The sequence below is a fragment of the Sander lucioperca genome, chromosome 18 (genome assembly GCF_008315115.2).
Source record: "Sander lucioperca isolate FBNREF2018 chromosome 18, SLUC_FBN_1.2, whole genome shotgun sequence".
NCBI lineage: Eukaryota > Metazoa > Chordata > Actinopteri > Perciformes > Percidae > Sander > Sander lucioperca.
Window position 1 is genome coordinate 10,719,147 of NC_050190.1, and position 144,179 is coordinate 10,863,325.

Sequence of the window (144,179 nt, forward strand, 5' to 3'; positions counted from 1 at the left end):
CTGGAATCATCCTGTTGCAAATGTGTAAGTATTTAATCGTAAAATCTAAAATCCCCCCAGGTCACTAAACAATCTAATTTCCAGACAAAACAAAGAGGACATGATATCAGTGTCATGCAGAAAGATATCTCAGCCCCAGCCAACAGGTTCAAAGGCATCACAAGTTCAGCAGCAATTATCTCAAGGCTACTACACTTATGAACAGATCTTCATCACAGATTATGGACGACTAAGAACACCCTCACGTATGAACTCCAGTACCAGGTCACAGAGTTGAAGTTGGCACAGGCACTTAGACTTCACACTGGCACTTTCACTGCTGCAGGTCTAGTAGAGTGGATCACATTGATAATCAGCCCAGAGGGGATTTTCCCAAAGAGGAGCACTACGACAAACAGGACTCTAATATTAGACATACTGTAGCCCTGAGGCATTGGTCTTTCTCAGCTCTCCAAGAGAAGGTTAAAGGCTGGGACCACACTGAAAATGAATATCAGAGGTTTTTAATGTTACTTTGAGGTATAGGCTACATCTTATACTATCTTTAGGGGAAAACACAGTATCTACAAATGTTTAATTTAAAAGAAAGAAAATAAACATTATTTTGGTATTTACAGTAAATAGTTATAGTTATTTAATCAGCTCTGTACTGTCTGTCTACTAATATTTACAGTATATTGAACTAATTCAATACATCTAAATAGGTGATTTAAAGGTAGCTTAACCACACCAAATTGCATGAGTTCCACAAGTGTCAAAAGTTGCGATGGCAGTTATTGCTGGTACTGTTGGCTTTGTAGGGCAGCTCAGATTTTTGTTATAGCCTATTGCTATTTGTAGAACACAACTACAAATGACCATAAACATGGTCATTACTGACATTCAGAGATTCATGCTTTTTTATTTTTCATATAGGCCTACACCTTTAATTGCATAAGTAGTAAAGTCCCCACCTGCTGGCAGCAGAATAAAGTGTGGCTTTAGTGGTTGGTTGGTGGGTAGGTAGGTAGGTAGATACATAAACATAAATACATACATACATAATGTACATACATCCATCCATCCATCCATCCATCCATCCATCCATACATACATACATGGATTTTATTAATCCCAAACAGGGACATTTCTGTGTTACAGTGACAAGGTACAACAAGCCACACAGCACCCAACAGAACTGGTACTGAGTAACTTAATAATAAATACATTTAATTAATATAATTGTGGATTAATGCATGACATAAACACCCTGGGTTGCTGCTGTTGATTATCATTATTCTACAATTCAGTCAATGGCTGGATATACTTGTGTATGTATATATATATATATATATATATATATATATATATGGACCATATGGTCTATGGGCTGGATGCTCACAATATCCCTCCAGTGTGGAAAAACAACGATGTGCATGCCCACCTCCTCTGGCGAATGCATGGATGTATTTGGTCTTATAATATATGCATGTTATAAGGGCGAATGCATGGGCGAATGGCACAAATGTGATGCCACCGTTCTTCAATACATCCATGGATGCCATGTGCAGCTGATTGCCTGTTGCCCCGCTGCAAGTTGATTGGCTCTTTGCCAACTGCTTGTGGTTGCATGGAAGTTAACCAGTGTGGTAGCATGGAAGTTAACCAGTAGGTAACGGCTGTATTTCTTTTGAATGAGTTTGCAACTGATGTCATCATGGACCATGTGAATTATGGGGAAATGGGAAATGGAAAATATATAAAAAAGTATATTCTGATTTTGCATCTGTCCAAAGTAGTTGCCCACCAAAAAAACACCACTGCACAATGCATACTGTAATAGCTAACGTTATGGATCATGGATATAACAGCATAGGTGTCTCGTTTTGCCAGACTCTGCCAGCCAGAGAAACCTAGGCTCTGTCCCTAATGAAATAACCAATTCTGACAGATGGCAAGTACCACGTCCCCTCTGTTGCATAATTTAAACTGACCACTCTAATTGGACCATGATTCAAGTCATCAGCCAGCGGGAGAAGGTCAAGCTTGTCTGAGCAAAATCCTGGTTAAGACTGACAAGGATTTGTTTTTCTTGGGAAAAATATCAAAGTGACTCATGAATATACAGTGAATCTCAGAATACATTATTACCTACAAGACTCAGCTACACGATTAGGTTGCTTTTATGCATAAATTATGCTAAAATTTAACAATGATGTTGCATTAGTGTCAGTTTATTTTAGACTTAAACTTGATAATGATGCTTAGGGCCGAATGTTACATTTATTCTTTATCCTCACCCTGAACCAACAGTCTTTGACTTAATTAAACTAGACTGAGACCTGATATGTGACCCTGACCCTAATCCTGAAGGATTTGGGTCGATCACATACTGGAATGGTCAGGTTTGACTACACAACATATGCAAAGTGTGCAAGAGAGGACTTGGCATTCTAAACTTTGTTGATACATGTAAAGTTAAATTTACATTTTCAGTTTAATTTACCTAGGGAGGTGAAGTATTTATAGTAGGTTTTATGTTAAAAAAAGTCAACGTGAAAAAAGCAGTCCTCACAAATGTCAGTTTGGGTACTGGGGCCTCCTTCAGTATATAAATATATATGGCGATAGTTTTGTTTTATAATCTTCTCAACTTCCCAACTATGTGACAGCCTGTACCTGTCTGATATTACCTAGTTAAAGTGTTGAAGTCCACGCTAGTAAAGAAGAGATGAAGGAAGTTCTTCTGACTACTTTTGTAAAATGTCAAGGTCTTGCATGCAACAAAATATTTAAATATTATACTGTATATTATCACCCCTTTCCATTTCAACTAATATTAATGCCCAAATGAAATGTTTTCTCTTTTGTTTTTGCTGACAGCCATTTTGCTTCATGAATGCAAAGTTAGAGGTAGCAAGTGGCGTTTTTGACCACAAGTGGTGCTGTAGAGCATTGATGTCATATATTCTACTAACTTCAGAAGACAGTAATTACCCTGACCTCTGACCTATGACCAACCATTGGAGAGAGGTAAGCAAAATGTATCCCTCAATAATCAACACAGTATCACAAATAAATATTAAATATGACTATGTGAAATATAACCATATAATCTTGAATTCAGTGCATGTGTTGGCTGTCTGATTTTAAATTGCAGGGAATTGAGATTTTTCTAACATGTTAGCAACAACTTCTGCCTCTAAGTGGCTGAATAATACTGCTTCAAAATGTGTCCGTTTTCATGGAGCAACAATTGTTAGTTCAAATTCAGATTACTGTCAGAAAACAGCCTGGATGGATTATGTTGCTCTTGAAGAGGCTTATTTACTGTCGCAAATTGTTAACAACCAACAAGGGGCGGCTAATCCTCTTTACAAGTAGAGGTGAGGGTGGAGACTTAAAACATGGAGCCTTCCCCACCCTGATACACCATAACAGGAGAGGTCCCACATGCTTCTTTCATCACAGCCATTACGATCAGCACTCAATTCTTCAGAGAGAATAGAGGAACGGAATCTTTGACGGAGACTTTCCTGATCCGGCTTTTTTTCTTTCTTTCTGCGAAGCAACGCCAAACTGTGTTTGGATGGGACAAATATGGAATAAGTGAGCATCAAAAAGACACCTCAGGAAGTGGAGTTGAGTTCATTGGTTCCTCCATCTCACAGGTAACAGTGCAGATAACAGAGGAGGATGATCAAACAGCATTAGCAATAGCCAACAGGATCAGGGTTAGATGTAGACACTGCTCTTTACAGGAAGAAGAGAGGCCTGAACTTGGCTGTGCAGCTAGAGTAGGAATGAGGCACATTGTTTGACTGGTAGCCGGGTGAACAGCACAGAACAAAACGGCAATCCTGACCTCACTTGGCACCCAAAATTGTTGGCCTGAGAGGCAGGAATTTGCTGTGGGCACCCAGGAAGGATACATCTAAACTGAGAGAGAAAAGAGGAAGAACTAGGCAGTTGGACAGTGACATGTAGAGGCGGATAAGAACACACAAAGAGTCTGGGCGTCAGTGATCAATTTGGGGCAACTGCAGGGAGTAGTTATCTGGTCAAGGCTGGTTGGCAGATCCCCAAGTCTGTTCAGCTGACAGATGAGGGTCCAGAAGGTGGCTAACAGGATGAGGACAGGCGGCCACGTGGACTCGCAGGGATTACAAGCAGCAAGAAGAAGGTAAAGGGATTAGACTCAAAACGGAGCCTGATTTTTTAACCTCGTCACTGTTTGTCACACTGACAGCATAGAAGAAAACTCCTGAGCCAAACCACCGTCTCTCCATCCTCTACCTCTCCTCCCTCCCTCATCTCACCTCTGCTCATCTACTCATGCAGCCACCTTGGTTGTCTACAGGGATCCAGCAGCATCCAAGAACTAAATTCTGCTGAAGAACTGAGCTGGAGCACAGATAGGAGTGGACTGGACACCCTCCTTTTGGTACATGCTAACAAGCTGAAGACCTTGTCAGCACAGATGTGGACACTGTTGCACACTCTGCTAATGGACTCAAGATAAAAGAGATTGTGGATTTTATTGTTGTTTGCAACAGTCTCTTTACAAATGACAACTTTGGGCTTGAAAAGTACATAAATTAACCCATCATGCTTTTGAAGTCAGGACTATTCTTCACTTTGTGTCTGTTTACCCTCCAAGCAAGTCGAATCAAAGGTAAGAATCCTGTAGGAAGACTGGTATTCCTGTTGAGATTTTTCTTTCGGTTTGTGCATTTCTGTTATGATTGGAGAAAGCGATGCTGTTTATATTCACACAGACGTTTGCATTAGTGGCATCTTTGCAAGTTTTTTTTTTTAACAATGTAACTCTTTAAGGCTGCACTCTTAGCAAGTACAGATGTAATTCTGTATATATAGCAGTAAGCTACTAATAGATTTCTACTTGCTTCTTTCACACACACGCCAAGAAATAAGGACCCAACTTTGGAAAATGAAAAAGGTCACTGTTCATTACTTTATGTTTAGATAATGACAAATTATTATTTGATGTGAAGACCTTCCTGCGGGTTTATCAATGAGGTTCTACTGTATGATGGGACACTTAAAGAGGTGGTGATCCACTTCAAGGGCAACAAGGTTTTTCTATCTCATCCTCAAACAGATTTTTTTGCGAGCCAGCGAGCCACTTTTAAGGTTATGGATAGTAACTATGAATTATACGGGCGGAGACATATAATAGATGTTCACTGAGAAAGATAGCATCATTTCACAAGTGATAACATTTGCGTCTGCCCTGGTTGTCTTGTTTAATGTGATGTGCTTGGGTGAGCTCATTATCCTGAAGTAAACAAAAGCCATTCTGTTCCCAGTGTCGCAGGACACTAATCTTTTCTGGCTTGTAATTCTGCTGTGAGGCCTTTTTGCGGCTACACTGGGCATTTAGGCCTGCTCAAACACTCCCTCCTCTCACTCAGGCCCTCGTGTCTCTGCATGTGCAAGTCAGGCTTCAAGCTTACCGATTTCCAAAAAACTAATTTAAAATGCCTTGCTTGTGTGACTATTAATGGAAACACACATGATTTAGCTAAATTTCAGGCTACCCTGGTCTGCTGAAATGTTTGCAAGTGGAAGGTTTGTCAGGTGAATTGCCCACAAAGCTAAAGGCTGCAATGTTAATGCCCACACATTCTTTGCATGTTCTTGGTGTCGGGCCAAATTTGGATTTGATGAAAACAATATTGTTCATTGTAGAGGTTATTATTTAGATGTAATACAGTGATTAACACAGTGTTTTCTTTTCTTGCTCTGCCATATATGTCTAGCTAAATATCAATGAATGTCTGTGTTTTTCAATTTTTAAGTTTAATTCTAATTCCTGAATTATGACAGGTAGCACAACAGACATGCATATTCCTACTTCCACAATAGCATTGAATTGGTTAATAATATAACATGTAACAACACATACAAAACAAATACAACGGCACAAACAAACTCAGAGAGAATACATCTCTGTAAAACTGTAGTTATTAAAATTCCGACATATCCATTACATAATTATTATTTTTAATATCATTGTTATTATTTCCATAAATAATGGTTCCTTTCATTACTGGTAACTCCTTCATTAAAAAATAGTATAAGGAGCTCATCACAATTTTCCATAGCCCAAGGTGATCTTTACATTTTTTTTTTTTTTTTTAAATTAGGATATCAGTATATCCAAAGGTTTTACCGGTAGTTAACAAAGAAAAAACAAGAAATCTTCCATATAATTTTTACAAATGTTCTAATGATCAACTAATTGATTAATAAACTAAGCTTATTATTACTATCATTTCATGACTGTACGATCAATGTAATCAGAATTATCTAAATAATTAAATATTTGTATTAATGTTTTATATCCAAATACACTATTATTACCTTATGCAATACTATATATATATATATATAAAAATACTATTATTAGTTAATGATGCAGGGCTCATCTGCTGCATTACATTAGCTTGTACATACGTTTATGTAACATGCAAATGCAAATTCACAAACTTGCAGCATGTTCTTGCTTGACACTCTCTGGACTCTTTCTGTGTTGTTCTCCTGCTTGTGGTCCAGCATCTCCAGCTAAAAGTTCTGTGTCTGATGCCAATATAACAGAAATTATATTATTTACACTAACTCTTTTTATGTTTTTTTTGTTATCATTATGTTCCCTAATCCAAAGGAGGCACAGTCTATTATTTGGGTCCAATGACCTCCAGCCTGTGTTTTGGAGCTTAGAAATCCTGGCTTATTGTCTTAGAAAGAGGTTTGCCACCTGGCATCAATGAGTCTCTTTCTTCTAAAATAGCTTTATTCAATGGGGTGACTGTGTTTGGGAGTGTTGACTGGCACGCTGGCTTGTGCAATGTTGTGGAATTACCTTCCTGTAATTCCTGCGGCTGGCTGAGCTTGTTTTCTTTACTAAGGTGAAATTTTCCTCATAATGTGTGCAGCATTTCAGTGATATCATTTAAGGAAATAGTCCTGTCTGTTATGGCTTGAATGTTTTTGTTAGCCACTAAAATCAGTTGGGTATCCACCTGTACTTCATTTTAATCTCTTTAAGGTTTGCTTTGCACGCACATCCTTTTTCAGCTGTAATCCTCATGCCTGCACTTCTGCACATTCACACCTGGACGCTGCCCAGCACCACTTCATCCTTACACTTTTGGGCAGCTTCAGTGATGCAACTTGGGTCAAGTCGCCCAAGGGCATCTCAGCAACTGCTCCTTAGGTAGAAGAGAATGTTACTCATTCGCTTTCCATACACATCGGTGCACTTTCCAAGGATTCACAATGAAACCTTTCCAGTCACAAACCAGCTCCTCAATGCTCTAGGACCTGAAAGAGATACAAAATTCACAGGATTTGTTTCTGCTAAATTGTCCCTAAATAGACTGTCAGGGACCCTCTGTGTATAATATACTTTTCACTGCAAAGCCAGATGCTATTTATAGGCAGCGGCAGATCAAGCAGCAGTTAACTTACAGTAAGAGGGCTGGACAGATGCCATGAGGTAACTTGTTGAAGTGTCTGTCAAATTAAATACTCCTCCTCAGTGATAGTTGGTGTTAACTGCCTGATTCTTGGATACACACTACAAGACTAAGAAAGGTAGATATTGAAAGGGAACTTCAGTGACTTCCATGCAACTTGATAGCGTGTTTTATTATACCCCCAATGCCCATGTCTCCACAACCAAATTCACAAGAAAAGCTTTCTGTCAATATATAAAAAGGCTCAAGCCCAATAGAGCTCAGTGTGATTCCGCAAGTAAAAATCCCTTTCATATATTCTAAATCAGCATTTTGATTATTAGCCATATTGTCGTAACCATCCAACGTAGACTTACCATGAGCTATGAGATTGTGAAATGAGTTTATGCTCCTCTGAATTTGTATTACACCGCTCCTCCGCTCTCTTCACTGGTTACCAATTGCGGCCCGCATCCGTTTCAGGACACTAGTACTTACATACAGGGCCACGAACGGATCAGCCCCAGCTTACATCCAGGACATGGTCAAACCATATACCCCAACCCGCCCACTTCGTTCTGCATCAGCCAAACTGCTTGCTGCCCCTCACAGCGAGGGAGAACTAATCACTCAACGAAATCCCGACTGTTCACTGTCCTGGCTCCCAAATGGTGGAACAAGCTCCCCATCGATATCAGGATGGCCGAAAGCCTACACATCTTCCGCCGAAGGCTAAAAACACATCTCTTCCGACTACACCTCGGATAAAAAAAAATAAAATAAAATAAAAAATAAGAAATTCTTGAACCTGCACTTTCATTTGTCTCTTTGTAGCTTTGCTTATTTATAGCTAATGTATTTGCACTTACTACTTGTTGTCTGCAGTTTGAACCTTCACAGTTGAAAGCACTTAATTGTAAGTCGCTTTGGATAAAAGCGTCAGCTAAATGACATGTAATGTAATGTAATGTATGATATCAACCTTGTTTTAATAAAAAACATGTTTTATTTCTGATGTCATGGAGAAGTACTATACACTTAGCGTAACAGCGACGTCTCTGATTGGTGGAGTTCGCTGTTATAATGGAAATGTTTACAGAACCTGAAAACGGCTAGTGAGCTGCTACTCCTGAACTTGTACTTTTGCCTTTTCTTTCACTTTCTATTTTTTTTCTTACGCCCAATCAAATGTTTTATGGTCACGATTCATCCCGTAGTTGGTTGGCTTGGTTACAGGCTTAAAACTCTTTATATAAGCATTTTCTGAACGGGAGTAAATGAAGAGACGTTTTAAAAAGTGTCCGGTCATTGTTGAGCTCTATATGAGATAACCCTGATGGCATCACTGTGACATGATCAGGTTTGTTGCTGTTTTCACAGGATGAGGTTCAACTGATCTTTGTGTGTGAAATTGGTTCAGTGCCCCTTTTTCAAAATAACCCTCTGTTTTGCTTGTGATAAAGCAAACTGAGTTTTGTCGCCAGCAAATACTATTTGTGGTTTTGCTTTCATCCATGAGGGCAAAGGCTACATGTTTTAAATGAATAGCTACGTCATTAAAAATCAAAAATACCCTTATGATAGATAAGCAAGATTTTTGTGTTTGCATCTTGCATAATTTTCCACGTGAGAAATCTCACACTTACATGATAGTCAAAACAATTTCAGCTACTGTACCTATCATGTGCTCACAAATGTTTTATGTTTACTTGAATACTGAATACTGTACAAATGATTATATTTCTTCCTGAACTTACAACTTCACTGACTGCTCTTGCAGACCTTCATGACCACGGTTTTTCTGGACTCAGGGATGTGAAGTACCGACACTTTCTAGAAGCCTCCAGACCTATCAGACACACCACAAATGTCAGAGCAGAGCAGGACGGACATCGGACGAAGAGGTCGGCGCTGCTCACCACGGGGGTCAAGGTGTGTCCCCAGGAGACGATGAAAACAATCATCAGCAGCCATCGGGCCTATTACAAGCTCAGAGGTAAACTGTAGACTTTGACGTGAGCTCATGTAATTGTGAATTAACTTTTTGAAGTTTAACTTTATAATTATGACCTGTAGTGAAATGATAAGCCTTTTCTTAAACATTGACTCGGTGTCAAAATGAGAATAAAGCACTTAAACAGTTGGGCAAATTTCTGCTTTGAAGTTTTGTGCAGTTGGAACAAAACGAAAAAAGATACTTTAATCCTCTCAAAAGGTGTATGGTTCTCTTAATCTTATCAATTGATGTACATACACATACATTAAGCTTAATATAGATGTTTGTTATTTGTCTCAAGTGTTTAGAGCCTGGTGACATTGACCTGATGCCACTGAATGATGCACTAAAGCTCTTTTAGGGATACACATACTGAAGCACTTGATATAATGAAGTTATATGCAAATATTCTTTGTTCAAGAGGGATGAATTGTGGATGATTTAAGAGGCAAACATTGCTATCTTGGCTTGTTACAATGGCATTGTATTACAAATTGTTCCACAACAGCTGCTGTGGCGTATGATTTTAAAATCATCATGGCAGATTAATTTGGTGTATTGGATGTAATCGCACTGCTCCAGAAATGAGTTTGTCAGAGAATAGATTTCCCACAGGCATCAAGATATTAAATAATGTGGAGCTTGTTTCCCCCCAAAGAGGCAGATAAAACATACTGTGGCTTCAGGGGCTTTCTGTGCTCCTGATTTTAATATTCGCATAAATGTCATTGACATGCAAAGCCTTAAATATACAGTTTGACATTTACTAAGACAGGCATTCCTACCTTTTTGTGCTGTCCCAATTATATCACGTTAAATATATTTCGTGATTTATTGTAGCATTGTGCCATTCTAGACTGTTATGTGCTGCATATTCATATGGGAAGTTGCCAGGAAATGTTTCTCTGAGGGGAACACAATCTTATTGCTTAATCGCTAAATCAAACTCCCCACATGCAGAGATGCCAAGATCAATACCAGCAATCCGTTTTATCTTCAGTCATTTGAGTTCTCCATGCTGTAATTTTCAACCTGTCTGCCCTTGTTGCAAATACAGTATATGTAATTCTAGGTCTAGTCATCCTTTATATGCTTTTTAAGCAGGATGTATTTTATTGTAATATTTTCTGAGAAAAGTAAAAAACATCCACAAAATTACATGACATCTTTTCAGTTTGTCAGGAAGCAATTTGGGAAGCGTTTCGGATCTTCTTGGACAGAGTCCCAAACTCAGAGGAGTACAGAGCCTGGCTTTACACCTGCCAGCATGAAAACCTCTGCATGGACGACCTGGCCCAGAACTTCAGCAGCTCTCAGGAGCATCAGGACCTGGTGGCCATAGTGAGTCAGGCACCCGAACACAACTGAAATACCTTCAGTAGTCTACTTTTATGGCAATATGTTCATACTGCAAGGCAGATTTCTCATCAGTCTACAGTGTAAATCTGTGATTGTTAATCTTGTTTTTTAATTTCCAGAGAGTAGCCGAGCAAGCTGAAATTGAAGGGTATGTGTAAACCTTAAATTTTGTGTTAGATGTGAGTTAAATCAAACCAAAATATGTGCATAGGACAAATGTTTTGTTTGTTTTTAACAGTGCAAAGTGTGAAATAATTGGTAAATAATGTAGTGTTTTCATTTTCGGAGAGGCAATGAAAGCATTAGAGGCACCTCTGCTCAAAATGTTAAAAGAATGTTTGAACCAACCTTTGCCACCTTAGACAGAAAAAGAAATTTTGGGGATATTAGGCAAAAATAAATATTGGATTCTTGACCATCTCAGGAATTTAGTAAAGCAAATGTTCATTGTCGTCTAACTAAATTTATAACAAAAACATTTTATTTTCAGAGTTATCACTGGAACCACAGAGTCAGGAAGGGATTGTGAGTTGAACACTAACGCACCAACACTGTTCAATGAAACCAATTTAATTACTTTATAAACTATCAATACATTTTCATAACTACATCATACATTAACAAGTGAGTTGCTGTTTTGTCTCAGGCACATGGACACCGGCACCTTTTCTGCTACCAACTGAGGCTGACGTGGTAAGTTAACCCACAACGTTTCAGAGTCGTATGTTAAGGTTTTGAATATTTAACAATCCAAGCACACACACAGTCAGGTGGCACTAGTCTAACAACAGTGTCATTTGGCTTTTCCTTGCCAGATCCCAGAAGACCCCAACATGATCAAAGAGAACTATGAGGAGTATATTGTTGAGTTTAGAGTCACTATCGTGGACCCGGCATACAATAAGCTGCTCAGTAACCCAGGGGTCGCGCAGTACCATGAGATCACACAAGAGCTCACAAACAAGGTGAGAGCCAAGTGTGACTTTACAGACCCACAGTGAATGTTAGCTGTCTGCTTCTTTACATTTCTTTACACCTGATAGCAGAGCTGTGTTTTAAAAGCTTTTTAAGATCATTCTGAGGGTGATGAAACCCTGAAATGTTACAGAAAAAGAAGCAAGTGAGATCTGCTGTGGTAAAAATGTGCGTGTATTATTACACTTTTTTATACAACTGCTGTTTTGTCACCTGTAATCTCTTTGCGGACAAAAAAATCCTCCTCCGTCTCGGCCTAAATTACTCCTTTATTACTCTACCCTCTTTTCACAGCACTGATGTATCATTATGCAAGCTGTCTTACAATGAGATCAATGTGATTGCCAGCTTCTATGGCATTGTTAAAGGTGCACTATGAGTTCCTGCATGGTTGACGTTCCAAGTAAATTCAAAACAAAACAGAGCAAGCTCGCCCCTCCCACCATGTTTCCGTAACTGTCATGACTAACTGACTAACTGTCACTAACCCCCACCCCCTCCCACAACCATCTTGTCATGACTGGCTGGAGTGTTTTGTTGTATTTTGGTGCCTATCATGTGCCTCTAGTGTTTGTTTGACGTTTAAGACCCCTGTGTTGTCTCCAGAGACTGGGCTTTTTCACAGTGTATTCAGGGGGCAGGCAGCTAGCAGATCAAGGAGAGATGCCTATGATTTGAGACAAAAATGAAATTGCGCTGAAACTATGCAGGAACTCATAGTGCACCTTTAAGTGTAAATCTCACCCTGGTTGATTTAACAGCTTTTAGGGCGCAACCAAGAGACTTTAGGTAACACTTTTAAATGACCACAAGCCTGAAATAGTAAGATCTAATCATATAGATTATCTCTGACTAAGAAGGCATTGGCTGAGGCTCTAAACACAGCTCTTAAGAATGACTTCTACTGGTATAAAACCATTAGTATATTATTTCTTTTTTCAAAGAACTGAATGTTGGCTGTAAGAATGTAGTGCAGCCACTATAGAGAGGCAAAATATTTTTTTTATATTTTTCAATAAGGTCATAGAGAAATGCGAATAGTGTGCACTTACACTAATCAGGTTCATTCCTAAAACTTTGATGTCAAGCCTTCAAACATAATGGAAATGTTTGCCCTATTTAAAAAATGTAGTTTTTGTGGCCCATCTTGCTGGATTAAGAAACAAGAGTAACTGTATCTGCGTGTAGCTGTCATGGCAACTACCAATTCTTAATATTACTTAACTCTTTTTACCTGTTGGCAGTTTGCCTAATTCTTCCCATCATTTCAGATGCCCTGCAGAAGTCCTCCATGTTACCACCTTTAGCTATCAGCTGACCTCCATACTCAAATGCACACCTGTTCCCAATCCTCTAATCAGCTTCCTGTCACATTTCCAGGCCACTTCACTTTCCGCTTGTTATGTCTGTATTTTTGGATTTTTGCTTACCTGCATGCATTTCCCCCTTTTGCTTAGTTTACCTGTTTTGATTAACCACCTATAGACAAACCATGTTTTGAATTTCAGGCACAGTAAACCTTTTAAATCTGTCTGCCTCTAATTCATGCTTTTAGGTCCATTACCTGCAATACTGAGCCTTTACAGTAGCACATGTGCAGCAACTAACGGTTATTTTCATTATCAATCAATAGGCTATAGACTATTTTCTTGATTAACCATTTAATCATTTTGTCTATACAATATTAGAAAATAGCATAATACACCTGTTACAGTTGTTCCACAGTCCAAGGTGATGTCTTAACATGTCTTATTGTGTCCAACCAATCTGTCAAACTTTTTAATCCTTCAGTAATAAAATCACTAAATATAGAGATCATGGTTTTTACTAGACGGCAAAGCCCAATACTGCAAAGCAGAGTGATTGGAGAGAAAATGTTCATGTTTTTTTCACACTCTTGTTTTTCTTTTATTTAGATGATTCGTGTGTTTGAAAAAGTTCCAGGATTCAAAGAGATTCGTGTTCTAGGATTTCGGTGGGTTTAGTTTTATTAAAGGTTTTCTTAATGGATTAGCTGTAATTGTGCTTTGTAATAATGATTGATTTTGACAAAACAACACAGTAAATAGCTCAAACATAAATTTCTTATTCTTTTCCCCTGAAGTGACTTTTGTTGAAGCATTATATGGCTCAAGTCTCAAGAGAAACTATAACATCCACAAAATACCCTCTTTTGTCTTAGCAGACATCCAGGTCTGTCTGTTCTGAGTGTTTCTAACATGATTTGTTCTGTTGATCAGCTCAGAGGATGTGTCTGTGCGTTATGCCGTGGTCTTTAATGGAGAAACAGAGCTCAACGATGAACCTGAGGGTCTTGAGGAGCCTGAAACAGACGAGGATGTGAATGCTCCTAAACTGAAGCACATCATCGTAAAGGCCTTCAAACAGGAACCGTCACTGGACATACAGACACTCAGTTTTGAGGCTGGTAAGCATATATATAACATTTAACTAAATAGACTAATACATTAGTGCTCAGAATAGGATTTTAAAGTGTTATAAATGTTTTAACTCTTCCTTTTCAGTAACCACAGTTTATTCAGTTGCGGAGCTCGGCCTGAACCCTGTTAAGGGCGTTGTATCTGAGGTCGACACCACACAGGCACCAACAGCGGACAATAGTTTCCTCCCTACTGTGGCAGTGATAGAAAACTCTTTGGAAGCTTCTGCAATCAAACCAGAAGCACACACCTTTGTGCCTTTCATCCCAAACATCTTCCCAGAAAGCACTCCTGCCGTCATCGATGAGACTCCGTTAACGTCATCAGCAGAGGAGGAATCCACAGTAGATTCTGCTGAGGAGCCCGGTGACATTATAACATCAGGCGCACATCTGGAAACTATCACAGAGCAGGGAGAGGAAGCAGAGCCAGAGGTGGAGGAGATACCACCAACTGAGCCTGATGACGGAGGTGAGGCTGAACCTGAAGAACAGGTGACAGACGGTAAGGCTGCTTCAGGTCTTGATTCTGCTGATGGTGGGAAAGCAGTGGGAGGATGTTGTTATGGTCTTAAGACACAAGATACAGGAACAGCTGATCGGGGAAAAATAAAAAGAACACATCCCCAGGATAGAAAAATAAGAGGGAGAAGTACATTTTAGTTGTATTTGAGTTGATGTTACAAAAGAAATTAATATCTAAAAGTAGACGGAAAATTCTTAAGAATAGGAGTAGATGAAAAATAATTAAGAATTTAACGCATTTTACTGTGCTTCATTTAGTATTAATATTGTTTAACAACACTTTATTTGATTAGTCTGGTGATGATCCACACTTTACTTGGTGGTGAAGAAGTATCTTTTTCCTTTTTTCTGTATGCACCATTAACCTAAACCCTGAGAGTAACTTTAACTGGGATATAAATGTTCAACTTAATGCTATTGCATTGCAAAGTGTCACATGAAACTCCAAAGACTTTCTAGTGACACATTCAAGCCACTTGATAGTGAATATCAGCACTGGACTGTACAAATAAAGACTGACCTATTTTTTTCTTCTTTTACTAACACATATCTGCACAGAACACTTGCATCGTAGGAAATGGAAATGGCAGTACAATAAGACTCTGTGGTTTAGTTTTTTTCACACAGAGATGCTCCCTGCTGAGGCAATACATCATATGAAAACCCATTAACAAGCAGCGACCAGCTGGTGGTCCAAACTCATGCTGTACAGCCAAACTTTGTTCAAACCTGTAGAACTTCATTGTAAACTCTAGTGGAGTTTCCAACAAATGTATCAGACTTTTCAAGATGAATTTGGGGTAAATGTGTATGAAATGATGCACTAGACATTAACAGTATTTTAATTTGACGGACCTCATCTAACATGAAAGTTAGATGAAAGATCGATACCACTCTCATGTCAGTGCATTGAGTTTGGAGCTAGAGCTAGAAGGTTAGCTTTACTTAGCATAAAGACTGGAAGCAGGGGGAAACAACTAACCTGGCAATTTTCAACATTCAAAAATCAGCCAACTAGCACCTCTAAAGCTCACCTATTGAATCGCATCAGTTTAATTTGTAGACATAGTAATGCAAAAATTACAATTTCTCTCTCTGCTTCCAGTCTTTATGCTCGTTAGGCTAATCACTTCCTAGCGCTTAACTTAACTCACAAACATGAGAGTGGTATCAACCTTTTTTTCTGAAAAAATATTGTCAAATCATCAAAGCAGTGAGATATAATGGTTATGTTAGGCTACCTATCAGATGAAACAGAGTAACATGATCCAGCCTAAGAGTGTCCTGCCTAAATTGCAACAATACATGTATATAACAATTTGTGTACCTGTATACTTCTTTCATACACAAAATAACTCCTTCTGGTCATAACACGTCTTCTCTGAAATGTTTTATTTTACAAGAACCTGAACCAGCTGGTGGGGTCACCGAGGAACCCCCAGAGCAACAGAATGAACTTCCCATAGCAACTCCAGACTCCCAACCAGAAGAAGTAAATACTGATACACCTGTGGAGGTTAACCTGGACCTGCCAGAGTCTACAGATCCCACGGAGACATCTGTCATAGAAGCAGCAGTCACAGTCGCTACACCATCACCTCATGAGGATGTCGTCCAAGGCACTGAACCAGAAAAAGACGTGGAGTCTTTGGCATCCCCTGCAGAGAGCGGCGAAGCCCCCGAGGACAGAGATGATTCTAGTGGAGGGCACAGTGGAGCGACCTCGGTCTCAACAGACCTGCCTCCTGAGAACTCAAACATTCAAGAGGATGGAGGGTCAAGTCAGAACGGGACCGAGGCGAATGTGACTGAACCTCTGGAAGAAGAGAGCGGTAGTGGATTCCCCTCAGAGTCTGACGAAGGTCCGTACGAATCCACGGCTGCACCGGCCATGAGACAAGCCAGCACCCCTCTGATGACCGCAGTGGATAAGGGCAAAGAGTTAGTGGTTTTCTTTAGCTTGAGGGTCACTAACATGATGTTTTCTGATGACCTGTTCAACAAGAGCTCCCCAGAGTATAAGTCACTGGAGAATACCTTCCTTGAGCTGGTAGGTACACAAGCTTTTGTGCTGGATATCATGCTTTTGCATGCTTCATTGTCATATTTGCTTTTGTAGCCCAAGCTGAAAAGTGTGATAAAAGTTTAAAATTTGTGCAACATACAGGCCTACTGTTGATGATGATGATATTTTAGTAAGAGAAAAAAATATTTTACAGTAGTCCCAAATTGGTGCTTAATCTAAATCGTGTTGTCCTGCACAAGTGAGGATGCACTTTGCAGCAAGCCTTATCCTCACATTTTTTAAATCCTAAAATAAACAGTCAATTATAATAAATTGATATTCTTTCTTCAACAAATTGTATTTTTTTATAAAAGTGTTAAAGTGTGATAAGGCTTTAACCAATCGCCAAATTATTGATCAAATCCGAGGTATGCTAATGCTGTAATTTCAGAGGAGGCATTGTGTTAACAACAGTATAAAAAAATTATTCTGTTTCACTTAGATACAGCACTCTGGGTCCAGAAACTCGCCAAACCCAGGAGCTTCCAGTAAATCTGGGCCTGGGAGAAAGACGACTTTAGCCTCAATACCGGTATTTTTTTTTCCATATTGGAACTACATCTCCAATGCCTCAGAGAGAGCATGACCTTTCTATTTCTACTAACTAACCTTTTTGAAATGCAGTATCTAACAATCTGAAAGCACCTAGCGTTTCTAACATTTCTGAAGTAGGCTACTCAGCTTTATTTTTCAGCTTTTCTTTTGTCCTCACATTAGACATTCCACCGTCTATTGGTTTTATCTATGAGTCTGGTTCTAATGTGACAAGCTTGTTTTTGTGTGTTTTGCCTTAATTATTTTGAATTGTTCTAGAGTTTTGGCTTTTTTAAGGACTGTTTCGATTCTGTTTGACTCATATTCCAGCACTTCCATTTTGTACAATTTATGGCTGCAAGGGATTTGTTCTGAGCTATAACATCAAAAGAGGCTTCTGCTAGTAATTGGAGATTTAAAGAGGTAGACATGCTAAATGGTACATGGTAACACATGAGAATATTGATACCACTCAATCTTCTCATCTAACTCTAACAAGAAAGCAAATAAGCACGTTTCCCAAAATGTCAAACTATTCCTTTAAAGAACAGCATTGTAAGCAAAAGATCTTTTGTCATTTATTTGTACAGCTTTGTTAAGCTCTCTGGTGTGATCATAATGTAGCATACACTCATCAGTTTTGGGAATATACGTTTGTGTTTATGTGTACAGTGTAAGTATGGTTAGGCTAGTTAGTTTCTCACCAACAAAATCCAGACTTTATTTTTGTACATTTGTTGCTCATATGTATGTTGTGACATTGACCGGTGTGTTGGTGCATATTTTGAAGCCTTAAAGATAAATTTGCAGAGTGAATAAATGTGGAAATGAATTAATGTGGAGCAGAATAATTTGATAATAGGCTTAGTTAACCTAATAGAAAAGTCATGCAGCTTCATGCATTTTGTGTTGCTAAAACTGTATTGCTTTGTACATGATAGTCTGAATCATGAGACCTGGGTCTGCCTTAGTCATTGTAGGACTCAGAGGTTTGTCACTTGTGGTAAGAAGCTTTCAGTAATTCTGGTCAGTTCCTGAACCACACACATTGTGCTATTAATGGTTCCAATCTGCTTAGTGCGACATCAGTCAGGTTACATCTGTATGCATGTTGCAGTAGTCTTAACGTGTTGGTTATCTGGTATATACATACTATTTGTATATACTACTGTAGGCAACAAGACAATGAAATAAAATAGATAATTTAGTTTTGGAGCATTTGTGTGTAAATACACATATTTTAATCAATGGTGATATGTGCCCTTTATGTTCTATTTTCTGTGGGAAATAGGCTACATTGCACATTTCTTTTCTAAATAATAGTTTTAAATTTGCATTAGCTGGGTACAAGCAGGTGAGGACTGTGTCTCTTAAAACCTGTACCTTATTAGTGAACATCAAAGCAAGAAGCATCACTTGACATCCTAATGTAGTTTCAAGGCTTACCCCGAGGTTAAGGGAGGGGACATATTTTTAGGCTTGTGCCCTGCGCTCTGTGTTATGTAAAGGCCTCAGCCTTAAACTAAGGAGGTGCGTCGATACAAATTGGATTGTCCGTTTGCTGCAATGCGAAAGGTGCAGAGTTAATGTGAGCTCCTACAGCTTGGCTTAGTTTTCAGAGTTTCTTTGATGATAAGATCTCTATGATCTTTCTGGGTTAATAATGTGTTATATTTTCATAATTTCTCAATAATCTCATTTGTTATAGTGATACACAAGACATTGAAAAGTTGAGGTTTTGGTGATTCATCTTATGAATTTGATCTGTTTTAATTTTGTATTCTGGAACAGAATGCATCATTTTCCCAATTAATTTGAGTTTTCAATTAGTTTTCATAACATATATAGAAATACACAGTGACTGCACTGGATCAGAAAATACAATATGAAGTAGTAGGGATACAGAAAGTACATACATAGATGCATATTACAGATAAAAATCTAAAACAATAATGAAAATAACACTCCATCTCCAATCTTTAATGGTTGCCCAAACCGTGGTTACTGCAGCTTTCCTCATTAATCGATGCATTTAGCTTCCTGGCAAAACTAATGTGGTCAGACGTTTGAGCTGGTAAGTATTTACCGTATACTGTCTATTCTCACTATCCCATTAGGAATAGTCAACATATCTTCCTTTAAATGGGCTACTTAGGCAGAGAAGGGACACTTTGAAACAAATATTTTAAACTGGTCAGTGCTGGTTTTTAAATCACTGAAAAATAGCAGGAACTATAATGAAGAAATGTCAAATAATATTATATTCTGCAGCCCATTTAAATGGACATAATGTAATGTTTTGCTGGATATTGGACCCCATTTGTGATACTGTACATTCCCTGTCTCTCATATATATGTATACATATATATGAACCATTAGCCTACAGTGGCTTAAAGTTCCCCCTGCTACATTTGCCTTTGCCTCCATTACTCCTGTACCTACTGGTTTGTGAAGCAACCAATAAAATTGGACATGGAGGTTGGAATGACTTTATTTGCTACGGCAAATCATTAAAAAAAACATTTTCATGGCGGCATAATATTCCTTGTGTTTCTTTTCTTTTTCTCGACATCAGAGAAGGGATGTTACATCAGGTTTTCCAAAACAAGAACCAGTAGATACATGTGTAACCTCAGAGAAGCATATGTGAAATTACGGTTGTGTTTGTGTCATGCTTTCTACATTTCTATGGCTAAAAAGGAATCTACAGTATGTCCGTTGTTCCTTGGTCCACAATACAGACTGCATTGAGGTTTGTTGTGAAAGAACTCGGCTCTCACCTTGTGTGGAAGGCAACAGAGCTACAGATTGGTATCTAATCTACAGTGTACGTGTAATACTTGACATATTGCATTGAGACAAATGGATGACCAAACAGCAAGCTGTGTCCAGTCGTACTGCAGGCTGCTGCCCATTTGTTTGGGGTGTTGGACCCTCTCGTACATAGAGACTATTAGCTATAGGGAACTAGCCTGCCAGTGATAAGTGAAGTAACCCGATCAGAGCAGAGCTCCTTAAGGCCTCCTATCTCCCGCTCGACAGCCAGGCCAGCTAAAGCATCGTAATCGCTCTCTCTTACACTGCGGCTGTTCAGAGCGGTTCAGATCGATGAACATTGATGCAGGTCCATTACTTGAGCTGGTTGACTTTCTCCCTGCCTAAATATCCCCACCGTCATAGTCCGAGTCCATAGTCTTAAACGGTTTCTCAGTTACCTAAGCTGCGAGTCTGTGGGAATAGTTTTCAATGCAACAATGTGGAAAATTGTAAGATATGAGTAAAAATGTGGCTGCATAGATTTGATTTTACTGCACAGATGTTTTTCTATACCAGGAGTTGCTGCTGCTGATGCTGTGTAATGTAAGGCAGGGGGCATCTACAGAAATGTAGCTAAACTCTATAACAGATATAGAAATTGTAAAACCTTAATTATGTGCCTTGTTTGCCAATCACTTATAATTGAATACATTTAATATTATTTAAAGGTAGTGTTTGCTTAACCACATCAAATCATGTTATTGCACCAGAGTTAGAGGCTACAGAGATGGCAGTTATTGCTACTCTGCTAAGCTAGGCTAACTAACTTTTAGTATGACTAGTTTGTCTGCTACTTTTATCTTTTTTTTTTTACGCCATAGGTAAAACATATTCAATTACTAAGATGTTGGTTTAATTACAGAAAACAGGCAGAAGAAAGTGGTTACATTAGCTTCAGCTAAGGCTATCTCACCAGCTAGCCTGTAGTTGCTGGAGTGTCACTGCAGTTTGGCTTTTACCTGATTTCCCCCAAAACATCCACATTTTTAAAGAATTATAATTGATATATGATGAAACAGATGACATAAAGTCAAAGATTCTGGTCAATTGTCAGCTATGTAGTCTATGCGTTGTGGTTTGTATGGCAGTGTAGGTGGGATAATGCAGAGATACTGGACCTGAGAATATAGCATGAATATGTTACTGTTTAGCACTTACAATACTATAGATTTGTTTTGGACTTGGACTTGTGTGATCTTTTCATCATGTGTTCTCTGGCTCTTCATTGACTAGAAATAGCATGTGTGTTCTGCTGCTTATAAACCTAACCCTAATTTTGTTTGAGATCTAAGAACACAGTCATCGCAGTGTTGGCAGGATTTCATGCTTGCATCAAAATTTGATTATGAACTATTTATAGCATTCACACTGTAAAATGTGACCTGAATAATTCTAAATCAGCCTTGCTACGACAACCTCAATTCTGTTGTTGTGGAAGTTAAACCACAGGTGAATGTGGTCTCTGCTGCCCTGGTCTTCATCTCAGGAAGACACAGATCTTTACTGACACATGGCACCGACATGAATCTGACATAATTTGATTAACCTAACTATCCAAGTGGTAATCTTTGTCCTCCTAGGCTTGAGAATGATTCCCTTTTTAACCTGTAAGATGAAATCAATCTTGCTTGAGTGTTGCTTTCCAGGAACACTCACTAATCACTAACTGCACAGAAAACTAATCTTTCACAATGAGTAAATTCAGTATAAGAGAATAGTTGAATAAACAGATTAAATAAACAAAGTAATAAGTTGCTTTCCTCTTCCTTCCCCACAGCTTCTCCCATATCTACAATCCAATTTAACGGGATTTAAGCAGCTGGAAATTCTCAACTTCAGGAACGGCAGTGTTGTGGTAAACAGCAAGATGAAACTTGACAAACCGGTACCTTATAATCTCACGGAAGCGGTTCACTGTGTGCTCGAAGACTTCTGCAGTGCGGCATCTAAACGGCTCGACATCGAGATTGACAGTCGCTCCCTGGAAGTTGAACCAGGTGAAATGTACTTGCTTATACAGTAGAATCCCTGTTGTGTCGTTTGTGATTACAGGATGCAGACATCTCAAAACTGTTCTTGCGCTGATTTGTTCATTCATGCTACAAGGTCAGAGTGCCCTGTCCACAACAGTCATTCTCACTTTGCTGTCTTTTGCAGTCTGTAGGCTAGATGATGCGCAGTATAAATGTGATGCATCTTTTTGCTTGGACGATTTCATGACTGTATTAGACCTCATTAAAAACACACCTTGTTCAAAGCAGGCACCCTCAATCCCATCAATCAAAATGCCCTTTCATTTCTCCTCTGAATAAGTGACAGGCAGGTGGACACTGCAGTAATGTTAATGAGCTATCACCTCTCTCTGGTTTTTATTTCTTCAACACGTCTCTTCTCTGTTGGTTTCAGCTGACCAAGCAGACCCCTGTAAGTTCCTGGCCTGCAACGAGTTTTCACGCTGCGTGGTAAACAGTTGGACCGCAGAGGCGGAGTGTCTGTGCGATCCGGGCTACAGCATCGTGGATGGCCTGCTGTGTCAGAGCACCTGCGCTTTGCAGCCAGACTACTGCCTGAATGAAGGCCTGTGTGAAATAATCCCAGGGCATGGAGCCACCTGCAGGTACACAAAAGCTGACGAATGAAAGAAAACACAGACAGCATGACCTCGGCTTGTTTAAAGATTTTACATTTTTAACTAGAGAATGTATTAGACTGTACCTTAGTCCTATTTCAAAAGCATATCTTAAGTCTTTACAAATCCCTTTCCATCTGGCAGACATTACTTTGCACTCATTTCAATATTGTAACTACCTATCTACCTACCTATACTATCGTTATTGTGTTGCAAGCACAAGCAGGGACTGTATTGAAATAATTTGCTTAATAGTGGATTCAAGGTTATTAAAGATTTGAGAGTTGACTACTGAAAAACAACACATTCTCACACTCAGAAGATACATATTAAGCAAATCAGCAGAAGATAAATGTTAAGCAAATATCGATCCGATGCTGTGGAGAGGATCATGTGTATCTGTTAGTTTCCTCACAATTATTATTGCTGTTTATAGCAGTCAGCTCATAAATCTTGGATTTCTGACTTTTTTTTAATACTGTACACCAATAAGAATCAAACAGTGAGAACAACAATGTTTCTTTAAATTCACAAAGTCACAATGAAAAACCATTTAGAGATCATCTTGCTTCCCTAGTGTGATACATTCATGTTGAAGGTCTTAATGGTCTTGAAGGTCTTAATGCAGAGATCATTCAGTTATTTAATCAAAAAAAATGGTTTCATTTGAATTGGAAAGCTTGGCATTACGAAGAAGAAAATCTGTGATGATTTAATTGGATGGCAATTTTATGTATATTCGTGAACACATCATGATGTATTTATTCGTTACATTATTTTCCACAAGGTAGAAGTAATAATTATTTACATTTCTTGGCATTTCTTTTGTGCCTGCCTATCAAAGTGAAATACTTCTACCAGGGTGCTTCTCTTTAACCTATATTTGTTTTCTCATCTCTTTCAGATGCCCTGTAGGCAAATACTGGCACTACCACGGAGAGCGCTGCAACGAGCTGGTGTTGATGCCATTAGACCCTACGTTAATTATGACCTGCCTCGTGGGAAGTCTCTGCTTTGTTTGTGCCATCATTGGCATTTTGTTATTTATTAACAAGAAATGTATAAGGATCCATAAGGCTGTAGCTTTGGTGTAAGTATGAGCCCTTTTATTCTTCCTATTTTTAACTGTTTTTTGTGTTTCAGGTTGTAAACTTTTTTTTTTATTCACCACCTCATCTCCTTTACATTGTAGGCACACCCCTGCTCCCTATGCCTTTGAGAATACTTTGAGGGTGAACCCCATATTTGAGAATGATGATGGTGTCTTAAGTCAAGTGTCCACATTGCCATGTCCTTCAAGTTCTGCTTCTTCCCAATCCCAACAGTCTGAGCAAGAGCATTTTGCCTCAATTGAAAACATACATCTGAGTATTGAGGTACACAGTTCTGTGTGCACAAACGACTAAAACTACTGTACTTACCTTAAACCTAACTACAGTAATTTAAACTAATCCACTCTAACAAACTCTCTGCAAATAATTGGATTGTTTTCCTTCCTCTCAGCCTCCATATGTTTCATCTTTGTTTTGTATCTAGAACTATAAACTCACCATCAAAGTTGACAAACTGTCTGTTGCTCAAACTCTATTCAGTGTGGCTTTAATGGTCCTGTGGTACCTTCAGTAGTAGTAGATCTTTCTCTCTGGCAGATTCGTATATTGGTTATGTTGCCTGCTTTCATTCACATTGCCTCTGGTTCTATGATATATTAATGAAGCACACTGTAAACACAGTCTACTCTCTGTCTCCACAGATCCCCAGACAACTCTACACAACAAGATCAGAAAAGTTAGTCTCAGAAATGGTGGACTTCCATCACTGTATACCACACAATGAGGTGAGGACCGAAGAGTAACATGTGATGATTGTTGATTTTGTAGATTTAAGGATACAAATATACACTCCAATACCAAAAGATCCTAACAGAAAAGTTAAAGGGAGAAAATGTGGGATATTTTTGGATGCTATGATGAAACAGAAAATGTACATAAACAGGACAATAAAGTATCTTCAGAGACTTACTTTAGCCATTCAGTATGCATTTTAAGTGTTGCTGATATTCAGTAACAATAACCTTTACGTCATCAAATATTTTACAGCTCTATGATGTGTGCAAAGGTAAAACACGTGATGTAGCCCTTGCTTATTTTTCACTTACAAACCAAATCATTGTTGAATTTATGAGCGTTTAAACAATAGCTTTATGGGAAAATGATCAAAAATTAACCTTGAAATGATTTCCATGTAGTAAACTCTCAGTGCTTCTGCAATGAAAAATAGTCCCTTTCTTGAATTAAAGTACATATTTGATTGATTTATATGAAAGCAAATAACTTAGTAGATATAGTTACAAGGGTGCTCTGTCACTTATTGTATAATTCAACCTTAAAGAAGCTATTTTTCATTCTCCCTCTTGTCTTTTCTAGACGTGGCGACCGCCAAATGAATACAGAACGTGCTGTCTGGTAAGGGCATCAGATAACGAATGTTTTGAAGTAACAGTTCTTTGATGACACCTTGTTCGTCTGAGGAGCAGCCGACACAGCGCAAAACATGAGATAGCAAAGACAGAAGTTGCTGTTTAACTATATATGGGATGCTATGGTAAAGATGCAGGTACGGTAGACCAGACACATGGTGTTAAAAGTGTTGAGATTAATTGTTCATAGTGATCAAAGTGTCTTGTTAGACAGAGAGCTATGGATATTAAGGTGGACTTAGGTTGTCTTAAAGTGGAACCTAATATTTATTCTATATATTGAATGGTAGGAACATTTCCTGTATACCCTTGGCAAAGGTTGTTCTTTCCTCACAATGAGGTATTTATAATTTACACACAGATACACATGGTGGTATCTTAAGTTTAGACTGTAACATGTTGTTTATTTTAATGCTATACTTTACCATTGTTGTGTCCCAAAAAGAGAATGAATGTAAAAGCTGTTGACTTGGGTCATAACATATTGTTTATAGACATATTGGCTGCTGAGCTGTATTTATCAATCTGTCCTATTCAAAACAACTCTTCCAACTAATCATATGTGTTTTGAGATTAGGATTTTTTACACATTTTGCATTTAAAAGCAAAGAATAAACAGTTTTTTTGCATTAAGAAATGTGATGTTTTGTTGGTTTTTGACTGCTCAAAGATGTCTAACTGAGCCAGTTGTGACAAATAATTAAAAAAAGTTGTTTTGATGAGTTAAAGGCTGAAGTCAACCATCTTTGTGGGATGAAAGTACAAAAAGCAGTTTGCAGTCAAATCAAGGACACATCTACTTACTGATTGTTACTGTAATTTCACTGGAATAGCTCAAATACCTATAATATGAAGAAAGCACACACTGAAAAGGCCTTTAAGTACAAAACATGTTTGCAGTCAAATCAAGGTCTACTTAGGGTTCATCTGTGTTTTTATAATCATATATCGCAGTTTGTTGTCAATTTAGCACAAAAGCAGACAAACCCAAAGATAGTATCTACAAAAAGAGAATGTAAAGTCTGTTTTAATCCACTTGATCACTTAATGGGAGTGAGCCTCAGCTCAGTGATGACATCAGCAACACATTAACCTTTGTTGTTTAATCAATCTACACACTAATCTTGTTAGCTGCTGGTACCATCAGAGCACTGACCACAACTCGTTCTCACTTGTCGATTATCTATAGCAACTTTAAGAAAAAGCAACGAGGAACATGGGGGCATACATTTATTGTCTACAGTATTCCAGTGCAACAGGAGGCCAAATACAACCAGATCTACTATTAAAAGTGAATCATTAGTTCCAGTTGACTACTGAATCTTTCAGTAAGTGTGAAACTAAATAAAGGTATTGCATGAATGTCCAATAAGATGACTGAAATGTTCCTGATCTAACCAACACAGGAGTCAAGTAATCAGCCTAATAAAATATTATATGAACAAACATGCAACACACACATACACACACACACACACACACACACACACACACACACACACACACACACACACACACACACACACACACACACACAAATTACATTATTGCCCGTTAAACAACCCCAAACCAACGGAACTGCAAACATGAAAACTAACTTCAACATTTCCCTCTTGTGTAACAAATGAACAACAATACAAAAAAGATGCCATTTTCAAGGATTTTAACAGTTAAAGATGGATTAAAAAGACAAAACTTCTAAGATTGTAATAAACTCAGCACTTGAAATGAATTCATCTTGCTTAAAAAATGCATTCCATGACTATTTTGAATTGTTATTTTGTGTGCAGTCATTAAAAAGTTATGAAAGTTTAGCCATCACGTGATTGTCCCAAGTGTCAAACTTGTAGATGGAGGACCGAAATATCATTATTATTTGTATTCTTATGAAATACAGTATATATATATATACATAATATAATGAAAGACAATATTGTTAGTCACTATTAAATCTACATATTTTCTCTAAACATCTCATTTATTGTCCTTATTGCAGACTGTTAAGGTTTCAGGTTAATAGCTAGATAAGCTACGTGCCAATTAAGACTTCCTGGGTGTAGTGCAGTGATATTGCAATTTAAGGCGTCACAGTGCGATAATCCATTCAAGCATAGATTGACAAGAAGACTGAAATGCTAATGCTACACCAATAAGGTGTTACACTGCAAAATGAAAGAAGATAAAGAACATCACGGTAATTAAAAGGAGAGGAAACACTTAGTGCATACGGTAAGATTGTATAAGGAGCATCTTTCTCTGTGGTTACTTCTTTTCATCCCACAAACCGCAGGTACACCGCGCTGGCCTTGAATGTGCATGTTTATGTTTGTGAGTCTGTGTATCAGTGTCATGTTTCAGGACGCTTATCTTGCTGCTGTGGTTCACTTGAGGAGACTCTGAAGCATGGCCGTAGCGTATGTGGGGCGGGCCTGCTTGTTCTCAATGGCTTTCTTGAGGTACTGAATTCCATCGCAGCGTTCCCAGATTTCTTCAAACTGCCTGGGCAGGATCTCCGCGCCCCGCTTCCTGGTCAGACCCGTCTCCTCCAGACTCAGCTCACACATCTCCATGTCATCTTTCCCTGAGTAGTGGACGAATAAGGGCAGAAGGTTACTGAAAGGATGTGCACTTTATGCACAAGTATCCATTAAATGTACATTTACACACTAAATTCCTGTTTAAAGCTCCTATATGAATCATATCAAGTAGTGCTGAAATAATCATTTGATTTACATAATTTCAAATTTTGGATTTTGCTGCTTTCCTTTGATTTATATATATTCATAAATGAATTGATCTTTTTGGAGTTTGTAAGACAAAAAAAGTGACTGGAAGGCAATCTGAGGATTGGGAACCCTCAAAAAATAATTGAAGAGATATGAAAGAAAAATATTTGTTTTACACAAAAGAATGCTTAATGTAAAATCACTTTCTTATTGTCACAAACATGTATGTACAGCACAACTTAAGGAATGAGAGAATCCATCTCCGCATTTTATCCTATCCTATCAGGAGTGATGGACAGCCACTGTTACAGCGCCCGGAAAGAAATTCAACCTAACATACAGATTTTGGTGGTATGATTTTTGAAATACCTTAATTCATGCATTAACATATTGTTCCTGCATTAAGTCATGCATGAGATACTATTAATCCCTGTATATTACTGATAGTTCATGAAATACTACATGAATGAATTCATGCTTAGTCATGCATAAAGTCATGCATGAATTCATGATAACTAATGTACCCTTTTTATAAAGTGTTACCAAAATAATGGTAAGTTGCAATGCAAATATCAGGATTTTATTATATAAAAATACAAGCAAAAGCTTCCGACTCACCTGCAACCAACACAATAGGTTGTTTGTCTGGGTGAAGCTCCATCTGTCTGGCTATCCAGGGCCCATCGAAGTGGGCGTACCACCAGCCCTTCTTTTTATTCTGTGGGTCTTTGTACTGGTCTGCTGGCCGGATGAAAGGAATGCGAAAATATCGCTGCTGGCGGTTCATGGCCACTTCCTGATGCTGGGCTGTTATCGGAGGAGCTGGGTTCTGTTCAGCTGCAGTGGGAGTGTGATCATTAAAAGATGACATCAGATTATTGTTTATCTCCAGAGTAGCATTCACAACAAAGCATCTGACATTTGGTTCTAAATAACCATATAATACTCGTGTTTTTCCATGTTTTGCTAACAGCACAGAACAATCTGAGTGGGGCAGAAAACAAAGTATAAAGCTTTCAAAATGTACAAGATGAAAAAGGACCCAGAAAATGCCCAAGTAAATATCACATGGAAAAGCCAGGTAAAGCAGCTTTTAGCCTCTTATGAAATGGCTTGATATGACCCCTGCTGCATCAGCAGAGACCAAGAACAGGATCCAAGTATAAGGCAAACAAAGCTCTGCCAGTATGGCTTTCAGGAGCTATCATATCAAAAGAGAAAGTCGAGTAAATGTAGTGAAAGTAGAAGCAATAGGGAATCTAATGTTCCCATTCCCCCATCAAAATTAATATTAGTTTTCAAGATGAAAAAAGGAGGGAAATGCAGAGCACCGGTAAGCTTTAAAGCAGCAAAATAACATTTGTGTGTGTGTGTGTGTGTGTGTGTGTGTGTGTGTGTGTGTGTGTGTGGGTGTGTGTGTTTTTGGCACAGACCAAATGCTTGGTTGACAAAGCAGTGAGGTGTCATAGCAGCAGCAGCAGCTACTGAACCTGAAGAGGCATGGCTGGCAGTTACTTGCTAATTAGAACAAATATTTTGGACACAAGGAGATTATTTGTGCGCAGGTCATTATTTCCTGCTAATGACAGCGATTGGCGAAGGTGCGAGAAAATAAACATTTGTCACCTGTAATGTGATGTGCCAGGGGTGAGGTGTGCATGTATGAAATGTACGTTTGTGTGCTGCGTTTATGAATACAGATTTGTGTTCATATCCACAGATGATGCATGGAATTATATTCATTTAGAGCAAGAGGGTGATACAGCGAATAATCTCTACTAACCATAGTCAGTGACAGATTTAGGAGCTCTCTGATCACTTCCGTCATCGGTACGTTTCTTGTTCTTGGACTTCCATGCGTGATAGACCTTCAGACGGCGGTGGAACTCCTCTCTGCAGGCCGCCAGCAGCTCAATGTCTGTCCACACAACATGACAACAGTGAGCACTCAAACAACTCCACAACACGCAAATATTTATGGAATACACATGGAACATACAGGTATTCCCATAGGTCTCAAGGAATTTTCCCTACATGTCACTTGTTTTTCAAGTCCAATTCTGGACATGTCAAATCATAATTTATTTTGATGCTTCTGGAATTGTTCATTTTAAGCTTGTAATATCACATTTTACAATATGAAGCTGGACTCTGGTTGAAATAGTCTGCTACTCTGATGAAGGCAAAATAGCCAAAATCATTTAGGAAATCATTTGGGAAGCATTATATTGGAGATGAGTTGTACAACATGTTTAATTTTGATAAACTTGTACTATATACTGTACATAACACAGTATAATGAGGAGTTTAGGGGCTCACACTGTGTTTTCTTTCTTATAATAAAATACAAGAAAACATTCACAGCATACAGGTCTTTTAGTGAACATAAGGCTATAATTAGTAAGACTTCAAACACAGCTTTCTGGTTTCACCACCAAAGCAAAATTAGCCAGATGTCCTTGGAATCCCACTGTCCCCAGCACTGATCAGAGTACTGTATACAGTAAGTGGCAACGATAAAAGGCATTGACAAGTGTGAGAGCAGAAAGGCATCTGCTTTGCATGCTGACTGAGGAGAGTGTTGGATGGGAATGACTCGGAAGGGCAGTAATAATGATAATTTTCTCTCTCCACTAATAAAACGCATGCTGATGAGTCGTAGCAGCTGTGGGAAGGGAACATCCTCAGATTGATTTTTTTAGGCAAGACATCTTGTGTTCACACTCTGTACAGCTGCAGCCTCAGCTATTTAACACTCACTTTGGGTATTCAAAATAATTACGAAGAGAAAAAAATTAAACAGAGTGCAGATGAAAAACGGTTTAGGTGACAAAACATGCTGCTGAATTATTTAATCTAGGGGCTAAAAAAATTGTACAATACGTTTGGAATGAAAGAAAATAGTTGCATTTCACTAAGAGCTCTTCCACCTGGATCTGTTTGTAACAGCCAGTTCAGCACACACACTCTGTTTAGTTGATAAAAGTGGCATCATCCTGATCTCGTTCGGGATTTCTCACCACAGGAAGTGTTGATGACATCTCGCAGCTCAGCATATTTCCACTTGCTGAGGTCATACTTTTTCACACCGGCAGCAGCTTTGGTTGCCTGCACTTGAGGACCCCTATAGCAAGGAACAGATGAATGTGGGTGTGTTAAAGGGAGAAAAAAAGAAAAAGAAGGTGAGTGTGAAGACAGGTAAGAGTGTGACAAGGTGGGAGTGACCAGAGATTAAGCGTTTTAGGTTTCTTATTTTTCAACGCTGAATATCATTTCACAATCAGGGAAGTGACAGCTTCTAAAAGAACAGAAGAAACAGCTCCTCAGGAACAAAGTACTAAAAGCCACATTTGATGTGTATTTTTACCAGTCTTGTATAAAGTACTTGAAAGCAATATCTGAGTAAAAGTACAAGTATATTACCAGAAAATAACTTTGGTAGAAGTTAAAGTCACTTTTTAGAAAATTACTTGAGTAAAAGTCTTAAAGGCCTCAAATTATGCTCATTTTCAGGTTCATAATTGTATTTAGAGATTATATCAGAATAGGTTTATGTGGTTTAATATTCAGAAAACACCATATTTTTGTTGTACTGCACATTGCTGCAGCTCCTCTTTTCACCCTGTGTGATGAGCTCTCTGTTTTAGCTACAGAGTGAGGCATCTCACTTTTATTCCATCTTTGTTGGGAGTCGCACATGTGCAGTAGCTAGGTAAGCACTGCTAGCTAGTCAGAAGCGTGCCACGGTAGCAGCTAGGAGAGCATTATAACGTGTGTTACAAAATGACGCACGTTCGTCACGGAAGTAAAGGCTGGACTACAATAGAGCTGTTTGGAGCAGTTTGTGAACAGTGTTTTCTGTTGGAGATGGTAAGTCCCTTTGGGGTGGACTTTGGGCTTTTTCACTTTTTAAACCTATTACATGCACAAAAAAATATATATAACACAATAAAGGAAAGGGAAAAAGCCAAAAAGCGTAATATGAGCACTTTAAATTATCTGATGTTTTAAGTATCAAAAGTCATTTTCTGATATTAAATGTACTTAAGTATTAGAAGTAAAAGTAAAAGTAAAAAAAACTTTTGATTATGGCCAAAGGTGTGTAACGTTATCTTCATCACCACTGTCGTCGGGGTGGTCATCGTCTGTTACCATGGCGGCAGAGCCTGCAGCAGATGCTTTCTCTTCTTCTTCTTTAGTTTTGGCCTATGTATGTTTTTTTTTTTGCTTGGCAACAAACAGGCATCACGTCACCAACTGCAATGGAGTGTGCATTAACTTGCAATCTAGGAGCAATGATTCGCCAAACCTTTTTTCCATTGTAACAAATTTCTTCTGATTTTATTTTATAGTAACGAGTAACTAAGATGCTTAGGGAAAATGTAGTGGAGTAAAAGTATACATTTTATTTAGAAAATGTAGTGGAGTAGAAGTATACATTTTATTTAGGAAATGTAGTGGAGTAGAAGTAAAAGTTTCCGGAGATATAAATAACGAAGTGAAGTACAGATACGTGAAAATTCTGCTTAAGTACAGTAACACAGTATTTGTACTTCGTAACATTACAACATTGATTTTGACTGGATCGTAGTGGGATGTGGAATTTTAATGGCAGACAAAATACATGAATATTAAAAGGAAAACAGGATTTTCGCCCTCAGCGAGAAACGAAAACAGATGCCTCACTTCTTTCAAGCCCTCCTCACTGTCTCAGCTGATTAAATTAGAGACCGGTCAGCAGGGGAACTGAAGAGCAGTCTGTCCGTATCACTGCAACCTAATGTTTCAACACCACTTAAAATGATGGAAAGCTCTGCTAATGTTACAACTTACATCTGCTGGCACTTTGAGTGTTTTTGCCCAGGCTTATTTTAACCAGAATGAAATATGACCAAAACATAAAAGGCAACATCTGAGCTTGTGTCAGCTGTGTCTCCAGCTTCCCTGCTGAGTTGAGGCTGCTAATTCAATAATGCGATGGATTTACCTCCTCTATTTACAGTCGGCATAGCTGCTAATGTCTCAGAGAAGAGGATTACCGATCTACGAATCATCAGCCAGATTACCATTTATAATTCAAATTGACTGGAAAGATGATTCAGGATCATCACCAGTCTGGCCAGTGTGTGATGGTGATGATGCTTTATTTTTGCTGCAGCCAGGAAAGAAGAAGTGAGAGTGAAGCGATAGCCAGGGCTTTGCTTTTGGCAGTAGGTGAACAGAAAATGGATGTAGAAGGAAGGAGGTGGTCATCTAGCTACAATGCCAGCAAGTGTGTATACTTCTACCGCACCCATGCTTTAATGTAATGTAACACATGTGACCTTTGGAGCTTCTTTTTTGCAGCAGATCACCTTTTGGTTTCCAGGGGGCAGCTGACTTACAGGGATAGCAGGAGACATCCAACATGATCCCTGGATGCCCGAGCCAACACTGACGAGATTACAGACTATTGGATCAAATGTAATTCTGTGCTCACCGGACCTGCAGATAAGACCCATGCAGGCTTTGAGAGAACCTCTCCTGGCTTTAAACACAGAGTGTGGTTAAGGGAATTCACTTCCACTTTCACTGTGGAGTTCAAATTATGATGGAGATTTAGGAATATGAAGTCTGCATGACATACTGTATTTAAATGAGAATAATGGCAGTGTTCGAAATTACTCCGAGCTGCAATCCATTAAACTACTGAGTGTCTACTATATAGGGAATAATGAATGAGGGAACAAGGGAGTGATTTTTAACACAGCTAGCTTGCAAGACACTTTAAACTGCAGGTAACCATGGGAACAGTACTATGCATTGTGTTCCTGTACATAACCTGTTACCTGTGGTTCCCTTACACACAGTAGAGTACGTCAACAATAGTAAATAAATAAAGTACCATTTTGTACTATTATAAATACTGTACTGTACTTTACATATTTCCTAGCAGTGGTCAGAAAAAAAATAATATTGTCAGTTGTCAAAATTAAAAGGCACTGATATCATTATTGAGATTTAAGCTAGAAGTCCACACATTAAGACCTACAACAAAACTTCTTATGTAATTATCATACAGTTTAAAGTAGTTATAAACTATACATGTATTTAAAGGACATAACATAATAACAGGTTTACAACAACTCAATGTATGAGTCAGGGGAAGCACACAGACAGTCAAGCTCATGAGCTTGTGCAAAGGACACAGACAAGCTTTATCAACTGCAGACTCATGCAGAGCCAAATAAGGTCAGAGAGAAATCAGAGATCACATGCTGCACATTCTGATGCACCTGTCATTTATGATTTGGTGGGACATCTTCATTTTTGTGTGATAATTATCACACATAATTATTCACTAAATGGCATATCTTATGATTCATAAGATTCACATAAAATAACACATACCAGACATCTAAATTTGACTGGTGATTTCATAAAATCAAAGGATTTTTTTTTATTGGCTTTGCATTGCTGGTTTATTTCTGCATCTATTTTAGGGAGCTGAGACATTTATAACTACGACTAGTCCTACTAGAGGATAAGACAGACGGCGAGGGAGTGAGGGATTATTGTTTGTGGAAGGTACACTTGGATACGGGCAGTTATAGTGCCGATATCTTACATGGCTCTGGCTGAGGATGAAGAGATAGGAAGTTCTGAAAATGACTCGTCGCTGGGAGAAAACACAGCAACAGGAAAAATGCAGTTACACACGCATGCTGAGGTTAAGACATACTGTTCAAGTTATTGTTCACACTGCTTGTTTACTGTGCACTACATACTGCACAAGGGCAGTTGAAATCAAAAGGTGTGCATTGTGTTCACATATAGAATACCTGCGCAGGCTTGCGTCCAGCTGCCCCTCCTCAGTGATGAGCTCTGCCTCACTCTGAGCGATTCTCATGGCTAACTCTCTGTCTCTTCTCTCCTGCTCCACTATGGTGGTGCGCTGGACCTGCTCCTCGCGCTCCACAGCCAGCTGAATCTCCAACTCCGCCTGTAAACACAAACATACACAAACAGCTTTTAATGTGACTTTATAAAATCTACATAAACCTAGATCCTGTCGAAATACTGATGCTGCACTGTGTGCCAGACCCTTCATAACAATTAGAGCTCTGCTGTGTGCCCGAGCTTGATTGGACATATTTATCCAGAGGTTAGAGCTGCTAATGAAGCTACTGGTCATATGTCTAGACACAACAGGGCATACAACAGACAAACATTCAACAACAATCAGTCGGGACATTGTTATAGAAATTTGACCCAGATTAAAACTTTTTTTACTTTACAGAAAATAAATATCTTTAATAGCCCAAACATTACTATAATGGCACTTAGAGGGCATATATATATACAGTATATATATAAATAAATCAATAAATATATCTATGTGAATATATCTGTATGTGTAAAATATATTCATCTCCTATATACTCGCCACTAATGAAGTCCACAATGGATACTCTTCTCTGAGGAGCTTTAAATATGAATGCCTCTCCAGTTAACAATATATTATTTATACTGTAGGGAGGGGGGGGTCAAACCAGCAGCAGCTGTGATACATGGCCAGTGTGAAGCATGAGAACCCAAACTTGAAATTGTGATGGCCTCAGTTTGAAAGTTGAGCTGCTTTATAGCTAGCGCAAGCAGGTTTTATAGAAAGCCTTGCATTCTGCTTAAAATAGCTTTATTACACAGATTGTATGTTAAACCCCCAAATCACCATAGGCACGCTCTCTCTTTCCAAAAAAGTCAAATCAAATTCATTGTTTGCAGAATGAGACCCATGAGATGTATTGACTACTTAACTCACATTTCAAAAGAGGATCCTGGGGGAAAAAAGGTATAGAAACATTTCAAGAATTTGTTAATGTTCACAAATATTTATTACACTACTTTCAGTGATAGAGAGAATACATTGGAAGTCTTCAATTGGGTGAGGTTCCCATTTAAGAAAAACTAAATACTGCAGAGTCAAAGACTGGGTGTTGTGCAATAAATAGGGTTAGGTTAAAAGACATCATCAAAGTGAGCAAGATACAGTGCCAGACTAACCTTTGACACAGCAGAAAATAGAAAAGAACACAGAGTAATATGCCATGAAAGTCACAGGAGACACCCTTAGAAAGTTTACTGCTGCAGCTTTGAGCCTGAGAGCAGTGGATAAACAAACTTTGCAGAGAGTCTCCTGAGACATGTGGCTTATGACAGCCTGGTCTCAACTGTCTCGCTACTAGAAAGAAAAAATAACGACAGCATGCTAATGTCCAACTGGCCTTGTGTGAATAAAAAGGGCTTTAGATATACAGAAGGTGTGATGTGCGTGTAACAGATGGATGAATGGATGGGTAGGAAAGGTTAGACATAATGACAAAATTGAGGAGGAACAGGTAGTAATAAGACCAGAGGAGAACAATTATGGAATATAAGGAAATAACAATTACACAAATGACTGGGACAAATGAAATGTTTGTGAGTGAAACAGGCAGAGATGGATAATAGTGACAAAGTGTAGATGAGAGTAAAAGGCATGATAATGAAACAGGATGGCGATAAAGGGAGTTGAGTTAGGACAAACTCGGCAGGTAGTGGATTCATCAATCAAGACTGCGGGCAATCCACTGGGGATCTGACCAATGTCATGACCCAGCTATTTCCATGGGAGACCAAATGAATGTTTCACATCAGAGGGGAGAGCAGGCAGAGTGAGAGGAAACATTAGAACCTTAACGGTGGTTTTGTGTGGTTTTTTTCCAGCTGCCCATTAAATCCAAAACACACACATGCTGTATACTATATTCTTAGCAGCCATGGGATTCATTTGTGAGCTCCAGAGCTCATGAAAATGAACATCATGAGATATGAAATTTACTTTGGAGTTGAATTATTGGCATGCTGTTACAAGCAGAGACTGTTTAGAACATCCGAGAACCTATGAAAATATAGGAAGAAACCATAATAATTCCATGACAGGAGTAAGGAGCACATTATACTGTAGGAACTGACCAAATAAATGTCCAGCTCAGTCTAGGATTAGGATTAAGTCTAGGAAACCATCTTGCTTTAACGTGATTATGATGGCAGGGCATGAGCACTCAGTCACTGCAGGGGTCAGTGCCCTCATTGGGTGTAAACATAAAGCTTAGAAAAGACTGCAGGGAGCCATGAGTTCATAAACATGCACTTATAAATAATCTACAGTAAAACGTTAAAAAAGACATATACATTATACACACAACTTGACATTCAACCTAATTTGAGAGTTTTCCAGGTCATCTTCTTACATTTATGCCACCCTTCATAAGTTTTTAGCAGGCGAGTATGACAGTAGACCATAATATAAAAATATAACATTTTAGGGTGGTCCAAACCTGTATTACTTTCTCTTCCTCCTCTCTCTTTTTTCTATCCTCCTCATCCTGCTTCCTCTTCAGCTCCATCTCTGATTTCCTAAAATGTTTGGAGAAAAGAAATCTTCACTAAAACTGACAGACAACTTATAGTTCCAAATCTTTACCATTTGATAATCCTCCTCTGCCATCACTTACAGTCTTCTGTCGTCTTCCTCCTGTTTGCGTCGTTGCTCTTCCTTCTCCCTTGTCTTCCTCTCTTTTTCCATCTCCTCCTCAATGTGTTTCAGCCTCTCGCTCTCTTCTTCCTGCTGCTTCTTCTTTTGCATGGAGGAGAGCAGCTGCTCTGAGCGTTTCACCAGCCCCTGGTACTCTGTGTCAATCTCTTTCCAGGTCATCACTGTGGCCTAGGGGTCAAGAGAAAGATTACAATGGCAGGTGATGGTCACAAAATGAAGAAATACTTTTTTATGTCTTTATCCAACTCTTCTCAGCCATACGCCTCAGTGGAGTTCAAAGCCATGGATTGCCTTGAACACCATTACTAATAATAATAATACTAATATGGGTTTATCAACAATAAAAACTGATGAGATTCCCTCAGGATGAATATTCTGAATTTGTTTGTTTACTTTCAATCACGGGGAGGGAACATTTTCGAGAAGTGACACCGAGTGCACTTATAGCCTGACTTGGCATATACTCCACCGTTACTATGGCACAACCTTCCCATGTGGCAACAAGGGAAGACACTGACTGACACTGTGACTGTCACTTGCACACTGCAGCCAAAATGCTCAATTCCCCACTATACTTGTCAGACAATCAGCAGGGGGAGAAGAGGTCACCATATTGCGAAGATTCATTAGAGTGAGTCTCTAACAGTGGCACAGGGAGGGAAGATGACAAGGTCTTGTCCCCAACGTATAGAAGTCTGAATGACAGCCATTGGAATCTCATACATTATTCATTCTGAAACCCCGTGCCAGGAGCAATTTCTGAGCACTCAGAACACCATGAGTGTCAACAGTAGCTAATGTGCTAACAGAGGAAGATAGGGCGAGTGGGAGAGGCTGATTGGGGTAAAGGGGATAACAAGGTGCTTGAGTATACATCAGGATAACTTGAGGAACCTATGAGCACTCTAATCATACCTGTTGATTGCATACAGAAAACCAACACTATTGGGAAGTCAGTGCCCAGATGTCTGGATAGCATGTGGATGTGTTTGTGATGATTTGCTGTACCTACAGGGTCCAATAAGATGGATGCTTATTGCTCTGGGAGAGCTGGGATTTCACTAACCACGTTTGATAATTTAGCAAAACAGACTCTCTAAATTATATTATTGGAGAGGAGAGGATTTCTTCTTCACCTAGCTCTTCTTTTTATCCTGAGGTGATTGAAAATATTGATTCTAAAAGAGACAGAATGAGAAAAGGGCACAGCACACTTAGGAAAGGGCATAGTGTAGAACAGGAGAAGACTGCCTGTGCCAGGGAGCTACTGGTGTGAATGTAGAGAACCATATACATCTGAGGCAGTCATGCCTAAAGCAAGGTATGTGTTCTGAAAAATCTTCCCCAGGGTAAACACATATAAAGGAGAACAGCTAAATGTTTTATTGCTCACACTGTATCGTGCTCAAAGCACCTGGAAAACTGTTGACACGAGCAGCTTTAAAAAATCACCTTGGGTTATATGAAAGAAGTGAACACAGACTCACCTTTATCTTTGCTAACAGAGTGTCTATGGAGGCAGCCAGCTCCTGAACCTGTTTGGCCACCTCCTGCTTGCCCTCCTTCAGCCCGTTCACCACCTTGTTGAACCGCTCCATATGTTTCTTCAGGTTTTGAACCTTTACCATGCCATCAATGCTATGAGAGAAGGGTAAAATGCAAATTTACACATGAAAATGTCATTAAAAAAAAGAGCAAAAGGCTGCTTAAAAGAGGTGATGAACATATTAAAAAAGTGATTAAGTGCAACTGAGGCAGGAGGAAATAGTTCTAATCCTGTGTCCTTGTGTTAATTGTTAGGTTATATCTTACAATATATGCCAAAAAAAAATATATATATATATTAGCTTTAAATCCCTCTATGTTCCCCTCCTCTAAAACATTTTTGAGGACTTTTGAACACGGGGGCATAAACATAAATTATTCCAATCAAATGTGATTTGGGACGACGAGCAAACCCCGACCATCATATAGTATGAAATCACACTTGACTAGCAGACCAATATCATGGGTCAGAGGTGTGCATTTGCCTCACAGTTGGCAAAAATGTTGTTTATATTTCCGAGACAGCGTGATTGTGTTCTAATTTACCCCCCATCTCTACTTCCTGACTATAATGAGGATAAAGGAGGTGTCGGTGGAGGCCTGGTATAAAACATTTCCTCATGCATCCTTACACATACTGTACCGCCAGTCACAATCAAAATCTGATTCTCAAAAACTGAATCTGAAAACCCATTATCTGGATGGTTGGGTTCACAAGAGCAATTTTTCCAAATGCAACCCAACACAGCAAGACATACAGTATTTCCCAAAGCAGTGCAGTAAGACATAATTTCTCCACAGATGACTTTCTAGATTGATTTGAACTCCTAAATGCACAATATGGGAAAGCCATCAAAACCCACCAGGCATGAATCAGTTTAAATAAAAAGCACAAAAGAGTACAGGGTAAAAGATAAAAGCATAGGACATGGACAAACAGAAAGACAGTGAAAATGCAATGTGTGTGTGCTGGGCACAAGAACCAACAGGAGACTCACCGTGGCTTATGCTTTCTCTTACACAACCACATGCGGACAGTCTTCTGTATCTTAATGCAGGCCAGAGCTCTGTAACTCATCTTGTTCCGAACTGAAAAAAAACGGAAGAGGATTCAAACAAATATGTATAAAAATACTTATAGTGGTGGTCTGTCATCTCTTTACTATGTCTCTCTAATAAAGGCCTAAACAAATCCAGGAAAATACTTAAAGGAGACACAAATATGCATCTGCACAACTTCTAGATTTGAAATCATTTCCGCTCCCAACTCTTAAATAATTGACATACTTCTTCAGTGCATGAATACGCTCATCTACAAAAACCAAAGGTATACCATGGAAATAGTTCAGCAATGCCCTTCTTAGACATTATAAAAACAAACTTTATATTAAAAGATAACTATCAGACAGGTATGGGAAAAATGTAACTGAAAAGATTATGCTCTGGCTAATTATGTTACAGCTATGTATAAACTGCTATAATGAGTAATATCGATCATCAGGCACATAAACAAGTAGTGCAGAATCGTACGACCACTATGCATGTACTTTCTTACTTCACACACACACACACACACACACACACACACACACACACACACACACACAACTGTGATAATAAGGTAAGGTGTTGAAGGAAATGAATGACCAGCACCAAGGACATAAATTTCCTTCGGTCATTTATGCAAGAAATGTGTGGTCAAGCAGAGGCAGTGTTCTGTTATAACTCTAATGCAATTTCATTTGATGCTTTTACACAAATAAGCAGAAGCCAGCCGGCACTTTATTAAAGGCTGGAAATCAATAACTTGAAACAGAGTGTAATGCTTCAAGGAACTGCTTTTAGAGTACTATTCCATGTTGCTTAAGGCTGCTGCTTTCAATATTCAGAATGAGTGTAAAAGCGTGAAATATGATTTAGTATAGCTATCAGAGCTATATAATAACCTGTTAGGAAATGACAAAGCATCTCATACATGATCATCCACTAGAAAGGGAAATGGCTTAACTAACAAAATAACTTGTGCTTCTGCCTTTCTTCTTTTTTATTATTATTAATTTGCAGTTTTGTGTAGAAGTCTCATGTGATGTGGCTCCAATATATTTTTACCAGTGTCACCTCTCTAGAAAGGACTGACTCGGGCCAAGCAGCATATGCATGATGTATATTGCCTAAGTGCTAAGAAATGGAAGTTTCATGACTTTGTAGGAAGTGTCTCTGAAAAAGACATAACCCAGGCAAAGACGATTACATATTTTCTTCAATGTCTAGACCAAGTGTGATCTGAACACCGAAGTTAGACCATAGACCAAACATAAGAGAAATGTCAAAACAGAAATTCATGACAATCAAAATAATTCCTAAGCTACACTGCAGATACTTATATTGAGGCTGCTTGAGTTACACATCACAAGCTCTGTTGTTCAGTGGATTCAACCCACGTTTGATGACAGACAGGCTGCACCACTGGACCTTCTTCCAGCAGCTGCACACCAACCACTGGTTGACTTTCTTCAGCAGCTCTGCGAGGTGTTCTGGATCAGACTTCATGATCTGGTCAAACTCAGCAAACTGATGCAGGTACACAAACACACAAATTAAGCTATCATCCTTGAAGTTTAAGACATAGGCCTATTTGTAGAGTTCTGCATAATGACCTACAACATCAATGCACAATCAATTCTGTTGACTTCTCTGTACCTTTCCAGGGCGGAAGAACACTCTGGTCAATCCAAACTTGAAGTCATTGTCGTTTAGTCCCAGAGCTTTGAACAAAGCCTACAGAGACAAATTCCCATTCAGTGGCACAGCAATAATATATTTGGTAAGAATGTAGGGAACTGATTTGTTAATCATTTCCCAAATGCATCAGTGTTGCTAGAGGCTTTTTTTTTCTTTTTTTTTTTACAAAACTTTATTTTAAACAGATAACAATAATTATCTTAAACCAACAGTACACTCCCGTGAAGGAGAAAACTATTCAATTTATGTAATCCCACCTTGCAGAAGAGTCGTGGATTCAGGCGTGTGAGCTTGTCAGGCATATACTGTTTATACATGTTGTAGAGCTCGTGGAAGGGAGCTCTGGAGGGGAAACCCCCCTGCATCAGGTCTAACACCGACACCATTCCTAATCAAGAAAAAAACACAACCAAAGAAAAAAATGGTCTTTTGAAGTGAAACAGCATTGCCTGCAGAATTATAGTACACCGTAAAATGTACATGACTGACCTACCAAGCAAGCTGAAATCTGTTTACATACAACATACACTACTCTGTTTTATCCCTGACAAGTACTTTATCAATGTACGTGTGTGTGTGTGTGTGTGTGTGTGTGTGTGTGTGTGTGTGTGTGTGTATGTTTGTGTGTGCGTGCAAGTGAGAATAGTTGCATTTCTACATGAGAGGGTCACTGCATGAAAGAACAATGTTACTTTATTGTAATCACAAATCACAAAGGCTGTTGCAGGATCATATTAACTTCTGCATCAATTACATTAGCAGTATGCACTGATGTAAAAATACATGATTTAGCACTGTTTTATGTTTTTTTTAAGCAACATGAAGCAAATAACAGACTTCCACTTCCATCATGGTCCATGGCCCCAAGTGAAGGTGCAACATTTACAAAAAGGTCAAAATTATATAATGTGACAAGGAAACTGTCCAAAACAAGATGACAGTGTACAGTGCAGTATGCCAAACAAGGACAAACTGCACTGAAATATAGTATAAGTCTAATGTTACAAAAGGTTTTTCCAGTCACAACAGTTTAATATAATTCAACGTTTGTGGAAAGCAGTAGGAAGAAATGTAAATTTACATATCCTGCATTCCTTAAACCCAGAGCCTTTCCTTTTTGGAGAAAGGTCCCATATTTGGGTCAAATTCTGAGGTTCTTGGGTATGTCATATTCATATCATGTTCTTATCTATATCAAGATGTTTCACTATGGTTGTCCATCTCCTGTATTACATACACTGTAAGTGGGGTCATCCTGCTCCATTAGCAGTAGAGCTACTTTGGGTAAAGATATCCTTAGTAATCCTGTGTATATTTACTCATCCTAAAAATGATAAGTTGTAAATATGACAACTTTTTAAAAAACCTACAGCACATTCTGTACATTTTTGGTCCCACCTGAGCACTGTAACTGTGAAAGAATCAGAGCTCCTTCAAACTTGTGGCTGACCATCTTCAGGTTGGGTTTTACACAGCGGATGAAACTTGAGCCCTATGCACACAAAGATTAATAATTACTTATTGATTCTGAGCAGACAAGCAAAAACCTTTTCTGTAAAATATACAATGAAGATGACATATTACTCACAGTACTGCGAAGTTTTTCCAGCAGCAGGTTCAGCTGGGTCTGTGTGTGCAAGCAGACCAAAAGGAAATGTTTTGTGATTTATTTTGAATGTTTGTGATAAAGGTAGCCCAGACAGACATTTCAAATTAGGTTGTAGTGACACATATCCTCGCCACAGGTAAGGAAGGGAGCAACCAGAGTTAAAGGTAAAGCAGATGTATCTGTATAGCACCTTTCAACAACAAGGACATTTTAAGTGCTTTCCATAAAACATAAAAGGCATTAAGACAAGTATACAAGAGACACAAGATCATTTGAAAAATAATATAAAAAGACACATACACAGGATTTAAAAGGATTAAAACACAGTAAAATAGAAGATTAAAATCAGATTTCATTGATTTGTTCAATGCACCTACTGAATCACCTGGTGATATCGTTACATAAATCGGTGTCGTCTGCATAATTATGGGAAGATATTTTGTTGTTTTCTATGACCTGCACTCGTGGGAGCATGCAGATGTTGAACAAAAGAGGCCTGAGAATGGAGCCTTGGGGGACTCCACGTCATTTTTGTACGCTCAGATATGTAATTACCAATCAACACAACATTGTCCCTCTCTACCCTTCAAATAGGACCCAAACCAAATTAGCACTGTGCCACAAAGTCCCATGAAGTTTCCCAGTCTGTCTAGCAATATGTTGTGGTTAACCATTTTGAATATAGCACTGAGATCTAATAAGACTGAAACCTTTCCACTCTCTGTGTTTAAGTAAATTTAATTCAAGATCTTAAAATTTATGTTTTACATCACATTTTACAGATTATAGTTATCTTAACATGTTTCCAACTGTAGAAAATGACAACTAGTCCCACATTTCCTCTCCATTTAACACATTCTAGCTATTTGAAACGCATGCATCATATTTGTGATGAGTCGTGTGCATTAGTGATGAAAGCAAAAAAAGCTACATTATTCATAAAGAAATCTCAAATCTGAGGCTGGAGTTGGATTTTTTTGGTTGCTGTTGAAATATAAGGCATACAGCTGAAAGTTGTTGATTTTTTGGCTTGATCAACACACTTGTGTGTGAAACCCAGAATGTTTCATTCTTTCTTTCTCTTATTTTCTTTTCACTTCCCCTGTTTTCTAACTCCTTTCTTTCATACCTCAAGCTGACTCTATCCAGCTTAATTCACCAAAGAAGGTTTTCAAACTTTTCACAATAACTCTGACCTTGAACTTGTTACCAACGCTGATGAAGCCGAGTTTGCCCGCCTTTTGCTTGGAGTCCTTGTTGGGGATTGAGTTCTCAAACAGCTCTCGAACAAATTTGTCTTTCGATTCGGACACTAAGCCCTCCAGGGACATGTGGAGGGCATCATTATTCTTCTCCACAAACCGAGTCTGTGGACACACAAACGCAAATGCATACCTTTATGTAGTGGCAGACTTTTATATAGATGTACAAAATGCAAAAACAAATGAAGAATGCCTTAATCCCTGCAGCATAAAACACACATCACCAAATCAAGTTATATATAAGTGTAAGAGATGTATTGTATTGTATTGTATTGTATTGTACCAGGGCTACTAAAGTGTTGGAGCTGGAACAATTAGTGTATTACTTGATCAAATCTAATTTGCTTTGTTCATTGACTGTTGAGTTTTAGTTAGCTGTATAGTAACTCCACTGTCTTGTGTAAGAGGTAACTATGTAGGACACATTATAAATAGAGTTGTTTGGTAAAAAAAAAATATTCTACTGGAATACTGGATTTTGTGAATACCACCTAGCCCCAACATCCCTATATAATAACATCTGAGTGAATTACCGTTTCATAGCAAACTGCTCCAGCAAAGTGCCTGATGATAAAGCCCTCGTCATCCCGGAGATTCCTGTGAATGGTCAACTTCGACTTCCTGGGAACCTAAGCGGGAGAGGAAGAAAGCTAATCGTATTTAATGACAGAGCTAAAACACATATAAATTGACTTTACTCTAATCCTATCCATCACCACCTCTACGGCAGCAGCACAAGTGTGAGGAAGAGTGAGGAAGGCTGGTTTGAAGAATGAAACTTTTGCAGTGCAGTGAAATCCAGCAAAAAAGTATGAAATTATGGAATACATATTCTCACAAACTCTTATCTATTAACTATTATCATTTCTTGTATTGTTAAGGAACCCAGAAATCCAGCATTTTTAAGCTCAATTTTATCTCACAGCATATTCAAGCACTTTAGATTACGATTAATGTCTTTCACCTTATTACATGTATAGAGTAATCTTTATTTGAGTAATAACTCTCCCTGCAGTAGAGTGTGGCTGCAGCAAGCCAACTCTAATCTTAAACTTGAATTAGTGTCTAGGCTACATTTCTAAAAGGATTTCATGCTTGCAGAGATACAGGGCGAGAGTGACGGACAAAAGCGACGACAGAGACAAAGGGAGGGATCAGGACTGTGCGTCATTCACAAAACTGCAGTTACAAACAGGCAGAGTAAAACTGATCAAAATGACAAAACCAATGTGCAGTTACACCACTGCCTGGTCTCACAAAAGAACTTTGTGGACAAAGAAAGAGAATAAAAGCAGCATACTGGAGAGAAAGCAACGACAGAAGGAGAGAGAGAATAGGAAACAGAAAAAGGCGAGAGAGGGAGGGAGAGGGACAGAGAGCACAGCTAAGAGGTCTGACCGTCAGTCTGAAGTGGTCTTTATGCTTGCTGTGAACAGCCAGTGCAAAGTGTTGGTCGCTGGGCTGAGGGAGACGGTTCTCTTCATCCAAAATGTCCAGAATTCCCACCAGCTTTGCTTCCACTAGGTCTGGAAACAACAATTATATGTGTATCAGCAATATTATTATGATTCATGAAGAACGGAAGAGATTGGAGAGCTTCTTGGAACTTATATTAGTGATAAAAAGGCGGTGCTCTTTAGTAGGGGGCATGGACAAATCCAATAGACATCAAAAAAGAAGCGTTTCGGCGTCTAGCCTTCTTCGAGAAGTTGTTTTTATCTTATTCTATTTAGAATGCGCCAGATGCATTAAAGGCATTTTAGACTTTTTTAAGGACAAAAACAGAACACACAAATTCTTATTAGGGTATTTAGCGGGGTGAGTTGGGAAGCAGTGGCCATTATTATACAAAAGTCATAAAAGCACTAAACATTTAGTTTATGAGTATGCCATTTATTTGAAATTTTAACTGTTTTGTGTTCCTGGATGTGAATATTCAAGGCACAAAACATGTTCATCAGGATGCTCATTTAGCCATATATCTGAATTATTCATGCAGCATGCTGTTTGGAATATAATCTAATAGCCAAGGACCTCAGAAAAAAATTTGCATGAACAAGCACCTGTGCATAAATCGTGAAGATTGATGAATGAATTAATGGCTAACCCAAACGGTCATTTGCAAGTCATAAATGTTATTCATGGCTGTCAGTTAACCTCCACCTGAATAATCACAGCCTTTGAAATACAAATCAAACTGCTTTACCTTGATACACTGACTACTTCGTTCCATTATTTCGAGGATTCATTCGAGAACAGACACAACAAAAACAAGGGGGTGTAATTTCGCCGGCTTCCCGTTGCACAAAAGAGGCCATAAAACCCACAAATACTCATCATGCTTGCTCAATTCAGACACATGGATATGTAATCTCCTTGGATAATGAGAAGTCTGTATTTTTGTCCCCGACAGGTGTATTTTCGCTGCTCTGACGTGTAGCCCAGAGCACAAGGAATAGCCCAAATAAATGCCATGTGGGTGAGCTGTGACACTTTAACCAACCTCAGTACACTTTATGGTGTGTGGAGCTAAACAGACAGACGCATTTTGTGTTTTGCAGCACATGCCCTCAAAGGCCGAACTTCATCATGTCCTTGAGTGTCAATCAATGGTTCTGTTTTTCACATCCGAAGATCACCCAAGGTACAGATACAAATAGATAATAATACACACATTCCTACTCCAGCTCCAGTCCCAAACCAGCTCACGTGAGACATCAGCTTATCAGTCCTGCATTATGTTTTTTTCACTTTTATTTTGTAGTATCCAAGGCTGAGATATATTTTTATTTTCAACAGCGACATTTTTCAGGTAAATAGTTACATTTTGAGAAGTAGTGAAATGTTAAAGCTGCAGAGTTTGAGGATAAACAGGTTACCTAGAGTAATGTTAACATCCATCTTACCTATGCAGTCCTGGTTGTCAACATAATGCACCTCATTCACTCCCAGGCCTTCCCTTTGATACAGCTCTTGCTCCTGCACAGACAAGGCCAAACGTCAAAAATCTAAACTAAAAACTTAAAAAAATTGTTTTGATATAAAATTACATTATTTCTGAGTGGCTTCAGAACATCATCCACCTCGAAAAGCAACAAAAAACAGCAAACCAACAACAGTACATTATTTAGATAATGATAAAGAGGCTTAAACCAGAATTGTGGCACCGTAATTAGAGACCTTGTAAGAGAATAACGTTAAGAGATCACAGGAGAGTAACACGCCTCATCATGTCCCCTGAGAAATTAGCATTCTAATGAGCGAGCGCAGGAGACATGGAGGGAAAATATAAGTGAGAAAATGGAGATGAGAAAGACAGAAGAAGCTTAGTGTGCCAACCGCTTCCTCCTGGCTTGGGAAAGAGTCAGTGAGTTTGGTTTGTGAGTGAAATGACATGGCAGGTTTCCCAGGATAAAGAAGTAAACCACGCCAAATCACGTTGGTCTACACGTTGCTCACCCACCTCTTTCAGAATACGCTCGTTGAAGAACTGCTGCAGTTTCTCATTGCAGTAATTGATACAGAACTGCTCAAAGCTGTTGTGTTCAAAATACTCTAAGAAAAGGGAAAACAACAAAAGACACAGAAAAAAAACATATATTTCAATTAATTTTCCAAAATGAACATCTTTGCGAAGCCTGTGTTAATTATGCAGTTGGAGGAAATTAATTCTCAAGCAAGAGCCCTGGTAATGAAGTGGGTGTGTATGCATTAGGGTACTCATATTAAGAATCATGCTGCACAGACAAGGGTCTCTCTAGTGGACTGAATTCTAAACAAACCAATGACAAAATTAGCAAAATGCAGTCAGTCTGGGAAATTGCAGAAACCCATATTTTCAGTTTGTCTATGCTTTTATTTATATTTATTTTGCTATGTTATCAGTCATGTTAGGCTTAATCTACACGTTGTATGTATTAAGTTTCATTGAAACTTGAAACTGCATTCTATTACCAAACCCAGCGATGTCCAACACTCCGATGAAGTTGGAGGAAGTCTCGAAGGGGAAACACTGGTTTACTCGTTTAACAACATGGTCGAAGAGGCGGCTGTACACTGCCTTGGCCAGGGCATCGCGGGCATTGTTTGCTTGTTCCACCTTTAGAGGCACCCTGCAGGGACACACAAAGTGGGGCAGTGAGAGACAGTCTGAAACTGGGACGTGCTAGTCTCTTATTAAACCTCTCGCTTTTATTTTATTTCCCTAATCAACCCAATTTTCATGTGCCAGCAAAACTTTAACTGTGTTGACGTGACACTTTTTTGCTGCATAGATCCCCTTTTGATCTCTCTAGTCAAGTTAGGCGATTGTTTTAAAAAGAGGGTTTCTGAGCCAAAGATGAGGTATTAAAACTAAAATATGAACCTTGAACTCTTCTTGACTCTCTAATGGCGCTTTAACACAATTTATTTTTAAATTATTACAGAGGGGTTGACTGTATGGACAAAGTGCAGCTCCACAGTGGCCCAGAGTTCAACTCACCTGTCCCAGCTGGGAAGAAGGAGAATTTTAAATGAAAAGGTCTATCCCTTGTTATGATAGATCATTACCCACTTTTTCTTTTGATATTCAACCTACCCAGTCCTCATAAGAAAAAAAAAAAAACTCATCCATTACAAAGAGGAATAGTCTATCTATGACAAGGCTAAGGTACCCTATTCAGCCAGAGAATAGGCAATTTTTTTCTCCATTTCACTATTACATCAGTTCAACTTCAAGTCTTAAAAAGCACATGAGATCCTTACAATTCATCTCAGTGACTGGCATTTTCATCTATTGCAATGTTTAATATGCATACTAGTAAGAGACTGCCTGATACCATCACATCCACCACCCCTCCCTTTAACCCTCAACCTGCTGGGGGTAGGGTGGATCTGTCTGGGGCTTAATGACAAAGCCAGGCCCCTTTCGCTCCACCTGCTCCCAAAACACCAAGCCTTTACTGTACTGCGGCCATGCTCCCCTGCCTCCTCAGATACAGGCTGCATTATTTATGTGGAGAAAACACTTCCAGGCCAGGCCAGCATCTGGCCCTCCTGAAATATTCATCTATCAAACCTGGCCCTATCACTCAAACACCACATTATCACCAAAGTACAGAGGAGCAGTGCCAATAATACTGCACCACATTCTCTTCTTAACCTGCAAGAAGTCACCACACCCTCCCTCTAAATTTGTGTTATGTGTCTGAAGTTTGCTGTTAGTGATTTAGACAGAGACACAGATCACTTAAAATAAAAGGCTTGATTCAGTATCAGGATTTAATCACATCGACTTCCACAATAAAGAACACCTTAATACTTCTCTTAATACTGCAGCATAGTACCAATCAGTACAGCAGCAACTGCCTCGCCGCTGCCCATGTCAATTAAATTCTAGTTGGTTAATCTGTCTAGGATTATGAGCTATTTCTAGAACTATCATGGACTCACTGCCTTCACACAGAGTTCAGTTGTCATTCACTGTGACAGTGACTTCTGAAGGAACTACGAGGATAATTCTTTCTCAACTAAAAAAAAGTTGCTATAAAGTCACAGGTCTTTGAAGTGCTTTCAAGAGTGCTGTTGTCCTTACTTGATAACTGTTCCTTTGGTGCCCCCTGCTGTAGTGAGCATGACCCTGGTTGTGAGGCTGACACGCAAATCATCCTGGTCCAGACCCAGCAGATCAGCACAGTACTCCAGAGTCTGGCCTGACTGATTCTTCAGGACACAACCACCTGAAACCCACACAAGCCAATTACAATCTGTGGTTCTGAAACGGTTTCTCTCCCTTTGTTTTAGCCATACTTTCTAAATTACCTCACAATGGGGACACAAAAATATTCTTGGTACCGATGAAAAATAAGCAGAAATACGTCTTATAGTCATATATGTAGGTGGGAGAATGAAGGTTAAAAACTTGTAGCTGTGAATGGGTGATATCAACAGCGTGATTGAGAGCTAGGTTCAGTGGGTGTTGGGTATATGAGAATGAGAAGTGAGGGAGAAACTTTAGAAATGGCCTCAAGAAAAGCTTCAAAGTACACTTATTTAATCCACATATACTTTGATTGTACAGACACACAGATAGAGAATGAGCCAGAAAAATAGAGAGAGACAGGATCATGGTTACCCAGGTAACATTGATTCTCTCTCCACCATTTAAGATAAACCTTTATTAATCCCTGGAGGGAAATAGTGGTAACATCGAAGGACAGCAGATCTATTGTTCAATATTTTACATTGATCTAACACTGTAACGCACATGTGGAATTCTATATTCTCACATTTATTGAAAAAACTAATTGATACCTACTTTTCAAAAGAAAATTAAATGAGCTGCTTTCATAAGGATTTGACAATTCATGTTTTAACCCCTGTTGCCAAGTAGGCCTTTTCAGGGACGAATCCTCTGGAATAAAGGAACATTTTTTCTTATTTCTGGCAGCAGAAAAGCTGAAAAAATAGAAGACCTTGGGGGTTTGCATGAACAGTTATAAGCATGTGTTTGTAAAGACAAACAAAAGAGTGCTACACACACAAAAACTACAAAATCTTTCGAAATACTGAGAATCGTAAATATTTATAACTACAGCGTCTGTCTCACCTGAGGAGCTCCCTGTTTCTTCAAAGTCAATGTTGCCCAGATGCAGAACGCCAGCAACCACTCTGAACAGGTCCAGCTTCTCAGTGTCGTCCAGCCCAATCTTCTTCATGGCCACACACATCCTGCTGAAGTCACCCTGGTCGTCAAGAAGAGGGTCCTTCAGAGCGCCGACCTGTTGATGCTACAAAACACACGAGTGAGTCAGAAAAAGTAGAGATCAGAAGAGAAACAATGTGTGAGAATTCAATTTAAATCATGATTTACTCAAACATGAAGACTCAATTCACGATTGACAATCTGTGTGTGCGTGTTCTATGTTTTAGCAACATCATTAAATTGTTCATAAATACTGATCTGTTCTGATCTTCGTTGAATTGTAGGGGACCCGACAGCCTGAACTATAACAAAGACGTTGCCATTTCAACAAACTAAAACATTTTACATGTGTTAAAATAGCCTCCACCAGCAGCACACAGCAAGCACTATGACCTAAGGCTGCTCTGCTACAGTAGCTTTGTCTCCAAATGACTCAACAAGTACTGTAGAATACAATTAAAGAAAAGAGCCAATGTTATATCTAGTAATATCTCAGGGTATGATGACAGCAGAAAACAATCAGGCATGCAGTGTGAAATGTCACTACAATTCAGAACACTTCAAGATTCATTAGGAATCAAGATTATTCAGTGATAATTAACAAGCGCTGCACAATTATTACAGAATGTATACTCCTGATTATTCTGTAAGATAAGACCCTTCACAGTTTTTGTATTGAGAAAAACAAAAGGCTTTAATTGCACCTTTTTATTAATGTTGTATTTATGTGTTGACTATTTTCAAAAAACTAAATGTCAATCTTTAACTATCTATAAACTATGGGAAATATCAAATAATTGTGCAGCCTGTAATGTATGACTGAAAAAAAGCTAAGTAGGCAAACATCCATTGTAGTGTATTGTATCTAAGCACCATCCAGCCCCAACACCACCCAAACCTGACAGACACATGCAGATGCAAGAGGAAGCATGCACCCTTATTTCCTGTTGGACTACAAACAGCAGCATGTAAAACCTGATAGCCTCAGTGTTTACTGTAGGAAAACACAGGATAAAAAGCAGGCAGCACAACGCACTGATAGGAAAAGTAACATCACCTTATTGTCCTATTTAACACAGACAAGGAGAAGGATACACAGAGGCACAATTACTTAATTAGCAACATATTAACAATTACACAGCCATACAACTTACATTGCTTCAATCATTAAATCATTAGTCACTGTTATTGTTATATTTTGTAAGCACATGGAACGAATGTTAAATAAAGACCCTTTCACATTTAATATACTGTAGCACTTTATTTCATAAAAATTCTTTCAGTTCTAAAATAATGCTTCTTATAAATATAAAAAGTATAAATGGAACACGAGAACCCCCCAGCTGCCTCTGAAAAAAACCTTACAAAAATTTAGTGCAAACACACAAATAAGAGTGGATTACAAAAAATAATTAAAGAACAGAGGTTACAATTGGCCTCTAAGGTAAAAAAAAAAAAAAGTTTCAATCATGCCCTTCTCTTCATGTACTAGGCTAAACAAATCCACGAGTAAAGCCATTAATAGAGAACTGAAAGCACCTCCTTTGTTTACCACTATTTCGTCTGATTTTCCTGAAACTTTGATTAGCATAAAAGAAGTTAATATTCTATCTTAGAAAACAAGGAGTAAAATGCACATGTATAATTAGTCCCTGAGAGACCAACATTTCACCCTCTTCTAATTGTTTCATGATAATTATTACACATCTCCTGCAGGCCTTTAGACACTGGTTCTTTTTCATGTCATACATAATTCATCAAATACACAGACCTAAACACATATCTTGGCATGAAATATTCTTATTGACTAATTCCTGTATATCCTTTCACATGTGCAGCCAATTTCCCTCGAATATGTGTCTGGGATTTGCTATCATTGTCATTGCTTGCTCATCATTATTGGAAAAAGAATAATGTACATCGAGCTAAAGGATTGATTGCACAGGAAAGAATCCAAAAGCGTTGCATTACAATACATCCTTTGTTGTCCTTGACATACAGTAGGCAAATGTAACACCAAACTGTCCAAAAATAATTATGCATTGGGTTATAGTGAGTAAGCCAGAACAGAATGGGACATTACCTCGGGACTCTTGCGGTTCTGCATGATTTGTTTATCAGCGTCCTTACTGGCAAAGTATCTGGTGCATCCTCGGTTCAGGTACTGCAACGGAGAAAAATCCTCTTAAATACATTCAAACATAATCAGTATTTTGATAACTGAAATTCAGACACAGTATAAATGCATTTCATTCGTGGTGGCGAGCAAACCTAGTGGGGATATCTGTATTGATTTTCATCTAAAAGATTTACTTTGTTGTCTTCCGATATTGCTCCACAGCTGACTAGTAGTGGATCACATGAAGTAATTGCCTCTGTTGATGTGGGTGTCACCTCAGGGACCTGATATAATGACACTATGATAAACATCTAAAGGAACAGCTTGAGCTGCTTGTTGTTCCGTTAAGTGTTGTTTTGTAGAGCATGTAGAAGACAATAAAGGCTGGGGTAAACACCTTTATGCCCCCCGAATTTGTCCCTGCTGAGTTGATCATTGCATTTAAAAGGGAAATAATTCAATTGAGAAATATTTTGTGACTGAAGGGATTTTGAGGGAGAACCCCTTGACATCACTAAAAACAAGCTTCTGTGACATCTAGTGGTCTTCCATAGAACTGCCAACCAATGTATACTACTAAGAAAAAAAATAGTAAAGTCCATTTAATCACATAAAAAAACAGCTTAGAAAATGATTTCTGTCGCTTTGAAAAAATACCATAGCGCCTCAGTTTTATTCCACAGTTGAAATGATCTTGGCTCACAATACAGTATAGTGTGTATATATGACATTGTCTAAGCCCACTGACCCTGAAGCTGTCCGGAGAGTCCAGGTGCAGTTTCTTCTTTATGTCCTCGGATGCTCCGGCACACAGCCTGTAGAAGATGTGGTAATTCCTCTCGTCGTTACTTTGCATGCAAATCCTTGACTTCTCTAGCAAGTAATGGGAGACAAATCCACCCACAACTGCATTCTGGGAACACAAGAAAAGAATTGGGTCTTAAAATCAGATTTTAAAATTCATGGTCCACACAAAGCAAATTATAGACCAACCTAGAACATAATCAGTGACAATCTATTACCTTTTCATTGAAGTGGATTTCCACAAACTTCCCAAAGCGACTGCTGTTATTATTCCGGACTGTCTTTGCATTTCCAAAGGCCTCAAGAAGGGGATTTGCTGAGATTTGAAATTTGAAAAACAGAATCAGGATCACAATGCTAAACTTAGCACAAAAGTAAGGAAATTTGTGTTTGGTAGATTATTTCTCTGTGGTAACAATGCTTATTGGCAATACATCTTATACCGTTTGAAAGCCTGTTTAGCTCCCTTTCAAATGGTGCCCCATTTGTAAAGAACATGCATTTGTGGGATGAGCAGCAGCGCTAAGTATGTGGGTTGTGCCCATGAAAAATTTGCCAAATCTTCTCTGCCAATGCCAAACAGCTTATTCTGCCATTGACTCGTTTTGTGTTTGGTGGATTGGATGATTGAAGTTTGAAGAAACAAAGACATATTGGCAATTGAACAATTTATTCATTTCACAAACAGGAGCCTCTGTAGCGTGTGGAAGAACCATACACAGCCACAACAGCCTGGCACCTCCTCCTCATGCTGGTCACCAGCCTGGTCACACACTGCTGTGGGATGGCATCCCATTCTTCAACCAGCATTTGACCCAAGTCAGCCAACATGGTTGTGTTGGTCACTCTGGCACAAACAGCACATCCAAGTTAATCCCACAAGTGTTCAATGGGGTTGAGGTCAGGACATCTGGTTGAAGAATGGGATGCCATCCCACAGCAGTGTGTGACCAGGCTGGTGACCAGCATGAGGAGGAGGTGCCAGGCTGTTGTGGCTGTGTATGGTTCTTCCACACGCTACTAAGGCTCCTGTTTTTTAAATGAATGAATTGTTCAATTGCCAATATGTCTTGTTTCTTCAAACTTCAATCATCCAATCCACCAAACGCCAAACAAGTCAATGGCAGAATAAGCTGTTTGGCATTGGCAGAGAAGATTTGGCAAATTTTTCATGGGCGCAACCCACATATTCAGCGCTGCTGCTCATCCCATAAATGCATGTTCCTTACAGATGGGGCCCCATTTGTAAGGGAACTAAACAGGCTTTCAAACGGTATAAGATGTATTGCCAAAAAGCATTGTTACCACAGAGAAATAATCTACCAAACACAAATTTCCTTACTTTTTGTGCTAAGTTTAGTTACTAGCTAGTTAGTAGTTGGTAGTTTTTGGTTCATATTACCTTCTACAATTCTCTCGTCAATATCTTGACCACTTCCGTATGTTGTAGTGAGATATCTACAGGATGACATCAACAGTGATGAATATGTATCGTAAGCAGATTAAAAATAAAGTTTAAAAGGCAAAAAGACACTCACACTAAAACCTAATCCACAGTTTTCACATGTTAAAGATTACTACAACAGCTTTCCCTTGCAAAGCAGCTACATTTTTGCTAGTTTAATTGGCAATTGCATCCAGTTTAATGTTGTATTACCACCTTTACTGTTCATTTTTTCGGTAGATATTTCCAAGGTATTAGCAGTAACTCTCAATGCGGTGCAGTCAAGGTACAGTGGTAAAAATGTCTTGGTTTGGAAAGAGAGGGGACAATTTGATTTACAACACCACTTTACGTATATCCTGTGTGAACACACAATCAGAAGGGAGAGGACCAAAGGAGAGCGTGAAGGGCAATACAGATGTGGGATGATTCCCACTCATACCTGAGGACAAACTTAGTGTTTTCAGTCTTTCCAGCACCAGATTCACCGGACACTATGATGGACTGGCTCATCTTGAGAACCTTCATGTCCCTGTAGGCTTTGTCGGCTAAGACATAAGACAAAACGTTTTTTTATAATATCACTGCTTGTTACATATGTACCCCCTTTCTTAACAGTGATTAGTAGTGAGCTCTCACCTATAGCATAGACATGAGGTGGCAGAGTTCCCAGTGACTTCCCCTGGTACGACTTAATGGCGTCAGGTCCATAAAGTTTGGGGATGTCATAGTAAGGATTCACAGCTATCAAGATATTGGCCACATAAGTCTGTAAGAGATATAAATACAGACATGACTAGTCTCACTGCATTTAGAGAAAGTTAATAAATAGCACAAATACATGTGAGTTATTGAATAATGAGACTACAGAGGCGAAAACGAGCCCAGTGAATGCTGCTGGGATACACCTTAACTTGTTTCCCTGTCTTGCTTTTCCCATCTACCAGCTGCCCCTCATTTCCTAAGTGAGCGACTGCGATCAGGATTGGGTTTGCCTGTCTGACTTTGTGACCCTTCTCTAGCTTCCCCTTCCCTCTTTACCACCTGGCATTTCTCCCCCAGGGAAACAAGGATAGAGATCCTTTCTCCTGCTGTCCTCCAAACTGTTACTGTATCTCCTTATGATGCAACTGGATAGTAGGGACTTTAAGCCATTGCAGGAGCACATAAAGGATTTAAACTTGTGCAAATGCAGACTAGTAGAGAAGGAGAAGAAAACATACATAGATGTGGTCTTTATTGTACCGCACTCTGACGTTGTTGAGAAGAGTGGCTTCATTTAAGTACATAAGGGAACCTGGAAACAGAGGAAAAAACAAACCAGACAAATAAAATAGACATTGTTACAAATAACAACATGATTGTAAAAATGAACAGCCAACTGTGTGTTGACTTACAGTTGTCATCTACATGTTTGTTGACATCATCCTCTGCTGGGAAGACTTGGCTCATCGGAGCAAGAAAGGTCTGGAACGCAAACAGTTTTCATTATTATAACATTCACATGATGTCATTTCCAGGATAGATAGACATGCTACAAGTGGCACTGTCTCTATTTATCCCTGCCAACTTTATGCACAAGATTATTCAGTGTTCTTTGAAAAGCTTATGACACAAAACAAATGTTTATTAGCACCACCAAAAAAGGGGGAGACATATTAGGGCATAACAAAAAGCTAAGCAAGAATGCATAAACATTAATCATTTATCATGGTTAAAGATCACAGTAATGATGTTTGAAGCAACATGTTCCCAGGCTAAATTAGTTACTGATATTCTTACTCTATTGTTTAAGAGTCTGAGTAAATGGAAATAAACTCAATGGATCAAGCCGGCTGTGAGAGAAACAAGGGAAGACATGGCAGGATAATGAATAATTTGGTGGGAGAGCAACCTGATCTGAACACCTGAGTGAGTATGTATGTGTGTGTGTGTGTGTGTGTGTGTGTGTGTGTGTGTGTGTGTGTGTGTGTGTGTGTGTGTGTGTGTGTGTGTGTGTGTGTGTGGTTGAGAAGAGACAATGGTGGTGCTCTGTGCTGATCTTTTAGGAACCAATCAAGTCACTTTATTATTAAAAACAACCAAACTCCACTCTTAACATTTAAAAAATCAATCAGACCAAGTGGCATGATTGAAGCAGAACAATGACTGCGTCTGGTTATTCCGTACAGTATACAACAATAATAAACCCTATTTTTCATTACACTCCTTATATCAATACTACTGCTTGTGTGTGTGAATGTGCCTAAGTCTGTGATGCATGGTTTATTACCGCAAACAGGCTGCAAGCATAAACAGAATCTGCTTTGTGTGCCTGCTACAGTACATTGGCTCAATCTGGACATGCCCATTCACAATAGCAACCATGTGAGAAATGTCTAACAAATAAAATTGACAAAGAAGAAGAGGCAGTCAGGCTGAGGGTTGCGTACCGAGTTGAGGCACTAATGAGCTCCACACTGCAGTAAAAAGACATTCAATGAGGCTTTCATTGCTTTACTGAATGGGATAGAGTGTATGGCTTGCAATAAACTGATCATGATCATTCAAAGTTCACATGTATTCCAAACGAGACTCACTGCAATCTCATTTACATGTTCTACAGCTCAGTGTATTTTGAGTCTTAATATTATGCCGTTATCTGTCAGTTGGATAAAAATAATTTCAAATGGAAATTTGATTCAGCAGGTCTCTTGTAAGTGGTGACATCTTGAGGTTAGAATGAAGTAAAAACTTCATTCTAACCTCGAGAAAAGGTGAGACTGTATTGCAATGCAAACAGAAGGTTTTTCGTCTACATTGGTAGATACTTTGACAAAGAATTCATACCTATGAACATGACTTTTTTACCAGAGAAGCATAACACTTTTGTGAACATAAGATCAAGAGAAACATAAAGCTATCAAACTTAGTAATAGACCGTTCTTCTAGTCTACCATTTTGATTCTTAATGTTATTGCATTCCATGTACAGTAGCTGTTCCAGTACCAGGGCTCTGGTATTGTGCATGCTGACTAAACTTTAACAAGCCAAAAATGATTGAGGTGAGAAAAGTCTGTACTGTAGTAGAGCTGTAACAATTCCAAATTTTGCTGTACAATTAATTGTCTCAGAAATAATTGCGATTAACAATATAATTGTCTCTTTCAGTCCAATTTAAAAATATTTACTTATGTATTACTTTTGCAAACAAATTAAAGTTTTGAATGAATTCTAGGATACATCTTTTGGTTAGATCATTGTTTTGACCGAAATAATTAAACCACCATAAAACATTGTATCTTTTTCTTAAATGAACATAAAACTGACAATTACTATTAACAGTCATACCCCTTATGATTTAAGATAATGTTAGCAATTAATTTAATAATTGTTACAGGCCTAAGCTGTAGTGAAAACACTTCAAACTAAACAAATGCAGAGGCAACTGCTAGAGTACAGTACATCTCTGTTGTAAACATCAGACACATCAGTAGCTGGGGGACACGTGACGGCTCAGGTGTAACAGGTGGCCTTTACCTCCTAATGAGCAGCTCTCCCTCTAGGCAACACTATCAGCACACCTGCTGCTGCTCTCTTTATTTATTCATGCCTCTGTACATGTGGTCTCTCACGTTTCTCATATTTTACACACTGTTGCACCTTTCTACCTAAAATCGCACACTCCAGACAGACTGCGACAAAATTACAGAAAATACAAGATTTCGTTTCTTACACATGGCATTGTAATTCTCCATGAAAGTCTTGTACAGTAGATGAGCTTATGAATGTATGCATTTGTGTATGTTGTGAGAACTCTCCTGATATTAGGCAAACAACACCCAACGTATGTGAACCACTCAATGAATAAACAATTCTCATATCAACCATGAGCCACATGAAAGGAGAACAAGCACCAGCCCCTCACCCATATTCCCAGATGGACTTAACTTTGCCTGTACATAGAAAGCCTGCATGTGTGCATGTGGCCGTTTGTTAGTATGTGTGATGACCCACCTTGCCCTTTTGGTTTAGTGATTCGATGGTGAGCGTGTCAGCTCCTATGTCAACTATCATCCCCAGCTGGAACCCATCGGCGGGGTGGGGTGCCCACACTGGTTTCCCATCCTCCATGACTTACCTCCAGTCCAGCGCAGTCCACACAACTGGGAGAGACAGAAAGGGGAAGAGAGGCAACATGAATAAAGCAAAGTACATGTGTGGTTTAAAATAGATTATGCAAAGAACCAAACACAGTTTTGCATTCTTACTGTAGTACTTCAAACAAACTGAATTTGCTTCTAAGCTGGTGCCATTGCCTGCTCCCCAGGGCTTGTATTAGCTACACAATATGTATTTCACTTTTTCTTCACAGCTGACAAACAAACGTTGATGACAGCACTGCTAATTTAACAACTACTTTAAGAAAACAATCATCCCCTGTGAGGGTAATTTCTCAGTGTCACTGTTTTATTGTTGAGCACCTGATCCTGATTTGCATGGCAGCATTTTCCTTAGTCCTTTAATATCCCTTCATACCCCACAGCACAGACTCTTCACCAAAGTAAGTCATGAAAATCCTTTTAACGCAATAATTGTTTTGTCAGTAAACATTAGCTTTTACTTGACATGGAGGCTAATATCAAAGTAGTTAAATATGACTGAAACCTACTAATGTGCCCCACTGATGCTGTCTGCTTCACTTTAACTTGTTATTCCTCCTTCTGATGGATTAGAGGATTTTTCACTGGGACGCGACTGGAGGGAGTCCTGCCATTTTGAAGCATCTCAGGTCTGTCAGTGTATGTTTGGACCGTGCAGTGTCCAAGCTACAGCAGGTAATCCTGAGACAATGCTATCAAACTATGACATCTTGGGGTGAACTATACCTTGTATAGTACTTTCTGCATACTGACTATTATGCAACTAACTCCCAATTTAGACAGTTCAAAGTTCCATTAACCATCTGTGTATAATTTAGAAGTCAAACTAAGACAACAACATATCGGCAGATGGCTCTTTTAACAATGTTATTTTTGCCAAAACACATAGCTTTATTACATTTATGTTAAAATTGTACAACTTCCTTCTGTAATTAACATCAGCAGTTGGACCCTGGCAGATTCAGAGCAAAACCAAGTGGATAATTCCATCCGAATCTTTTGACAATGACAATGTCAAAGATTTTTTATTACATATTATATTCTTGCCAGTTAATCCTACAACCACATAGTTATTCAAAGTAGAAGTGCTGTTGTTATGCCCGAGTAGTCCATTAGCTTCAGGGATTGAGGTCAAATGTAAGAGAGGATAGGTGCTGGAAAGTGCTAAAGCAGACTTGAACATATATTCAAAGTTCAACAGGTACATCAACTCAGCATAATGGTGGATAGTAGGGCGGGGTATCATTCAAAAATGTCCGATACTGGTATCAATACCAATACCGTGACTTTGATACCGGTTCCTTAATGATTTTTTTGATACCAATTTTATAAAGAAAGAAATTACAACACTGCACATTACGGCACATATCTTTTTATTTATTTTTCAGCAGGAGTTTTTCCTGCATGTCTCTACGACGTGTAACGTTAGACAGCCAATCACCAGCATTATTAGATCTTGGTAGAAGCATGCTGTATGCTTATTGGCTCACTGACGCTGATGGGATTTACTCCTTATGTATTGAAACTGGGTATTGAATGATGAGGCATTTTTCAATACTCAATACTTTTCGCAATTCGGTCGGTGCCTCCAAAGTATTGAATTGGGTACCCAGCCCTAGACTGGAGATGGTCTTGACCATTTCCACTGCTTTTCTGTATTTCTTTTGGACCTAGATGAGGCAGGACCTCTGTGCACCTTTGCAAATGCAAAAGAACCAAATAGGCTATAAGAATGTATTAAATATGTAACAACAAAACCTGGTTTGCATTTAAAGTAAATCATCTTTAATTGAGCAGCGCAGGGCTGAATGTTATCACTGCTTCCACTGAAAGTGAATGTAAGGTAAGACACATGGCATTCATTATTATATGGCCCATGCATAAATATAGCAATAATCTTTTTTTTCAATATATGTCTTTGCCCAGGTTGGGCCACAGCTGAGGATGATTTCACACATAAACAAGGCCAAAATTAGAACAAAAAAACTCAACCAATACACTAGAGAGAGGCAAACTTATAAATGCAATCTGTTGGATCCATAATAGCAAAAATGTATTTAATAAGATACTAGAAGCTTCTTAAACCTTGGTTGTAGAAAGCAGAGCCAGCCGATTGCTTTAACGCTAGGATGCAAGCTACAGTCACTTAATGTCAATACACAAATCTGACTCTACATTTACCATAGCTGGCTGCAACAAGTGAAAAGGCCCCATCTGTAACTTTTGGAAACTTAGACTGTGTGTACACTACATGGATGCCATATACTATTTTGGCAGTGGTGATCATTTGGTTATTAAACCACATTTAAACATGAGCAGGAGTTTAAAAAATGCACCAGAAGGAGGGAGGATAAAGATTACTTCCCCAGCCTGTTATCTTCAAATGTGAGATCAAGGCTTAGGGGGATCTTCAAGAGTGTCTTTGTTAGATGACTGATAACCACAAAGCTTTCCCACAGTTACCTACTTCAGTCCAAGTTTAATACAGAATGTCCATAATATACACTCTTTTCAAAACTACATGACCACCAAAAGCCTAAATGACTACACACAACTTGCTATGATTTAAATATCCCATAATACTGTAAAAATAAGAAAAAGGTTATGCTTACAATATTTGCCATACACCAAGAGCAGTCTATGTTGGTCTGCTGCAAACTCAGTACCATACACAACACATCTGTCTACAGCACTGCGCAATGTACCAAGAGCTCTGGGATTCTCATGCTATTTTAAAAGCAAACTTTCAAATAATCTGGTATATCACTTAGGGAAACGGCCTTCAGCCTGGAAGTCTACTTCACTGAATTCTCTCAACAAAACAGAGATCTCATGAGTAACTTTGACTCGGCAGCCCTAAATCCTCTTAGTATTTGACCCTAATCCAGACAGGGAGGTGAGATGCTTCAAGTGTGATCTAACCCAACAAACAAAAGTCGGTGATCAGTTGAGAGACAATGCAAATCAGCAGGGCGTCACATATCCCATGAAACACAGAGACCCATACAGTACAGAGAAAAGGAAACATAAATGTACATGCAAATGAATGGACACTGGCTGAGAGCAGGACACACAAGCACGCCCCTTGTTTCCTGCCTCTTGTTTCCTGTTCTCTACCAGGCAAAAGGGACATGGAAAATGCATTGGATATAGACAACAGGCCAACAGGATGAAGAAAAATGTGACAGGTCACACTTTCAAAAGGTGCATCTTTATAAAACATTGAGACGATAGATTTTTGGTTTGAGAGGGGTTAACATTGGCTGAGGGGAGGCCAACATGTCAGAAATTGTATAATTAAGCACACGGGAGATTAGACAGTCATATGAAATATATTCAAAACAACCTCACAGTTAAATGGATTTGAACATGTTAATTCTGTGCAAGAGAATAACGGCACTGAGCCCCTTATAATTAAACCATTATGACTAGGCCTACTGTAGGAGTGATTGGCAAAGTATAATGCAGGCAATGCTTGTTAATAATTAAATGATATATTATAGGTATTGTTAGCATACAGTAGGCTATGTATGAGACTACAGCAACTGTAGGCTACTCACTGCATCAGCGTAACGTTACCTGTAAAGATAATACAAAGTAGGCTATTTCAGGCTGTTTCTATTCGCTGAAAAGTGTAGAAGTTAGAGAAAAGCAGGGACACTTACGTTCAGGGGGTCAAATTTACGATCAGGGCGAGAGGAATGAGTTTTAAGTCCCTCATACGGATGTGTACTTGTAGCAGCAGTAGTTGAGCTTGCTCAGTCTATCTTTCAGACAGAGCTGCGGGCTGTCTGGCTGACACCCTGTGCTCGGTGCTCCGGTGAGCACATGTGACGTCACGCCGACAGTACACTGCTGAAGGTGCGTTAAAGTGCTGCTCGTAAGATCCCGTGTCAGGTTTTTTTTTTTTTTTACTGGCTGTGTTTTAATAAAAACAAATAATAGCATTGGGAAAATAGACTAACTTGGCGATTTTATCTTTTAATATCACCAACAACACCATCACAAAATTGTTTGTTTTTTCCTTTACCAGTGTGCACGGGACTTTGTTGCAACACCCACTTTTTAAAATCTAGTGAGATAGAGTAAAAACTAAATTTAACCAACAATGTCTCTGTGTGCTTGGTAATGTAAGGAATATTTTAATTTTACTGCTCATTGTCATATACACAGTATTTTTGTTTGATCATAAAACTGGAGTTAGAGGACACCCAACTACTTCAGTGGCTGCCATGAAAAGACAGCAAATGTTGCCTTGAGAGTCATGAATATTTGAGAGGCAGGTAATCTAAAACTTTTGGGGGGATTTTTGAAGGAGACATCCAATCCATCATTGAAAGCCGCCACTGGGTTTGTAAATCTAATTAGGATATCTGATACTCCTGCATTGGACCATATCTGATTACTGACACTAGATGACAGCACAAGCACGTAAACACTAACATGACTATTTTGTTTGCACGTTAAAAGTCCAAGTTAGTATTTGTATGACATCCTAAATAATGCATGACAAAGACAATCACCACTAGACCATATCAAATTGAGACACATTTTATTTTGGGACAAGTATATCCTAGTCGACAAACAACAACTATTCACCATCCACTAGTGTTTTTATTTATTCTTTCTTTTCCACTCTGGTCAAGACTAATGCACACAGGCAACTATTGTATTGGGATTTAAAGTCTGAAAATATATATATTTTTTGTCATTATAGTTACTGTAATTCTAACTGACTGCAAAGAAAAAAAGAATGACTAAGGGCACATTTACTGTAGGCCTATATCCAAGCCTGTGGCAGGCCACTGCTGTACTTGCATGGACTCCCTCCGGTGGCCACAAAGGCGACAAGCAGATCTGAAGCCAAATCCTAAACCTATTAACTTTCTTACAGGAAGGCAGGGAAGAGTAAGAGAGGGGATACACTGAGGAATTGATCACCACAAGGAACCAGCACACTCTGGGAAAACAATAGTGGCAGAAATGCTGTAAAAGCAAATTGTCGTATTCATGTAAAAACCCAAATGCTTAACTTGGATTGACTCCTGGACACAGGATTAGACAAAGCTTACAGGAAAGGGTTAGAAACTGTGAACAACAGAGATTCAATTTATGTGGCAAAAAAACATTGTTACTTTGTAATTTAAAATAACATACATGACATGGTGGACATCCAAGGCACTTGACAAAATATGCTTTTCTAAATATCTGATAGTTTGAAGTTTGTATTTATCGGGCCCCTCCACTGTCAATCACTTGACTACTTTCCCAGCCAATTATCTGTGGGGCCCCAGCTGCTTTGGACTTTATCTGTGAACTGTTTACAAATATCCTATCACACACATTCTGTGGTGCCTGTGGAGGAACATGAAATGTTTCTGTAGGACCACCAGTGTTCAAAGCTACAGCAAGTCTTTGCAAGCTGGCTATACTTCTCTACTTCAGTCTGGAAACACCTCTGCAGGTAGGCCATCCAGATTTTGAAACCAGTTTTTTTTTCTCAGGGTTGATTTCTGATAGAGACGTTGCTAAGTTTATAACAAAAAAAGCTGAATATGTCTTTAGTTTAGGCAACTGTGATTCTGGATGTATATTTCTATCAAGCATTAATTCAGCTAGAAGATGTGCATGGATTGGTTTAAAACAATGATTTTCTATTTCTCTTAAACTTCATGGCTTCAATCTATGGCTTCAAATGTGTGGTCTTTTTATTTGCACAAATATGTCCCAGGATAAAGAAATCATGTTTTTTGCAGAGGTCATTATAGGTATAGTGATGTATTAAAAGTGTTAAAATGGGATGTTCACTTATGGCAGTAGGGTGTGTTCTCTTAGGAATTCAGTAGCCTGCAAACCGGATGGTTTGTAAAACGATTTGTCTTTTCTTAATGTCTCTTGTTTCTTCAGTATAGCCCACCAACCAGCCTATGTAAAGGATGATAGGAGAGAAGCTGTTACTGTCCATAATACTAATGTCTGTGCTGAGTTTACTGACACTACAGACATCGTATGGACAGCACTTGGCAGAGGAGTCCTGCACTGTTCAGATCCTTGTCCCTGGACTCAAAGGCATGCCAATCTACATACTTTAGATACATATAAAACCAAAACATAGAATCTGTCTTCATATTTTCTTCTTCTTATTTTTTCTTCTGCAAAAGGAGAACCAGGAGAGAAAGGACAAAAAGGAGCACCGGGGAGACCAGGAAGAGTTGGCCCTCCTGGAGAGATTGGTATAGAATATATTTGCTTTTCAATGCAGGAGAAAGTATTAACCATGCACCCAAACTTGCACATGATCGCATCCTCATTTTTTTTTAACACTGCCAAATAAGCTGAAACTGGGGTAAAGATCACATTGCTTGGGCTGATAATGTGCTGTTACATCACTACCAGGCCATCCAGAGATGGCCAAGTGTTTACATTTGGGTGAGAGGTTGGAGGAGAAATGATTTGCGTAATCCACTGCTGTGGACAAGTGTTTACTGAAGACCTTAATGAGGAGTGGAGGGTGTTCACATACTTTTTTAAAGAGATTACACAAACTCTGCATTTTAATTAATGAACCTTGCGCAAGTGATTAGTGGTTTAAGAATTTTAGTTATTTTTATTCCCATTTTGGTAGGTGCAGAAATGAGAGACTTATGGCTTTTTAAATAGATTGCATAGTAATAAAATATTCCTGTCATACACGATATTTTCAGGTCAAACTGGGCTTAAAGGTCAGAAAGGCATAATGGGACGTTATGGAAAAGTGGGCCCGAGTGGAATGAAAGGTAATCAGAAAATGCAGAAATGTACATTTCTGAATGCATCAAGAATTCACATGCAGTTGTTTAGGAATGAATTAGGTTTTTATGAATAATTACATTTCATATCTCAGGGGTAAAGGGAGACATGGGGGATCCAGGTCCAGCGGGCCCTAATGGAGATCCAGGTGAGATATTATACCATGTTATTCAATTTGTCAAACAGATTATTGCTGGATTAGACGGACACATTTGGTGAAATGGGAGAACTAATTAAGACGACCGTGTGGTAATCCAACACATTTTTGCCTTATCAGGTGTTCCATGTGAGTGCACACCAATGAGAAAGATGATTGGAGAAATGGACATTCTTGTGGCACAGCTCTCCTCTGAACTGAAATTCATTAAAAATGGTATGATCTTAGCATTCTTTAAATGTCCCATATTGTAAAAAGTGAAATTTCCATGTCTTTTTGATTATAACGCAGATAACATAACATAACATAAATACTGTGGAAGTATCAAAATGCTTAATCTACAGAGAAATGCACACAACCCATATTCAGAAACGGACACTTTAAACGAGCCATCAGGACTTTGGTACTGTTGTGATGTCACAAGTAAACTAAAGTGCCGCTACAGTGCCGGTACAGTCATTCCCCTGCAATTACAGTGCAGAGACTCAGAGAGTGCAGATTCAGAAGACCTGGAAATGCTGACCAATCAGAGCAGACAGGGCTTTTTTGGGTAGGGCGGATTAAAGAGACAGGTGCTAAAACGGAGCGTTCAGACAGAGGGTGAATACAGGTATATTCAGACAGACTGTATGAGACAAATAATGTTTTTTTTACATTAAAGCATGTAAACATGTTCTAGTAGAAACCCAAAATACAAGTATGAACATGAAAATGAACATAATATGGGACCTAAAAAACATTTTAATTTTCATCACTATCAGTTCTCGTGTCCATGCTTTAGCTTCACTTGTTATCCTCATAGAACTGCAAATGCTGGGCATGTCAATGTGAAATTTATAGAAATACTAGTGCTCATTTTTCAGCACTGCCCTCCCCTGCAGCTGTTGCTGGCATAAAAGAGACAGACAGTAAGGTCTATCTGTTGGTGAAGGAGGAGAAGCGCTACTCCGACGCTGAGGTCTACTGTCAGACGAGGGGAGGGCACCTGGCCATGCCCAAGGATGAGGGAGCCAACTCGGCCATCGCAGGGTACATAACCGAAGCAGGCCTGACCAGAGTCTACATCGGCATTCATGACCTGGACCGCGAGGGTGTTTTCACCTACGTGGATCTCTCTGCCATGACCACTTTCAGCAAATGGAGAAAGGGAGAGCCCAACAACGCCTATGACGATGAGGACTGTGCTGAGATGGTGGCCTCTGGGGAGTGGACTGATGTGGCGTGCCACCCTACCATGTATTTTGTTTGTGAATTTGAGAAGGACAGTGTCTGAGTTCAGTCTGTGTTAAAAGGACTGCTTAAAGAATGGATAAATATAATGGAACAAAAGTTTGATGTATTCACTGTGTGTGTGCTACTTCTATCTGTAAATAGAGTGACAAAATGACATGCAAGTTGTGCAAACTAATTTACAGTATTTTCTACTTTCTTTTTGCTTTTCCTTATAAGCCTAACAGCTATTTATTTTCTTCATTCGCAAAACATCCAGAGTTTTTGTTCTTTTGTATGAATTTTACTCATTTTAAGTACACCCTTAATCTCCTACTCGGTGATTGATTAGTGTTTCATACAGCATGCCAGGCAATGTATAGAGTTTTTATGTTATGCAAACTATCCAACGAGCAATAACAGGACAAAGACAAATAAGCACATGTAGAGTTGTTTGTGCATTCAATATGAAATTATAGAAATATTTTGTTTCCAGTTGCATGCTTTTAATCATAAAAATGTAATACAATATGCATTCTATATTCATTATCATATCATAAGTTATGTGATGGTTGTGAAATAAAAATTCACTGATAATTTAAAAAGAAAGTGTCTCTACCCCTGAGCTGACTACATTTATCTATTGCAGCAGCTGAAACAAATATAGCAGTGTAACAGCCTCCACCCAGTGGATAAAAACTGTACTGCTTTGTAACGATTTCTCACACAGGGATGTAAAGTTAGTAACCTTAACAAAGGTTTAGTTCTATTTAAGTGTCCCAATAAGCCATGGCAGCATGACAGAGGGCCAGTATGAACAACAACAGGACCCTGAAACTGAAGCAGCAAAAAATTCAGCCATCATTAATTGCATTATTTACACGTTCATTTCCTGCTGTTAAGTATATTTTGTGACAGCCTATGCTCCTGTTTAAAACATGTCTACACATACTGTAGTTATCGACGCTAAAAATTAAACTTATGTTTGTTAAGAGATTTGGGCTAATTTGGACTAATTATTGGAGATGTTTCTATATGAATGTTTATTTGGTAAAAATGCTGAAATCCATTTTACGTAATGAATAAAATCTGATGATGTAGACCAAACATATTATACTGAGTTAAATTACCACTGACAGTTTTGCTGTGATATGTATATTATTTAAAAATAATGTATTCTCTAAACACAAGAGTTTAAAATAATAAAAACTTAATTACACTTGGTAACAATATGCTGAATGACAAAAACAAGACATTACATACCTTAGGTTAATATGGCATTTTCATCTTTGAAAATCCTATACGGTTTAGTTGTGTGATTAATAGAAGTTGTCTTACAGCCCTGACTGCTATTGTTTTTTAGGACGGGCATCCCAGCTGAGATAATATCCTATTGAGTCCCTCTAAGAAGAGGAATTTGAATATGCATGATTCAGTTCTTCTAATAAAGCACAGCACCAGTCCCCTAAGAAATGAATAATTAATGCTTAGATGAATTATGCATTTAATTGACCAGAAGTTGTCTGGCATAAACCAATTAGGTGCCATTGTTGGTGCAATCGCTGGTTACCTTTGTGGTAAACAATTTGGACACCTCGGTCTAAACAGTGGACTGGCAGACAATCTGTGGTGAAAAAATGGCCTGCAAATGGGAGATATGGCTACAGTGCATGAACATAAGAAAAGAAACACACCCTGCATCTGATGTTGTATCCACTGCTATATCCACCATGGACATATAATTTCCGTATTGTAGTAGTTATGTTTAAGCTTGTGCCCGTAATACATGGAATAAAGTTTTAACATGTCTTCCAGTGAAGACAGGAGGAGGAAGAAGGAGAAGAGGAGAAGGAGGAATAAGCTACAGGAGCACTGTCAACAAGTCACACGTTAGTCTTTTTGTAAATGTGCAAAGAAAAGTGGAGTGGTAAAGGGGCGAAATGTATGCCAACTGAATAAGCTTAGTCGGTCAATATGGGTGTATCAATGGCTCTCATCAACATCCACGTTAGTGAAGGGCCTCCTGAACATACACAGCACAAAGTTGTTTGGAGACAAATAAAACAAATGGTGAAGTTTAAGTTCTAATAAGATAAAACGGAATTGGTGGACCAAACCCAGGTGTAAAAGTGAGCCACATTGGACTCAAACAGGATGTCCATCACGTATGTCAGATGTAGGCTGATGTTTGCTTCATAAGGTGATATCTCAAGGCTTGTTACTGCAAATTCGTATTGTGTTTTCTGGTCAAAATTATTTATTGCAACTTTAATACAATGATAAGGTTCTTGCACTGCAAAACACAACCCATGTTCCAGCACATAGCCTACTACAAAAGTCATGTCTTCAAAATGCAGATCATGACGTACTGATGGAAGTCCAGTGATCCAGTGGAGACAGAAGGACTCAGGGCCAAATTTCCCCAAAAACCTGTTAAATAATAATAATAATAATAATAATAATAATAATAATAATAATAATAATAATAATATAAAAAATGTTAGCTTGTTGGTCATTTTATATATTGTAAAGTGTTATTTTAAAGTAGGATAACCTAATGCAATTACACAACGTTACTCATAATATTAATATTATATATATATATATATATATATATATATATATATATATATATATATATATATATATATATATTAATATAATAATAATATAGATGTGCTTGCCTTGGAAACACTTAAATTTTGGAATCAAACACCTAGCTAAATCAACGTTTGCTGCATACAAAAGGAAGAAACCAGCAAACAACACAGGCGGTGGATAGGTTTCTTGATGCTAATTGGTTTCCATATCAGATGTTATCTCCAGTTACGTCTCCGGAGGCTCAACACGCCTTTCTGTGACACATTTACGTTTGACACCAAGCGCCATTATTGTTTGTTTGTTTGCTTGTTTTAAACTGCCTCTGTTGGCTAGCTAGCTAAAATATGCCGGGCACAGCAAGGAGAGGTGAACTGCCGCCGACCAGAACAATAATTGTCTACAAGAACGGAGACGCTTTCTTTTCCGGAAGAAAAATAGTTGTGAATCCGCGGTATTTGTCAACCTTTGACAATTTTTTGACCTTTTTGACCAGAGGGATTGAGGCTCCGTTTGGCGCCGTGAGAAGGCTGTACACTCCCAGAGAGGGCCGCAAAGTTCAGCATTTGGATGACTTGAAGCATGGCAGTGTATATGTTGCAGCCGGAAATGAGCAGTTCAAAAAGCTGGAGTAGGTACCATGCTGTAAGGTGTGTATCGGTGTGTGTAGCTGTAGCTGTAGCTGTATGTGTTGGTTATACTGTAGCAGGAAGGTCACAGAACAGTATGTCACTGTAACCAAGGACGAGCTCCATCCTCGGCCCTGAGAATGTACATTACTTTCGGCCATGTTCTGTTAAGTTTGCATATTTTGTTGGCTGGTCATTTGGCTGGGTTGGTAGGCTATTCCATAGTCCGTAAACTATGTATCCATATCATATTTAAGTGCTTTAGGTTAGCCTACATTTACACAAACACATCTTAAATAAAAACACATTGTAGTTTACTGTTGCGGTTTTATTTGCTGTCTTGACCAGTACAGTCTAGCTAGTTGGCATAAAGTTCAGAGCAGCTGTAAAACTTTTGATTGGCATTGTCAGGTCTAGAGTCCTTCATCTATCTTTATCGGTTTCACATGTAACGTTAGCACCTGAAGCCTGGGTTTGAGTCATTTACATTATTTATTATTTAATGCCTTCCAGCTACTGTGAGATAACAACAAAGAAGCCACAGAAAAAGAAAAAAGAACAGGTAAGTCCACTTTTGGTGTCTATCTTTGATCAGTTATACTGAAAATGATTAAGCTAAGTCTAACCTTTATTGTTTGGGGATATATGTTGTGTGACCATACTACGATATAGAGCTTTCTGATGGAGCCTAAACCCTGACCCCTTACAGTGGTCTGAATGATAATTGGAACCAAACTGTGATTATAGTCAAGAGTCCCGCTTACACATAAATCATCAAGTTTGAGTCAGACACTTTGGAAAGCCTCATTTCTTATTCATCACTGGGCCATATTTATTTTCTGAACCCTAGTTTTGACATTTTCAGATCCAACCTGTTGTTCACAGCAGAATAGTAGTTTCTGCTCGCTGGAAGAGAACTACCGATGAGTCTTGCACTATAAAGTGAGTATTGATTTTAAGCTGGATACAAAGTTCTCCTGAATGTCAAAAGGAGAATGTTCTTTGCTGTGTTATGCAGTAAAGAAATATTTTCCCCATTGTTTCCTTTTCAGCAATTAGCCTAAATGTTTATTTCTTTGTGTCTTTTTTTTTTTTTTTTTGTGTTTCATAGTGTCTTTACCAACGGAGATGCCTTGGTTTCTCCAGCTCGAATACGGATCCCAAAGTATACTCTTAGAAGCTGGGAAAATGTTTTAGCCATGGTGACAGAGAAAGTGCGTCTTCGCACTGGTGCTGTGTTCAGGTGATGTCCAACATCAGTGCGTCATGAGCCCTTACAGTTTTATTTAGTCATGTACTATTGAGGGCAAGCAAAGGTGCAACCTGTTGTTTTTCTGTATTAAGAAAATAGGACCTGACTCTAAAGAATACATATTTTTATGTTTTTGAACTTGAAGCTGTTAACAGTTCAGTCACAATACTGAATCCTGCCTGTCTGTAGAGTATCAGCTTCTCTAATAAACAGTAGATTGTGGAAATCTGATTACTGGAGGCTTTCCAATCAGTTTTAAATCAGCAATATTTAGCAGAGCGGAATGATTTTTCTAATTAATTAGTGATTGGGACCATGTCTGGTTGTGATGTGCTCACATGCGTTTATCCAAAACAGCTTGTGAGGCAAACACTGCTTTGATGGATTTTTAAACATTAAGTTTAACCACTCAAACAATATTTGAGACCTGTATGTCTCTTTTAGTATCCAAAACACAGATATTATAACCATAGTTAAAACAATCACAAAACATTGCTCCAATTTGTGGTATTTCTTTATTTGAGTTCCCAGGCTTTGCACATTAGATGGACGTCCTGTCTGCGGCCCCACTGAACTGGAGAACAATCAGTATTATGTCGCAGTTGGTGCTGAAAAGTTTAAAGCTCTCCCATATGATCACTACGAACCCTGCAGGAATTTAATCAAGGAAACCAACGTGATCAAACAGTATGACACCTATGATTTTTGGTCAATGAAATAAGTTTTTATCTACATTTTTTAAAGAAACACTGTATCCCTATTTTGATGTGAAAAGGAAGGAGAAAAAAGTGTTTGTCAATTTTGGTTTCCCTTTTTCCCCCTGCAGCCAAGACATCCTGCCTGCTATTAGAAAGACAAGACATCCAAAGGATGTGGTGAGTACTATTGCTTCAGAGTTGGGTGTAGTTTGCCATCTGGTTGTTCATTTTCTCGCGACATGCTCAATTGTTAAATTCCCTAAATTCCCTCTTGTTTATAGCTGTAACACCTTTGTAGTATCACAGTTGAAAAGCGTGTCTTTGCACACACAGCATTTCAATTAACATTTCCCACGTGTGAGACTTGTTGTGGGGGTGCAATTCGTTATGAAACGGCGCTATCATCAATCACTGTCGGCAAGAGGCATTGAGTTACCTTTGCTTTCCACTTTGATGGGTAATCCCCACAGAGAAAGGCTGGCCCACTTGATCAAGTGCAGTGAGCCTCATAGACAGATCATATGCACCAGGGGGACTTTACTGAAAAAATCTCTTATTCAAACCAGAACCGGGACAGTTTGTATTGTGATTAAGTAGACAGTGAAGTGTTTGAATCCATATGAGGATTGCACTGCTGTGGGCCCGAGATGAACACCAAATCACATGGTGAAGATGAGAACATGCCCACTCAGCAAGTTGAGGTGGATATGGGGGGCCCCCCTATGAGATTTGTGTCTGACATCTGATTTTTCTAACCATGAAAGATGACAATGCTGTAGCAGATGCCAATTTTTTTCAGATGGAGAAAGATGCCCCATGCCTTATCTCTAGCTGTATCTGTGGTTGTCTACCATTATATTCAGAAATTCGATGAATATTTATCTGTAATATATTAGAATATGTGAAGAATATTGTAAGATTTCTTCATCCTATTCAAATCTATCCAATCATAAAACAACATATGGAAACCACACTGTTATCAAACTTTGCTGAACTGAGGTTCAGTTCTTAGGTAGGAAAATCTGAATCAACACTGCTAAGACCATAGCCTTTGCCATTTCACACAGCACCATGAGGTGGAGACAGAGACAGAGCGGTGGCTGTGTTTTGCATCCACCAGCTCATTGTAGTATTAGTTATTCAATGGACATGATGCTGCCGCATTTTACTCCCTTTGCCTTCACATCTGAACCTCATGAATTTGTAAACATGATTTGACCAGTTAATAAGGACCTTTCGGAGGGGAAAGATACATGTGACAAAAATTTCCCACTCTGTCCTGATCTGTTGGCTGTTTAGCCTACTGATTACACATACATTTATAGGGTCATGTCCGTCATTAATTTCAGTTTGACCTCACAAAACAACAGCAGTCTGGTTTGAAATGCCTGTAAAAAGATCCTTTAAACCTGCCCACTGAGGCTGTGTAAAATGTAACCTTGCTCTCGCAACCTCGCTGTATGGGAACGGTGTCTGTCCTGTCCTGTCTGCATCGGTGGCGGAGCATTTCTGCACCGCTGAATGGGACATCTGGTCTGGAGCAACCGCTGAAGTCTAAACTGACGGCTCTGCAGAGTGTGATATTGAAACTCTCCAGCACACCATGTTCCCATCGGGAGCAAGCACATATGCTGAGTTAGGTGTTCACAGACATGATGAGGTAGAAACTTTTGAGGTAGACGTCGCATAAAGAGAAGATTAATTGGGGGAAGAGGAATGCAAATAGAAAAAGAGAATAATGACGTGCATCAAAGCAAAGTACTTTCATATTACTGGGATAATAATGAACAGTGCAATTGTGCTTCACGTGTACTTCACACGAAGCATCCTGTGAAAACGTCCCAGAAAGGCTGACTTAACCTTTTTAATAGCTGAACTCCCTGACAGCAGCGATGACTTGCTGCTGCTCTCCATCTCTCCGCTGTTTCTGGGTGATGTCATTGGTGAGGGGAAGTAGCAATGCCCCATGGAAAAACTATACCCCCTCACTGCTGCCAGCGTGTCTGCTCGCTAAGGACCCGGCCCTGGGAGTGGCTCCTTCTGATACCACAGCCAGTATGGCTGGAGGCTGGTCGGTCCAATTGGTTGGGACCCCCGTTTTCCCCTGGCTATCATATCACAGTGTCCTCCTGTTGACTCCTGTTCTCTGCCGCTTGAGAGGACCACGGATTATTTTCTGCTCGGTCCCCCTGAGCCCCCTTCACACTAACTCTAGCACTCTCTCTCTATTGGTCTCTCTCTCTTGGGCCTCCTGATACACACAGTTGTCTGCTCCCACAGGACATGGTACTGTAGATATGTAATGCAGAACGAGAGGCGAGATGACCTCAGCTTTTCCACTGCCGTGTTTCCAGTAGTGCTGCCACTTGTACTGTACTCTCCTGGCTCTGCGGCGCCCTTCGTCCTCTGCTTTCCCCTCCCCGAGTGAGACAGTCTTGATTTAACTTTGTTGATTTAAATAAGATCTATTTGCATCACACCACCAGGCTGTAAACATGGAAAACAAGCTGTTCAATTTTTGATTGCCCAGATGTATTTTGATTTTGAACTTTATGGTGAAGTTGTTTCACATCACTCACAGACGAATTGAGGTTGCGAAACTGAATTAACAGCTTACCGCTGCGACAGTGCCACTGCTCTTCTGTCTTTGATCTCGTGCGGTAATGTGGACACTGCAGCGATAGAGGGTGAACTCTCTTTCAACTCTCCGCTGAATATACAGTACCAGGCTAACTTCACTGTTCTTTTTTTTGTTTTATTTTTCTCCCTCGGCACACCAACAGCTGTAGAAATTCAAAAGAATATCAACAGACTTTGCCTCTACATTAAAGAAAGCAAACAAGTGAAGAAACAACGCTGCTATAATACCCCAGAGGCCATGTTAGTGAGCTTGCAAACACCATTGCCAGAAGTGTATTCTGGTGGAAGCCTGAGATCACTACACTATCCCCCAAGCCAGCCCAGGGATCCAGCCAGGCAACTGCAGTAAAGAGCACTGTAGCTGAAAAGAAACATTAAGTCTGCTCTATCCTGCACTCTGTGTCTCTGTAAGGGAGACATACCTCACCTTGCTACCTACAGAGGGGATGAGGAGCCTGTGAGGAGAAAATTGCCTTTTGTGGAAGCATTAATTCAGATGTGTACCCTGCTGTCTGAACATCACTCTGAACTCTCCCCAATGCTCTCTCTTTTTCTCTCTCTCTTACTCTCTCGCTCCTTCACTCTCCCACCATGCAACTAAGTCCCAAGCCTCTTTTTTTTTTTTTCCCCTCTCCATCAATAACCTTCTGCTGTCTACTGCTGAAGAATAAGTTATTCCCTACAACTCCCTCCCTTTCCCTTTAAGCTTGTTTGGATTTTCATTGTTTGATCTGGCTTGATAAATAAGACAAATGCAGTTAGAAATTCATGGCTGCCCCATTTCATCAATAAATGATTAGTTTACCACACTCCCTAGTGATTGATAGGTTGTGCACGGGATGTATTGGAACCAGATGAATTCAATACAGTAGGAGTCACAGGGGAGCTACAAAGCATATCAGCTCATGAAAAATTGAGGTCAATGGAAAATGTAAAAAAGCGTTAAAGAGAGGAGAAACAAGTTTTGCCACGATGTGTTTTGTCCTTTTTTTTTCTTTCTTCCTCTTTACAAAACAACAGCAAAAAGTCGATGATGAATCACAAAGAAAGGAAATGGAAATCCGCTTTAATCTCTGCCCCTGTTTTCTCCTCTCTTTTGTCTCTTCATGTAGTTTGCTCACACAGGCTTTAGAGAGGACCTTGAGCACACAGCCAGGGGGCAGATGAAGAAACAAGCCACACCGGAGAGAACCAAACAACAGAGGCAGGTGTCCAGAAACCCAGTTCTTTTCTCGACAGGGGGTAAGCAGAGCAACTCTATCGAAATATCTCTCTCTCTCTCCAGCCCCCCTGTTCTCATAGTGTTTTTTTCCCTCCAACACCTCCTTGAATGAAGAATACTTTTGGCTTCTGAAGATAAATGTATGTGTATATGCATGTGTTTGGCTACAGTATGTGTGTGCATGTGCAAGGGTACATGTGTATGGCTACATTTGAGCACACGTGTAGACGTGTGTGTGTGTGTGTGTGTGTGTGTGTGTACGTAAGAAGATATTTGTTCTGTGTGTGTTGGGAATATAAAAAACGACAACTAACATTTGGCAGGTGAACAAGCTTTCTTTGGATTCTCAACCTGTTCTTTTAAGTCCAAACAGAACCCAGCACCCTGCTCTTTGAAAGAAACACTAGTCTTTTCTGTGAATAGAACAGAACAAGACTTCAAACACCGTCAAGGAGGCTTAAATCATAGATGAATTCAATCAGGCCATTTTGTTGAATATGTATCCAGAAAGCCTTGTTAACTATGTGGGGGAAAAATAAAATGCTCTATTTTTTTCCTGATGGGATCAAAATGGTAATCATAATAAAAATTAATCACAAATAACGCTGACAAAAGATCATAAAAGTGACAAAATGCTCCTTTGGATTGATGGGTTTGAACATTGCGCTGTTTAAAAGTGATACTGTTTGCTTCCTCTATCCAATTATTCAGTAGTTGTTGTTTGCATGGGTGTTTGTTTTACCATCTGTGCACAGTAATACAGTGACTCAACTTGAAAGACTAACCCTGTACCGTACCACAGATAACATGGAATGATATGGTAGAATAGATGGGCTAATTGTCACGATTTGAAACCTGCCGTCCTTTTATATGTTGCAACTATGATTGCTGACATTATTAAATGGAAGTGACTATTTGACTTTCTCCGGTTGTGCTCATGATGATGCTTTTGTTTGTAGCGAGGCACAAGTAGTGCAGTTCCCTTTCCACATTTTGAACACTTAAACACAGTCATAGTAATGGTTTCCTCCCACAACACAATACTAAGGCCCAAGAGTTAACCAGATGTATTTCATGAGTCTTCTTTAAATCACCTCTTAGAACCCTTTCATACAGGCAATAGCTCTCAGTAGTGTTTCCAAGCATCATGTGGTACAGGATCAGAGCTTTTGGCACCAGATTTCTACCATCATTTTGCCCTTTCCTAACTGGAGTGTTTCTAGAAAGAAATACAAAAGTGAAATGCCTGACTGAAAAACACAACAAAGTATATAATAAATAATTGCCTCCTTGAGCTATTAACCACCTACTGTATATTTTTCTATACAATGTTCCTGTCCTTGTCACTGATTAATCTACCATGCTTTGTTATTTATTATTTAAATTAAATTACTTAAGGCTATTGAAGTAGATTCAAGCTCAATTGTGTGTTTTAATTATTTACATCCCACCCTGTCCAGCAGCCACAGACAAAAAGGAGTTTGTTTACAAGGAACAACAGTGTGAAGTTGCAATATATACGTAAGCTATTCCCCACATGCATGAAGAGCAACCTGTCACTGTCGGGAACTAACCCTGGACTGAAAGTTCACACTGGCTGGCCATATTTGTGGCAGGGCAGTTGAGGCTTTCTGTGGCCCTTTTCGTTTGTGGGACCACTCTAAATAAATAATTGGCCTGACAGCAACATTGATCTCTTGTGAAGTTGAGCAGGAGAGGCAAAGGGAGAGTGCAGTGAGAGATGGAGGGGTATAGAGAGGGAGAGAATGAGTGTGCAGAAGAATGAGACGGTGACTGCCAGCCGATGAGGTAATTGTGATTAATCACTTTTCTCAGAGGGCAGTGTGTTCAATGCACAAAACAAAAGAAGTGAGACGGCAGGAGCAGCGGAGGTGCAGGAAGACCGCCAAGTGAAGGTGGACCTGCCTATCGATCAGGTAAAGCACTGCAACCTGAAGAGGTCTTTAGCATACAATCTTGGAACATCTTGGTCTTATTTATCTTACAGGAAGTAAGAACTAATTCCAGTCTAAAAACACTACTATCAACATCACCATAAATAAACAAAGGCCACCTGGCCATGTGAAGAGTCCATTTAAAAGCAAAAAATATTTGCTACCAATTGTACTCATCAAAATTATAGAACTTGTTGTCAATGAAGACAAGCAGAAGTACAGGCTTAGTACATCACAACCGGCTTAGTTGGGTTAGATGGAAAAGTCTGCCGCTATAGCATCCTCTCCCCATTTTCCTCCCTTTACTGTACCTCTGTGTATTTTTCAGTTTAAAAAAAGAATTAAGAATACACTTCTAGTACAGCATAATATTTTCTGCTCAGATTAAGACTCATGGGCACTCAGTAGAACAAATTGCGTAAATATATAAATATTTAGCAAAATCAATACAGCAGTGCAGTGTAAGCCAAGGGGGATCTTGTTTTCTCCATCCCTGCAGGTTGAGGCCAAGATAGTTGATGAGGAGTATGAGAATGGGAGTTGTTCTGCGAGTCCCTGCAAGGCCTCCCTCCATGATTCAGACAACTTGCGTTTGCAGAGGTCTTTGTCTGCAGGTTCCAGGAAGGATGTAAGTACCCTTATGAGTTTTATGTAGTTACTATTTCACGTTGAGTTTTTACTTCATTATTGTGTCCAATTTTTTTTTTTTCATTTGCTCTTGGATTCGCTCGCATAAAAATGGTTTAACCAGCAATTGTGCTGATCACCATGTCCATAACTGCGAGAGCGCCACGTAGACCTAGTCTTGCATTGCCAGACCTTCCTCCACAGCGCTGCGGAGGAGGGTCTGGCTAGTCCATACAACATTCCGGGATGGGAGAGAAACGTGCTCTGGTTTATTGGCATTTCTTTAAACCAATCACAATCATCTTGGGGACACAATGACGGTGCCTCTGCAAAATAGCTTCGGGAAGGAACTTTTTGGTGGAACGTTCAAAAGTTTTTTAACAAAACTTAGATTGGACAGATAGTCTAGCTAGCTGTCTGGATTTACCCTGCAGAGATCTGAGGAGCAGTTAACCATAGTCCTCATAAATCGGAGTTTAGAATGCCAACACAAAGAAAGCGGAAGGTGACGGACATCCCACCCAAAATGGTAGACATCCGGTAGAATTTCCAGCGGCACCTGAACAATCCCGGAAATGAAATGCCGTCCATATAGACTATGTAGACCTGCCTCCAGCAGCTACACTTTTTTTGTCACACTAATTTGTGTGTAATCTATTTCTCTGTTTCCATGGTTCTCTCTGTGTATTGTGAAATGTGCATTTACCAGCGCAGCCTTTCTTCAAGGCAAGGAAGCACATGCACAGGTCACAGTACTGGTACTGGGGGCACTGGTTTAAACACTTTATGTAGTATTATAGAGTGTATAGAGCTTAGCTTAGCTATAGCCACAGACCCTGTATGTGGTTGTATTTGATGTCTGCCCTCTACTCTGGTGATTGTGTGTGTTCAGTGATGAAGTAGGGCTGAGCTGTGTATACAGATGTTTTTGCATGGATCTGTTGTTTCTAGAAATTACAGTCATTTAAATGTACTTATTTTGCTCTAATAATCCTCAAGGGACAGCAATATGAAGCAATGTAACTGTGATGAATGCACACAATAGTTGGGTGATATTACTATTCCAAGCAATTTCATTCGGCTTTGAAATGAGAAGGTATTGAGTCTTATTTAAGCAATCAATAACCTTGAACATTTTGTTTTAATGAAAACTATAATTTCAAGCAGTGGCAATTACACCATAGGGGAATGTTTTGGTGTGGTGATGTTTTTGCTGCTGTATGCACTTTTGCAATAAAGATATTCTTATCGGGGTAATTATTGACTTCTGGGGGCCAGTTATGACCCTGGCTAAAGACCTCATCAATAGTTTAATTCATTACTTATCACTTTAAGTCATACAGGAATGTTGCTGATTCAGATTGGCTATGGATTGCAGGGAAAGACCATTAGATAAATAAGAAAATAATAATAATCCCTGGTACAGACTCGGCTACTTTTTGCAATATTTATTTTTGCAGTTTTTGATTTGTCAGCTAACAAAGACTGACATAAGGATATGGTAGGATTTTTGTTGCAAGCTCTCCCATTGAAAGCATATGCCAGAACACATCTTAAGCATTAAATCCAATTAACACTAGAATTGTCCAAATTGTGTCACGCAAGTTAAAGGAAATCATCTAACCATAAACTATGGAAGGTTACATATCTATATATCAATCAATCAATCAATCCATCAATTTTTATCTGTCACATGAAATCGTACGAGGTACAATTCCAGTGAAATGTATACCCATCAGCTTCTTCAACTTGTGCATAATTCATCATAAAGAACAGAAAAAGAGTCACCCGGTTGAATGACACCGGCACTCCAGGATGTACCCAAGTCTCCGCAAACGGACACCACAGCTTCCAACACCCCGCTGGCAGCCGACGCAGGCAGAGAGGCCACCCAGCTCCCCGCCTACGCCTGCACACTGGCTAGCAGGATGCACAACAGAAAAGTCGCAGTCGGTGTTGAATTCCTCCGCGCTTGCCTCTGTGCCCCCTCTGATGTAGAGATGGAGATGGTGTAGAGATGGTCTTGTTTGTCTGTATAGTCGGGATGGTAGCCATAGGTCGTAGCTGATAGCAATCTTCACCTTTTCCTCTGTTAAAGGTGCGGTAGGTAAGACATATAAAACTAACTTTCTGTCATATTTGCTGAAACTGACCCTATGTTCCAGTAGAACTACATGAAGCAGGTCATTAAAAAAAGAAATCTGGCTGCTCTGGCACCACCTACAGCCTGTAGTGCGATTTGCAAAAATCCACAGCTCCCTGTTCAGATACACCAATCAAGGCCAGGGGGGGTGTCTAACTGTGTCAATCACTCTCATGCACACGCAAGGGATAATTAATATTCTTCCTTGTGGAGGGAGGGGCTTAGGAGACCGTTTTGGGCTTTAGCAGAAAGGGGGGAGGGACTGAGAAGTTGTTGATGTTCACATTTTTTGGCTAAGTCCTGGATCTTCGCAATCCTACCTACAGCACCTTTAACTCGTTGACCGGCCAGGCTAGCAGAGGCAGATAGAGACTTGATTTGATTTCCTGATGAGCGACTCATAGTCATGTGTGGCCATAGAGATGGTCTTACTAGCTTGAGCTCATCTTCTCCACCTTTTTCTTGATGTATATTCTGATGTTTACATTTGAAAACTTGGACCACCAGCAGCAGTCGGCCGGAGACTGGCAAATTGATTTCCCGATCCTGACGAGGGACTCCTAGCCACATGCCATCACTGTCCAATATCAACTACATAAAGCCCAACTAATATTTGTGAAATAGACAATTCAGCTGATTGGAGAGGTTTGGCTCCTTCTAGAACAGTAGACATCATAAAGGAAAGCTACTTTACGCCTTCTACTTTACCTTTTTGTTTTATGTTCAGTCATGTGTTCCAGTATTCCAAAATTCTAGTATATTCATAAAAGTTGTCCTCAGACCAGAAATAATGATGCTGCAGGTGAAACTCACCGAACTTACAGTCTAACCATCACTGATGCATGCTCTACTCTTTTCTCTTTGAGGCCAAACAGACTGCCGCTGTCTCATTGTCGGCAACCTCATCATTTAGAGGGTTGTGAATAATAATGAAGGATAACTGCACTGCTATGACTCATACTTTGAGCTGAGTTCGGACAGATTTCCTTCCACTCCAGTGCTCATATGTGCTCGCGAAATTCCCTGTGTACTCTGTATATGTGCATGTATATAGTAGATATTGATGACCAAATTCAATTACATGATTACATTTTCAGCCCAAGCTTTAAATGATTTATTGCATTGAATTTAAATAGTGAATACATTTACAGACAGTACACCGGGGAGGCAGTTGTGTGCGTGGGATATTGACCTGTGTGGTCCAGGCCAAATAAAGAATAACGAGATTCAGCATCTCTGCCAAGTGGAGATGTCCGCTGGGAGTGAAGGCAGGCTATCTCAGTGGAAGAGAGCGAAGGATGGCGGGCTGGAGCCCGATGCACATTTATCAAAGCTTTTCTTATAATCACTTGACTGACTTTTGTTAGGCTTTCTGAAGGTTGTGTTTTCCTTTAGAGTGCACTCTGTTAAGGAGTTGATTGATTTCATGAGGGGGGACTCTGTCTATGTTGTAGATGTCATACACTTTGAGGAAATGTGGACAAGTGTAGATTTGTACTCACTGGTGCGGTATTGTGTTTACAACTACCATTTGTTTTGATATAACAATATTGGCTGATTTATCAACCAGTGAGCTAAGCATTTTTTCTTAATTAATATTGTTAGAATTGCCAATAGGACTACGGATGTTTGATCAATTGTCTTCCTCTTAAGAATTTTGTGATAAAAAATCGAATCATTATTGAGCGCTGCATTGATCCATTCCTTTCCTTTTCCAATGTAAGTCCATTTCATTTGTCTTTCAGCTGTTTTTCCGTGCTCCTATTCCCCAAAGCTTAGGTTAGCCATTTCAAAGGCCTTATTCTCTCCATACAAGGTCAACTATAATCAAATCTAGACAATGTCACCGCCTTGCATTTCCAGAGAGCTAGGCAGAGGAAGACGACGACTCTGGGCTTTTAAGGACCTACTGCATTATACCATTCAATTACTGTTCATTAGACAGTGTACAGCCATTAATCAGACTGAGATGTTCTGCTTAGTCCTCAGCGGGGACAATGAACTGGGGAAATTTATTCTGGTTTCCTGTCTGGGCCACTGTTTAGTGGTAAGGAGAGAGATGACACTGGAATGCACTGAAGTCTTCAGTAGAGAGACATCCTAAACTGAGCTGCTACTCCACTTTCTGTATCTGTTTTCAAGTGAAGTTCTCTGCTCCATGCAGCCTTGTCTTTGAATTTTAAGAAACATAGGCTCTGTCAGAGATTTACTGCATATGTGGGAGAGTATTACGAATCTGATATATCACTGAAAGGGGAGAAAGCTGACAGATTTACCGATTAGAGCTGCAAATGCATTGAATATGACTAGATGATGATATGAGAAACTGATTTATGTTTTCCAGGAGGCTAAAGAGAGGGAGGCGTCTTCCAGGCTTCGCAGAATACGGTCACGGGTCTCCCGGTTTTTCAAGGGTAGGTTCATCAAAGCATAAAGCCTGGTAGTAGCTCACTGGCGGCAGCGGCCGCGCTCCCTGCGTTCCCCTCCGCAGCACCTAATGCACCCATAAAGAGACCACTAATACACTCTGCATTACCAGTTCCTCCCTCACATTGCATGTCACTGGATCCGCAACCACCTCTCAACATCTGGGAGAGGTTTACGCCATGCTTTATGGAGACCATCTGGTTGAGTGGGTTTTTTCGCCTCCCCAATCTCAGATGACTTATTCTAGTATTAAATGCACCTGCACATCAATGTGTGCCATGCTGAGAGCCTGGGATTATTCACTACTCTTATATTTCCCATGTTTGTAATTTGGAACCACTCAGACAGAATGAGAGGGATATGTACCTTGTTACTATGAAAATCCATGTTTTTCCCCCCCTCTATGACTTATTATTTTAAGTAGAATTGCATGGTCTGACTTTTATTTGATTGATCTAGAGAAGAACACATCTGACAAAACACAAAATAAGTGCTTTACACATTTGATTATGGGGGGGGGGGAGAAAACAGTGTTTAAAGAAATAATGTGAACTTGAGATTCTCCTTTGTTGGGCGTCTATGCCTTTCAGCTGGTTCAGGCAATTTCACTGTAATTGCCTACAAAACATAGGCTTTGGTAGTGAGGCATCCTCAGTTGTTCCATGTGAAAATTCCAAAGGTGACTAAATGGGAACGGGATGTGTCTCCCTGCGCGTGGTTATCACTGTCTGCCCTTCAATCTGAGGTTCACCCTGTCAGTGTTACACCAGGAAAATCACAGCATCCGACACTAACAGCAGGCTCCCTACCTCGCTCACGTGTCATCCATGCTATCCTAAAAGCACACAAATACATGTACAGGCACACACGCGCAGAGTTACCTAACAGACAGCACTTTACAGCAAGTGTTTTTCCTTATACTCGTGTGCATGATTATTACGTATGCACATGTATTCTCTTTCAATTATCCTCATATTGCTAGCACTAGAGGTTGTGATGCATCCGTATACCGTACAATCTAGTACTGGATCGGATTTCCCTGCAGAATATCAATGGACACTGCAGGGGGCATTTGAAATAAATCACAACCCATTATTGCTTGCAGACTCCAGACCGACATACTCGTTTTTCTGTCCCTATGACATTATATTGTTGTTGCTGTTATGAATGGTTCTGCATCATTCATGCCGCACATTCCCTAACTGTCACAGTGGATCTGCAGATGACACAGATGCAAGGCTTAATAGGAGACCCACGAGCCATAGTGGAGAGAAGTGGGATGTGAAAGGAAATGCAAGTGATCTCTAACCGAATCAAGCCTGCCCGCCACCTGCTTTGCATCAAAATGTCAATATCTGGGCCAGTTTTTATCCTTGAGAGGAATTTGTCAGCAGAGTGAAAATAGGAGGCATTTTTCTAAAAGCAAATCCACCATCAAAGCACTTCCCCTGCCTCCTTCATATGTACTCTACCAGGGGTATTCCATCTTGACTTCCACGTATAAAAGTGAGAGACACTACTGGGTTCAGTTTGGCTGAGATTCTCCTTCAAAAGTTATTGGCACCATGTACAATGGCCTTGTAATTTACGAGAACTGTTAGGGCCTCTGACAGAAGTTGTAAAGCATCTTGACTGATTGGGTAGATATGAGATGTGTGTAGTCATGGCATATTGTCGCCTATATGTGCGCAAGACATGCAGAGAGTTGCATGGCTTGCTCTGTCACAGATAAATTACTCCACACAGTCAAATTAAGTTGTTGTAAATCACCTTGCGGACCCGGGACTAGTCCTGAGTGACGACCTTTACGCCTATTTGACTTTAAGTCTTATTTATGTTAATCACATCTGTATTATACCGACAGTAAAATTGTGTCATATCCTAAAAGGTCATTGCAGCATATGACAGGGACAGAAAAACAGACTGGTTTTGTTTGGTACTAAGTGTAAGAAGTCTTGAGAGGCTGGTTTGACTCCTGAATTTTTATATATACACAATTTTCTTTTTGTATTCTTTATTTTGCAGAAAAAATGAAACCTGAACATTCATTGCTCTGATCCACATGACATTCATTCAAAAGGTATGTACTGTACAAATAATGCAATGCAGAGCGTAGTAGAGCTCCGCATAGAGCACAGCAGTGTTCATATTAACCATATACAGCATATTCCTTGTCATTAGTATAACAACTTGTGAGCATTACAGATGATTGGTGTGGATATTAAAGTGCTTGTGAAATCCCTCCACAAAGAGCTTTATGATATTTGCGACTCAAGTAATCTATATGGATGTTAGTCCACTACAATACATCTTATGATACAGAATACATATTTATCCTCTGCTTCATTCACCCATCCTTGTAGAGCAAATGGTATCCTTGTGGATGTCTTTGCTGAGGGAGAATGAGAGCCTTTAAGTGCAGTAAATGTATGCTTCTCATTCATCATATTCTGTATGCCATGAAAGGCCTTCAAAAGACAGCAGCTCCCACCGTAAGTTTCTTCTTTTTTTTACATTTACATTGTGAAAAATAATAACTTCTCAAAGACCATGTGTTGAAAATCAGCCATTGTGAAGTGAGAGAGGCGTCTGTGTGTGATCTCCGCTGCACTCGACACGACAGGCTCTGTGAAGTGCACCACTGCCCGGTTCCACATTAGCTTTGATTGCCAGTTTGTTCTGCGCGTAGCCCGTAGCTTTCAACTGCATCTCAAGATGAAAGCCAACCTTGTCCACAGTGTGTCCACTGTGGACTGCTGCTTATTTGCTACAGGCACCATCAAGGGCTTCAGTGCTATTTTCTTTCTATAGTTCTTCACCATGCTGGGATGAGCATTATGTATAATTTATCAATACATCCCGAGACAGCGCCCTGTCTCGACTCCATTTTAATGTAATGCCTTTTCTTTCTTTTCTGCATCTCGTATTGACTGTGGTCAATGTATGATACTACTAAGGTATGTCTTTGTGGTGTCCAGCAGATAGACTTTGATATTGGTGGTTCCCATGGTGAGAGCATCATCACTCAGTGCTTATATCTCTCTCATTCTCCCCCTTGCTCCCTCTCTCTCCTTCTCTTTCCTCTATGAGCCAGAGCCACAGAATACAGTGTCAGACTGCTAAGGACCAGACGTCCTCGTTCTCTTGTCTCCAGAAGCCAGCTGCTCATGTATAAGATGAAACAGTGTTAAACCAAATAAAAATGTCTTTCCTCTTGACAGCCCCACTGTGAATATATGGCCTCTTATTTCAGTGAATATATTGCATAATTATGTATGGTTATGAATATTGCATGGAGCCTCACACTGAGTGCATGGTTAGATGCCTAATTGCGGAGTTTAATTATTAAGAAGCAAAGGTCCTGAGCGGGTTTTGTGAGAAGCACTTTTGATAAATTATTTTTTGCAGTTTTCTGATGAATTATTTTGGGGGCTTGTGTCTAATCAGCAGGCATAGTGAACGGTGTAACTGCTCTTGAGAGAGACTTATCTTCCCATGGAGAGGAATTACTATGCTGATTAAATCCACTGAAATCAACTAATAACTTAATGATGTTGGAGTGGATCAGAAGAATGAATCATCGCCTCTCATAGTGGTGGCTATGAAGAACACAAGGGCACAGTGATGGGTACAATGAGGGCTATTGCTGTTGACCTTGGGGCACATCTTTAATATATCTGCCTAACATGAGGGAGAGGAAGAGAGCATGTGATGGTATGTACTAAAGCAAACCAAAGCACCTCATATTAAACACAGTGCAGTGTTGTCGTGCTTTGCTTTACACTTTATATGAAGCACTTCAAGGATATAGTCCAGAGAGGCTGACTAAACAAGGAATAATAAACTAGATCTCCCTCAAGTACTGCCAAAGCCACTAGAAACAGCTGCTTGTATAACTACAGTGCTATTGCTACTGCCGCTTCTTCCTCTCCAGCATGTAACATAACTGAGGCGCCCACACAAAAATTCCCTCCCTAGTTATGTATTCAGTTCAAGTGCACTTAGTATGCAGAAAAGTTTAAGGCTTGACCTCAGTTTTGTGTCGAAAGAAATTTGAAAATGAATAAATCAGGCCTCTCTGCGTGTTACTTCAAATATAGAACTGGTGCACATGATGTATTCTTCCATAAAAGCTAATGGCTGTAATGCAGACAATAAGAATCATTGACCCACTTAATCGCAGTTCTGTGTCATGCTGTGACAGTGCGAAAGTTAGTTCGCCACAACTGTAGGATCAAACGCAGGGTAATAGCCGAGCTCCCTCCTGCAAAATGCATGTCGGTCTGGCACTTATAAAATGCAGTCGAGATGCATTTGGCGAGCCGGCACAAATATGTGAATAATTGATTGATATCGATGTGAGGATCACCTCGTGTATCCAGTAGTTGTTTGGTTTTGAAGACTCCTGTGAGGGCAGGAGGCTGGCCATCTGTCAATAACACGTTGGTCGTCTCACGTGGCGGGCACTCTGACCAGTTCTAACGCCTCAGTAAGCAGCCGAACAATTGTTCTCAACGTGATGTCAAATCAGCTATTCTGCTCCGAGGGAAGGCTTGAAGAAGTGTTTCAAGTGTGCTTCAGTCAAGGGTCCACAAAGTTGTCTTTTAATGGGCACAAACTAATTCTGAGTGATTATGAATCATGGATTATAGTGTGCATTATAGTGTTTAAAGCCTATTATAGCTTATACTGGTTTTGCATATATTTACAAAACACATTTTCCTTTTAACCTTTTATCCAGGTAAATTAACCACAAACACCTCTTTACAGCATATGTCTATACAAGCTATTGGGCAGCTTTTTGTGCAGTTGAGCAATTTAGCGTTGCCTTGCACAAGGGCACATAGTGGCTGTTATGGAACTTTTATAGTGCACTCACAGTTACAGCCCAAATAGGACAAAAGCGCCTATGAACTTTTGTATGTTGCGTAAGTGAAATGAAAATTGTTGAAGGTCAGTTTATACAGAGGTCTCTACATGCCTTGAGACCTGTTTTGAGCCTCCTTGCAGGCAAGATTGACAGGTGGTGTTATAAAATGCCCTTTCTCGCCACTGACATCATCCAGAGCCACCAGGAGGCCACTTTTCCCTCTCTCTCATTCTTTCTCTCTTTCGCTCACTCTCTCTGTCTCTCTGTTCCAGCCTGGTAGCTGCCCACTGTCTGAAGCTAATGGCTGGAAGCTCAGCTAAAAGCTTTCAGTGTGATAAGGTAATGTGGAGTCAGAGAGAGAGTGAGTCGGGGGAAAGAGTGCTATATCAGTGAGACTATACTGATTAAACAGTGATGAGGAAATGGTCTAAAAATAAAAACAAATGGGGAATGCTTGATGATATCACTGCACCCAGATTGCTGACTGCAGTGTTTACAGTCATATCCAGATGGTTATGAAGCGGGGATGACGGTGGGAGCCGAGACTTACTGCTGTCCTCTCAACTGACCTTCCTTGATGGCATGCTTGATACAATAAAAAGTAACAATCTGTTTTTACAAATACATAATGGATTATAAACAAAAATGTGGATAATGAATTGAAAATGTTCCCATAAGGTTCCTACTGTGCTTTCATCTGTAGCAAAAATGAAGCTTTAAAAGTCAATTGGGCTCATTCATTCAGTAACATTTCAGCCTTTTTACTAACTATTGTATTGTAGGTGTTGTCCACTCCAGGCTTTTGTACACCTGCTAATGATCACAGCATCATAAGAGAATAAACTTTCCTTTTGTGCTTAACTAATTTGTCTGTCTGCAGATAGTGCCACCATTCTAGATTGCTGTTATGCCAACCACTCCCTCCTGTCTACTCTCACCTCTCTTTTGCTCCTTTGCAGCTCCCGTCCTCCACCACCATTTTGCACGCATACATTTCTTACCTACTGCTTCCTTTCCTGTCCCACTATTACTTATTTTTTTCCTCTTGTTCTCTCTCCACCCACTTGTTTTCCTTTATCTGCTCCCTGACTGGCTTGTCCTTAGTAAGATAGATGTGTGCATTCCCAGGGCAGATGGCCCTGTTGTTACTCTGTGTACCCAGCTCACACTTTAACACCCGGCCTGCTTGTCTGGCCTGACGGGCCATTGCCTGGGGAAAAGAATCTACTTCTACACCATGCAGCAAAACTGTGTTGTGCAGCTAACCGCATGGGTGCTCACACCTTTTTTGTAAGGGAGTAGGACTCCAGCAGACTGTGTGCCAAATACACAGATGGGTTCTTTCTTTAAGGATCACACATTTTGTTGTTGGAACGCTTGAATATACATAAATTAATTTACATAGTGAGTTATTTATTTTGTTGACATTCACTTATGGATACAGTGTGATATTTTCAATGTATTTATTTCCAAAGTAGCAGCTTTTTTAAATTAATTTATTTTTTTGCTAGAAAAGATAAACTTCAGCCCACACAACCGTATTTTGATTTCAATATCAAGTGCACGGTCTTGATCCTCTGAAGATTTTTTAGACCAAATTAATTATAGTAAAAACCAACATAGATTGGCCAATTTCAAAGATTCCTCCAATTGTGGGCAGGAAATGCAACTTTGAGGACTCAACAGTGTCTGTCAATTGTTTAATGTAATCAATGCAGGGCCATCTTCATAATCTCCTAAAGTCAGGAAAGGCCAAATTGACCAGGTGTTCACTCAGTGGAAAATATATCAGTTTTTGTTTGCAGAGAAATAGAAGATACATATGTATTTACTAATGACCTACCAGACATAATTTTTACTTGACTGAGTTCTGAGTGAGAATAAGATTATCAAAGTGTTTTTTTATTTAAGTTAAGTTTTTACTTACCAGAAGCTTACACGTTTGTCTTTATTTACTAAACAGTGATCAGTTCAAAATTTAGGCTTCTTTTGAATAGCCGATGCTCATGTAACAATATTTTTAATTCCAACTTCCTTTTGCTGCTTAATTAACCTTCAATATTAAAAAAAAAAATAGTGCACTTAAAGTAGGAAGTAGTGTCCCACAAAATTAACCTGTTATTGTACGTATGTATAGTTTCACACATAGATTCAGTACTTAAACATCAAACGATCTCTACTGTTTAGTTTGCTGTTTAGCTGACTGAACTGCTGTGTATAGACATATTTTAATGCCATTACATGCACACTTTAATTAATTATGAGCACATTTGGGATGCTTCTTTTAACAGTCAGATTGAATGAAACTTCCTTTTTAATAATACTTCCATTCCACTTTCCTTTTTCAATTACAGTATGTAAGTATTGGGATTGTTTTTTAACAAAGACCGGTGGTGTTGCATGTATGTGCTGCATGTGTGCAATCTTTTTATTCTACCTCCTACTGAATAACTATCTCTGATTGGGCACCGTTTTGCATGACGGCAACCTGTTCCTTTTTGATGGATTCGTTCCATTTCATTGCCATGATAAACTTTTACAACTGCTATCATTTACTGGCAGCATGCATGGACCTCTATAAGAGATCTGTGCTTGATTTCTACACAGTGATCTAAGGATGATAAATCACCGGTTACGCATAAATTATATCAGTGAAATCAAATGCGGCATAAGTCTTTTGTGTGGACATGTAAATCCAGCCAGGGATGTTCGGCTGTGCGAAATTGCAGTCTTTGTCTTCCCTCTAACCATACAATTTCTTTCATTTCAATCTCAGCACGCAGTAGGAATATTTTCCCTTAGCTGCTCCTATCATATGTAATGAATGTGCTGCCCCAAAGGTGAGAGCCATAATTGATTAAAACCCATAATGTTTTTCCATGCCTCAGTGTAGTCAGTGATAAGGATATCTGTGATGTGTGTGTGTGTGTGTGTTTGTCGGTCTGTGTGGACAGGACGGGACATCAAAGTGTGGCTCTGTTTCATCCTGGCTAATGAAGACGCTGGGAGTGTGCTTCTGGGTCACAGCGGGAACATGCACAGCGAGGTCACTTCAAAGGCGGGATAATGACGGATTAAGTCTAAATCATGGCCGCGCTTTAGTCGCTTTGCATTTTATTAACAAATCATCGCAATATGATTTGGTAAAGATGTGCCTGCCTTAATTTCCCTTGTCCATCTTACTCTGGGCAAATCCCCTACATCCAGATTAGTGGATCGTGGTGGGCAGAGTGGTAGGCCTTTTTATAAACCCTTGATGGTGATGAAATATTCTTCCATTAGTGTCCATATATCTCCCCATGTATTCATGTTTTAATGCGCTGCTCTCTCTGCAGTTCCTTCTTGCTTTGTGTTGTGTCCGTGACAGTGATACAGCTTTCCATTTATGGTAGCCCTACAGCTTGAAAGCAAGATATTCTATCCTTGGCTAGTTCTGTTCTGCATTTAAAATTAACCCACACACCCACAGGCCTTAGCTCTCAGTCGACGAACAGGTAAAACAGAAATTTCTGTGTCATAAAGAAATGAGTCATAATGCTTAAACCCTTCGAACTGTACGTGAAGTAGAAATGGTTTAGAAGGGGGTGACACTTCAAGATTATAGAGCTCTTAGCACTCTTATGTGTGAAAGGATGGCACATGAATATACTGTTTCACTACCATTCATCTTGTTCAGCGTATAACCCTCGCGATCTTTGACCTCAGGCCTGCTGTGCCTGTGAAGTTACAGGTATGTAGGAAGCACTCAGGGAAGTCTAATTGCTGCCGGAGTGATTTATCCTCCTGTGGAGCCTCCAAGAGCACTCAAACGCTCAGATACGCTCATCAACAACATTTCCCAGCAGTTACAATCAAGGGGATTGAGTGCAGGCTATACACCAAAATGCTTGTTTGTGATGAAGAGGTGCAATGTCACGAAATATTTGATAAATTTCAGCACAAGTTCAGGTGAAATGGGTTCAGTGGTGTTCAAGGTTAGTGACTGCACAAAACTCTTCCTGAACATTGTGTGCTGAAACGATGAATAAAAATGATATAACATTTTTTTTAATTATCGATATATTTGTTCTCGAAAACATTAACTTACTGTGATTAAATAGGCAACAACCACAGTCAAAGTTTTTGGTATTATTCATTTAGAGTTTAACACTCAAAAACTCAGTCCAGATGAAGCTGATCTACTCTATCAGGACTGTGTGCATGTGGTTTGATCAGACTGACACGTGTTTGTGATATCACCTTATCCCAACCAAGCCACTTCAAACTTGTTAAAAAACACAAATACAGACATTTCTTTGAAATAACCCAAACTGTGCAGGCTTTAGCTGATTATTTTCTCTTCATGTAGAACCTCATTACTCATAATAAGAAGCTGATTGAGCTAAAATAGTTTGTCACTTCTTAAATTTGAGGATCTAATACTTTTACGTGTCTTAGATGAATACAATTTTTAAATATTTGTGTTTGGGGCTGTTGGTCGGACACAACAATTCAAAGATGTCACTGTGGACTCAGGATTGCGGTGGGAATTTTTCACGATTTCCTGACATTTATAGAGTAAATGTATGCTCAATTAAAAAAATAATGTACACATTAATGGATAATGAAAATAATCGTTAATCGCAGCTCTAATCCTGGCTACCCTGGATGTTAATGTACACATTCCTGTTAAATTCACCCAATACAGACACATAATCCAGTACACGGTATAAGTGTTGAAGTGAGTACTTTAGTAGAGGATTATCGAAGCTGAAACTGGGCTGTCCAGCTTCTGTCCAGCGGAGGGATCAGCAGGGCCTCGTTTGTTGGCAGCTCCCATTTCACCTGCGTTCTCCCGTGTTTAATTGGCCTCATTATGTGATTAACTTAGCAAATTTACCCCTTACCCTCAAGGCACGGCTTTGAACACTGGCAGACCAAAAACCCTCCCAAAGTCACTCCATCACCGAAAATGCAATGTCAGCCTTTAGGCCGGCCATCGCATTCCACTGGGAAGTTTTCATTTTCCAGCAGAGATGCCTGTTTGCCTATATTAACCTCAGCACCTTTGACTCAACATACCGCTTTTAAAAATGCAGTAATTCATTCTAGGATGATTAGCAATATATCATTGTTTCCTTAGAAATACTCAGTATGCATATTATATTGCTTATCACACTTTATATGCTTAGCATGATTTGTGCAAGCTCTGTAAATTGTTGTATTATGCATGGCCCGTGTTGACGTATGCATTCAGACCTAAGCCCCACGCTTTCAGAAAGTGAGGTTTTATATATAAAACATAAATCTATTTTTATTTCAGGGTACAAAAAAAAGTGCATGTTGTAATGCAGCAGTCTGTTTATCTGAATTAGATGGATTTAGGTGTTGCCCTTGCCTCTCAAATCAGGCACAACCATGGAGTGAGTGAAAAGAAACAGTAGATTGTCCAATCCAAAACACAAAATCTAATATTTTGAAAGCTCCAGTTGTTTGTTTATCGGTTCATAGATATTGGTTTCATTTCGTTGATGTCCTCGGAGAATAGTATGGAAAATGGAAGGAAGATGAAAAACAAAGTCCGTGATGTTAATCTTTTCTGTCATCACTGAAATCTCACAGGTCCTTTGTGGGCTCCCTGACAGTCGAATGAAATGGCCAGTAAAGTGCCAATTTTACCAGACCACTTGTTATTTGTCAGAAAAGTCATAGGTTCGCTTCCTTGTTTAATAACCAGTGTAGGAGAAGGTGATGAAGGGGGGATGCACATGTCCATGTGTGGGGGTAGAGGAGGAGAGGAGGGGTAGTAGGGTAGAGAAGTTTACAAATGGGATCCATCATTTTTCATGCACAGGGGTGACATCCCTCCGTCAGCCAATTTCGCTCCGATAGCCCAGTCCCTTGGTTCATTGATATCTGCATTAGGGACCTTTGTTAAAGGTCTCATCTAAATGCATTGAAAAACGCCTTGCTCCCTCTGTGTACCTCCTTCCTTTAAAACTGTGTGCGTGCATGCATGTTGCTTGTACAAAGATTTGCCGACTTGGCTTTGTCTACATTAAGGTTAGTCTTTGTGGCGAAGCAATGTGGTGTCGCTGAACCTGAAGGGAAGAAAAAATACAGCCAGTGAGAAAACCATCAACAAAGCCACAACAAAAGCCAGCTGCTTGGAGTGCTGTCAGAGCCAGAGCTACGAGTGTTATCTCACTTTGTTGACACTCAGTAAGTCTGTAATGTAACAAATTTAATGAATCTATCCAAATTAAAAGCAACAAATGTAACATGACCTATGAACCTGTTTCAAGAATAGGCCAGAAGGCATTGTGAAGGAGCTTGTTTCAAATTGATATAAATATGACAGTGCCTTCTGCATGAAGTTGGTTGAGTAGACCCATTAACCAAAACACTTCAGAGCCACTTCATTTTATTCCACTAAAAACACCACCCTTCATGTCCTGCACTTTTACAGCCCAGCAGGTTCAAGCCAACCTGACTGTACATCCCTTGCTACTATTAAGAAGATTTAATTTGCTATTCCTGTCCATCTATTTACAGAGCTATAGTGTGATACAGCAGAGGTGCTGAGGGGCAAATGTCGCTGTCAGTCCGCCATCCCCTTAGCTGCAATCTCATGGCTTAATTTCTACACCGATCCAAGTACCCTTGAGCTTGAAGAGGTCTCATTCCCATACTTGAATCAAAATTGCCCCCAAACTCTCATGTCCAGTAATTTCACAACACTTTGGTTATAAGCAATGTTGCACTTTGAATGTTAGCAGCTGCGCTTTCATTTTGGTCCATGAACTTTCAAGTAAAAGGCGAGCTACACACACACTCAGCTCATCTAGTATTTCATTAATATATTTAATGTAAATGTATGTTGAGCATTTCATTTGCAGCTTTTAAGTAGTTAGGCTATATCTCCTGGCACTCTCATTAGATATATTAAGAATAGTAATTAATAAACTTGATAATCTGAAATTGACTAATAATTTGGTGCTTGAGGACATCCCCGCAGTATGGTCCCATAGGGATCCCATTAAAAATCCTACTGACTACAATCTATAGTTGTGCTATATGATTCAGCCATGCTGCCCTTGCAACAATATTGAAATCCACTTTCAAATGACTTTGGAAATAATAATTTACATTACATTTATAGACCTTGTGGTACATTACAATAACTGCTCAGATGTGTGTCCCAGAATGTTTACAAAGAGAATTGTACTGGGAGCATCTGTCACAGCCTGTCACTAGTTTGAAGAGAAAATGTGAGTGTTTGACACATGCTATTATTGTTGTCGTCCCATTTCCAGAAATAGTCCAGAAGAGGACAGGTTTTAATGTTAATGTTTTTACGTCAGGGCTGTTTGGTTTTCTTAAGATAAACTAAAGTGTGATTAACAGCACGGAGGCCTTGACCCTAACGTCTGTGGATCAAAGGGAGTGGCACCCATTGTTATGCTCACTGTGTTATGCACTCTCTTTTAAATAAACTTATTGCCACCATGTGAGGCGGAAATGTCAGCGCCAACTCAAACAGGCCCAGCCAAACCTCCCAAACATGGTGAGATTGGATGTGATATCAGTGCAAGGGTCACTGACAAAAGAAATTGGGTTTTATGCAGAGCGTGCCTCAAGACACAACACTCCCAAACCAAAGGAAAAGCAAAGCCCCTACCCGCTATTTTCGACCCATCATTATTTCTCATAAATCCCCAAACTAGCCAAGACCAGTGCCTTTGACAGCATGACTGATGAGTTTGCCGTCGTGAATGTCAAGAGAAATGGTCTCCTGCACCTTATCTCCCCTATTTCTCATTGTGAGTGAGACTTGGGGTTTTTATGGAGAAAAGCCACGGCCGTTGTGATGAGCATTACCCGGTGATAATGAAGGGCACGCTGCTGTACTGTCAGCCTCTACAAACAGACAGGCAGGCAGGCAGGCAAGGCTGGCTGCTGAGAGACGTCCATTCATGCGTTCATGTGCCCTTATGTCTTTATCTGAAGACCAGGATAAATGAGCATATTTATTTATTTACATTATGTCAGCTCAGCGATTGCCTTATCTACTGCTGCTTTCATTCATGGAGGGAAATGTCAAGAGGTAATCAAGTCAGATGTGTTTTTTGTCGATGCTATTCATGGATCTCAAATTGTAAAATGAAAATATTTGGGTGATGGGTCTCTCTGACATATTTAATTTAACTGGAGACGTTTCCATACTATTTGATTATTCATATGATCCACCTTTAAACCACATATAGTTCCATATAGTAATGGAAAAATAGAAACCATACATACTTAATGTTTGGGTTTTCACTCTGAAAGTTACTTACTTACTTACTGCTCATTGAACAATTATGGTTTGTTAGAGTGCATTCAAAATTTAACCAAGTCAAGTATGGATTTTTATTTTCCAACACTGCTTATGTTTTTTTTAAAAGGAAAAAAAAAAGTTTTGATGAGCCTGCTTTCTAGTCCCATAAGCGTGCCACATATCCCACAGAGGCTAACGTTAAGGGGCTTTTAGTGATCAAGCCTGTAACTTGGCATGCACACCTGACAGTACAGAGGAAGGATACTGAGCTTGGACCTGGGTCTGAGCAGTGCCTGCTAGGCAGGAAGCTGCATATTTATGATGGCTTTAAGAAGCATTTATTGCCTAGTTTCCATCAGAACATTGTCTGCAGAGACCTGACAGCTTTCCTTAGAGATTAGTCTCAGATACCCCCTGTTACGTGACAGTCTGGCCGGATCTCTCTCCCTGCTGGACTGCTCTCTCCCTCTCTTTCTCTGGTTTTCTTTCCCCCCTATCTTTATCTCTTTTCTTATTCTCACTCCTTTCCTCCCATTCACTCACTTTCCCCCCTCTATCGTTGTGCTTCTCTTACCTCTCTCATATGTTTTCCACACTTTTCCACTACATGTCCTCTGGTTACACTGATACAAATCAGGGTTAAAACATTTGTGTACTGTGAGGAAGGGAGAGAGAGAAACAGCGCTGTGCTAAATGTCAAGGATGATGAGGTGGGTCAGGCTGGCAGTGCGGTTGCGATTACAGCTGTCTTCGCACGGCATCATCACAAACTCTGACAACCGCACATCGACTGCACAATTTATGCTCGGGAGGGCTAAGTCTTCCAGTTCCGCTGTTTCACCAAGAAATTAAATTCACATGTTATCTTTGAGAACATCCTTCCTCTTTTTCCCTCCAATACCAGTGTCAGGAGTAAAGGAATGTGTGGTGTCAAACTGCGCTGTTCAAACCAAAGAATAATGGATTCTGGCATAAGGAATCATTTCTGTCTTTCTGGGCAAAAGCCACATCCACGAAAGCACACTGATTGTTTGCTGTTGACGTCTGCTTCCTTCAATAGTTAACCAGATATATAAGTACTTATAGGCTTTACTAAATACATAAGAAAAGTTTGATATCATTTTTTAATGACTTTGGACCACAGAAAACCAAGCAGGTTGTCAACTATTTGGCGCACGAAATGACAAGCTTGAATGTGCTCACGCCTACACTCCATGCCTGTGTGTTTGCCCAGCGCCTTGTGTATGAGCTATATGATTCTTTCATGAGCTGTGTGGTGGCTGGCCTTTCATAGGCGTGCTCTCATTGAGCACTTAATCAATACCTGTCATCTTGAACTCATCCTCTAAAGTACGATCCTGTTCTGTGTCTGCCCCGTAATCCATCTCCATACAGCTATTTGAATTTGTATTACACACTAAGAGGCCCTTCTTCACTATCATAAGACTTAACAGATTGTTTAAGGGCCCTCAGTACGTATTTTCATAAGCACAAGACCAAGAACAGGTTTGTAAAAATCTATACAAGGGCCTGAGGACCTGGGGCACAGTGGCAAGCAGGGTAAGCCAGGAACGTGTGGAGAATTTCAGATCAGGAGGAAGGCAATTTTAGTGTCTTGGGTTTTCTGATTGTTTTGTTAAATCTGGTTTTATTGCTGTTGCTCAGCTCTTCTGTCTGTCTATTTGCTTTGGGTTTAAGGAGTCGCCAAAGGTAATTTATAGTATTTCCCCCCCCTAGGAGAGTATTTGATAAGGCACTTCTAAAGCTGCCCGGCTACAGGCTCGAAAAAGGGGAGACACGCTTTGGATTCCGCATGAGTACGGTTTCTAAATCACTGGCAGCTTCTTGTGATTGTACTTTTGTGAGTCTATCTGTAGTAAAGACTGATAGTACCCTGGCGCAATGCTAGAGTGATTGTAGTTTGTGAGTTTATCTGAGGTAAACATTGATAGTATTGGAAGACACTATGCATTTATGTTTGTTTTTTTCTTCCTTTACTCAACTTCTATGTTCCACTCCTGCAGCTCAGGCTTTTCAGAAACAAATGTGCAGTGATCCATGCTCTTAACACAGTTAAGAAAATAGTTTTTTTTGAAAATTGGACCTTGAAGAATTTAGAGTGAGTAATTGGAGGTCAATAGAAAGCAATGCTCCACGACAGAGCTGAACCTGCTGAGAGAGAGAAAGAGAGAGAAAGAGAGAGAGAGAGAGAGAGGAGCCAGCAGAGTGTCAATCAGTCTGCATTTTGCCCGCATTGCCCCTTAATTTAATCACTGTTTAATTACTGCTGTCCCCTGAGGGGTGCTCTGTTAGGTTCAGTTACTGAGATTTTTCCCTTCCTCTGCCTCCGTCTCTAGGTGCGTATTTAGCCCTTGGACACTCTCTCTAAAGCAGGCCACTCTCTCAGAAGCCTCAGCAGTATTTCAACCTTACCTCGGGGCCCCTAGCACAAATCTGCTGATGATAATGTCAAGGGCAAGCACATATGCATATGTGTGATGAAAGCTGCCTGCAGGAGGAGAGACACCACAAAAACGCAACTTTATCCAGCAGAGCAAGAGCAGGAGAAGCTGGGAACGTCTTGAAGAACCAACAACCCACCCACTGCCTATCCCTTCAGGACAGCCCCTTCCCCATGTAAGTCTCTTTGGATGTAGTCTCGCTTTGCCAGACCTTCCTCCACAGTGCTGCGGAGGAGGGTCCGGCTAGTCCACATAGCATTCTGGGATGGGAGAAAAACGTACTCGGGATTATTGGCATTTCTTTAAACCAATCACAATCGTCTTGGGCTGCGCTATCCGCTGGACAGAGCCACGGTGCTGCTGCAAAAAAACCTTGGGAAAGAACCTGTTTTGGTGGAACGTGTACGTTCAAAAGTTGTTTTAGTCGTGCAACAGAAAACTCAGATTCGACAGATAGTGTAGCTAACTGTCTGGATTTACCCTGCAGAGATCTGAGAAAAGGTTAACCATAGTCCTCATAAATCGACCGTGGAACGTCGTGGATATAGACTACTTTGGATGTAATGTGAAATCCAAGAGCAACCCATCATTTAAAAATCACTGCTGGACGGGGTGGTCAGGTTTACATAAATGCTCCCTGACACTGTACAATGTGTGTTACCATATGAATGGCCAAACACAGTGCCCATGTTGTGGTTTCTCTGGATTACCAGCAGCCCACCACCACAGATCCTACACAGGGGCCGTGTCGGGGGAATAACTCACATTTAGCTCTTAAGCTACAGCAATCAATATAAATTTAGCATGGTAATCAGGTGCAGGGGGTGTAAGTCTCCTGTGCCTCCCTCTCTCTCTTTTCCTGGTATATGCCACGGCGCTCCAGCTCCCAGAGGCCTGTGGGTAACGCAGCTAAGGCTCCACGCTACACGTCAAACCACAACTGAGGATTAGAGCGGGGGAAACAAACAAGCAAGGCTGTCTCAGGAGTCTTAGCGACAGGCACAGGCGATAGCCAGCGCTAGTAATAAAGCCACTGATGGCACACACTTATGCGCAGACACATACACATACACATACACACCTCAACAGCCCTCAACCCTCCACAGTTCCCTTCCTGGAGCAGCAGAGGTATTTTACACTGTGTTAAGGATATAATGGGACAAATAGAGATGATGTGATGAGGGGTGTGTGTGTGTGTGTGTGTGTGTGTGTGTGAGAGTGTGTGTATGTAGGTGTGACTGACTGATAGATGAGATGCTGTCTCTCAGGAGAGTGTCCGCGATGATGACTATCGCCAGGGGAGGAGAGTTGAGACAGTTGTGGCTCCTGGATATTCAGATTGGAGTGTTGACAGGTTTATTATTGAAGTTAGTTTTTTCCCATTTTCTTTCTATCAGTGGATGGGTGGTGTCAGGGTGCGATAGTCACTGTCTTCTTCTGTAGTTTCATTCTTGACAGACAACAACTTGTGTGCTGTTGCTACACCAGCTGGTCTCTTGCCACTCTGGCAGCCATCTCAAGACGTCACGAGGAGACGACAACAACAGTGTAACATTTAATGTTTCGCGTTCTATTTTTGTACTCAAAGTTTTTACGAATTTTACACTGTGAAATGCAGTATTAACGCCAAAAGCAAGTGGAAATTGGCTGTAGGATTGTGCCAAATGTAATCCCTCTAAGCTGGCTCGTTGGCCTCGTTTGTGTCAAGCAGGATGCCTTGCCAGAGTATCAAGGCCTGTAATGCAATTGACGGCCTGCTGCCTCTGACATTAATAAAGATGGAACATGTACAGGAAATTAAACTCTCACTTTTCTATTGTAATGAGATCTTATCCATCATGATACTGTTTACCTCACAATCAGATAACATGATCAAATTGAAGCTCAACCAGTGCCTCACGCAATGCCATCACTGTAACCTGCTAGCATTACTCTTCTAAATGGATGGAAAAGTGAATGAGATTTAAATAAAGACTCTATATGTTAATGGGCAGGGTTTAGCTCCCCTGGTGATCCACTTTCTACAGAGATGGAGCGGGAGAGGTGGCACTGAAGACCAATGTCAGTAATTGTTGTGTTATACATATTTCTAATCTCCTTCTTCTTGCTTTAAAAAATGCAAGAAGGAGGAAAGTGAGCATGTTGACCTCACTAAGTGTCTCAGGCGTCTCTGTGTCCTGGTTGGCCACAAGAGGGAAGTAGCTAGCTACAGAGACATAAAAAACAGGCCACAGGTTCACAATCACACTGGAGAGATGTAAGATATAGTAACTAAATGGTATTACCATCTGCTTTACTTTTACAGATCACTGGATTTTTATTTTCATTACATGAGCCTATGATCTTTGATACAGAAGAGGGGGTAAGTACTAAGGACAATGCAGAATTTAATGGTATTGGCTTTTATACGTAATAAGGGGGCACTGATCAAAGGTTCACAATACTCAAAAGCAGCTAGGTTGCACTCAGAAGGGGGACAAAGTGCTCTCCAGCCAGGCTGAGTAAATTGCCAGATCAGCTAATCAGAATTCAACTGGAAGATGTAAGTTAGTTGAGACTAATTGAAGACAGATTTAAGAGGCATCCATCTGGATATGGCAACCCTCTCCCACTCTCTTTAGTAATTTCTAGTGAATACTAATAATGTTTTTTATATAATAGTGTATGTGTGGAGTGGGGAGGGGGAAGGGCCCTCCAAATGAAGCAACTAAAAAGCCTCAAACATACAGGGTGAAATTACTCAGAGGATATCTCAAGCAGACTATCCATTTACTTGCCCTCTTCGCTGCTCTTGCAGCACGGGAACAGCACATGTGGGATGTTAGCAGCACCTGCTCAACATGGCTATATGAGCCAATTAGACAAGTATGGGTGTTATCCTCCTCTGCATGATTAGAATCAGAATCTATGGCTGTGTGTGGTCCTTCTTGACCTGACTCAGGTTCAGATTGAAAATTCCCTGCAAAAAGGTTCAGTTAATGAAGAGTATTGAGCCACAGCCTGATCAAGAAGTAGGCCAGGATGGATGCAAGTGCAGATTCATGAAGTCGGGGAGATAAGAGCAGATTGAATTTGCATAAGACACTCAACAACAATTAATAGCATTATGTGTAATATAGGCAGTGTACATGCTGCAGAATAAATTTAGTTCTAACCTGCATACTGTGTACAGTGAGATGCACTATTGCAAGCAGTGGTAGAAGTATTTAGATCATTTATAGTACTTGTAAAAGTAGAAATATCATAGTCTATAAATACTCCAAGTAAAAGTCCTGAATTCAAAATGTTATCAGCAAACTGTAATTAAAGTATACACTTAGAAAAAGTGTTCATTGTGTAGAATGTTTCCTTTCAAAGTGTTATATTATTATAGAATATTATATTGTTCTATGTTTTATCGAATACATGTATTTTATTGTTGTAGTTGGTCAATGTGGAGCCAATATTAGATATTTTGTATATTAATGGGTAGATTAGTAGTATAGTACTGCATCATATCATATGTTTTAATGTAAAAAGTAACTAGTAACTAAGTGTCAAATGTAGTGGAGTAAAAGGTACAATATTTCCCTCTGAAATGTAGTTAAGTAGAAGTTTAATGTAGCATTAAATACTCAAGTAAAGTACAAATATGACAATATTGTCCTTAAGTACAGTACTTGAGTAAATGTAACAGTATACACTAAATAAACAAAAAAATAGATTGAACACTTCTTTTTACTTAGTTAATAGTTGTCACAATAAAGTCATAGCAAAGAAACAGTTAGATCATTTTGATCTGCATGGACCGCATATGTGGGCAGGCTTTAGTCACGAGAGGGATTTAAATGAAATCCTTGAAATTTGAATGTTTATGAATGGAAAAAAATGGGCAAATATGGCGCGATACAGAGCTGTAGAGAGACTGTTTACCTCCACCCACACCTCCCTCACCTGTGTTGTTAGATCAGGAGGAGGAGGATACGGTTTAAATGAATAAATGAGACCTCAACCACATTCTTTGGAAACATATTAATATTGGTCTGCCAACTGCAAACAGGCGGTCAAGTGCTATTCAAGATAAGTCGTCAAGAATAATTTTTACATTTTACAGGAAGAGAAAATGGAGGGATTTTGATATAAAAATATGATTCTTTTTTTTATTTAGCTTGTAAAAAGAGATACATTCATAATTCAACACAGGGACACAGGATTAGAACTTGTAAAATATATTTTTCATTTAACTGTGTCTTTGTGTTTTGGAGCATCCGTGCTGTTTAAGCCACAAAGCTGTTTTTCTTCACATGGTCTTCACATGATCTATGTCTTCAGTTTCCATAGATTCAATTCTGTGACCCTACGAGTACATTTTTTCCTTGTGCTTTACAGTGGATCCAGATCTCACGGTGAAAACACTGGGGCAAAGAACATCGTCAATATGGCATTCACAACTGCTGTTATTTCCCCCAGGACATGGAATCACACATTTAAAACGATCCTCCAGGGAGATATTTAGACAACAGAGTGAGCCAAACTGCTGGTAACTCAAACCTCGCTGTCACACCGCTGCCTTTAACAGACTTTAAAAAGTGAGAGAGAGAGAAATAGGGCAATAGATGTATAGACCCTGTCAGCTGCCACAATCTGTGATTTTATTTGTTTTTGGTTTTTTTGCACAAAAAAACTTGTAAAGTAAAAAATAGGCACAATAATAATACAATTTACGTAGATATGTTAAATTGATGTGTATGTCCAAGAACTTAGGGTCATCAGACAAGTCCTAAGACTGTTTTCATTGTTTTTGAGAGCTGCATATTCCTTTTTCACTATTCCACATATCCTCTGTACCTGAAAGAAAACTGACAACGTAATATACTGTAGAGGTATTTAGAGAAAATCCTTAAAAGCTGTCATCGTGGTGATTTCATTCAGGATTACTGTCCCAGATGTCAGTAATGATGGAAGCAACAAGGAGGAGTGTTATATTAGTCCCCAATGCCTGACCATAATACCTTTCATATCTTTAAACCTAACTTTCTCTTACTCCACAAGGAGACATTTTCACTATGCTGCTTTGATATGCCTGGCTGCTTGGTAGTTGTTGTAGGGGGGGTGGAGAAAACTCCCACCACACCGACAGGTGTCTGATTTCTATTCTCACAGCAAACACCCGCCACAGCTAGATGCAGATTGCCTGTGGAGATCACCGTTTGTGCAAAATAATAGTGTATCTGGAAATACTGGCTCAGGAACAGTCTACAGGCTTTTAGATGAGATGTGTGTTTGAGAAGAAATGAAACAACAGTGAGGGAGTGACTGCGGTAATGATAGATCCCTAACCAGACATTTTTCATAAATGGAAACTTTGGTTTGGGCCTGAAAAGAAGCAAGAATTGGTATGTCAAAGTGTGAGACAATTTAGAGAAAATGATTTTGTACTAAATTGCTGCATCATGGATGCTCGAGATGCTTTAAGGTAATGGAGTTCACGCCTGGGCAGAATCATTCAATCCATGAAAGTATGAAACCACTCTTGTTTACAGACTAGAAGAAGTTTGAGCAAGTTTTACATCTGGCTTGTCTTAAATGTTTTTTTATGAATGATGGGTTTACATTTGACATAATGCACCGCCAAAGCATGAATAAATGGAATACATTCTACATATATTGAACACTTAGGGTATATCAAGGCTCTCTTTCTATGCCATTTTCTTCTGGTATGCAAAATGGAAGGTCTAACCTGAGGGTATGACAATATAATTAAAATGGAAGTCATTCCCCCTCCATCCTCACGGCCACTGTGATAAAAATATAAGAAAGTGATTAGGGGCATAGAAAAAGCTTTGGTTCATTTATATTTCATACCATTTGAAAAAATAATCTGACCTATAGACACTGTGGCTCATATTGGATATGGAAGTAGGGAAGCCAACATCTATATAAGACTGCTTAATTTCAATGGAATTACTGCATTATTTACATCATTAAAAACCAAGACTATTGTAAATCCATATTCAGGGGACAAATGCACTAATACAAGGTTGGAGATAAAAATAAGGTGACAGCATGGGCACTTTGCAAAGAGAGAACTTAAATCAGCCTGATCAGTCGAGCATAATGTGATGGTTATTACATTGAGGCTGTATATATGGATATCTGTCAGGGGATATGGCATACTGTTAGTGTGAGATCACATCACATATAGCTTGAGAGTTTGACATCAGAGAGACAGTGGGTGAACTCCATACATTATTAGTGTTGGGATGTGTCAGATTCAATTTTCACTACATTGCCCTTGTGGTTAATAATTAGCTGTTTTGCAACACTTTTCTTCAATCAATCATGAGAGAGTCCGTATCTTCACCCAACAATTATCATTCATCAAAGATTCAGCAATTAGATTTTTCATATTTAATTCTTCATTAACCTACTTTTGGCCACTTGGGGGCAGCAAAAACAAGCTGTAAACACTAAAACTAACATAGTAATTCCGTTTTTTGCTTAGTTTTGGTCTCCACCACTGCAACCTGAGGGAAATAATAATGACTTTATATATATAGCACCTTTAAAAAGAGAGTGCCTTGACAGACAAAGCAGAGCAAAAGCCAAACAGTAAAGTCAAACTAAAGGAAGACAAAAATTAAAAACATAGTAGGAAAAAGGCAAATGAAAAACAATTAAAAAAAACATGTCAAATAAAAATAAATACAAATAAAAGAATAAAAGCAATGAAAAGATAAAAAGACGACATCACGTGAAAGCAAGACTATAATAAAAATGAGTCTTAAGAAGTGATTTAAAAGAGTTAAAAGAGCACATTGGGGTTTTTGAGCTTTTTTGCTAAAAAAATGCCCCAAAAAAACAGCTGCCTGTTGCGGCTGAAAAACAGTACAGTTGTGGACTGGAACAACCAATACAATAAGCTGAAAGATGCTTAACCCTCCTGTTGTCTTCGGGTCAAATTTGACCCATTTTCAGTTTCTTTCAACCAAATTGCCAAAAATGAACATGGATGGTTCCATTTAACACTCTTCTCAAGTCAAATGAAGGATCAGTACACTACTTCCATTGAATGCTGGGTGTTTTATTCAATTTTATAGCATATTTCTGCTTTTTAAACTCAAAAATTAGGTTTAGTGTCCATGAATTCTAAGAATAAGTGTAAAACTCATTGTATGAGTTGGTAGTAGTGGGAAAAAAGCGTAAACAGTAAAAGTGACAAAAATGTTGAAAAAAGGGTCAAAAACGTTGAAAAAAGCAACAAAAACATTGAAAAAAAAAAGTGACAATAAGCGGAAGCCTAGAGGAAATTTTCAAAATCAAAATTGTCAAAATTTCTTAAGCTGGGAGGACAACACAAGGGTTAAACGCTCCGTACAGCTGAAAGAAACTGCAGTATAAGCGATTCCTTTTACATTTGAGTAGTCGTGTGATCCATTGTTAATATAAAATATTCATTAAAGCTGCTTTAAGGCATTTATACTCACATTCCTATTTGTATACCTTAACATACTGTTTTGTGTAATACACAGTATGGTGCAGATTTTATGCAACATGCTATTACAGTGTTCAGTATTCAGTTTTAGTGTTGCTACCCCATACGCATTCTGCTCTATATAACCAAACCAAGGTGAAGCAGGATACTGACATGCATTAACTTTGACCCTGCCCAAACATTTACATACTCAAAACACAAACCACGTCTGTTGATGCCCCCATAAACATGACACATATGTGATGTGCCTGTCACACACGGGCCATGTCACTGTGACCGTGCGACATTGTGACAGAGCTCGTATGCTTTTGTGCCAATTTTGTGTACATGTGTGAGGTTGAGCATTAAAGGGGTGGTGGGGGTGGGTAGTGTTTTTGATGAGTGTGATTGTGTGGGCGCATTTATGCTGCCTCACTTTGACAGCGCTGGTCTGGCTCCATCCTGCAGGTCAGCTGAGGTTTAATTGTCAACCTTAAATATTCATGGGCACATTGAGTAGATAAATGAAGGTATAAGCACACTGTAAAATTTTCAATAGGTCAGGTGTCACTGACTTCACCGGATACAATTTACTGTATGATCCGACATTCGCTGCAATGCCAATTAATATGTTAAGAGCATGAAAAGAAACCCTAATGGCATTTTCCATTTATGCATTATGAAGTAATCCACAATGAGATGGATACCATTGAGACTAAAGGTGCACCGCATAAAAAGGAGTGCTTTATGAGGGTGTTTTATATAGGTATGAATCTATATAATTCTAACATAGACTCAAACCTTTGATTCTTTCAGTCATTACTTTTTACCTGAGCATGTGTTCCCTCCTGATAACCCGAGCACAGTGGTCAAATTATTTTACCATTTATCATCGTACTCTTGGACAATAGTGATTAAAGCATCTGTACTGCAGGCTCACCAGGAGCCAGTTGCTCCAGCTCTTTGTAAGTTCAAACTTAGCTTAGTTAGTCTAATCACTAAATTAAAACTATTTGCACCACACAAACTAGGATGAGTTGTAACTTAATATTTACACTTAGCAACTGCCAAGTGTAACTGTTATGTAGCTAACTTACAAAACATTAGCTTATAATAGTTCTAATAATAATAATATTTGAACGTTTAGACTGAAGAGTGACATGTTGTATAGAATATGGTTGACATATTGGACTGCCACTAGACCTAAAAATGCTATTTAATAACAGCATAAACTGGGAATATTTTAAATTGCATTTCACAAAAATTACAAAATATACCTCAAATTACAAAATATTATGCTATTGATGACTTACCATTGGTTAGGTTAGCATAATCAGATATTCCCTACTCTGTATTTATATATGAATAAAACAAAGTCGTACCTACATTTACAAACAATCATTTTTGGCTGTTATGTTGGTTGCATGCTTGTGATTCTACAGTGACATACTTTTCACGTAGTCAGTTGTGACAAAAGTTTTCTTTGCAACCAATTTACACATCACTAAAGTCATTACTAGCTAAGACATGTCTCTAACTTTTAATGGTCCAACCCAATTTAGAAAATCACTAGCTTGAAACTAGCTTGTTACTTATTTGTTAGAACTTACCAGCTGGGATAACCACCACAAACACTCTGTCGGGTGAATAATGTAGTACAATAATGTAATAATAATACGATAATGTAAACATGTGAATTATAAATGTTATTCTTCTGTGGGAATTTTTTTTAATTTTTTGTCACAAAACATAGTCTTTCCAGACATTAGAGTTTTACACATCACCAGGTTAAAATCAGTACCTTAGCAACACAATCAAAGCCAACTTAACCTAACTCAGCCACCCAGCTGTCCCCCTCCTGCCAAGGTTAGCATCCCCTCATCCTCTGTGCTTCCATCCTTCTCCTTAATGGCTTATTTGACGATAATTAACCCTGAATCCTACAGAGACAGGCCGGTGAGAGATTGATGGCCTCGTCGGCCTGCTACACCTGTTCTGCCACAAGGCTCACAGTTACCAAGCCATGGCCAACTATGACTGCCCTGGAGCCACGCATGTGGATGTCAAAGACAAACACAGGTCCTCCCCAGTGGCCTGGGTGTTCTGTATAGGGCAACATTGTGACCACAACCTCTGATTACACTCATTATTCCACTCAAGGCGGCTGCTCTAAGGGGCCATCCCGCGGTCCCTTTTGTCCCAGTTATCTACATTGTCCCATAAAATGTCTATTCATCTGCAACTACACATCTTCTTGCATACAGATGCTCTGACTTGCTACAAAAAGAATATTTCATCAGGCTTTGTCCTTTCGTCAGTGAATCCATTTAGGGAAGGAAACAAGTGCACATTTGGGAAATTGGCAGGACATGGTGACTGTATAATTGACAGTTGAAGTGATGTAGTTCAACGCACTTCTTTCATTTTAACAGTGGTTGCTGTTTTGCAGCCCCCCCCATTCATTCTATATTGAGTTAATATGAACATTTGTTTGCTCTTTTCCCATTTTGCTTTCAAACATGCATGTGAAACCACAGCTCAGATGATACCAACACATGTAGCACACTTGATTTTGTTTTCAGTGTTTATCATTTCTAACAGTATTTTGCTGTGGTAGATTACTGCTGTGAAAGCAGATTATCATGCCAATGCTGAATGGCATTTCCAGGCTTCACACATGTGCTTACTATTACCATGAACAGATGTTAATTACTTCTTTTTTTCTCTTCACTTTACTTGAGATGGTCCTCACTCCCATAGGTGGAGGCTCTGGTCTTCTTTTCAGCATGTTGGGGTGAAGCATGGGCCTCTGTCATGTTTGCTGCAGAAGGGCTTTTGGGAGTGGGGGAATAATCGAATGCAGAAAAGTGTTTAATTTTTCATAAACAGAGGAACCACCGAATGCACACAACTAACAATGTACCCCAAAGCAGATGTAGAGCGTTTTTAATTTATGGAGAACTGAGCGAAATGGGCAGATGGAGCAAGAGGAGGTGGAGGCATGCTGAGGGACTTCACTTTTCTCTCTTCTCACCTCACAAACAAGAGAAGCCTGTGAGCGTGTGCCACAACACACACAAACACACTCCCACACACCGCTCAAAGACACAGGCACATACACAAACGCAGACGTGTACCACCCCCACCATTTACATGCATACTTCCCACCGCCTCCATCACTTCCACCACACATAGAACACATAAACACACACTTGTCCCTCCTTTTTCACCACAATCCCAGTCTCTTCTGTAACTGACAACAAAACACACATGGTTACATCCCCCTCCCATACACACACACACACACACACACACACACACACACACACACACACACACACACACACACACACACACACACACACACACGCACAAAAATGATCTCATCACCATCAGCATCTCACAGACACACTGGCTCAAATCCTCAGGGTTCGACTGGACCCGATTGAGAACACTTTGTATTGAACTGCCTCATGCGCTCTACAGATTCTGCAGGAAGTAGACAGGCTTCATTCTGGCGGGCCATATGTAGGTATGAATATGCATGGGAATCTGTCATACAGGCAACAAGCACTACATATATATGATGCCAAAGGTCGCCAGTGTGAGGAGTGAAATTAGCTCTCTGTTGGGCATTTGGAGACTGTAAGACTGTTTGGAAGCCGTGGGCGGGCTGTGAATCATGCTAATGTGTGAATGTAGTCCTTGGCTCACTTTTAGAGGACAACATTGATTGAGAAGTTTGGCCACTTAGTATTATGTGTTTATTAGTAGAGGTAGAGGAAAAAATTGAAATCAATTGGTGCATGTTGCAAATACAACAAGGCCGCACTAGTGATATGGTGGTCCACAGTTTTTGTCTTCCTGACACAAGGGAGGATTGGTGCATTTATTTTTAATGTAAACAGGAGCTTAAACTGGAAAAGTATCTGTTCCATGATATCCCCGATTACAGACAGACTGTTTCGTAGCTATTGGGCAGAGACCTCGTATCTCCATATTTCTTCATTTTAATTTCTTTTCATAAATCAATGCTATTGGTCATCCTTTATGGCATTGTGTGTGGGTTTTACAAATATTTAACTTTTACAGCTTTTCTTTTCAAACAAACATGCATGGAGTACAATATCTGCACCATATCGACATGATGCCAGTCATACTGAAGGAGTCTGAGCAGTTTTTCTTTATCTCAGCATCTTTTTTTGTTTTCTATTATTGCCATTTGATTGAACAACTTCCCTCAAAGCCTCTACTACTTGAAATTGTTTGGTTAGAGTAAGGTTTGGCCCTATCATAGATGTGTTTCATCTCTCCCAACTGACTTGTCATTTCATTTCTAAAGCCAGATTCTTCTAGTAAAAAAGAATAAAGACAGAAGATATTTTTGTGAGGCAGGCTGCAGTTCTAACAAGCACAACTATCTCCAGCTTGTTAACTATTTATTTGAGGTGACATTAGACCAGCATTATGCTTCACCAAAACACATGTGTCCCCAGGCATGGCCCAGACGGCCTCACTGTCCCGCAGTCTTTCTGCTGTAAATTCCCCACTTAAAATTTCATGATCTCCGCTCGGCAGGATACCACTTCCATCATGAAAGAGTTCTCAAACCTAATAACCGTTACTACTCTGGCGGAGCCATCAAAAACCTATTTGTTTCAACAAAAGCCCTCTCCCCCATGCAATGCTGCTGGGTAATAATGCCAGATAGATTTTAAGGGCAATGAATTGTGGAATTACCATTTTCTCCTCTCTCTGTCTCTGTCGCTCTCTTTCTTTCCTTTCCTTTCCTTTCTCTCTCTCTTTCTCTCTCTAGATCATTATATTAAACACTTAATTATTCATTGGTAATGCCTGTCATGGTGAAATATTGTCCTCTGCCAATCTGAATGCATCATACCGGCGAGGCCTGCCTCTCTTCCCGAGGTTAATGGCACAGCCCTCACTTGCATTAGCTTGGCTAAATGCAGTGCACCTCATAAGTCAAAGTTCCCTAAGTGAGTGGAGAAGTCATCACCTCAAGCTCTCTCTTTTTCTTCCTCCTTCAGCACGTGGGCCAGTGAGATCATCCTATGACAGGAACTAGCTCTAAACACACACACACACACACACACACACACACACACACACACACACACACACACACACACACACTCATATACACTCACAAAAACACATTGGATCTTTATTGTTTTATCTGAAGGATGGCCTGGGCTTGACAGAGTGGTTGCAGCTGAATGGGGCTTGCCATCAGGGCTTTTAAAGGTGAGGGGTGAATGGATCACTATTCATGCAGTGTACTCATGGACTGAGCATCCATAGATGGCCCCTATAGGGTACAAAGTATTATGACTAAATTATGAGACTGACATTAGTCATTCCATACCACATGTTCAATTTTAGCGGACATAAACAGTATTACAGGAGATAGTGGTGACAAGATCTCTCAGGTCTGATACGAAGATGCATGACATCCTCCTTGTGTTAATACACTCTGGCATGCAATATTTCTTTGGCAAATATGCAGCGCTAACAAAAATTATAGTTTTGTGCACTTAAGCATATTGCATGTTGATTACATCTTCCTGATATTGCTAAAATGAAATGTATTTTATCATCGGTTAACAGTGTATTACATGTAATAAGAAATCCTTCCGGGATAAAAAAAAAAATGCAAACATTTAGAGGTGTGCCAATAACGGGAAATGCTGACATATGGGTAAACATTTCACCAGCATTGCAGCTTTTCTCTGTGGCAAATAAAATGAATAACAAAAACAATTAATTTTATTTGAAGGGAGGTCAATCTGCTTTAACCCCCGCTAAATGAAGTGGCAGAGAAAAGGGGCAAAAGGATGCTGGAGATTAATACCTTGTCTTGAAAGTCAGTATGGATCATTATTTTACAGCCTTCTATTACCTGGTAAAACATGTATGACTTTATGTCAGCACATTATTAAAGGTGCAAGTGATGCTTACCTCACCACTGGGCCATCCAGGAAAGATCCCAGTTAGAAAAAAAACAAGTTATTGGAAAAGCGTGCAGTCTTTCTCAGCAGATTGTTTACCCTCTCAAAGGGCCATAATGAATACAACGTGCTAACAGTTGTGATTGGATCTGCAGAAAATAAATAAATTACTTGTGCATTGCTAATTTTCAGATATCATATAATACCTTTGCAGTCATGATAGCTATTGAATGTGTTAGTACATGTTTGGCTTCCTATATGAAAGCTTATGACTTAAATTAGGCCGGACAAAATCACTTCCATTCATGAAGTGGAGCAACTCAGTGTTTTGCTTTTTCTTTCATACTTTAGATGCTCATTAAAACAGAGAGAGGAGAGAGAAAATATCAAGGGGCCTTTAAATCATTTGTTTGTTATTAGTTAATGACTCCTGAAGTCCAACAGCACAATTGGATGATGAAATTTCTGACCTTCACTTCACAGTTGACTCATCTCACTGTAGAGCTCATTACTAAACCATCTAATCTCATTAGACGTTGCTGGGCTAAGGTGGCACTGCAACAAAGTAACCAGCCTCTCTCTCTCTCTCTCTCTCTCTCTCTCTCTCTCTCTCTCTCTCTCTTTGGTTTGGACCCGGAGCAGAAACAGGTGTGGGAGCAGTGTGTGCAAGTCTGGGACAGGCGGAGTCCTCGCTAACCTTTCTCCTCTAATTGCTGTGGATGCCAGTATGCTCTCGCTATCCGCTGCCTTTCATAACAGTTGGTGTTTGGCAAAGAAGCTTTTATGTTTGTTTTAGCTGATGCTTTGCTACTCACTGTGTCTCTGTCAAAGGAATACTTTTGCATCCATAGTTGAATTGAAATGTGTGTGTCCCTCGTGGACGAGGATGCCAACTACTCCAAGACACATAACAGTAACTCAGCCACTTTTGACACTGAAGGCCTTAAAGGAACACGCCGACTTATTGGGACTTTGTCTTATTCACCGTATGCCCCAGAGTTAGATAAGTCCATACATACCCTTCTCATCTCCGTGCGTGTCGTAACTCTGTCTGACACACCCACCGCTAGCCTAGCTTAGCACAGATCCTGGAGGTAACTGGCTCCATCCATCCTGGGGGGGGGGTGATGGCGCAGTGTATATGACACATGCCTTTGGTGTGGGAAACACGGGTTTGATTCCTACTGCGATACATCAACCAATGTGTCCCTGAGCAAGACACTTAACCCCTAGTTGCTCCAGAGGTGTGCAACCTCTGACATGTATAGCAATTGTAAGTCGCTTTGGATAAAAGCGTCAGCTAAATGACATGTAATAATGTAATGTAGCCTACTGCTCCCAATAAGTGACAAAATAACACCAACATTTTCCTATTTACATGTTGTGATTTGTATAGTCACAGCGTGTACAAATAACAAGGTCAGATGAGACACAGCCATCTTCTAACTGTATACATACTGGGAACTATTCTCAGAAGGTGAAACACTGCTACTTGGGCGAAGTGATTTGCTCGCAGCACCTGAGAAGCCCCATGGTGAGGAGCAGAGAGAGTTTGCCTGGAGTTCGCTCAGAGTTGGAGTAATAATCACTCCGCCCAAGTAGCAGTGCTTCGCCTTTCTGAGAATATAGTTCCCAGTATGTATACGGTCTGAAGATGGCGGTGTCTCATGTGACCTTGTTATTTGTACACGCTGTGACTATACAAATCACAACATGTAAATAGGAAAATGTTGGCATTATTTTGTCACTTATTGGGAGCAGTAGGCTAGTTGGAGCCGGTTACCTCCAGGATCTGTGCTAAACTAGGCTTGCGGGGGGTGCGTCAGACAGTTACGACATGCACGGAGATGAGAAGGGTATGTATGGACTTATCTAACTCTGGGGGATACGGTGAATAAGCTAAAGTCCCAATAAGTCAGCGTGTTCCTTTAAGCATATAGGGCTAGTTATATCCATGTTGGCAACAAAGATAATACATTTTTGCTTGCTGTAACATGTTAGTCTTGCAGGTCTAACATATTAGGATGCAAGTGTTAAATCAATTCATATTAATTCCTGTTACATTATACGTTGTTCAGGAGTCTAATGTCAGTATAACAATGAGCTGGTTTTCTGATGCACCTCATTGATATTTTCCACTCACCACCTCTGATATCATCTGCTCCAAATTTAGGATTTACTCCTCTGTCTGCACATTTTCTGCGCAAGGCTCATATTCCAGATCATGTGGAGCCATATTTATTGTCGCAGCTTATTTAAATAATCACCGGCGTGTCAGCGCACATTATGGCCCTCTGTCAAGGTAATAACACAATGTCATTGCTGTTGGGAAGCAAATATTAAACCATAGATCAACGTTTAACAATGCATAATGGACTTGATCTGCATGTTTCCGTTTCCATTTCAGTTGGCCTTCGGGCTATATTAGAATAATTTAATGCTCCAAATAATATGAAAAAAGCTGTTGTTATTATTGCTTTTTTGATAAATAGTTAAGGGAATCAGTGTTACGTGTATTATAGAATATGAGGTTGTTTGCATGTGACAGTTGTTTGACTGTGATGTTAGTGAGCCTGCGCCTTTGTAGAAACAGCAGAGTAACAAAAACTGTGGAAAGCAGAAGCACATAAGCTATATATGAATCATTCTTTTTGATTTATATATGCCTGCGTAAGGTGTTGCATGTTTAAATGTATGAGAGGTTTGTTTCTCCTACAACTGTTGGGTTGTGTTTTATGTCATATTCTGGGCATTCTGGCATGTGCAGCACCTAACATCTTTAATGTTATTATTGACACATTTACCCAAATTTAATATGAAAGATCAAAAACTGCAATAACTGATTTCTTGGGGCAGTAGAAACAAGCTGTAAACACAACAATCATATCACCTTTTAAGTTGAAATGGCGAACTTCTTAGCAAGCAGTTGCCTTTTTTACACATCCATCAGATGAGGAGCAACATTAGCATTATTTAGAGTCATGTTTCTGACCAGCTTAGAAGATGAGGAAGAAACCTTTATTTGGACACAAATTATCAAAAGCAGGTTCTTTCTTTCTTCAAAGCCTATTTGGTGGGTGATATATTTAAAATGTTGTACAAAACAATTAACCACCTAACATTGTGTGGATGTATATACAGTATGTTATAAAAAGAGGTCTAGATGCTATATTTTTTTGCTGTTTGACGTGCAGCGGGGTTTTGCAATCCCATGTGGTACACACACACACACACACACACACACACACACACACACACACACACTCTCTCTCTCTCTCTCTCTCTCTCTCTCTCTCTCTCTCTCTCTCTCTCTCTCTCTCCACATATGGCTTGGTAATGATTCTGCTCGAGTTTCAATGAACCATCAGTTCGAAAATCTCCCTGGCTGATCCTGAGTCAGTGTGTGTTGGGTGCCAGGCCTGCAGCGTTTGCCCCAGGGATTCCTCCTTGGATCAGCTGTTGCTAGCTGAGCCAGCGGCTAACAGAGCCCCGGGGAGCTCCAGGTGGGTCTGATTAGCTCTCTACGGAAGAGAAGGGTCAAGGGAAGGCAGCTCGGGTTACCTTCGCAGAGGTGGAAAGGAAGAGAGAAAGGGGAGGGAAAGAGAGGAAAGCAGTGTGTGGCGGACAGGCAAATGAGTGGTTGCGGGGCAGTGAGTGTGGAATTAGACACATGGCGGTCCGAGGTCTCAACTTTCCCGCAATCAGCACGACAACTGGCCTCGTCTTAATTGGTCAGGATACCTCACCTAATCCATTGCATGTCCTCCTCAGTGTCTGGCGCCCTCTAAGCTCCATTCGGCGCTGAGGCGAATGGACAAAGCCACTGAGGAAAAAGGGGCCTCTCTTTGAGACCTAATCCAATTAGATAACTGTTAGAAAACCGTGAGTAGAGTTTCACGTCTCTTAAAAGTAGACACGAACTCTGGCAACCTCTGTGACCTCGGAGAATGCCATCATGTTAGGAGTCGCAGCAGGGACCCCTATCCCGCTCTCTTGATCTCTCTGACCTGAGGGGGTGTGTTTTGTGTTTTGTGTGTGTGTGTGTGTGTGTGTGTGTGTGTGTGTGTGTGTTTGAGAAAGAGACAGAGAGAGGGATAAATGGTGCTGACTCATATAGCAGCTAGTAAACATCTCATCCAAGTCTAAAATAAATCAGTATCTGAAGGGGCTCTCCTGATAGTTGTGTAATGGCGCTTTTGTTTGTTTTTAGTTTAAACTTAATTAACTCTTTAATACTCTTATGTAAACAAAACAAAATAAAACAAAACAACACAAGAGCCACTCTAGCATATAAAAGTACAGAAACTGTACCACAGGGACCTATCTGATTTATTCATATTTACAGAATCAGGATTGCCTTAGGTGATATCTTTGCCAGTAAATACATGAATATGTATAGCTGCTTTTTGAGACATGTTATGACTTACACATTTCTCACACACCGCCCATTTTTATTCATGCAAAACGTTTCAGGCACCCTATTAAAAAGTCAGAGTTTTCCATTATTGAAACACATCTAAGTATCGTAAACTTGTGATGTGCCCTGCCAAAGTTGCGTGGCCTCGGAGACTGCCCCTAAATGTTTGCTAAAGGGGGGCACCTGCTGGCCCTCGTAATATCCCATAATGTCCCTGCATAGTGATCAAACAATGAAATTTAATCAGTGGCCTCCAGTCTACTTCCCATAAAAATGTGTTCTCTAATATAAAGTTCATTTCTATGAATATTAAAGCAGCATATCATCTGTTGAATATTTCATTTGATCTCCACCTTTAATAATGCAAAATGAGGAATAGAACATTTGCCCCTTTTTTTCCTTAAGATGATGACTTTGTCCACTATTGTATATATCACATATTACATTACAAGCTGTGGTATCTTATAATATAGGTATAGTTAACAAATGGCACCTACTGCAATGGACATTACACCACAGCTTAGGGCATTTTGGCTGCCATTGAAATATAGTGAATCAGATTGATGAAGTTTTAAGTAAATGTCTAAAGTGATGCATTGCTTGACACCTGCTCACTTTGAATGCACTTATTAGCTGGGGGCCTGGAGACAGGACGAGAAAGTGGCAAGTCAAGCAGCAGAGGCTTTGCAAATACTGTAAGACAAATATACTAAATTTGTTATGTAAGGACTGCACAACTTTGGATGCTTATTTAGCATAATTGTGTGACATTATAAGGATGCAAATGAAGTGTGTAGACATGGCAACCCTGTTGGAAAAAGCCTTGAGGCTGTCTCCCCTTTGTTTCCTTCCCCTCTCAGCCATGTTCTAATTGTATTATCCCCGTCATTTTAGTTATTTGCTTCTCTCTCGTTTTCCGTCTCCCTTCCCTGAATGTCTTTGTATAGCACAATCATCAAGGTGATAATTGCATTGCCAGTCCCCAGTAAGAGACATTCTTAATTATTTCAGCATTAGGCGGTAGTTATACAGGCAATTAATGCTTGACTTCACAATTATATACTTTGTTTGATTGCCTTTTATCAGCAGGATACAATGAGCTTATTTGCAGCTGACAAGAGGAGCACCACAGTTTTATGCAAAAGATAACTGATGTGACATTCCCTGTATGGCTTCTATTCACATGCAAACATCGCACGTAGCGTTGAAGTGCTTTTAATCTCACAAACACCCCACGCATGAAAACTGTTTTACGGAATTGTGTGGATGCTGAATGAGCTGTCAAGCCATGAAAAGCAGTTTGGGTCAGTTTGTGCTTTTGAAGACTTGATGCCTTCTCCGCCAGTCTCACTTGAGTTCGGTCTGAATTGTTGACACCTTCTTTGGAACACGTTTCCCTCGTTCGTATGGATGTGCCATGCTTTTTATGAGCAGACTAGTTGTTTGAACCTTTGTGCTTTATTGTTAGCCGACGTGGTCTCTCTGTATCCTTCCTCGAGTATCTGCAATCTTAGTAACAGTAACACACTTGAAATATGTTGCTAATTAGTGGCATTATATTTTATATGCTGCTTTACAATTCAGGCCTAATCACACTGTTGTATACACCTGGCACTAGCCCTCAATACCACATTCCTCTGTCTTTAAAGTCTTGGCCCGGGCATCAAAGCCGCCTGGTTTTGATGATATTTTGGCACTGCTCAGTGTTGGCTGCAATTTAAATGGGATTAGAGTGTTTCATGTTAAAAAAAAGGCCACTGCTCTTCATCTCAGCAGAACAGGATAGCATAAGTACTTTTCAATGTCAAAACTTAGGAAAAACATTTAACATATTAAAGGAAACTGCAAAACAGAAAAGGTCCACAGAGTCTCTACATATACAGTGTTTTATCATCAATTCCTTCCTCAGCTATTCTACTGCATCAATATTATAGACATATGTACCAAACTAGATTTAGCACACACCCTTTAACAGACCAGTCCACTAAGTGTCCAGTGAAGTGCACACTCTTTGGACAGAACCCAAACGGAACATGCCAACATCATCACAAGCTGAATTGGGTTCAGATATTGCTAGTTAGCACACCAGATGTTGAATTCAATAAAGAACACTTCTCATGACACCTGATGGTATGGACAGAACGTACAGACAAGTGAAGGGTAGAAGCCAGTATTCAAATGAAAGTGAATTCAGTACACACTGTTCACAGATGTGCATTTACATTGTTAGCTAACTGCCAATTCATGGCTTATTCTGTTCCAATTATTGTTTGTAACTGCCAAGCTGGGATACTTTTTGGCTGTAATATTGATCCATAATGAGGCTGGAACAGAGGCAGCAAGGACTACAATGGCTACCTTAATGACTAAAAAAAATATTTTTTTTAAAGCTGTATTTGGTCATTTCTGACCAATAAGTAGCAAGGCCCAAAAACAGACTTAGAAACAGCTCGATGAACATTGGCTCATCAACTTGCTATGGCGACATATCGATCCTTGATAAGAATGGAACAGCACTACTGATGCAACATGAGTGCACATCCAAGAGACAGAGTGCAACATTGACATCCCATTGGAGAAGCATTTCCTGTCTTGTACAAATATCAGTCTAAAATTCACTTTCTTTTTAGTTCTTATGGTCCACCAAGGGCTGAGAGAAAGATCTGCATCTATATCGGCCATATGCTCCATGATAATACACAATTATTACAATTATTAGTAATTATATTGTTACTTTATTATTGCTGCTGTTTTGTTGTTATGCTTGACATATTGATGAACATATTGTTATAATAATTAAATTAAAAGAATACTGAACCGTCAACAGTAATGATGCTTCTGCTGCACAAGCTAGAGACGTAATAACAGATCCTGTAAATGCACAAATAAAAAGGCTTCAAGAAAAGAATGTCTCTTTCTCATTTTTAGTGTGCATTTGTTTTGTTTTTTATATGATATTTATATTTTATAGGCTCCTGTTTCTGTTTTTTTACAAGCACCATTCAGTCCTTCTCTGAGCTGCAATAAGTGTGCGAATACCGCAGGCCAGTCAGTGTTAAAATGATGTCATCGCAATTACTATGCAACCTATAGTTTATGTATGCAACAATGAATGTCCTTCATTTTTAATAACTAAGATCAACTCATGCTACAAAACTTTCAACCTTTTTATCACCATAAATCACATTATAAATGTAAACGTTCACTGGCCAAGTGTCACCAGGTGCCAGATGTACAGTATGGGTTAAGGTTAGCATTATTGTGGTCTGAATGCCCACCAGATCTCCTGATGCAGAATAGCATTACTCATTACGGATAGTGTCGCAACACTGGAAAACTAAAGGAGATATACAGTATCAGTGAAGGAATGGTGGGACGAAATAGTCAACATTTCCTCCAATAAAACATTTTGTTATAATGAGCTGATGGATAGGCAAGACATTTAGGCCAACATGAAAATATAGGGACCTTTTACAGTAACCTGATGTGCTTAAGAGTTCCGCCCTTTCCAATTAATACCAAATACCAAAAGATAATGTGATGTACTATATAACATGCATAATTTGGTGTATTATTTCGTTTAGAAATATATATATATATATATATATATATATATATATATATATATATATATATATATATATATATATATATATATATATATATCGGTCTACCTCTGTTATATTGCCGTTTATCTTTGTTTCCTGTTCCTATCCTGTCTCACAGTATGTGTACTGTAGTTTGCTGTGATATTTTGATGTATGATACATTTTATAGGCTATATATGCAAATATGTGTCTATGTAGCCTGCAGTTTGTATGTATGTATGTACGGGTAGCAATATTGTAACTCGACAAAGGTAAAAAGAAAGAAAAAAGTGGCATCTACTTTTAACCAGCTTTAATGCACCACCCGGTCAGCACGTTAAGTGACGCAAATCAAACACACTCAGGATATCGCGTGATCAACAGGTGCAGCTGGGCCTGATTAACATACTAAATGCAAAAATGCTTATGGTGACTTCTCCCTTCAGTGAGGTGTGTGAAATAAACTATGTCACAGTTGTGACTGCAGGACATCTTACAGCTCTAAAATGATTAAAAACTTTAAAGAACGCAGTGGGACAGAGAGGCCGAGTTATATTATACAGTGAGGATGGACAAGCTTGAACCTGGAGCAGATTGAGGAAGACTTCGTTGTGTACAAGACTCACAGAATATAACGTTTAGACAGGTAAGCAAAACAACAAACTGATGGTTGGCTGGATGGATGATGGTAACTTTCTTCAGAGAATGTCAACGTTGTAGTATTGTGCACCTGTGCTACACTTGTGTGTTTGTGGCTGCACCCCCTGCAGATTTTAATGTTTATACATGTCGATGTTGTCTGCTTTGGTGATGTTTTATTCTGCTGTGTCAAGCTATTTTGATTTGCTGTACCCTACTGCTTGTTACACCCGCCGAGGTGTCAGCTGTTTTTATTTATGTTTGTTTAATTGTCTGGAGTTTTTTTTTGTTTTCCTGTTTTCTGGTTCATTCTAGTATGGCTATACTGAGGAAGATGGTTGTCTAATTGATGATCAGTTGTATGCAGTCTGCAAATAGGCTATAGAAAAGAAATATATGTTGCTTTGGACATAGGGGATCTGTGGTGTGATAAGTAGGCCTTGATGCTTTAATGTATTTCATTTTGTAGCCTAAATGTTGTTTATTTAATACTTCTATCATATAACATAATCATCATATAGCCTACATTGTTTTCCTTTACCCTCCCTCTACCCCCTCTCTCCCTTTTTAAAAAGTAATTTTACTCAGAGTACATTTTAACTGACCTACTTTTTACTTATATCAAAGTACACAAGCACAATTCCTTTAAAGTAACCGTACTTTAACTTGTTCACTTGAGTAACATCTCTTTCGTCCCTGGTTAAAAGTCAGCCAGCTTTTGTTCAAAGCAATCCTGGTTCATGATACCAACTCCAGGTCAAACTTTATTACAGGAAGAATAACAACAGCAACTTTACAATATGAGTATGGTTAACCCTCTACTTGATTTTTAAGTTAGAGGTAGTTAGTGCAGTATAGAGTATATATAAATATGACTTATTTATAAGTCACTGAAAAAGATAAATGCTGACACAAAGAGAACATCATTGCTTTGTTGTTTTCTCACAGTTTATTTTTGATTGCTGAGCTCTCCTTCAATACTATTAATAATACTAATTAGAAACATTATTACTATTTACTTATTCTGGACTAGAGGGGCACTTCAGTCAAAGAGTGCAGCTTGAGCCACAGTAGCAGTTATTATCTGCACCTTCCATGCCTAACACAAACCCCATACACAGTGACACACACACACACACACACACACACACACACACACACACACACACACACACACACACACACACGCGCTGCTGTAACAAACACATGCACAGCAGTCATTGCCCATGCAGCAGGACATACATCAAGACCACCGTGTGGACATCAAAGATCAAATTACACCTCCCAGTATGAGACACATTGATAACCCCGATGTCAGTAGGAATCCAATCAAAATCTAAATTGTGCCCCACTAAAACGGCCCCCTTGATTAGTTCTCCAATAAAATCCATTTCCTGCCCTCATGCCTATTTTAGGCAGTTTATTTCCCCTGTGGTATCAAGCAATAGGCCCTACCCAGGACTCCCATCTCAGAAGGCCTGGTGCGATGTGTGTCTGTCTGGAGTGCTTTACAGGAGCTTGATGCTTCTCTCCGCCCCCCAACCATTCCCAATGATTATACAAGCCTTACCGGTACCTTTTCCAATATTCACCACTGGCTCGAGGTTTGTGTCCACCCTGGGCAGAACTAAATGGGCAGTGCTTCCAGAAAATTGCGGCACTTTTCTTTACCCTTTATTTTTTTTATCTTACAGTCATGAATTGTAGAGCTATCTTGCAGAGAGAAATGGCACACATATCCATCTAGTCTCCATCACAGGAACGGTGCCACGATTCATTCACCTATATATATATATATAAAAAGTCTTATATCCTGATGCCTAATCTCATATTTCAAAAACATGAACAGAAGTTATGTCTGGATTTGTATTACCATTATTTTATGCTGCTAGTTTTATGTAAATTCACCTGTAGCACTTCAAGTAATAGTTCTCTTTTCGGTGCACTTTTATATTCATTACACTTACCTCTTTGTTATTCCTCTGGTGCCTACATTATGTGTTTCTTGGAGTGTGTATTTGCCATTGATGATTCTCTTTATTCCTGACTCTATAAAATTTGCTCTTAGAATCAAATTATGTCTCGAAAATTACCCCAGAGCGCAGGATTGATGGTTCAATCAATCAACCTTCTTTCTCTAAAAGTAAAGAGACTTTTAGAGTGCTTGAAAAGAATTGCTGATGCAGTGATTGGTTGACTGTATATGGTACTGTAGTTAAAGTACAGCATGGAAAATACAGCATACTGTAAGTTGTCAGCATCAGTTACATAGTGACAGCCATACTTTATCTTAAATTTGTTTGATTAGACGTGTCATGTCATCAGCGCGGCTTGAGACTTGAACTATTAAACAAAAAGGAAGCATTAGAAACCGGAGGTGTGGAGAAAAAGCGAAGGCTAATAAAAGACACTATTGAGTTACATTATAAATATTGAAAGATCCAGTGTTTTTAAAGCTTGATACTACAGGCTAAACGTCAGGATATCTAGACCTATGCTACTTCAGTTTTGAACAGTTTTTTTATCTGTCTTTTACACGTCCCCCACTACTAAATTGCTGGAGTACCACTTTAAGATTCATACCATTGACCAATGTCTCTGATTATGGCTGCGGACCTTTGCATGCCATGCAACCTTTCTAAAAAAGGCAAAATGCAAAAAAAGGATAGACAAAAACATCTGAACCCCATTGTTTTGTTTGTCTGGGTTGTAATTGACCCCAAACATAAGTAATGTCACTATGAAGGATTAAATACTTTACATTTCTTTGTCTATGATTTTTTTTTTCTGATTAATGAAAATGATTTTTTTGCCAAACAGTATTTGATATAGGCCTTATACTAACAAAACATAAAAAAATCTGAAACTACAATCAGTCCCTCCAGGATTTTGCGATGTCGTGATCACAACAATTCACGCCAATAGGCGCGGGAAGTGGCAAAGCTTTAAAACTGCAATGACAATAAAATAGTATCTGAGATATTTATAAGTTAAATTACATAATAAGCAGTGGATTTAATGAATTAAGAAATGGAGTGGAGATTCGATCAAGCTGGTTTGTCAACAGCTGCAAAGAGGGAGAAAGTGCTGCTGGATTCTGCAAAGGGCCTTGTTTCAGATGCTGACTTGAGTAACCTTCAGCTTCTGCAGATGGACATTGCATCCATAGGCCTGCAACTGAGGATGCTGGGTGGCCTCACCAAACAACAAGCATTCCACTCAGTCAAAGAACTTGCTCGCTTTGTATCAGCTCTACATCCACTAACAAGAGGGCTCTTCACCGAGGTGGAAAACCTGATCCACTCGTGCCTCTGTTTACCAATGTCTACTGCTGGCTCCGAAAGGTCTTTCTCAGCTCTTCGCTGCCTAAACCTGGCTCCGTAGCACTATCACTCAGAGTAGACTTTCACACATGCCACTGCTTCACGTCCACAAAGACATTTTGGATGATCTGGATATTCAGGGTCTCATGGCAGAGTTTTATTTTTATCAGCCGAACTCCAGAGCACACATCTACGTTTGGTGTACCGAAATCATCGTAAGGTAGAGACACAGTGTCTTACACTACATCTCTGTCTTTTTCCTGCCGCCGTGCAGGCCCATATGGTAGCCTATATTTAGCCTAGTATGATTGTGATTTTTGTATGTCTATTATAAAGAAACAAATAGTCTGTAACTTTTTAGAATTTGTCACTGTCGGAAAAGAAAGATTTTGCATAGTCTGTTACTTTGTGGCACTTGGGCCTTTTTTTGGCCGTTATGCGGTTTATGAACACTTAATCTACTTGTGGTCGTTTTAAAATAAACATAGGCTACATTGTCATATAGAAAACCGATCCTGGTGCGTCAAGCTCCTTGTTTTAACAGACATTTTGATTATGCATGTATTGCTAATAATATAGAATTTACATTGGTTGCACTATATACATAACATTTTGGTTTATATGCATGCATTCGCACAGATATTTAGATAGGCCTACTTTTTCATCGCTGGTTTTTGGAGTTCGCTGTGCAGTAGGCCCTATGTTGGGATATAGTTTGTACGCACCGTCAGCTCAGCTGTACTTCATGGAGGGGAGGGGCGAGTGAGTTTTTAAAAGGAAACAGAGGTAGAGTGGTCTGCAGAATACAGAGCCTGTGTAACATAGTGTCGTTAGACTCTATGTGGACCCCGCCAAAAATATCTTCCCGTGCCTTTGCTCTAAAGTCGCTGAAAGCTGCTGCTGTTTCAATCCTGTCAGCTCTCTGCAGCGGCCGGGGCTGCTGCTCAGTTCTCCCAGCGACCGACGCGTACACACACACACACACATACACACACACACACACACACACACACACACACACGGTTGATGCAGGAATAACCGGAGATGTACAGGATGACCTAACAGCTACGCTTGTTATTGTAAGTGCAATGATAAGTGAAAGTCCAATAAGTACTTTATCAAACCGTATGAATGTGTGTCCCAGGCCAGGATAGGAAATTAACTAACAATGTAAAGATCAACGAGCCACTGACACATATGTTCAAATTTGATAAAAAATTTATTTTTTGTCTTAAATCCACCAGCCATTTTCATATTATACCAACATTTCCAGCATCCTGAGCCTTTTTGGTGAGGTTACTAGGAAAACTCAGCCCAGATTAGTTTTATTCTCCTCGAAACAAGTTTATTTTTATTTTTTTAGATGTATACAAAAAAAATCACAACTTTTTTTTGCAATTTTCACTGTCTCTGGCAACTTCATTGCAAAAAAAAATAAATACAAAAGACATTGCAACTTTTATTGCAATTTTTTACAAAAGCTCCTGCAAAATTAGGCTATTGGGCTGCAACAATCTTAAAAAAAAAAGGCCGCAAAATCCTGGAGGGACTGAACAATGAGGAAGCAAAGCCAATGTAAAAAACAAAATAAACCTAGTTTAAAAAAATATTTGAAATCAAATAGTTTGAAACAAAGAGAAAATGTAAGTGTTACTTTGCTTAGGCTAAGTTTATTTGACCGAAGAGCAGTAATTTCTGCAGAGCAACACCAAATATAGCCTAGTGTCCTATTAACCCATATGTCTTTTGAGGCAAGGTAGTAAAGGGTTAAATGCCACTAATCCTCCGTCTTTTATAGAGGAGTGATTTATCATTGCCTTGACAAAAGGTAATGTGTTTACTCATAGTTCCGCTCCTTTAGATATAGGCCGCATCCTGCCGCCTGGTCCAGATTTAATCTCGCCCTGTCCAGTTAAAGTATGTAACAACTTGACATGTTGACGCGTGGACGTAATTGTGTGTCACATGTATAAAGTTTACTAAAATGGAAATTGACCATCTAGGGATGTTTTACACCAGTATTACCTAATTTTCCGTATTGACATTATTGACCTCTTTACAGGCTGGAGAAGGGATTCTTGTGACCTCAGCCAGTAAACACATTGGAGGAGATCAATACGACAAAGTCAGAGTTCACTTGGCTCCCCCAGCCAGGTTGATTGCAGAATGAACTCCATTAAAAGTTTCCAAGGCCCGAAAGTCAAACATCATTTGGCTCAGATGTCAGAAAGCGTCTGCAGGAAAACCAAAAGACATGCTGGTGGTAATGAAGTTTGTTTTAGGGTCCTTAATTGCAGGTGCACTCGTGCCAATAACTCAAAGAGTTCTGCACAGGGAGCATTTGCTAAAGGGAGCAACTGTGTCTGAGATTAAAGTCAAAGGACTGAACTTCACTAAGCCCTGTCCAAACCAACGATTTCTGGCCCGGTGACATCTGCGTCGCCATTGACAGCTGTCCTCTTAGATCTGTGGTTGTGTCGTTGCAGCAGAGCACAAAGCTCCGAGCCACTCAGCTCTCTGCAACTCAGTGTTTTACTTGTCATAGCCGTCGCACTTACAAAGTTTTTTGGTGACACCTCTTTATGTGAGGACACCTGCCGTAGTCATTACTCTAATTGTCCGTTTTGTCTCCTGAATGAAGGGCATACAGAATGAAATTAGGCACTTGAGTTGCCACCACAGTGTTGATTTGATTCAGTAGTCAGACTTGGGAGGTCTACAGTAATTGCATTCACAAATTGATCCCCCCCTCTCACACCCTGCCATCGCCTCCTGATGAAGGTGGCATTTCTGGAGCTATTCCCCCTCTGCTGCCACTCTGTGTATTCTTCCCCTTTTTCTCCACCAGCCACAGTTCCCCACACTTCTCATTAGTCACCTCACCCACTTCCACCATTTCTCTCCCGATTCCTCCGTCACCCCTTCATCCCTCCGTCTGCAGCCAAGACTCACTTACCCCCCCTATTTACGAAGATAAAGCCATAATGGCTCTCTTTGTGCTACTGACGGCCACTCAGCCGTGGCAGCCCCAGTCGACAGATAAATATTTCTTTTCTCTGTTTTCCTTTATCGCGAGCTAGCTTCAATTAGCACAAGTTACAGTCATTTAATGAATTTCTCTGTGACCTTTTGCTCTGCTCATCTCTTGTCAGGGATTTGACTAATTTAACTTTGTCTGAAAGGTGTGTGTGTGTGTGTGTGTGTGTGTGTGTGTGTGTGTGTGTGTGTGTGTGTGTTGGGATTCAGGATGGGGGGGCGTGACATGTTTTGTTTGCTGACTGATAAATGGATGTATAATGCAAGTAGATAAATGTTTGCAAAGGGGCTGGGCTTGGGATGGGAAGAGGCAAGTAGTACATTGCCCCCCCCCCCTTACCCCAAGCTGTCCAAAGCTGTGACATGTAGGCCCACACTCAGCCCCTCTTTTTGTTCCCCTCTCTCTGTCTCCTCTCTCCCTCTTTCCCTCCCCCTTTTTCTGTAGATAGATATTTTTATTCCTTGGCACCTCAGTGTAGATAGGCCATTGGGCTCCTGTCTGCTGGGGTAGCTGGCTGGGGGTTGGAAAGGGATGAAGGATAAGTAGATTCAATCGGGCGTTGCAAATCAACTTTTCCACCAGCATCCTGGGAAGACCTGATAATACAGGTTTCTAATATCTGACCTGTCTGGCAGAAAGAGAGAGGGACTGAGGGAGGAGAGAGAAAAAAAGAGGAGAGCAATGAACACATTGATTTGATGCAGCTAATAGTTCTGCAGTTGATAAGCAAACTGGCGCCAGTCACCAAAATGAAAGGCTCACAACAGAGAGAAATAAATTGGGTCTAGCTTTTTTGTCTCACTCCCGTCAGAGTTTGGATGTGTTTCAGAGGGGTTTGGCAGACAGGGCATCAGCAAGGTTTCCTCTTTGTGTCTCTCCACCTGTCAGCCTTCATCCACTCCCCAATCTGAATACTGTTATCATCGCGGTTTCAAAAATCTCAAAACATTCTGGGCTGCTTATGCGAGTCAAACTCATATCTGTGAAGGAGAGAAACAAGACAGAGCATAGCAGTGTGAAACATACAGTTTGAGCTGCTGTTGACAATATGGCAACACTATACTGTATGTGAGGGATACTCCTTCAAGCTGTGGCTTAATTCACATGCATGACACATTTTAAATCCCTGATTTTGACCAAGTACTACAAGTACAAATTGTATGGGCTGTCACAAAAAAGGGCAAGTAAGAAACTGAACTTGTGAAATGATGTTCAAATATAATTTAATGGTTGTATATTGCCCTGTGATAAAAAAAATAAAAATAAATCAGCATGCGAAAATTCAAGTTTGTGAATGTGTAGAAAAGATTTGAGTATTTATGCACAAATTATGTCAATGGACCATTATTTGTAAAAATGGTATTATATGTATTTTTTTACATTATATTATGTTTACAGCCCCATTCCTCTCTAAGGTGTTCGTATATAAACTTCCATGGATCAGGCCTGCTGAGACAGACAGGGCAGAGCCTGCTGTGTCTGTCCAGCTTGTGCTCAGTGTGACAGTGCAGACACGGCCACTCTGACCTTTCCTGATGCTACCGGGTACGACGGAGCCAATACCAGCGCTAACGAGATAGTGACATGGCTTGACAGCCATTGGTGGCACGCAATTATTCTACTGAAGAAAACGCGTGTGTGTGTGTGTGTGTGTGTGTGTGTGTGTGTGTGTGTGTGTGTGTCTCTGTCTCTCTCTGCAGGTCCCTTTGTAGTCAACGAAGCTGCACTGTTCTTATTATTGATTGATGTGTCCAAATCTCAGTAGAACTGCTCTGTCAGGTCCCAACACAGGTGAGTTTCATCAACATGAACTCAGTTACCTACTGTAGAGTGCCTTGCGTTCGCATGTAGGGGGATCTGATCTCAGAATAGCCTGGCCTTGTCTGCTCCCGGGATCGCCTGCTGTGACCCATTTATTGACTCTGTTGTCAGCTGTTCTGTTTGAAGTTAGGGTTTTGTCCATAAGCAATTTACTCTTTTTTTTTTTTTTTTTTCTTTTCTCTTTCTCCACACTATTGAAAAAGCCCAAACCTTAAGGAGAGTGATATGTGATGCTCACTGTATCCACATCAATGCTAAGATTTAGGAGGATGTGAATGGTTATACCGTGATGTCACATGCCAGTATCACTATATACACACACCTATACAAGTCATCAGAATTGTTTAGTTGTGCTATGTTTGATATCAGCCATTTGCATTTTTTTTTTTTTTTTTTGGTCAGAGGATTATGTCATAAATAGATGATTAGATTCATCTTCATCTGATTAACAACAGTTAATTAGCTGGATAAGATACTCATCCGCGGCACTGGTGTTATTTTTCTGGAACAATGCCGCTGAGGTGACTTTGAGAATAGTGTCAGTAAATCAATTAAGTCCTCAGTCAATAAATTAAACTGGCAGAAGATAATCAGAGGTACTGTATATACAGTAGTGGCACCACCTACTCTTGAATTTGACTTTGACAAATTGAATGATTAAATCCATACCTTTTAAAACAGATGAAAGTATACAAAGCTGTGGTGTTTATTTGTATTGTATTGTTTCTAAGTTGCTCCTCACTCAGTAGTCAATATAGTCAAGGTTATTAACAGCAGCAATGGATAATTTGTAGTATTTACAACAACTGGATGTGCTTACTGTGAAAGTACAGCTACTTGGCATGTTGTATTTAGCAGTGACTTTGTTAAAAAAAAATGGTATCCATACATTTGATAAGAATAAAAAAAAATAGGAAACCAAAAAGTATTTCTACAAATCCCTAAATGGAATGGATGCTCGTATGATAAATCTAAAATACAGATACATTTGACACAAGCCGTCTCTTGCACTTTCTCATCCGTCAGGTCATTGCTCCATCAAATTCCACTCCGGCTACAAGTTGCACATAGTTATTTCATCAAAGCAGGTGCATAGAGTATTACAATAATCCCAGAGAGGGGGAGTCGGGCATCAAACATGGAGGAAACTGCAACAGGGGGTCAGGACCTAACGCTGCTGCCTGGATAATAAAATAAGGATTTGTGCTCGAACAAAGGAGAGGTGGAGGATTTGGAAGTGACAACGTCTGAACAACATCCAGCAGTCAATCAGCCTGTGATGACTAAAATAGATTATGTATAATTTAAAAAAGACAACAGTTTATCTTGGGGCCTCACTGCCTGCTAAGCATTGCCAATTTTTTTTAATCAGTTTGAAGGAATTAAATGCAAAATGATCTATTCACTAAAGCCAGTCTCTTATACTTTGATCTGTATCTCTTTGTGAATTAAGGATAACAATTTTGCTTAACATCAATCACTTCAATCAGATAGTTAGACACTCTTTGGTGGGAATATGTGCTAACTTCCAAGGGCATAAATCAAAGGAATAAGAGGGAGTTGCTATTCCTTTGTTGCAAAGGCCACTTGGCTCAGATACATCAGTGGCTAAGCTTACTGCAGTGCCTTGGAGGACTCGGTGCTCGGCGTTGTTATTGATCGGTCTGTGTAAAGTTTCTGCAGAGTGATTCTGTGTGTAAAGCAGCTATGCATTTTTAAAGGCATGCTGGAGTCCAGACTGGACACACAACATTTATCTATACCCTAAACCCTAGTTATAGCAATTCCACACTTGACAAATTGTCGTGCTCTGAGCTCACCTAGCTTATTGGTGTTCTCAGATGTCCACTTCTTGATGGTCTTAATTTGTGGTCATGTGTTTGTGATTGATGGAAATTTCAGTTTGTGGAATGGTAAAGTGTTACAGGACTGATGGGAAGCAGAGGTCACTCTGTGAATTGTTATTTCAAATATAGCACGGCATGCTCTTAACGTTCCTCTCTCTGTAAGTGTAGTATATTCTTAACAGTGATCCATTGTGGTGCCTATGACAAGAAAATAATGTATTTCTACCAGAGTCTATCAGAGAAATGACTTTAGAGGTAGAGGGAAGAGGAGCTAGATCAATATGTTTCAGGCAGCTGTGAGTGTTTTTGAAACTGAATTTCCACCTTCCTTTGAGTTGTTTTGACCTTGATCTCCAAGAAGATATGTCTCTGCTGCTCCCCAGCTTTCACCACTCCGTGATTATCCTGTACACCATGAAAGATAACCTGCGCGGTGAGCTCCACTTTTCCCCTCTCAGCAGCCCTCGCCATTATCTTGCCAATCCGAAAAGGGAACAAAAGATGTCACAGCGCGGCCATTGCACACCTTCATCCTGTGCATACCCCTCATTATTATTATTCCCTTGCTGTCTAACTGTTCTCGGAGATAATTGAATTTAAATGAAGAAAAGGCAAAGGAGAATGTTCTTTTTGTGCTGCGTTAACATGCTGTCATTAAAAGTGCTGATTGTTTTAATGGACCAGGTTTTAAACTATCAGGACTGTAGAGAACCGGGGAGAGGTGGAAAATAGCAACGGCAACGAGAGAGAGACTAGAAAATTGGATTATAATTAGTTTACTGCAAATTGCTCAGTTTCTGTAGCACTTTATGGCTTGTGGGGATCTTCAAATCTTCCTGTTTGTGCACAGCTTAGGCCTTAGTCTATTTTCAGTCTAGTTTACGATGACATGCAGGGCAACTACTCGGACCAAAGGAAATGGGCATGAATGCATGATGGGATTTCTGCCAAAATAAACATCCAGCGTTGTCCCCCAGATGATTGCTCAAAGAGAGGTGCTCGTTGAGGCGTCAGCAGACAGAAACACATGTTGTGACAGCTCACACGGAGCGATTCGATGCATGCAAAAATCAAATGATATGCCACAGCCAGGGAGCCCTCCCAATGAAAACAAAATCAGGGCATTAGCATGTTTCAGCTGTGCCTCAATCAAGGTTGTCTGTGGTCTCTGGGTTTCATGTCCCTCAGTGGGATTGGAGAGAGACAGAGCAAAAAAGCATTACCCGTGTGGATATTAAATGTAGTTTTTTCAGAAAGACTTCTCTCCTCGTGCTACGCGCTCCTTTCAACTTGACTGGTTAGCTAAGCAAAAGGAAACCTCTGCAGTTCCATATGGTCATGCTGTGCGAAGAAACGGGAAAGAACATTAGTCTGACATGGACTTTGATCGATGCATGTCTCATATTGGCCTCAAGGTTGATGGACATTTAAAATTTAGTTTAAATTTAGTTGTTTTTTTTTTTTTTTCAATTTCAGGCTGAAAATCTGATGCAATAAAAATGTGCACTCATGATGCAGCTAACATTGAGCCAAGAAGCTCACAAATAGGTTGAATTGAATATGTTTTAAAGACACCATGAGAGTAAGTTCATACATATCAAATGCTGATATTTCTGCTTTGTATGTGCATCTTTTCGAGGGACAAATTGGGCAATTTACACAAGTAATATCCACAGTATGAGCTCTGTCTAGTGCAGTAGTGATGGCAGCTGGAACCCAAAATGCATTACATTTTCATTATGACCAGAGCAATGCAGCACATAGTAAGGTGCACTCTTGGTGCACCCCATTTATTCTGAATGAGGAGGTGGCTGCTGCAGTTCAATGACCTCTTATCTGATGGTGTGCCGCTGTCATAGAAGCCATCAGAGTGAAAGGATTAAGCCTGGCTTATATCGATATAAGTCCTGAATGAAGCTAAACAGACGCATACACATCAACACACGCACACGCACACGCACACACATACACACACAGTTGCGTGCGCGCGCAATATAGCATGTCCTTCTGAAAAAAATTGAAAGGCATATTAGGTCAGAGCTTCTGGGTAGGAAGATATGTTTTCATCTTGCAAGTAGATGAGGAAAAAATGAAAGTCAATAGAATTCTCTCAACTAGATATTAAACAAATCAGCTTCGGCCGCCGGTCCATCCCTGGATGTCAATAGTACAATGACATCACATTGAATGTGCACCACAGAGCATTTACATCATGTGTTGGGAAAGAATTGAGCCGGCGCAAGCTTTGCTGCACTGATGGAGAGGTTAGAGGACTGCTAGTATGCATTGATCACTATTTGCAAGGATGCAAATAACTATTATCCTTCTACATGTGTGGACACACAAGTGCATACACATACATTAGATGCATTGTGTGTCAAAGCATACACATCCTCACAGTTGTTTAAGAGACAAAGTGAATGTTCTGTTGCTATAGGCTACATGTTGCAATGTTTGGATTCTATTGGCTTTCAGTTAGAATATTTGACCTAAATGCCCATTCGTTTTGCTCTAGACTATTTTCTGTAAACATGAAAATGTGCTGACAACACACTACAATTTCCTTATATTGGGCTTCTTGAACGTTGTGGGGATTTGTTGCAGCAATCAAGACATCGTCCATTGGACAATTAGATCTGATGACCTTCAGACTGCGTGCTTCTCAAGCACAATGTAGTTGTCATGCTTCACTCCAGCAGCATTTCAAACATTTATGTGCCCTGGAATCCTGAAACCCTTTGAAAGCGGTTACTCAAATGAGGATGGAGGGCGGATTTTAATATTCAGTTCAAAACCTGCTTTAATGTTAAACCATTGTCACCTCATGCCCTGATAACACAAACAGTCTAATGATTAGAACCACATTCTGTAATGCCATCTGAAGTAACAGGGATGCTTCCTTGTTGATCTTTTCTGTTTCAGCATGTGTGGTCATAGTTGTGTGAAGACCTGCCTTTGAACCTACCTGCTTTAATGTTCGCTTATGCAGAATTTCATCGGATAGGACAAAATTACTTCTAACATGCATAATGTATCACTGTCTTTACACATCTAGCTCAAGATCAAGAAAAATGTACTTGTATAAAAGAAAAAGGGTCAGCCCTTCCTGCTGATTTCCCACTGACTAACCTATTGTGTTCCCATCCGTAAGGCAGTGCTATTTGTGATAGTAAAGGGATTTAAGGACTTAAAATGTTACAATTGGGGGTAATCCTGCAGTACTTTGAATCAACTTGTTAAAGCTACTGGTACTGTATTGTGATTTACATACATAACCAGTACTCCAGCACTAAGTGAACCGACTAAGGCTTATTGTCATCCAGAATAGCAAAATATTATTAGATGTTGTGTGTGACGTTAATCGGGTAATACTGTTGGCCTTCAAGCAAAAAGTGTTATAAGTAGTCAATTAAAGCATAGTGTGCACAGTGAACTAGAACACAAATTCATGTTTAGATGCTTAAAGGATAATTCTGGCGCAAAATGAAGGGGTTAATAACGTGTGTACCAAGTCGAACGTTCTCTGGGACATGTTTTCATGCTAATCGAATGCGTCTCTAGCTTTAAACAAGCTACCGCAAATCGGTGGTTAGCTGCTAACGCTAGCTTCGGGGCACATGGTAAATTGCTATTTTATACCACTAACAAGGCTCAAAATAGCACCACACTTCAATGGTAGCATATTGAGGGTCCCAACATGTAAACCAAAGCATTGAGAACTTTGTAAGTGTTCAGTGTACATCTTTTATTAAAAAGATAGATCATAAAGACAGTAGCGTTCATGTTTACATGCAGGCGCCATCTTAGAAAACAGTCATGAGCAGTCGAACGACGAACGCTGTGTTTGAGCTATGTTACTGGTTACTGGTTGCACGGCGTTCGTTGTATAAAATAGCGATTTACCATGTGCCCCGAAAGCTAGGGTTAGCAGCTAACCACCGATTTGCGGTAGCTTGTTTAAAGCTAGAGACACATTCGATTAGCATGAAAACATGTCCCAGAGAACGTTCGACTTGGTACACATATGTTATTAACCCCTAGGTTAATTTTGCGCCGGAATTGTCCTTTAACTTGAAACCTAAAGCTAAATTAATTTAACATACTTTTTTAATAGTTAAACATATTGAACACTTTTTGTCTCTCTTTTAAACACACTGCTTAGCTCAGGGCTGTAAGAGGCACCATGTTTGTTTTCACAAATGAGTCAACAGAGAGAGTTATTGGGCACCGGCATTGTGGCAAAAAAGGAAGGTAACTTTTCAAAAAAAGTATAAGGTGTGAGGAAGACTGAAGTCCACCTGTATGTCTCTGCTTGAACTGCTTCTGATGTGACCTTACTTATGGCAAATGGAATCGCAGTGGTCTTAGTTAGTGGTAAATCCTGTGGTAATTATTTTTTCTTTTTTGCTTTGCTGTGAAATCAGTCTGTTTATAACAATTCAAGCTGACAACAGAAGTTGGTTTTTAATATGCTGATGCCAAGTTTGGATTTCTGTTTTATAATATTGCACTGAGATTGCCTGTAGACAAGGTGTAAAGTTGTGTTTTTCAAATCAGGATTGCTCATCAGCTTGCCGGTTCAACATTCCCCATTTAAATAATACCAATCTCAAAGAGAGACATATTGACTAAGACAGAACCTTATGGTGTCATAACTAATAACTCAGTGTCTTGATTTACCATCCATAATTCACTCCAGCAAGGCACTTACTGTCTTGGAATGAATTGGAATAATTAAGCAAACAGATATATGCCTTGTGGCATTTAAATAAGTAATACATCTCCCTCCCAAGTGTTCTCTATTTTGAAAAAGAGTGCAATCCAGTATACAAGTTTGATGCATCGCTCACCAGAATGAGTGTTTTATTTTTCATGCTTTTGCCATCCATTAGCTGTGTTTTTGAACCAGGTTGGCACACTTTGAAATACAGTTATTCAAAATGTAAGAGTCAAATTGAACATTAATTTGCCATGCTGAGATACGATACGCAATGATGCATATGGATGCCGCGCATCACAGGGTTTGCGTTTCTTTCTGCGGAGCAACTTGGTTCATGGTTAGATGCTGGTACTGTGCAGTTGTGACAACTCCTTGGAAAAGCATATGATGGCATCATGCAAGTCTGAAAAGCCTTACTGAATATAGTGCTTTTTCTGAGAATGCCATTTCTGAACCAGTTATATCAACAGAAATGGTCGCCATATCTCTACCATATTGTGTTCAATTCTTACATTCTTTTTCCCTTGACTTTTGCATAATCATCCATAATCCTAAACAGCGATACTATATGATATTACTCCACAGCATGTTCCATTCAACAGAGCTCTGCCTGAAAGGTGCTTAAGGCATGGGGCTGGGTGGGGGGGCTTCCACGTCTTTCAAGCTCTTAAGTCACACTCCTGCTCCGACCCATGAGTTACTCACTGAGCTAGCTCCTGCCTTGCTTTTTCAAATGCTAATGACAAACAGCGCTGAAAGCCCTAAATTGGGCCATGCAATTGAGCCTGTGGTGTTTGGTGAGGCCCTGCTCATGTTGGAGACCATGGTCTTTTCCCCTCCCCCCTCCTGGTCCTTTGTGTGCTGTGGTAATAGGCACAGATGTTCCTCTCGCCTCACACAGGGCCACTTTCCCCTAATCGCCACCTTTTATGCGGACGGCTTTCACCTGCCCCAGCAGCTCTTTCTCTCTCTCTCTCTCTCTCTCTCTCTCTCTCTCTCTCTCTCTCTCTCTCTCTCTCTCTCTCTCTCTCTCTCTCTCTCTCACCCTCTCTCTCTCTCACCCTCTCTCTCTGTTTTTTTTTCTTTCCCTTACTCCCCAGACCACTGTGGGAAGGCTTTCCCTGATGCCCCCCAAATTTCCGTCGCTACTTCTCGGGCGCATGACTGTTTAAACATTGAATTGTGGAGATAGAGGGTGTAAAAAGAAACGGGTTAATTTTTTAGTGATTTGGGAATGGGTTAAAAAAGGAGATGGGCGAGCCTCTCCTAACTCCAGCTGGAGAGAATTTGGAACATAATACCCTTGTAGCAGCTCAGCCAAACCTCAATGCTGATGGTGCATTTAGACTGCCTCCCTCTATTGGGCTAGTGGATTGAGGTGCAAGTAGGGGTGTGTGTGTGTGTGTGTGTGTGGGGGGGGGGGGGGGGGCTTAACAATTTGACCGAAGTGCAGTTTGCTTCATTGCCCCTGTGGTGTAGTGTGATTTACCGTCCTGCTTTCAAACTGAGTGTGGAAATGTGTCAAAATTTTGTCTCTGTAGGGAATTCGGGGATGTTTATCCAGCACAATAAATTTGATAAGTATCTTAATCACCTTGAAATGAGACCATGGCAGGTGCCAGTCCAAGTAATGTCATCTGTGTTTGCCCGACCACCATGCAACATCTGAAACACCAATTATGGCGGCAAGCCTACTGCCTGTTTTTATTGTACAGTATGGGCGCTACATTATCCAGAAAGAACCCAACTTTCCCCAGTTTGGTACATGATTGGAGCATTAATGCATAGATAAAGAAGAGCTTCAGCCAAGGATTAAATCAATGGATTCCCTTTGGTGGCTTAGCGTAGTGAGTGTCGGTTTCATACTGTATTGCTGTTAGTGGAGAGAGGCTTCTAAGAAATGCCAGTCAAATTATTGATTATTACTGGGCATGGCTATATAGCAGAAGCAAGATATTTTAAAATCAATGTAGTTTTTCCCATCCTCCAACACACATTCATTTAGCCTAATGCAATATTCAGCCTGTGTTAAGTTGAGGAAGTGATGATTGCTTAGAGAGGACAGTGAGTCTTATTTTCTTTTTGTTGTGATGTTGCGCATGGTGCATCTGACACTTTTGTGATGTATCTTGACAGTTTTATGGTTCAGCAGAGACCTCTTTATTGCACGTCTTCGCTGAGTGCATCATACAGTAATCATAACTTAACCACGACCTTGCCCTGGCTTGGGTGGGAAAAAGGAGGCTGTAACATTGCTTATGATGCAACATGAAATGAGATAAGAGCTCATGGACGTCATTGATTTGGTTTTTCACAGCTAACTCACAGCCTCGTTGATGTTATCACAACTAAATCCCAAAAAACACATGAACTGAAGACTTAAAGGAACACGCTGACTTATTGGGACTTTAGCTTATTCACCGTATCCCCAGCATTAGATAAGTCCATACATACCAGTGTTTCCCACACATAGACTAATGTGTGGCGATGCGCCGCACTATCAACACCGGCCGTCGCACTTTGCATTTCATTATTATTATTATTTCTTTTTTTAAACGCTATTTAAAACACGTTCTTCTGCATTTCCTTTCCCTGCTCTCCTCCGTCTCTCGGCCACTTGTGTCTCGCTCACACACACACACACACACACACACACACACACACACACACACACACACACACACACACACAGCTCCTCCTCCTTGGGTTGTCGAGGTCAAAAACACTATATGTAGCAGCTGTGAATCAAATAAACGTATTATAAATAATGTCATGTCATGTTTTACTCTTACACTGAATGTTTGCTGCTTCAATCCAGATGAGTATTGAAAAGTATTTTCCGCGACTGAAAAAGGCACGTGTTGAGGATGAGGACCAGCCTGAACCAGAGGTATCACTCTGAAACAGAGATGAACAGTCCGACCAGTGTAATTAGTTATGTTATTAATTTGTTTACAATATTTTCAGGCTTCAACCAGTGAAAGACAGGGTCAGAGAAAGAGAGAGATTTGTTAGGCATTGAAGTAGGAGAGGAGGACAGCATCCAACAGCATGTCCTCCTTAGTTTTTGATACTTGATTGTTACGAAAATAAGTACCTACTGCTCCCAATAAGTGACAAAATAACGGCAACATTTTCCTGTTTACATGTTGTGATTTGTATAGTCACAGCGTGTACAAATAACGTCACATGAGACACAGCCATCTTCTAACCGAATACATACTGGGAACTATATTCTCAGAAAGGCGAAGCACTGCTACTCTCTGCTTCTCACCACGGGGCTTCTCAGGTGCTGCAAGCAAATCACTCCGCCCAAGTAGCAGAAGTAGCAGTGCTTTGCCTTTCTGAGAATATAGTTCCCAGTATGTATACGGTTAGATTATTGTTATTTGTACACGCTGTGACTATACAAATCACAACATGGAAATAGGAAAATGTTGGCGTTATTTTGTCACTTATTGGGAGCAGTAGGCTAGATGGAGCCAGTTACCTCCAGGATCTGGGCTAAGCGAGGCTAGCGGTGGGTGCCTCTGACAGAGTTACAATAAGTCAGCATGTTCCTTTAACGTTGATCAATTTCATGTAAGCACTGAGATCTTTTTGTTATTATTATCACCAAACATGTTTTAACCATGTTGCCTTGTTTAACCCAGTGTTAGTGCACGCACACACACACACACACACACACACACACACACACACACACACACACACACACACACACACACACACGCGCTATGCCCGGCACTATCAGTGCAGCATGATTATTCTGCCTTTCATCAGCTGTTTGATTGCCTCTCTCAAAGGGCAAAGCCCTGCAGTAGCTTGCATGCAGGATAATTAGTGTTGTGATTGTACTCAATAACCACGGGTGCCTGTCTGCAAGCACCCATAGGCCACTTTGGTCAGTTTGACTTGATGCACACCAAAGGAACTTGCACTCACTGAGCCAATCAAGCGAATTATTGCAGGTTACAAGGGTTTTGATGATATATTTATGCAGCATATGTATGACAAGACTGCTGATTCTGTTATAGCAACAACAACCGCACCTTCCATCTGCTGAATAGTCTGATTCATATTCTGCAGAGGGCTGAAACTTCCAAGCTTGTAATACAAAACGTCGTCATTAGATCACTTTTCACGCGTGCAGTTAATTAGATTTACCTCTCTCATACAGTGTTTGAGTTTAATTGCGGCTCATTATTTGGGATTAAATTTCATAAACTGGATTGTTGATGCAATTTGTAAGCTTTTCAGAAAACATCCTCTTGTGTGCATTTAAGCATCCCGTCTCTGCCTGAAGATACTTTGATCAAGATGTGTGTCAATATTTGATCCTCCAGAAGATAAAAACATTCCTTCTTTCTTCAAAACAAACAAATACTGTTTAATAGTGATAGATTTTCATTGCGGATGTTGAATCATGAATAATTTCAGTGAAATTTGAAAGCACCACTTATTCAATGTATGTTTATTATTAATATTCAGGGCTTTTTTTTAAATGTCTTAAGTAGAAAAGGTAGAGAACTTGGATCAAGGATCTAAAGTATATATATATATAATTTATTATAAAGTGTATGCGTTTTTTTCTCTAAAACTGAAGGGGAAATGGTGTGTTGCGTCCACTGTGCTTCACAGGGACAAATTTGCATTGCGTGATTAGTTGATCGACATATTTCTCTGACATCCTTGTGTCAGACAGCACATTTGCAAAGTCTTTGCAGGCCGTAATGAATATTGAGTGTTCTATCTCTTTTGCCTTCCAATTAATGAATAGATGTTGGTAATTATTTGACCAGTGCCTCTCTTTCATGACATGTCCCATATCCATCACTAAGTTAAAAATAAATTAAAATCAATACAGCCGGCAGACTCTTAGGACAGTGTCAGTGCTTCCTATGGAGGGACCCATGCAGGGCTGAATAACAACTATTGATCCTCCTTGAGGAATATTCTCTTTTATCACCTCCCCTCCTCTACATGCACACAGGCATACACACAAGATACGTGTTTCTTTTCCCATAGTTTCGCACATTGGCAACCGCTGACAAAACCTTGTTTGTTCTTATCGCCCCATCCCGCGATAAAGAATGCAAAAAGATCGGAAAGTCAAAAATAAAAAGCCAGAGCCGTTGCCGATAAAAGCTGGCAACGGTTGTGATTTATATTTCAAATGACTCCCCTCTCCTGTCCCCCTGCCTCTGTCCCCAGTGTGGTAGGTGGCCATTGTGTAAACAGCTCCTTGAAAAACAAATGGCTTCCTAAATCGTTGTTAAGAGCTGTGGCAGCTCGATCCGACCAGAGGCCCAGGGAGAGAGGGGACAGGAGATAACGTGTGTCAGCAAACATTGACTGGGCTTTATCACAATGAGGTTTCTGTGTGTTAGAGGAGCTAAGAGGCTGGCCAGCTAATCGTCCTCCACAGAGAGCACACATTCCTACAGGTCAGGGCTCAGGGTTGTTTGTGTGTGTATGTGTGCAGAAGGACTTTTTGTATGTTTATGCTCAGGCCGATTTGGCGACTCAGAGAAAAAGCTGCAATTTTGTCAATTTTCTTTCCTCCCTACTCCACTCCCCCCTCCTGTCTCTACACCGTCGGCTAACTTTGTATGCTGTGACCTGCGATAAGCCCGACGGAAAAGCGGTGTTCGCAGTTATGACTGTGAAGACTATTTGTATACCCTTATCTAAACTGCGCAATAAATCACAGAAAAAAAGTGACATCTGGCTGTGTGTGTGTGTGGCGGAGGGGTCACTCTCACTGAGAGTTTACTCAAGGACAGACCAGGGAATTAAGTTTCAAACAAGCATGAAGGGGTTTACTCTCTTAACAAATGACATCGAGGAAAAAGGCACACTAAAATCACTCAGGGTGATTCCGCTTCAGCTGTGAGGTTAGCCTGGAGGCAACTTTTCATCTTGGTTCATGACACGGGAGTTGTGTCTCTTAAGTGTGTTCTGCTCTGTTCTTCTAGGGCACCAGTTCTGAACTGTTTCATACCTCAGTGCAATAGCACCGCATCAGTCTCCCTGCTGGTCCACCAAGAGCCCCTCAACTGCAGTAACAAATGCTAGCCAACAGATGTCAGCCTTTCCAGTTGATTTCCTTTTTTAAAGCATTCAAATGCACAGCCTCAAACACTTGCCCTGAGACTTAGAATTAGCAATGCAGAATACATGGCAGTCCAAGATTTACTTTGATACACATTATGTATGATAATGTAATTCTTTATTGATCCCCTCAGGGGAAAGTCTCTTTTCGCTTCGCCTCTCTGGGGAGGTCAGGGTGCGTGGTCGGATACAGCATAACCCCCCTCAACTCAGCCGAAGCTGGTAGGGATCCAATGTCTTGTTCAATGACACTTCATCAGGGTGAATGCGGTCTGACATGGGGGTTTGAACCCTAGGGACTGAAAATAGCTTATGGATTATGCCACCTTGCCATCACAGATACAGGGACATTGTTGACAATTAAAAAATATTGCTTTTCACTCTCTGCATTTCATAAAGACAACCGATTAATCCTGTTTAGCCATCAGGCCTGTGATAACTTCGAGGGGAATTGCTGCTATCCTTATCGTATTTATCCAGTGATGACAGATTAGTGGGCGTTAAATGCACTTCACATACAGTAGACATCGCCCCGGATTGGTACAGCGAGTTTCAGGGAGGGAGGGCCCCAGACACAGAGTATCTTTTTTGTTGTCAAAAAAGATGAATGAAAATCCACTCACTGAGTCGACTGCATACTGGAACAAGATAAGTCTTGGCAATAAGTCTCAAAGTGAAAGCTGTAATAATTTCGCAGCAAAGCACACACAGATAGATGTAGTGTACTTGGTCACTGCTGCATCTGAAACTACTACAGTCTGCAGTATTACCCTTTTTTGATGGAGAAATAGATCCTATAGCGCATTTACCATGCACATATTTCAGCAGGGGTTTGCATGGCAGCTGTTGGTTTTGCATGCTGTGAGAGTTTAAAAGGTCCCAGCATAGAGCTGTGCGCTTATGCTGTTCAATTACTATAAAAAAAAAGCTGTTGGGATAATGCTCATAAGCTCAAACACACACACACACACAGAAAGTAGCTGAGTGTGCGGGGTGAGTTTGTTCCTTCCAGGCAAGGGCTTGTCTGAGATTCTTAGAGGCAGGCAGGAAGGCACAAGGTGGAGACCTCTTCAGATCTGGCTGCTATTAACAGTCTTGTGATCTGCTCATGTTTACCTACTCTCACAACACTGGTACTTGGGGCTGTGTGGAGCATGGGACTCGGGGCCCGGCCTCTTTGAAGTGAAGTTGATCCGTCAGACTACGCTCTTGGTAATTGCGCCTTCTCTCTCTCTCTCTCTTCTTTGACCCCCCCCCCCCACCCTTTCTCTGTTTTATTTTTTTCCCCTTATTTTCTTTCTCACTGAGATGACATTTGGAGGATGCATATGGGGAGCTTT

At 39.8% G+C, this 144,179-nt stretch overlaps 4 protein-coding genes across 20 annotated transcripts; 3 read left to right on the top strand and 1 right to left on the bottom strand.

Annotated features, from left to right (window-relative positions):
* The first annotated feature begins 3,375 nt into the window (after nt 1–3,375).
* Nucleotides 3,376–26,008, top strand: impg1b (interphotoreceptor matrix proteoglycan 1b). Of its 6 annotated transcripts, XM_031278904.2 has the most exons (19): nt 3,377–4,654; nt 9,241–9,456; nt 10,631–10,797; nt 10,935–10,963; nt 11,306–11,340; nt 11,462–11,508; nt 11,631–11,780; nt 13,707–13,765; nt 14,031–14,218; nt 14,316–14,735; nt 16,159–16,805; nt 17,263–17,352; nt 21,950–22,169; nt 22,579–22,789; nt 23,706–23,891; nt 23,994–24,177; nt 24,555–24,638; nt 24,901–24,919; nt 25,228–26,008. In XM_031278904.2, the coding sequence occupies exons 1-19, from the start codon at nt 4,588–4,590 to the stop codon at nt 25,245–25,247; spliced, it is 3,039 nt and encodes a 1,012-aa protein (XP_031134764.1). In that variant the 5' UTR covers nt 3,377–4,587; the 3' UTR covers nt 25,248–26,008. The 6 variants fall into 6 exon arrangements, 5 of the variants coding, with proteins under 5 accessions (XP_031134766.2, XP_031134764.1, XP_031134762.1 ...); XM_031278906.2 differs by lacking the exon at nt 24,901–24,919 and having other exon boundaries at nt 3,376–4,654; nt 14,316–14,702; XM_031278902.2 differs by lacking the exon at nt 24,901–24,919.
* A 773-nt stretch (nt 26,009–26,781) lies between these two features.
* myo6b (myosin VIb) lies at nt 26,782–63,771 on the bottom strand. Of its 4 annotated transcripts, XM_031278896.2 has the most exons (34): nt 63,601–63,771; nt 59,790–59,938; nt 57,191–57,260; nt 57,017–57,090; nt 56,433–56,562; nt 56,236–56,341; nt 55,752–55,807; nt 54,568–54,665; nt 54,294–54,458; nt 53,510–53,590; nt 52,484–52,492; nt 51,331–51,511; nt 50,317–50,461; nt 48,696–48,853; nt 48,205–48,296; nt 47,648–47,720; nt 46,140–46,267; nt 45,275–45,370; nt 44,676–44,846; nt 43,459–43,497; nt 43,269–43,362; nt 42,128–42,258; nt 41,829–41,906; nt 41,570–41,699; nt 40,127–40,217; nt 39,071–39,221; nt 37,543–37,751; nt 37,366–37,444; nt 34,828–34,988; nt 34,614–34,664; nt 31,027–31,130; nt 29,790–29,924; nt 28,625–28,843; nt 26,782–27,861 (listed from the first exon to the last, which is right to left on the bottom strand). In XM_031278896.2, the coding sequence occupies exons 2-34, from the start codon at nt 59,904–59,906 to the stop codon at nt 27,662–27,664; spliced, it is 3,822 nt and encodes a 1,273-aa protein (XP_031134756.1). In that variant the 5' UTR covers nt 59,907–59,938; nt 63,601–63,771; the 3' UTR covers nt 26,782–27,661. The 4 variants fall into 4 exon arrangements, with proteins under 4 accessions (XP_031134756.1, XP_031134757.1, XP_031134758.1 ...); XM_031278897.2 differs by lacking the exon at nt 52,484–52,492; XM_031278898.2 differs by lacking the exon at nt 34,614–34,664.
* A 1,503-nt stretch (nt 63,772–65,274) lies between these two features.
* colec11 (collectin sub-family member 11) lies at nt 65,275–69,081 on the top strand. Of its 3 annotated transcripts, none has more exons than XM_031279270.2 (7): nt 65,275–65,399; nt 65,843–66,004; nt 66,097–66,168; nt 66,640–66,711; nt 66,819–66,872; nt 67,002–67,097; nt 67,745–69,081. In XM_031279270.2, the coding sequence occupies exons 2-7, from the start codon at nt 65,872–65,874 to the stop codon at nt 68,152–68,154; spliced, it is 837 nt and encodes a 278-aa protein (XP_031135130.1). In that variant the 5' UTR covers nt 65,275–65,399; nt 65,843–65,871; the 3' UTR covers nt 68,155–69,081. The 3 variants fall into 3 exon arrangements, with proteins under 3 accessions (XP_031135130.1, XP_031135131.1, XP_035850859.1); XM_031279271.2 differs by having other exon boundaries at nt 67,763–68,154; XM_035994966.1 differs by having other exon boundaries at nt 65,282–65,399; nt 65,848–66,004; nt 67,745–68,154.
* A 1,697-nt stretch (nt 69,082–70,778) lies between these two features.
* Nucleotides 70,779–87,514, top strand: LOC116035892 (doublecortin domain-containing protein 2). 7 transcript variants are annotated; one of them, XM_035994922.1, is made up of 13 exons: nt 70,779–71,319; nt 71,831–71,879; nt 72,183–72,259; nt 72,429–72,560; nt 73,101–73,277; nt 73,396–73,444; nt 77,020–77,149; nt 78,966–79,066; nt 79,584–79,712; nt 84,199–84,268; nt 86,307–86,361; nt 86,748–86,773; nt 87,376–87,514. In XM_035994922.1, the coding sequence occupies exons 1-11, from the start codon at nt 71,036–71,038 to the stop codon at nt 86,336–86,338; spliced, it is 1,230 nt and encodes a 409-aa protein (XP_035850815.1). In that variant the 5' UTR covers nt 70,779–71,035; the 3' UTR covers nt 86,339–86,361; nt 86,748–86,773; nt 87,376–87,514. The 7 variants fall into 7 exon arrangements, with proteins under 7 accessions (XP_035850815.1, XP_035850814.1, XP_031135121.2 ...); XM_035994921.1 differs by lacking the exon at nt 86,748–86,773 and having other exon boundaries at nt 87,372–87,514; XM_031279261.2 differs by lacking the exon at nt 86,748–86,773.
* Nucleotides 87,515–144,179: the final 56,665 nt, after the last annotated feature.

Excerpts from the sequence above, each read along its gene's own strand:
- impg1b (XM_031278902.2), top strand. The coding sequence starts at position 4,588 with ATGCTTTTGAAGTCAGGACTATTCTTCACTTTGTGTCTGTTTACCCTC. Across the intron at positions 10,964-11,305 it reads GAGCAAGCTGAAATTGAAGG|AGTTATCACTGGAACCACAG; the intron begins GTATGTGTAAAC and ends TTTTATTTTCAG. Across the intron at positions 22,170-22,578 it reads CTCCCTGGAAGTTGAACCAG|CTGACCAAGCAGACCCCTGT; the intron begins GTGAAATGTACT and ends TGTTGGTTTCAG.
- colec11 (XM_031279270.2), top strand. The coding sequence starts at position 65,872 with ATGATAGGAGAGAAGCTGTTACTGTCCATAATACTAATGTCTGTGCTG. Across the intron at positions 66,712-66,818 it reads GGGCCCGAGTGGAATGAAAG|GGGTAAAGGGAGACATGGGG; the intron begins GTAATCAGAAAA and ends TTCATATCTCAG. Across the intron at positions 67,098-67,744 it reads ACTGAAATTCATTAAAAATG|CACTGCCCTCCCCTGCAGCT; the intron begins GTATGATCTTAG and ends CTCATTTTTCAG.
- myo6b (XM_031278896.2), bottom strand. The coding sequence starts at position 59,906 with ATGGAGGATGGGAAACCAGTGTGGGCACCCCACCCCGCCGATGGGTTC. Across the intron at positions 54,459-54,567 it reads AAATCCACTTCAATGAAAAG|AATGCAGTTGTGGGTGGATT; the intron begins GTAATAGATTGT and ends TTGTGTTCCCAG. Across the intron at positions 28,844-29,789 it reads TAAATCTGTCACTGACTATG|CTGAACAGAACCCAGCTCCT; the intron begins GTTAGTAGAGAT and ends CTCCCACTGCAG.
- LOC116035892 (XM_035994922.1), top strand. The coding sequence starts at position 71,036 with ATGCCGGGCACAGCAAGGAGAGGTGAACTGCCGCCGACCAGAACAATA. Across the intron at positions 73,445-77,019 it reads CAAGACATCCAAAGGATGTG|TTTGCTCACACAGGCTTTAG; the intron begins GTGAGTACTATT and ends CTCTTCATGTAG. Across the intron at positions 79,067-79,583 it reads TGGACCTGCCTATCGATCAG|GTTGAGGCCAAGATAGTTGA; the intron begins GTAAAGCACTGC and ends CCATCCCTGCAG.